Raw genomic sequence first — 144179 nt, forward strand, 5'->3', positions numbered from 1 at the left:
CAGGGTTAAGAGAATGAAACCCATCATTGTTACTGGTATTTGGCATATTGGGTACACAACAGGGAGTTTGCCAGACTCTGCCATGTGGTCAGGTTACATTCGGTAGCCTGCCAGGATGTTCAAAGTAAGAATGAGATAATAAGATGTCGCGCGGCCAGGAATGTTCTTAAGTTACATCAGGTAATGCTCTAATTCTAATCCCAGTTCTGTGCTCAGAGGACTGTGTGGTACCAAGAATCCATGCTGCTCGTCCTACATACTAAGATTGCTCTCAGTCCATTGGCCTATTTCTCCAACCTCATCAGCACAGAGTTTAAAGGTTCAAAAATAAAATGTTTCAATTGACAATTATACTCACACTTAAACACAAAAATACAATTGAAACAAAATTTAGTCTAGGAAAAAGATTCAATTTCATCTATCACTTAGTGTTGTCATCTATTGATTTTATTCATTCGATTTGCTCGAGTAAAGTAAAAGAAATTACTGGTTATTTTTTATATGTTCATTTTGGCTTGAGGCCATACTCAGTGTTGGAGTTTACTTCCAAACTTGTGCTTGTGGACCACTAATGGTTGTGTTTGGGGGAGCAAGTGGTGCTGGGGATCAAATCTTAGTCTTTGGCATACAAAGCATGTACTCTAACCAGTTGATATCACTCCCTGGCCCCAAGAAATTATTATTATTATCATGTTTATGGAAACATAAACTTTCAACTTTTTTCCTCTAGAATTCTGAAAAAAACTGATTAAGATGTTTTAGCTTCTTCTGACAAAGTTCTGGCAATAGAAATGTGTTTTGTGTGTGTGTGTGTGTGTGTGTGTGTGTGTGTGTGTGCGTACGTGTGTGTATTCCTCCTTATTACCACCCTGAAGAGGTTACCCATTGGTCTTTAATTCCTGCAAGGATGGGGTTGTTCCTTGTTACTGGTGGGGTCTAGCCAGCATTCCAGCTCTCCTCAGTCCTTCACTTGCTTCTACTTCTTTTTTTTTTTTTTTGGACATTATTTGTCAATGCTTGGGGGAACCACATGGCACCAATACTTGAACCTGGGCTTCCTGTATGCAAATACATGCCATGTGCTCAGCTCAATGATCTATCTTTCCAGGCCCCTCTGATATCTTGTTAATGGGAATTACCTCATTTCTACTCTTCATGTGCCTTCACAACCATTGTGGTGTTTTCATTCCTTGAACTACTGTCGAATCACAACTTTTCATAAAGTTTCCTCTGACCTTATTCTCTTAAGGAATGGAGTGAGTGTCTCATTATTGTCTGGTGTGGGTAGAAGTTCAAGCTACCCACTGCTCTTCCCTGACTATGCAAAGAGAACAAACTTGGAGATGGGCTTTCCTCACTCCTCTCAAATGGATATTAAATGTATCTGCTTGCTTAATAATAGTCTTGGCAAAAATTAGTTAACCAATGCTGAGATAATTGCAATGTGATGCTAATTTAAAACAATCACAGCATCTTGATAGAAATTAGTTCACAGAAAAATGAAATCCTCAATATTGGCAGAAAATATAAAATAAAGACTTTTTTTTGGATTAATTAGTTACATCTGTTGGTTTTCAGATCCCTAAGCCTTATCTCAAAGACTAGAATATATTTGGTAATAGAAATCTCTCCCTGCCCCAAATCACCAAAGTTTTGCTCGACTAAATTTTGTTTCAAGTGCATTTTTGTGTTTAGGTGTGAGTATAATTTCCTCCTCTTTCTCCTCCCCACATTTGGTTGTACTCAAGGCTTACTCCTGGTTCTGTGCTCAGGGCTTACTCTTGGTTCTTTGGTCAGGGATCACTCCTGGCAGGGCACAAAGAACCACATGTGGTGCCAAGGATGAAACCTGGGTTGGCCACATGCAAGGCGAACACCCTGCCTTCCTTACTATCTTTCCAGCCCTTATGCTTCATTTAATTTTTTGTCTGGGTTTTTTTTGGCCACACCCAGTAGTGCTCAGGGCTTACTCTTGTCTCTGCATTCAGGGATCACTCCTGCGGGGCTTAAGGGACCATATAGGATGCTGGAGACCGAACCTGGGTCAGGCCTATCCAAGGCAAGAGCCATACCTGTTGTACTATTGCTTTGGTCCCACCCTTATGCTTCTTTTGGTCTCACCCTTATTCTAATACAGTGCTCAGGGCTTTAGTTCTACCTATTGAGAGGAATGGGGTATCTATGTCATCCCCAATTTCTTAGAAATTGAATTGTGGAATTTGAATACATTTTAAAGACAGAGTCTAAAGAAGCCTACAGTAGATCAGAGGTAAGATCATATGAGTGAAACAAAAAAAAAGATGAAGTTGAAGATTTCAGTCCTATTCAATAGAATAAAGAAGCCGTTTTCAAATGAAATTCAGGTAAAGGTAAAGGCCCTCCCGTTGATCGTCGATTTGCTCGAGCGGGCCCAGTAACTTCTCCACTGGAGACTTTGTTGTCACTGTGTTTGGCATATCGAATACTCTCGGTAGCTTGCCGGGCTCTCCGAGAGGGGCAGAGGAATCGAACTCGGGTCGGTCATGTTGGCCGCTTGTAAGGCGAACGCCCTACCACTGTGCTATTGCTCCAGCTCACAGATCACAGTCACGGTCCTCCCATTGTTCAAAGGAGCTGTTGTACTTAGAGCTCTGCTTCAAGAAAGTAAAGTTAGAGATGCCCACTGGACACTTAGCTGGAAATATTAAAAATTCGAAAGGACACATTAATGTTAAGTTCAGGGGTGAGGTCTGGGGAGGTAATAATTTCTCCAGCATATGCATGATAGATAGAGACATGAGGCGAGATGAGATCACCATGATAGGAAGTACAGATAACAGAACAAAGGTATGTAATGATTTAGTTGTGGAAAAATAATATATTATGTAAAATATAAAATACATTATATATGTAATGTACGTTACATGTGGGGGATGAAGGGAGATCCATTCTTGAAAGTGCTTAAGGAATCACATGTGGTGGTGCAGGAATTTAAACTATCATGGCTATAGTTGTAAGCAAGGCAAGTGCCTTCATCTCTACACCATCTTTCCAGTCCTTTAATAAAGGTTAGGGAAGGGTAGATTAATGAGCAATGGTGATTAAGAAGAAAGGCGCTGCTAGTGAGATAGGATTGAAACAAAGAATTCAAGTGAGGAAAGCATTTCCCTTACTTTTAAGCCTTTTCTACTTAAGGTGATTATAATTTTATGGCTGCACTACATGTTTCATAATTGTTTCCCATTTCAAACTCTAACTTCTGGGTTGAGTTCCTCTGATGGTCTTTCTCTCTCCCCACCCTCTTTCTCTTTCTGTATTGGTACTTATTTCATGCAGAGGGCTTATCTGCATGATCTTTGTTCAGATGAAAAAAAATCATTGTATGATCAGCAAATATGACTGAAAAACCACAGTGTGGGTATTTTTATGGAAAAAATCGAAAAATCTATTTTATTTTTAAATAGTATATTTTCATTTTATTAGTTTCTTTTATTATTTATTACCCACTCTTCTATAGCACAGCGGGTAGGGCGTCTGCCTTGCACGCAGCCAACATGGCCGACCCGAGTTCGATTCCTCCGCCCCTCTCGGAGAGCCCGGCAAGCTACCGAGAGTATTCGATATGCCAGACACAGTAACAACAAAGTCTCCAATGGAGACGTTACTGGGCCCGCTCGAGCAAATTGACGATCAACGGGAGGGCCTTTTCTATATCTCTGGCCCTGAAGAAAATTGAAAACGTTAAACTTTACTTAGTAGTTTTTTGATTGATGATGCAATGTTAATATTGGTTTGATTTTGTATTTGGGCCACACCAAACTGTGCTCAGAGCTTACTCCTGGCTCTGTGCTCAGGGACCACTCCTGGTGGTGCTCAGAGTACCAAAAGGAGTGCCAGGCATCGAAATTTGGAAAGCAAATGCCACAGTTGCTTCATTATCTCTCTGGCCTTAATAAACTTATTCTTGTTTTAAGCAACCTTGGGTATTTTTTATGCTGATTAGTGACAGGCACCAGTTTCCATTTTTTTTGTCTTTGTTTGGTTATATTTCTAATTCTATAGTAAACCCTCACAACTTCTAAATTAGTTATTTCTACATACTGTGGTCTATTTTTGGTATCTATTAAATCTGCATTTGGAAAGAATTCTTAATTTCATATCATCAAGAATATTTTAGGTATAACTATTTTTGTTCCCAGATTGTATTACAACAGACCCAAACCCTGCCCCAACAAAACCATTGATGTAACCACTTCGTCAATTCTGCACAGGTATTTATTGAATGAGCCCACATTTCCAAAGTTAAAATAGGTCTACTATTGAAAATGGTATATTGAAACTGGTCGGACTTCTTTGTCAAGACCTTGAATAAACGGTTTGATGCTCTTTGTGTTCCTGGAGCAACAGATGCCACTGGGCTACACTAGCAAGAGGCAGGGACGAATGGAGACGTTATTGGCACCCACTCGAGCAAATCAATGAGCAACGGAATGACAAGTGATACAAGTGATTGAAAATGGTCAAAGATTAGTATTAAACAAGGATAACTGTACTTGCCCCAAAGACTAAAGAACATGCAAGTGAATAGTAATTAAAACTCCATTTGGGGGCCGGAGTGATAGCACAGAGGGTAGGGTGTTTGCCTTGCACGTGGCAGACCCCAGTTCGATCCCCAGCATTTCATATGGTCTTCCAAGCACCTCCAGAAATAATTCCTGAGTGCAGAGTCAGGAGTAATCCCTTGAGCATTGCCAGGTGTAACCCAAAAAGCCAAAAAAAAAAAAAAAGATTGTACAAATTCCTCCTTCTCAAAAACATAATAATAATAATAATAATAATAATAATAATAATTTTTGTGTGTATTTTTGGCCACCATAGCAGTGCTATCAGGCTATTCCTGACTCAGTGCACAGGGATCACTCCCAAAGGTGCTAGGGGGACCATGTGATGTTGCGGATTAAACCCTGTTCTCCTGCATGTAAACTCCAGTCTTTTGAGTTATCTCTCTAGCCCTTACATGTATGATTTCTGTAATCTCTCAGCACCCTTGGCCTTTACCCTGTTTCCCAATGCTAAGAGATGTCATTCGTTGCATGTTTAATGTTATACTAAGTACTGTTAGATTTGACAGAAAATTAAAAAATAAAAAATAATACCAGGCCATCTGAAAAGACTTTTGAAGATTATCATGTAGATCTTGGACATCATGTTTGTTGTCAAGCTTTACAAAAAACCATACAGGAGCCAGAGTGATAGTACAGCAGTTAGGGTGTTTGCCTTGTATGCGACTTACCTGGGTTCAGTCCTTGTCATCCCATATAGTCCCCCACGCACCATCAGGAGTAATTCCTGAGTGCTGAGTCAGGAGAAACCGCTGAGCATCACCAGGTGTGACTCAAAAAAGTAAGTTAAAAAAAATAATAAAAACCAAAAATAAACCCAGAACAAAAACAAAAACACCTCCCCAAACCAAAAAGCCAAAACGTCACAAACCAAAACAAGCAAAACACAACATACCATTATCCTCCAAGTTAAGTACTGACTCCAGCAGGGACTACCCTAAAACATTACTTCCTCTCCCTGCCCCCCATGACAATACATTTCTTCTTACATTCCCAATCAACCCTATATAATCCTGAGAGTAAGATTAAACACCCATGTCAAGTTTGGCAACAATAAGGGCAGTTTGTTCTCAGTTTATCTTTACCCCAAAAGATACCTTTTACCTTTACCTAGGTTTGTAGATAAGACAGAGTGCCTAGGGGATCCAGTCCATGAAGGAATTTTATTTTTATTCTGGCACCCACTGGTCTGGAACACTCACCCTTCCTTAAATAAAAAGTAGCTTCCCTGTTCCCTGTTGCTTTAAAAAAAATGTATTCTTGCAACTGTGAAATGGGACAGTCGCTTTGAGGCCATAAATTCACCATCTTCCAATCTGTGACTTGTTGCTAATTAAGTTGTTTCTCCATCCAGCGCCCCAGCGTCTTTTAGATTGGCCCTCTAAAGGCAGGAGAACCAGATCTCTGAAGTTCTCTAGCACTTGAAAGCAAAGAAGTTTCCTAATCAAAACAGGTCTTCTAAAGCTGCCAAGCATTGTCTTAAAAGACTTAAAAGACCTCCTTTTTCCTAGAAGTGGGGAAATTTTTAGGAAATCTGCTCTTCATCATGCTATCACACTTCACACTTCAAGTCAACTAACTTCTTTATAGAGGCAGAAGTGACTGTAGAGTTGGTAGGGTATTTGTCTTGCATGTGGCATTTCTGTGTTTGATCTGTGGTAGGGTTTTTGCCTTGTATGCAGCCAACCCAGTTCAATCCTTGGCATCCCATACAGTCCCCCATGCAACGCCAGGAATAAGTTCCTGTGTGCAGAGTCAGGAGTAACCCCTGAGCATTGCCTGGTGTGACTCAAAAAAGCCAAAAAAAAAAAAAAAAAGAAGAAAAACCCAACCCCAAATACAACTAACCAAAAAAAAACAAAACTCCACAAAATAAAAATAAACAAAACACAACATACCATTATTCTCCAAGTATTCATCAAGTACTGACTCCACGTACCCAAATAGTTCCCTGAGGAGTGATCCCTGAGCATAGCTGGATGTGAACCTAAAGCAGAAACAAAAAAATCCCCCCAAAACTCCTTTGTTATTTTTCTCCTGTAAATTTTACATGATAGCAGTAAAAAACTACTATTTTATGTTAATTTCATCACTATTATTTTTTATGGAGTAAAACCAGTACCTCACATGCTCGGCATGCATTCTACCACTTGGGCTACGAATAGTTCTTTTCTGGTAATTTTGATCAACACTCCAATATATATATATTTTTGTTTTTTGGGTCACACCCAGCGATGCTCAGGGTTTACTCCTAGCTCTGTACTCAGGAATTATTTCTGGTGGTGCTTGGGGGACCATATGGGATGCTGGGAATCGAGCCCGGGTAGGCCACGTGCAAGGCAAGCGACCTACCCGATGTGCTATCACTCCAGCCCCAACACTCCAATATTTTGATTCATTTCTGTAATAGCTAAGTGTTTAGAAACTGCTCTCTAAAATTATATAGGACAAATTGCAAAACCAGAGGGGCACTAATTAACAAAATGTAAAGCCCGGTCTCAGTTTTCAAATTGGTATAATAAGAACTGGGACTATTCTTCATATTTTACAAGATAGGTAATGGGAATTAATCTAAAAGAACTAGAACTGAATGCTTCCTGCGCTACAATCTCAGTACGATCAACGACTTAACACCAGGTAAATCAAGAGTAAAAAAAAAAGGGGGCAAACATTGAAAACGCCTTTCATTTCCAAACTTTCAGTGGGAAAGGAGCCTCCATCCGCAAACCCAAACACTCCACCAGCTGGTCCAAGGCTGGGGAGGAGAAGCAGCGAGCCTGGTCCCGCCCCCCCAAACGCCCGCCCCCGTGCCTGACGTCATCGCGGCTTGCGCTTCCGCTTCCGGTTACTCACGTTTCTCTCTCTTCCGGTCCGGCTTGAAAGATGGCGTCCCGCAAGGAAGGCACGGGCTCCACTGCCGCCTCCTCTACCTCCACCACCAGCGCGGTGGGCAAAGGCAAAGGCAAAGGCGGCACCGGCGATTCGGCCGTGAAGCAAGTGCAGATCGATGGCCTGGTGAGTAGGCGTCCGTGCCCACGGGCCCACGTGCTGGAGCGCGGCTTCCTGCCCGGCTCTTTCGGACACGCTCCCTCGCCTCCTTCTTCCCGGGCTCCCGGAGACCTAAAATCCTCCTCTTGCAAGTTCACTCTCTGGCCGGGAGGCGTGACGGGCTGCTCTGCCCTTTGCCGGCGGGGAAATCGAGGGCGGAGGTGAGGGGACCGAGGCCTGAGGTGTGTCCTAGACTTCTGAGGGTGCGTGTCTGGAGATGCTTGGGGTAGGGGACTCAGGGAATATGACTTTTCTGGGAGGCAGGCAGGTAAGGTGACAGATGTGGAGAAGGCTGGGACTCTGAGACTTCCGCCAAGGGAGAGGAAAGTAAACTTGCGGGCCGCCCTGCCAGGATCTGACACCTGTAGCTTTAACCCGGTGGCGTTTGCGTTCCGATCGGTCCTGAGCCTGTGTGGCCCCGCGATGTATCTGAAACTGCATAGTTGAAATGAGCACCTGCTGCGTTTGCGTGTCCTCCGTTTGAGAAGGCCTTCCCTTTGCCCCCTTTCTGCTCTACGATAGGATACGACTAAGTAGATTTTTAAAAAGCCAGCTCCCCTCCAGCCTTTTTCCTTGGGTGCGAATCTCTGCTCCAAAATGAGCCGAATGACAGGGGACATGCCACACAATTTCTTTATGCTCTGTCTTTCTGATTTGAGTTGTTTTCCAGGATTTGAAATTGGCTTCCTACGTGTCATTAGCAATACCAGTGCCTGGGATTTGGTAAGCTCCTTGATCTTAGCTATTGCTGCTGTTTGTGGTGCTTACTGTAGTGGATGCCTTAGGTCGTCTGCCACCCTTTCTTCCGGCTTTAAATATTACTTATGGTAAAAAGTAAAGTAAAGGCCCTCCCGTTGATCATCGATTTGCTCGAGCGGGCCCAGTAACGTCTCCATTGGAGACTTTGTTGTTACTGTGTTTGGCATATCGAATGCGTCATGGGGAGCTTGCCAGGCTGGAGCGATAGCACTTATGGTAAGTCCTAGATTTAAAATTCTTGCAGTCCACTTTGGAATGCTGCCTGCTCACTATGTGAATGTGGTAGAGGCACCTGAAATTTAACAGGTGAGAAATAAAATGGTTAATATTTTTCTCTTCTTTGTCTCTCCATGTTGGTCTTAACTCAGTCTGTCCCCTCCTAGCAAATGGAAATGGCTTCGCTCTCCCCACCTACCCATTTGAACACGGACAACTCAGCAGTGTTAACTTGTCTCAACAAATTCTATTCCACTTTCAAAATCTATCTAATTGACATATTGTCATCAGTAAACACTTAGAATAAAATGCAAACGTATTACTGTGCTCATAAAAGGTCTACTATTTTCTTTTCCAAATCTAGACGTGGTCCTCTGTGTTCAGGGGCCATTCCTAGGTCTGTGCCAGGAGTGACCCCTGTTGGTGCTCCAGGGACCATTCTTGGTGCTGGGTATTGAACTGGGTCGGGCACATGCAAGGCAAATCCCTTATTTCCTTTATTATCTCTCTCCTACCCTCCTGATCATTTAGGTGTGGGTTTAAATGTCATCATCTTAAGAAAGATTTTGCCTGAAAAGTTGCTCCTTTCCCATCATGATGCTGTGCAGGAAGTTGAACCTGCCCACTTTGATCCTGAACATGCTTACCATTCTTAACCATCTTATCATTTTTTTTTTTTTATCTTTTTTGGGTTCCCTTTTGTTTATTGTGATAACTTTTGGTTGAGGTCCTTCTACACATACTCACTGGGTTTGCACGCACACACTCATCTTGGCCCTGGTGTTTGAACTGCTCTCATTGTGGTGCTTAGACATACCTGGCTGTGGTGTGCTGGATATAGGATACCTGGTTTTATTCTAGAATCCCAAATAGCCACCTGGATCAGACTCAGGGCATGAGGATATTGCTATCAAACTTCCGCTCTCTGCCTTTCACCATTGAGGTAGCCTCTTGCCATTCTTGTTTTATTCTACCTTCCATTATTATAGCTGTTCACACTGTCACTGTATCACTGTCATCCCATTGATCTTCGGATTACTCGAGTGGGAGCCAGTAATGTCTCCATTCCTCCCAGCCCTGAGATTTTAGCAGCCTCTTTTTACTCATCTTTTGCCAACGATTGGAGGCTCTTTCAGGGTCAGGGGAATGAGACTTCTTGTTGTTACTGTATTTGGCATATTGAATACGCCATGGGGAGTTTGCCAGGCTCTGCTCGTGTGGGCTGGATACTCTCTGTAGTTTGCCAGGCTCTTCAAGAGGCATATATTTATATATTTTTCTTTATGATTTGTTGCCTACTGTCTGAACCCTGTCAGATATGGTGTAGTAATTGTGGAAAATGGGTAGAAAGTGTCTTATAGTGTGTCGCGTGGTTCGGGAAGTGGCCTGGAGTGTGGCTGTGGTTGGGTAGTGGAGGTTGGCTGCCGGAGCTGGGTCCATTGGGGTGGGGAGGACTCTTACCCGCCCCACAGCCTGGCGCAGAGTCCAGTGGCATGGTTCTGGGAGCCTCATTTTATACTCCCATCTGGGAGGAGCATCCTGAGTTTTGGGGGGTGGTCGATGAGGAGATTAGCTGGTGCTTAGCTCTTTACACATAAGAAGTAAATAGAGATTGGTTTTTATTGTATGTCACCTGCTCTTCAGAATACCTTAAGTATTTTAAGCCATTGAAGCCACATAACAACTCTGTTGTAAAAATCGTTTTTGCTTATTTTACAAAGGAGAAAACTCAGATACATGTAGATTGTGTGAATTAATGTCATGATGCGGGGGGGAAATAAATATGTTCATAAAATAATCCAGTGTTCTTGATCAAGCATCAGGTATATTTTCTAGAATTTAGCGCTCATGACTCAAAATAGATAAGAAAATTAAAAAGACAGTACTTTTCTTATGATGGTTCAAGTTACAGGTTTTTTTTTTGTTTTTTTAATTTTACAGTGGTGTGCAAGTGATACACATTCAGTAGAATCTGTACTTAGTATTTGGTCTTCTCCTTAGGCTGTTGATATGCAGAACATTATTTTTAGGATGCTGAGCAACTGGTAGTGACTGACAGCTGCTGGTCAGTTACAAAACGTTACTGGTGCCTGCTCGAGCAAATCGATGACCAATGGGAGGACAGTGTTACAGTGCTACATTGCAGCAGGTTCGTAGTTGAAAGAGACAATTTAAATATTTTCAAGTTTGGAAAAAGAAAGATGGTCTGCACAGGGTATGATTCTGGGGAATTAACATTGGAGAAACCTGGGAGTGTATTAAGGAGGGTTGCAGGTACATTAATTACTGGTAGATATTTTCCTAATTAAGGTCTTTTATTTGCCTTTTCAGACGGCAATCCTAAACCTAAGCCTAAACCTTTCTGACTCTTTTATTTTATGATACCTGAAGGATTTGGATAGCTTCACAGAAATCTTGGGCATTGCACCTAAAGTCTGAAGGCCTGTTGGCATTTTTTTGCCTTTTTCAAAAAACAATTTGACATTGTTTTAATATTTGGGGAATCATCACCAGCAATGACAAGCTGTATCAATATTGTTTCTCTTAAGTGCCTTGGGAATAATTTAAAGAAATCCGTATCATATTATTTCTGTTGGATATGATTTAATATATCAGTTAGTATTTCTGGCAGGGCCTTTTAATTTCTTTCTGCTTTTGTGGCCAGAGTGATAGTACAACAGACAGGGCATTTTTCTTGCATGCTTCAGACCTGGGTTTGATCTTATATGATCATCTTATATGGTCACCTGAGCCTGCCAGGAGATTCTTTTTAGTAGTTGATATTAAGTTTGATAGTTGCGGGTTGAAGGGATTCCAAATTGACTACTTTACCTACTAAAAGGGAGTTTAATGAAAATTCTTAGCTTTAACTGTAGGTGATCTGACTAGATGAACTAGTATAATTATTTCTAAAATGCCTATCTTCATATTAGAGATATGAGTGCATAGTAACATTTTATATCAGATTATTGGGTTTTTTGGTTTCTAGTCACATTTAGCTGAAAACTACCCTATTTGTACACACACATGATAATCTATAATTATGAATTCAGATCTGCTCAATATTCTGAGTTTCTTGAGTTTTGGAAGCACTTTCTGTACCTTCCTCAGATCTCAAGTCTGACACTGGGGGAAACACCTTTGCAAAACATGAGACTTTGAAGAGAGTCTTTTGTTGTTTTTTTATTTTTATGGTCAAATATTCTGACTTTTACCTAAAGCAATATCTGTAATACTGTAAATCTTGAACATTAATAATAAAGTAAAACAATTCATTTCGTTTTGCTTAATCAAGTCAACTATAGTTTTCTTAGATAAATCCTCTGACTTTAACACTTAGAAGAAAACATGGTTGTGTTTGCTTTTCTCAGTTATTTCATAATTTAAGTTTTATAAAATATTAAACTATGGTTCTTGTTATTTCATCTGGCATGGTATATGAGAAAGCATACTTAAAGAAGCAGTGATTATTTTTTTCCATAAACTACTGTTTGTCAAGCATCATTCTATAATATGGTGATATCCTAGAAAATTAAGAGCAGTATGTTACACATCCATTTATTTGATGATAGTCAATACTTCTTTTATCAACACTGTAAACATTGAAATGGAGAATGGTATATATGCCTTAATAATCTGTGTATATATTTTTTATTAATGTAGAAGTACTGCTATGTTTTCAGCCATTGATTAAGTATTCTGTATTTTTGTCGATAGGGGTACCATGCCCACGCAAAAGATAAAAGGTCAATTTATCAGAATAGTGGTAATTCGGTATTTAGTGATGGTATGGGTTTTAAACTCTGAGAGGAAGTATTAGCTATTTTCAGTATGAAATTTTAGTGATTTCCCCTTCCTCCCCCCAAATAATAATGAACATAGTCCCTGGTCATAATGATTACTATGATTAATATCACATTTTTATTGTTCTTATTTCTTTGGTAATCAAACTCAGGGTCTGACATATACAAGGCGGTGCTCTACCACTGAGCCACATAACCAGATCTGTAAAATTTTTCTTTTTTCATTATATTCTATCCCAGTCCCTGACTAGTTTCATTTGACTTAACAGATGTTTATCCTTGGAGGCAAAGAGTATGCTAAAACTTGATTGTCTAAAAGACAAAAATGATATGCATTGTAAGAAAAGCAAACCACTTGGAAAAATAAGCCTCCCTACACACAGTACTACAAAGATGAAATCAGTCTGTAAATTCATAACATGAGGGTGTTTTGCTTTTACCATTACACATAATTTTATCATAAAAGATTTGGGATTTATTTGCAGTGTTCCCAGCTTACCACTGGCTCTGTGCTCAGAGGTCATTTCTAGTAGGCTCAGGAGATTATGCGGGGTTCTCAGGGTTGGCCATGTGCAAGGCCAACCCTCCTGCCTGCTGTACTATCTGCCCACCCTCGCCCCTCCTTTAAAAATATAGTGTTTTCCTGTGCAATACTTAAAGATAAAGATTTAACTTTTTGGGGGGGGTGGCAGGGATTAAGGGGCACACAAATAGGGGTATTCCTGGTGAGCGCTTGGGAGTTCTGTGCAGTGTTGGTGATCAGACCTAGACCTTCATGCAACGCATGTGCTCAGCCCTTCGCTCATTCTCTGTGGCTCTGGGATTATGTAGTGTGTTTGCCTTGCACGCAGTGAACCTGGCCAACCCGGGTTTGATTACTCTGCCCCTCTTGGAGAGCCCGGCAAGCTGCCGAGAGTATCTTGCCCACGCGAGAAAGCCTGGCAAGCTACCTGTGAGGTATTCAATATGCCAAACACAGTAACAACAAGTCTCACAATGGAGACATTACTGGGCCCGCTCGAGCAAATTGATGAACAACGGGAAGACAGTGCTATTTGTTTGTTTTTTTAAAAATCATTTTAAGCTTGCCATCTGGAGCATCTCATTTACACTGTATTGGGATGATATTTCTTGACGACATTGTCAACCGAAAGTTATAATTTAAAAAAAAAATGAACCTTTACGTCTACTCCCCAAAACACAAGAACATTAATTCAGTAGGATATGTGTACACCTCTGTTCATTGCAGTGTTTAGTACAGTTACCAAGATAACAGATACAGCCCTAATGCTCAACTAAGGGATGAATAGATCATGGAGTTGTGGTATGTATGCACAATATATGCTCTACTGCTGTAACAAAGGACAAAAATCACTTCACTTCCTGCTACCTGGATGGAATTAGAGGATATCCTGTTGAGTGAAGTGAGTAGGAGAGAGAGAGATACGGCCAGAGCGACGGAACTGGAAAGTTGCTCCACAGAGCAGCCTGGCGGGGTGGAGGAGGAGGAATTGAACTGGGAAGGACTTTTGGGATCTTGGTGGAGAAAGGGGATACTATAGTGGCCAGTGTGACATTGGAATGATGCATGCGTGGAACCATCAACAGTGTTGTAAAGGACAGTATCTCAGTCAAGATAAAGAAAAAAACTCTAACAGCTTTTTATTAAATTTTGTGGTTTTATTTGGGGGTGGGGTGGGGCATATTCCTGGTTCTGTGCTAAAGAGAGCCATATGATTCTGATGATCAAACCCAAATCTTCTTGGTTCCTGATCAAATCCAGGAATACCCCTATTTGAGTGTCCCCCCAACCCCTGCCCAAAAGTATGCCAAAAGTCTTATACATGCAAAAACATGCACTCCTCCTTTTAAACCATTTGCCTGAGACCTTCCTCCCCTGTCTCCGCTTTTTAAATGTAAACATTTACTTTCTTTGCCTTTGTTTTTAAAATTTTTGTATTTTCTTTACAATAATTCAATTTAATAAATATGTCTGTACATTAGTAATATTATCATCTTCCCATGTTTTCTTTGTTCCTTAGGATTTCCTTTGGGTTCTCTTAAAATCACTAAAGTTTTTCAGCTTAATAACTGTTGCCAATACTATCTCTTTCTATTCTTTTATATTTTTCCTGGCTTTTGGGGTCTTATCCGGCATTATTCCTGGCTCTGCATTCAAGAATTACTCCTGGCAGTGCTTGGGGGCCTTGTGGGATGCTAGGAATCGAACCCCTGTCTGCTGTGTATAAGGCAAATACCTTACCTAGTGTAACTATCATTCTTGCTCCTAATACTATTTATTTTTTGATACTATTTCTTTTTTGTGACTTACAACAGACTTCATTGTTTTATTTCAGTAACAGACAGTGCAACTGAATAAATAATGAGCTTGGTTTAAGGGTAGTCTTTCAGCAATTAAGACCAAAATCCTTTCCTTGCAGATAGAATAAAACATTTCTTTGACATTTTGTTTAGAAATACATATCTTTAATTTTGCTCTGAAGGACACCTCAGAAAGGTGTCTTCTTAGAATTTCTATCATACACCCTTTTTTGGAGTGTGTGATTGGGACAGGCCTAAGGGCTTACTCCTGACCTATACTCAGGGATCACTTAGAGGACCATACGGGGTGCTAGGGATATAACCCAGATGGACCACATGCAAGGCAAGTGCCTTGCCTGCTGTACTATTTCTCTGACCCTTGTATACCTTTTTTTTTTAATGTGAATTAAAAAAATATTGAATCACTGTGAGAAACACATTTCTAAAGTTGTTCATGATTGCGTTTCAGTCATAGGATGTTTCTATACCCATCCCTACACTAGTGTACATTTTCTACCATTAATGTCCCCAGTTTCCCTCCTACCACCACACCTATCCTTCACCCCCTCCCCAGCCTGCCTGTATGGCAGTCACTTTTCTTCTTTCTCTCTCTTCCTTCTGGGCATTTTTATGATTTGCAGTACAGCTGCTGGAAAGTTATCATGTATATCCCTTTACCTACTTTCAGCACTCAATTCTTGTCAAAGGAGTGATTATTTCCAACTAGAAGCGGTCCCTTCTCTCTCCTGACTGCCCTTTTCTACTTGTGGCAAGCTTCTGACAGTGAACCAGTCCCGGCCCTTGTTTCTACTGTTCTTGGATATTAGTCTTATATTATGGTTTGGGGTTTTTTTTTTCCCCCTATCCCACAGCTAAGTGCAATCAATCTATGCAGTCAGTCTCTCCTGAATCATTTCACTCAGCATGACATGGCTATCTATTTATAAGCAAATTTCATGATTTTGTTTTTCCTGTAGAAGCTTCATAATACTCCATTGTGTAGATGTACCGTAGTTTTTGTCCAGTCATTTGTTCTCCGGCACTCAGGTTGTTTCCAGATTCTGGCTATTGTAAATCGTGCTGCAGGAACATGGAAGTGCAAGAGGCATTTCCATTTTGATGTGGTAAACCTGTTTCCCTAGACACAGTCACTGACTGGGTAATACATGCACGTGCATACAAATCGAAAGGTAAAGATGTTGAAAGTGAAAAAAAACCCCTCACTTTTATTAATTTTTTATTATTTTAAATTTTTGATTGGGGTATATTAATTTATAGAACTGCTAATGATGGAAAAAAACCCTTTTATTTGGTTTCGTTTGGGGGCTCCACATAGCTGTTCTTAGGCTTACTCCTGGTTCTGTGCTCAGGGATTACTCGTGGCAGGGATTGGGGGTTCATATGGGATGCTGGGGATCAAGCCTAGGTCATCCACCAGCATGGCAGTGCCCTCCCCATTGTACTGTATTGTCACTCTGACTCCCAAAAGTTAATGAAATTATTTTGTTTGAAGTGTTGGGCTTAAGCCCAGGGCATATGCTATGCATTGAGCCACATCCTCAGCCAAATTCTGTTATCCATGTCGTCAACCAGTTTCTTCCCAGAGGCAGTTATTCTTGTTCACAGTTTCTTTCTGGATCTGTTTTAGTAAGTGGTTTCTGTTATTAAGGAGTTGGAAGCAGTTTAATTGAAGTGCCCTTAGATCACCTAAGTAGTTGCTGCCTCTGTGTAATAAATTGAAAAATGTGTTCTGAAATAGCTCAACAGTGAAAAAATCTTCCTTTGTATTGTGTATGTGTTGTGTTTGTATCTGTGCAGAAATGAATTTTGCTCTACTCAAGACTTCTTTCTTAGCACATGATTTATTTTAGAAAAATTGCATGCTAGCTACATGTGGAAAAATTTGCAGGTTGGTTGTATATTTTAAGTTGGTAAAACATAGATTTAATGTTCTAAATTAAACATCTTTTATCAATTCACATTTAATTGTGACTGTATGTTTTTATAATTTGTATGTTTGCATCGTTTTACTTTCCTATGACTGATTTGAATGGGTGCAGTGGAATTCTGATGAAGTTTTTGAGGGTGTATTGCCCTTTTCTGGCAGTTATTAGTTGATTTAATTATAAAAATGTGGATAGTCAATGAACATTAGATCCAAGGGAATAATAATGAAATATGCTCTTTCAACTGAAATATTGTAGATATTAAGAGTATTGGAGCATTGTAACTATTCCCTTATGTGTTAGGGGCAGAATATCTTTTTTACCCCCTATCAGCTTACTTAAGTTTCCTTCACATCAAGACTTAACTCCAGTGATTTAAATCCTATTTATTATTTGACTCAGTTATGAAATGGAACCCCTATCCCAATTGAGCTATAAAATGTGTTAAATTTAAGACTAATGCTCTCTCTGCTTTTTGAATTTACATTTGGCAATAACTACCTTCTTTGTGCAGTGTTAGAAAAAAATGATTGGGCTTAACCAAATAAGAAAGCTGCCAAGTTCACAGATCAGTCTGTGAAAGATGCCAGAATTAAATGAAAGTCTTGATATTGACTTTACAGAATATGTTAAGAGGAGATTCTATGGCATTTCAGTTTTTTTGAGACTAAAATTCTTCTACAGCAATAGCTATTTTTTGACAGAGATTGATGTGAGAAATTCATACTGTAGCCCTTACCTCCCAGAATCTACAAAACTAACAAAGCCAACCAGGAATTCTACATCCTGCCTTTTTTCAGCAAGCCAGCAATTGGTGTTGTATAGGCTTTGCCTTTTTTAAGTCTTTAAAGAAACTTTTGCCTGGACCTAGACTTTATTTTAGCTAGGATAACAGTGCAATTAAGGAAAATTACATAGGTACAAGTATACACAATGTTTTGTCAGTTTTGTCTCTTGAATTTTGAATACAGATGAAAACAGTTTTGTGCAGGGGCAGGGATATAACTCAGCCATAGACATATACCTTGAGTGCATGAGGCTGTGGGTGGGATCCTCAGTATCTCCGTGCTGTTGGGTATTTTATAAGAGCTGACTCTAGGTCTAGATAACTGAGAAGTCTTAGTAGAAGTTAAGTGTCAGGTGTCCTATCGCCATCCCCACCCCCACCCCCCCAAGTTATAGTTTGCCTTTTTTTTTGTGGGGGGGGTCCTTTTGGGTCAGACACAGAGATGCTCAGAGGTTACTCCTGGCTCCACACTCATATGGAATGCTGGGGATCGAATCCAGGTCAGCCATGTGCAAGGCAAACACCCTACCCACTGTATCACTGCTCTGGTCCCAAGTTTACATCATAATGCCCTGAAAAATTCTGAGGAATAAGGTTGTTGTAACAGTAGCTCACATTTACTGAGGATTTGCTAGATGCTGTGTTGAGAATCTTTTAGGTAGATTATTTTTTAACTTTGCAACCGCGCTGTGAGATAGGTACCTATTACCATGGGGGAAAAAGCCGGTGAGATGGGAATAGGGACTAGGTAAGGCAGCTTCTTTGAGAACCCAGAGCTGGAATTCAAACTTGGTCTTGGATGCTAGTACCTACTCACTATGTTGTTGCCTTTTCTGTTTGCACAGATCAGTGGCTCACATTTGTATATAGAGGAATTAATTTGGGGGGGGTGGGGGTTGTGGCTGGAGAGATAAAACAGCGGGTAATTTAACTTTTGCACATGGCAGAGATGGGTTCAATCCTGGTCATCCCTTATGATCCTCCAAGTTTGCCAGCCATGACCCCTGAGTGAAGGGCCAGGAGTAAGCTCCAAATATGGGTGTGGCCCCGAAACAAATTAATTTGGAGTAAGGAAAGAATCAATTTTTAAGCTTTTATTGCATTCTATTTTCGAAAAGTTTTTTAACAAGGAAAATGAAGATTAGTTGTATAGTTGTCAGGTACTTTACCTGTATTTCTTAACCAGGCGCCATATAGTGCCCTGGGGTATTCCAGGAGAACCACAGGAGAAAACGTGTAAATGGGAGTTACAGTATGAGATGAGGCATCCGTCTTCTAGGATGGGGCCCACAGGAAGGAAGCAAGGTTGGAAGGGCACCACAATTGGAAAAGAGGTCGAGAAACACTGTGCTAGACAACAGATGGATTAAATTAGCAAATCGGGCTTGGCATGTTGTGAATTCAGTGGAGCTCACCGATTTAGCAAATAATTTCATTTCCTGTCCATAGAACTTCAAAAAGGAATTCTTGGTATTGAAATACATTTTATTTATTTTCAATTTTTTTTTCTTTTTGGGTTGCACCCAGTGATGCTCAGGGGTTACTCCTGGCTCTGCGCTCAGGCATTACTCCTGGCGGTGCTTGGGGAGCCATATGGGATGATGCCAGGGATTGAACCTGGGTTAGTCGCATGCAAAGCAAATGCCCTACCTGCTGTACTGGCCCCGAAATAAATTTTTTAACCCTCATAAAAATTACAATGCTTAGAAATAGGATCAACTACTGAAATAGTAATTTTGACCTTAGCCAAGGCATCTAGGTGGTTCTTGAATGGACACAGCAAGAGGTGCTCGGGATAGGGACTTGCTGGCCATAAAGTTGGGGTTTACAGTGGTTGGCATGTTGATATTTTGAGTGATATAAAATGAAATTTGATTATAAAGTCATAAGGTTCAGCTCCTGGAGTTGAAAGGGAACTGTCCACCTGCTTGATGTTAGATTCTATAAATCACGTTAACTGAAAGGGTGGGTACTGCTTACTGGTCAGCATTAGGTAGCACAGGTGTTGATCTTAGAAGTGTTAGAGCGGTGTGGTTTGCTTTCATAGCCAAGCGTATGATCCCTGACATTGCACTTTCTTTGCCTTTTAAAATTTTTCACTTTTCCAGTACGTGCATTTTGTTTTTGGTTAAAATACTGCTCCTTGATGGACTGAAGAGGATTGAAAATTCTTTTACAACTAATAGCTTGATAAGCACTGATATAAACAGTTTTCACATATAGGGTCTTTTTTATGGCCCAAGTCCAGTAATGTTAAGAACAGTATCTGACATCTAAAATATTACTGTCAGCAATAAGTATCACTATGTTTTAAAAAAGTTTTATTTAGGAAATATGAGAGAGAAGAGAGAAACACATGGAACTAAAATGAACAACACACTTCCAAGTCAGGATATAGGCAATGGTAGCATGGAGTGCACTAGATTTGTCTCTCTTTGGGGCCACATGGTCGTTTTAGGGGCTCTACCCCTCTCTGCTAGGGGGAAAGACATGCTGCTAGGGATTGAATTGGGAACAACTGATGCAAGGCAAACACTTTAACCTCTGTACTATCTTTTCAGCCTAGATTTATTATTAGTTTTAGGTTACAGTTTCAGCATTTCTTTTTCTGTGAGCAATTAAAAGAGATGAGCAAGTATGTATGTGTTTTTCTACAATCTGGATTGTGGTTGCTAAGCTTTGCCTCTGAATTCTGCTTTAGAAAGGCTTAACAGAATTTACTCAAAACTATGTCCATCTTTGAGATTTCAAGAGATCCTTTTTAGAGTCTCTTACAAGGACAGTGGGAAATCAACTTTCTTGAAGATGTGTTGTCATGAGTTTGCAAAGTTTGAGTAATTGGTTTAGGTGGTTTAGGTTTTCTTCCCTGTTTTTTTTTTTTTTTTGTCCATTCCCTTATCTGTGTTGCTGTTGTGCCGACTGGGTTTGATGCTTTTGTTATGACATGTTTGGTTCTGTCTTTCACATGCTTGGTGTGGTGTTCATGCCCAGCATTTTGGTGCTTGTTAGGGATCATGTATCTGATTCTGATGCACAGATACTTAGCTGCAGTTCTCCAGGGGGTTGCATCCATGTGTTAGAGACAACACATTGGTGAGCTTTATGGAACAAAGGTTCCAGACAGCAAAGTTGCAGGAGTGTGTGTGGTGCATGCAGCAGGGACCAATCTGAGGCAGTTGGCATGTCCGCAGGCTTTGAACATCGTGCAGGTTTTTTTTTTCTCCTTTTAAAGACGTAACTCAGTCCATGTTTTACTGAAATACCCAAAAGAACATGGTAGAATCAGGAATTATTCTGTCTGCCTTATTCTGTCAACTCAGTAGTATTATCAAAAATGGAAATTAGTTTTTATTTCTGTGAAACTACAAGCTACATATTATAGTAATTTCTGTACTTTAAAAATCTTATCTCTTGATTCAAATCAAGACAACAATGAGATATCATCTCACACCAGTGAGAAAGTCACTTACCAAAAAAAAAAAAAACTGGAAAGTATTTGTGTTGTTGGATGTAGTGAGAAAGGAACTCTGAACCAGCACTAATGGTGGGAATGCCAATGGAAAATTGTTGGGGCTTTTTCAGAAAATAAGAACAGAGCTGCCATATGATCTAGCAATCCCATTTCTTGGTATTTACCACAAGACACAAAAACATTCATTCTAAAGGACATATGCACACAATCAACTCAGGTGTTTAATAACAAATGAGTGGATAATGAAGACCTTGCATCTCTGCACGGGGGAATACTATGCAACTGTATTCAGTGATGTAATCATGCAATTCACTGACATTTGGATGGAACTGGAGGATCTTTTGTTAGATTTGAAGAAGGGCAAATGGGAATCAAAGCAATAGTACAACTGGAAGGTGCTTGCCTTGCATGCAGTCAAGCTGGGTTTAATTCCTATAACTCCGTATGGTCCCCCTAGGCTGCCAGGACTTATTCCTTAGTGCAGAGCCAGGAGTAAACCCCGAGCACTGCTCAGTTTGGTCCAAAAACAAAGCAATACAAAAAACACCAAACTACTGGATGATCTCATCTGTAGAATATAGAATAACTGGATGAGGGGATGCAGGATATTAAAGGAGGAGATACCTAGATTACCCTGGATCCTGCACTGTAGCACTGTCCTCCCACTGTTCAGGGTAGGCTGGAGCCATAGCACAGCAGATTACTCCTGGCTTTGCACTCAGGAATCACTCCTGGCTGTGCTCAGCCCTATTTGCTGTTCTATCTTTTTGGCCCACAGTTACATCTTTTGAAATTCCTGCTTGCATGTTGTCAGGTTAGCTCCATTACTTTGCCCATTTTTCTTCATAGTACCTGTAAAATCTCAGGCACGCTGAAGGTTGTGTGTTCATGGGCTCTCTGGACGGCTCTCTCTCACCGCCCACATTCGGTGCTCTTGAGTCGCCCTGTGTGGCCTGGATCAGGACGGCTGTTCTTTCTCTCAAGCTTGGGCCCCTCTCGGTCTGACTCTGGATCATTCCACCTGAGTCTACATTAGTTTATATAGCAATCATGTAAGGCGGTGACACAAAGGTAGGTTGAATATTAACAAATCAACAGAGGTAAGACCACTGCTCCAGGAGATTAACTCAAGGATAAAATCTCATCTAAAGAGATTACTCCAGATTACTAGGAGATCTGCTCAAGGGTGTGTTCTTTCCTCAGCTAGTAATCTACTTAAATAGTTGTAGTAAATCTACTTCTAATATTTCTAGCAATGTCATTCTGTATGAGCATAGTAAGAGATATAAACTTACAGTTTGGTTCTTCCTGAGGACATCTTACTATATATTCTGCAATCCTTCAGGCCAGGTTAGTCTTCCTAGCCCCAGCAGGGTCCTAGTCTCGTTGTTACTTTTGGATCATGACTGTTTTTGTCCATGATCATGCCCTCAACTTATAGTTGAGTATCATGGTGCTTTGGCCTGGCTCATTTTGATGCCAGGGTAACACACAGCTTGCCCTGGGTCCATTCAGTCCCTCATAGGGACCCTGCTTTTGGGGTGCTAGGAACTAAGGGCAACTGAGTCAAGAAAGCAGATGCCCAGGAGTAAATATTGTTTGGAGTCAATCAACTCCCAAGTTAAAGGCTCGAGCGGGCCCAGTAACGTCTCCATTGGAGATTTTGTTGTTACTGTGTTTGGCATATCGATTACATCACGGGTGGCTTGCCAGGCTCTGCCGTGTGGGCGAGATACTCTCAGTAGCTTGCCGGGCTCTCCAAGAGGGGTGGAGGAATTGAACTCGGGTCGGCCATGCTGGCTGCGTGCAAGGCAAACGCCCTACCGCTGTGCTATTGCTCCAGCCCGCATGGCAGAGCCTGGCAAGCTCCCCGTGACGTATTCGATATGCCAGACACAGTAACAACAAAGTCTCCGATGGAGACGTTACTGGGCCTGCTCGAGCAGATCGATGAACAACGGGAGGGCCTTTACCTTTACTCCCAAGTTAAAAAGCATAATATCAACTGTCTTCCTGTGTCCATACAGAAAGGACATTGCTTTAAGGTAAACTATTCAAGAGACATAAGGAGAGGAGAAAGGCAATATTAACTTATAATACAAGTTCAGTGCTCTGGGATGGGTGTGACCCACTACCTGAGGAAGGACAAAACAGTGTTCTCCTACAGTACCTTTTACAATTCTGTAATCAGATTTTCTTATATCATTCTAGTATAGGGTTCTTAAAGTGTGAAAATCCGTAACATTTAACAGTTTTTTCCCCCAATCAGGCTAATATCACTGTCACTGTCCATTGTCCTCCTGTTGTTCATTGATTTGCTCAAGCGGGCCCAGTGACACTGTGAGACTTGTTACCGTGTTTGGCATATTGAATATGTCACGGGTAGCTTGCCAGGCTTTGCTGTGCAGGCGCGATACTCTTGGTAGCTTGCTGGGCTCTCCGAGAGGGGCGGAAGAATTGAACTCGGGTCGGCTGTGTCAGCCGCGTGCAAGGCAAACACCCTACCCACTGTGCTATCGCTCCAGTCCCAGGCTAATATAGTTTACAATAATATTATATTCATTATATTGTAGTTGAAGAACACTAAACACATTTTGTGGGTCTCTGTGGTTTAAAGTATTTTGAGAATAATTAAATATTGTCATTTCATCCATATTTTTGAGTTTTAATGGCGGTTACCTCGATGCTACATGATTATCTGATACAAGAAATTGAATGCAGAAATAGATACAAAAATCCAAGTGATATTAATAAAAGGCATCAAAATGGAGTCAGAAATATAGCTTAATGGACTAAGTGCATACCTCTCATGCAGGAAACTCAGGTTAGGTCCCCTGGACTGCACGGCCTCCTCAGCACCACTGAAAATAATGCCCAAGCACAGAGCAGTATCACCTAAATACTTGGTGATACTGGATGTGGGGCTCTTCCCAAAGATAAAAGCATAAGGCTACATAATTTTTCTGTCCCTGTTACTTTTTGAGAATATAAATATTTGATAAAAGTGTTAAAAGAAATGACATGTGCCATGATAGAAAATTTGTTCTAGAAAATAAAATTATTTTTCTTAAAAATGTAATTGTATGTCTGCTTGTAATTATTATAATTTAAAAACTATAAAAGTACATACATAAATACTGACCCAGTTACTTAATTTGGGGCCATAACTGGCAATGTTCAGGCTTAACTTGTGGCTCTGTGCTCAAGGATCTCTCCTGGTGCTTGGGGAACCTTCTGTGGTGTCAAGGATTGAACCAGGGTTGGCTGCGTGCAAGGCAGGCACTCCACCTGCTCTACAATCTGTCTGGCCCAGTGAATTTTAAATATTGATAGCTCTTATGTAGCCTGGGATCTTTTCTTTCTTTTTCCCCCACAAAAACTCCTTGATTGTTTTCATAAACAGGACTAGTGTTACAGAGTCATGAGCATGGGGGATCACTTGTGACTTATGTAATATCTATGTTTTTGTTTGAAGGAAAACAATTTTTTGGGGGGCTTTTGGGTCACACCAGGAGATGCTCAGGGGTTACTCCTGCCTCTGCACTTAGGAATCACTCAGGGGACCATATGGAATGCTGGGGATTGAACCCAGGATGGCTGCATGCAAGGCAAGTGCCCTACCAGCTGTACCATCTCTCCGCCCCTTGAAGAACTTTTAAGGCTTTTATGTATCTTTTTTAAAATATAGGGAGCATAATATCAATAAAAAGTATTAATTGAAAATATCCTCATGGTTTTACTGCCTTTGGTTGGTTAGAGGGAGAGAAAATGTTAGGATCTGAATGGTAGGATTTTTGCAATGGAATGTACACATTTCATGGCTTGTGAGAGAATGCTGCTAAAGTTAAGAACTGTATTCTTGCAGCAAAGGATGACTTCTAGCCAAGGTCACATAACTTCTAGTGATGAGGCACAAATATTTTCTGCTCTTTGAATCTTTTGATGCTCGACCCTGACATACCACATTGAACTTTGCTTGTTTCACAAAATAATTGCTTCTACAGCTGAGTTATTAAGGATCTTTTCTAGATTCCTTAGCATTGCATCCTATCTGTTTCAGCCTTGTTATTGTGAATAGAGCTCTGACCAAAGCACCTAAATTTACTTTTTATGATGGAATTAAAAGTACTTTGGAGTAGAAGTTAGACTAATATTTTGTTTTGTTTTGGGGTAATTCTCTGTTTTCGTGGGAGACCAGTGATTTGCATATAGAACCCAGGGCTCCTGCATGTAAAGCTTGAACATTAAGCTCTCTCCCAACCCACGGAGTTGTAATCTCCCCTATCATTTAATGCTTCTGTGTCTGCTTTTTTTTAATGTTTCCTTTCCTCTAAAATGGGAAAAGATTACTGGCTTGATGGAGCGGGTATGAGGATTAAATGAGTAAATGGAAGTAACTGAGGTTGGTGGCATGGGACTCCTTGAGCACATCCAGGAGTGGCCCTTGAGCGCAGAGGTAGGGATCACTGTGCCTTGAGCACAACCGGGTGTGTGTGTCCGCCCCCCCCCCCCCCCACACACACACCCCAAACCTATATATCAGATCTTTGGCTATCTATCTATCTATCTATCTATCTAGTCAAAAGCTTGTATGCCAGTTATTCAGATCAGGAAATTTTTTTTGACATCTAAATGGTTCTTACTCTTAAATTTGAATGCAATTCCACTATATTCTTTTTTTGAACTAAAGAATTGGGATTTTTAGTGTGTATGTGTAGAAAATGTGTAGAAAAAAGAACCTCCAGATCCGAGCACATCTCTTTGATTCCACTATTCTTCCTGCATTAACATACGCCTCAGAGACCTGGGCCCTATGAAAACAGGATGAGAACGCTATTTGGGTCTCTCAAAGAGGAATCGAAAGAGCTATGCTTGGAGTATCACGCTTCACTCAAATGAGAGATGGAATCCGGAGTTCCGACCTCCGTCAGCGCTCAAGAATCAGGGACACTGTCTCGTTTGCCAAGGCATCAAAAATTAGATGGGCTGGGCATGTAATGAGATTTAAAGACGACCGCTGGACTAGAGCCATTACTGACTGGATTCCATGGGACATCAAAAGATCATGTGGACGCCCACCTACGAGATGGACAGACTTCTTCACCAAGACCCTGAATGATAGGTTTGAGGCTGTTCAAGTTCCTAGAACAAGCAGATGCCATTGGGCTGCGCTAGCACGCAACAGGGATGAATGGAGATGTTACTGGCTCCCGCTCGAGCAAATCAATGAGTAACGGGAAATCAAGTGATCAAGTGATTGGCCCTCCCATTGTTCATCGATTTGCTCGAGTGGGCCCAGTAACGTCTCCATTGGAGACTTTGTTGTTACTGTGTCTGGCATATCGAATACGTCACGGGGAGCTTGCCAGGCTCTGCCTTGCGGGCGAGATACTCTCAGTAGCTTGCCGGGCTCTCCGAGAGGGGCGGAGGAATCGAACTCGGGTTGGCCATGTTGGCTGCGTGCAAGGCAAATGCCCTACCGCTGTGCTATCGCTGCAGCCCTGGTGAAAGGGTCAGAATGGGTTTAATAAAAATGGTGGATTTTCTTTAAAATGACAAGGAAAGGGAACAGAATAGTGGATAAATCAACTTAGGTTGGATCCCCTATACCCCATATGAGCCATTGAACCCAAGAATTTTATTTTAAATGACCCCCACATTCAGTTACCTTTAGGTGGGGTTGTGTGTGACCTAGTGTAAGAAGCTAGGCTGTATTGCAAAGATTTCTAAACTTTATTTGGCTTATCATTTCCTTTCCAAACAAAGAAACAAACAAGCAGACCAACTGAAAAACCCCAAATTAATCACTGCCCTGTTGGAAATCTGTCTTTAAGCAAATAAACAGAACCCTCCTTGGTTGCACTTGCAACCATTAGTACTACCACTTCCTCCCTGCGTTGTCTCAGTGTCTCCCGGTGAGGGGGCAGTATCTCCCACTGTGGGAGATACCGCTCTAGAGATTTGAGTGTGTTCTTTTTAAGTGTCCTCCATGGAGAGAGATTTGAATTCACTGAATTAGTCCTCGTTACAGGCTTTAAGCTTACACTTATCCCATTTGTTGTATTATTCCTATGAATTGTCTTTTGCAGAGAGTTGGACTACTCTGCATTTCCCATCTCTTAGTTTGGGTACTGTTTCTGATCATTTTTGCCTTAAAACAATGGTCTTCTAGAATTATTTACCTTGATTTTAATGGTTTAGTCATCTCATTAATAGGGCTAAGTGTCTACGAATTTAGGTGATGTAGACAAGTTGGTTTATAGTAACTCAGTTTTTTCTTACTCTTTTTAACCATCTATATCAGTTTTTCTTCCTCCTCCTCTTTCTCCTCCTCTTCCCTTTTTCATCCTTTTTCTGTTTCTGGGTTACACCAAGTCATGGTCAGGGCTTACTTCTGGCTCTGTGCTCAGGAATCACTCTTGATATTGCTCAGGAAACCATCTGGTGCTGTGTTGAACCCAGGTAAGGCAAGCCCACTCCCACTGTACTATCCTTGTCCTGCTATTTCTTTTTTCTTTGCTTTTTTTTTGTGGAGGGGTGGTCACACCCGGCATTGCACAGGGGTTACTCCTGGCTCTGCACTCAGGAATTACTCCTGGTGGTGCTCAGGGGACCTTATGGGATGCTGGGAATCGAACCCGGGTCAGCCGCATGCAAGGCAAATGCCCTACCTGCTGTGCTATCGCTCCAGCCCCGGTCCTGCTATTTCTTCTGTTTTTTAAGTGTGAAAATAATTGTCCTTGGTAGGTAAATCAAATAGGAATTAAATAATTTTCATCCTTTATAATTACAAAACAGTACTTTTGTTCACTTCTTGAATATCAAGTGATAGGCCCCTTGTAATATATTTGTTAAACGTTATTTCATTTTTAATACTTTCAGTAACACTATGAAAGTAACCTATGAAATAGCTTTGTTTTGCACATTAGTAATTGAAGATTTAGAAAAATTACATTTCAAAGGTTGCAGCTAGTAGATGCTAAAAATGGAACTTATGGTCATACCTAAATGACTCTTCAAAACCTATTTTCTGTCTTTCAGTAGTTTCTTTTTTATATAGGAATAATAAGGTTTGTGCACTTTGTAGATTTCACGTTTTGAAGGTCTGCCAATCTAACTAGATGTTGTTCTGTATTGCTATTTTTCCATACTAAGTGCTTGCTCTTTAAGGTCTAGATTTTTATTGAGGTGAATTATCTCTTTTAGGTTTTTTTTCGGGGGGGGGGGCGTCACACCTGGCGTTGCACAGGGGTTACTCCTGGCTTTGTACTCAGGAATTACTCCTGGCGGTGTTCAGGGGACCATATGGGATGGTGGGAATCGAACCTGGGTTGGCCACATGCAAGGGAAACACCCTATCCACTGTACTATTGCTCCAGCCCCATTTTTCAGTATTTTTACCACAGTTTTTACTTCATTACTATTACTGTTACTATTGTTTTTAGTGATTGCTATAGTTACTGGCATGAAAGTCATCTTTTTTGTTAGTAAAGTATGCCCAAGCTTTGGACTTGGCTTAAATTTTTACATTTTTTACTTTCTAGATATGTGACTGTTAGGCATTTATTCCGTTTTATTCAGTCTTCTTATTTGTCACTGTCACTGTCCTCTCGTTCATCGATTTGCTCGAGTGGGCCCAATAACGTCTTCATTGTGAGGCTTGTTACTGTGTTTGGCATATCGAATACACCACAGGTAGCTTGCCTGGCTTTGCCGTGCGGGTGAGATACTTTCGGTAGCTTACCGGCCTCTCTGAGAGGAGCAGAGGAATTGAACCTGGGTCAGTCGGGTCAGACGTGTACAAGGCAAATGCCCTACCTCTGTGCTATTGGTCTAGCTTGTGGTAATTATGATTTGACGGCTAATACATGCAAAATAGATTCTTGTCTAGCACAGTGTTTAATAATTGTAACTTTTTATCTAGGTTGGATTTATCTCAGTAATGATGTTTTACTTGAAGCTTTATCAACAGAAGACTAACAATCATTTTGATGTTTAACATGTTTTTTGCTGAAAACTTTATTTTGTATCTTAGATCTTTATCCATTAGTCTTGAGGTCATGGACTTAAATCAAGTAATACTACTTTTATGTCAATACTATGTGCCAAGCACTTATGCAGCTCGGTCCATATATTAATGAGCTCACATTCAGTTACTGTTTTATGGGGGAGCCTTCAAGTAGTGCTTAGGATGTGCTCAGGAACCCTTGTGGGGGCACTCCTGGTGCTGCTCACCTTGACTGTGTGGGCCTGATGGTCAGGGTCAGCGCTTAGGCCTGGTTGCTTGTGCCCAGTCCCTGCGGCCACCCCAGCGTTGCTTGTGAACCACCAGGCTATACCTGTCAGTGCTGGGAACGAGACATGTGGTGGCAGGAATGAGAGGGGGTTAAAGCATGCAGGCATGTGCATGTAACACCAGCCCTTTGACAGTCTTCTTGGTCCAGCAACTGTTCTTAATGAGGACTGTTTCTGTGAACTCTTAAATTAATTGCCTGTTCAACCATGCAGTGCTACCTCTTTATGGAAAGTATTAAAGGTGTGAATAATTTGAGAGTCGATCATTTCATTAGAGGCTATTTGGTGTAGTCTTCTGGTGGGGGCGAATGAGATTGTGCTGGAGTCTGGGTTCTCTCTCTCCCCTGTTTTCCACGGGCTTCTTCTTGGATGTATGTTTCCATTGTTGCTTCCTCTGACTAATGAGGTGCCTTTTTCAGGAACTGTCTTGACATGTGGAGAATTTGTCCAAGGATTTTGTTTTCGCATGTCCAGATAATTGAGGTCTTTATCTCTGTATCTCAATGATGGCTTCATTCTCAATGTCAGGAAATTATCTTCCCGTTAACAAAGGTTAATAGGATCATGTCTTCTACTCACCTCAGATTGAACTGATACTGTGTGATTTGATGGAGGAACTTCTGGATGCTAAACCTTGGGGAGTCTTAACCTGAAGGTCATGAGGGCTGTAATAGGTGTTTTTGATGTCTCCAAACTCCGGAGTTTCGGTTGTATAGTTAGACAATGTGAGCATTATATTTCAGTATAAGGGTGAAGAAAATTATTCCTGAGAGTGCTGTTAAATACCTTTGTAATGTTTATAAACTAACTAGGATGATACAAAGAAAATAACTGTAAGAAAGGTTCTAAAATTACCTTCTGTACTTTTGGTTAGGTGGTTTTGAAGATAATCAAACATTATCAAGAAGAAGGACAAGGAACGGAGGTGGTGCAGGGTGTGCTTTTGGGCCTTGTGGTAGAAGATCGCCTGGAAATTACCAATTGCTTTCCATTCCCTCAGCACACGGAAGAAGATGCTGATTTTGATGAAGGTAAGGGTAGTCATTTCAAATATGTTTTTAACATAGACACATAATTTTGTTTAAATCAATTCTCGTAACTTTTGATGTGACTAGAATTTGTTAAGCTCTTCTAGTTCACTTGATTTGAGTGTTGGAAAATTCATAATTTTTATGATTTTTATGAAATATTTACATGAAGTATATGTGTCTTAATGGGAATTGCTTTTACTTCCTTATTTTTTGGGCTTTGGACCCAGCTATTTTTGGTACCGTGCACAGAGTGACCCCCAGTGGTACTCAGGACCATATGTGGAGCCCAAAATAGAGCTGGACAAAAAGCAAAAAAATGTATTACCTCTTGTGTATTTGACTTCATGGTTCAGATTTTAATAATTTGTCTAGAGCCTGTGCTGGTGAAATCAGCTTGCTCCATATCTTCATAATATCTTATATCATGAAGGATAAGATTCAGGGACCTTTTACAATGTCCATTTCCTTTTACAATATTTTGACAAGTTTTAATAGATGAGTTGAAACTAATTACTTCATAAGAAGACACTCTACCATTGAAGGAGAACTGATTTTTTTTTTGTGTGTGTGTGTTATGTGTATGACTAGTTATTATAGTTAAAAACGTATACCAAGAGCTCAAGTTTAACTTTATAAAAGTTTAGCCATATGCAAGGCAGGTGTCCTAATCTTTGTACTATCTCTCTAGCCCCTGCCTTTGTGTGTGTTTGTGGTGGTGGTGGTGGTGGTGGGGGGGAGGCAGTGTGTGTGTGGGGTGGAGACTCTGACATACCCAGCAATGCTCAGGGCTTACTCCTGAGTCCAGCCCCTGATTTTAGATCTTGATCTTTGGAACTTAAATCTCTTTAATGGACTTGAGGTAATTGACTAAAGTGTTATCTCACATTTAACATACATGTTTAAGAAACTCAGTTAAAAAAATGCGAAAACCTTGTGGGTTTTTTTTTTTTTTGGGGGGGGGGATGAAAGGTTTCAAACCTAGCAGTCTCAGGGTTTATCCTGGTTTTGTGTGGAGGGATCAATCATGGTTGGTTTTGGGAGACCATATGGGATTCTGGGGATTGAACCCACTTTGGCCACATGCAGGGCAGGGCAAGTGCCGTAACTGCTATACTATTGCTCGTTGGTCTTGTGAGTTTTTTTTTTTAATGTATGTTGTGCATAAGCGGTTGTTTCTTTTTATAATAAAAGCTTTTATTGCCTCATTCTTCAGAGTAGGAAACTGAATACAATAAACATATTGTCTAAAATCATATAAACAAGAATTGGTGGATGAGTTTGAAGTCCCATCATCTTCCTAATGTATGTTTCTTTAGGTAGTGAGACAAGTGGTTTTTGGGTGCCAGGTGCAGAATAACATTGTTTTGTATCTGAAAACTACGTTTACTTTCCTTTTTTTTGGCTATACATGACAGTGCTTAGGAGCTTTTCCTGGCTCAGCACTCAGGTGTCATTCCTGGAGGTGGTAGGGAACCATATAAGATGCTGGAGATGAAACCCAGGTCAGCCACATGCAAGGCAAATCCCCCCTACCTGCTGTACTCTCGCTCTGCGCTTCTCTTTGTTTATTTATTTTTTTATTTTATTTTATTTTTTATTTTTGCTTTTTGGTTCACGCCTGGCATGCTCAGGGATTACTCCTGGCTCTGCACTCAGGAATTATTCGTGGCGGTGCTCGGGGGACCATATGGGATGCTGGGAATCGAACCCTGGTGGGCTGCATGCAAGGCAAACGCCCTACCCGCTGTGCTATTGCTCCAGCCCCTCTTTGTTTATTTTTAAAAGCAAATAGAATTTTCTGTTTTTCTTTCACGTGATAATTGAAGACAATGCTAACCTGCATTTCTTCATAGTTGCGTGTAATTGTTTTGAATTTTAAATTCTCTCAATCTATTTTCTTTAATGGACATTAGTACATGGTCACATTAAGTTTTTATGCAATCTAAAGAAAATTTCGTCATTATATAGGTGTATCTCAGAATACAATGGTCCTACATAATGATCATGGTATAGACTCACTGCTTCTCTATTATTTTATGCCACTTCATACTATTATTTGGGGAAGGATCTTCTGCATTCCATCGGCGGACGTAAATTATTTGTCAAATATTCCATACTTCTAGAGATTTGCTTTCTTTATTTTTGGTTTGCTTGATGTCTCATGTAAAGCGGAGCTCTCTCATCTGTGGTGCAAATATGTTTCAAATTCAGGGTTAGCACACTGATCTGGGGGGTCCTGCTTTGATATGTACATTTTCCTTTTTTTTTTTTAGAACACTCTTATTCTTGTTCATATATGTTATATTCCTGCTACAGTGGTATAGTTTGGTGGTTATAACAGAGACCATATGAACACCAAGTTCGAATTGTGTTTCTGGTTTTTGTTTGGGGGCCACACCTGGCAATACTCAGGGGTTATGCCTGGCTCTGCACTCAGGAATTCCTCCTGGTGGTGCTTGGGGAACCATATGGGATTCTGGGGGTGTTGGCATGTGCAGAGCAAGCACCCTACCCACTGTACTACCACTCTTGTCCCCAAACTTCAATTGTTTTTACTAACGTTATCTTTTTGTTTGTTTTTTGTTTTTTTTTTACTTTTTGGGTCATAGCCAGTGATGCCAGGGGTTATGCCTGGCTCTGCACTTAAGAATTACTCCTTGCCATGCTTGGGGAGCCATATGGGATGCCAGGGGGTTGAACTGGGGTTAGCTGTGTGCAAGGCAAACACCCTGTCCTATCACTACCCTACCCTATCACTCCAGCCCTTCCTTATCCTTCAAGACAAAAGTTTGACTACCCTTTTCCCACATACGGTCTTCTCTTGTTTTCCGCATTTCATAAAGCTAAAGAATAAGGTCAGTGTTCTGTCTTTTCATCATAAATTTAAGACTTTTTTGTTTACTGTTCATTTTAACATTGATCCTGTGTCTGGAATGTATAAATGGGCACTGTAATGAAAATAGTGTATTACTTGGTCTTCTTTCCACCAGTGCATCAGTAAAGTATTAGAATAAATAGGTAGTTTCTGCTTTCATTAAAATACCCCAAATGAATGCAGTTAAAACAGAAGGGACCACTTTGACAATGATAGTTGGGAATGATCACTCTGGACAAGAACTGAGTGCTAAAAGGAGGTAAGATGATATACATAATAACCTTTCAGTAACAGTATTGGAAACCACAGTGCCTAAAAGGAAATAAGTAAGGAAAAGGAAAGGGAGAGTCTGTTACAGAGGCCGGGATGGTGGTGGAGGACTGGGGACACTGGTGGTAGAAAATGTATGCTGGTGAAGGGATCAGCATTGAAACATTGTATAACTGAAACCCAGTCACAAGCAACTTTGTAACTGTGTTTCTCAGTGTGGTTCAATTTAAAAAGCAAAAAAAAAAAAAACCCCAAAATAAAACCCCAAATCTTCTCTCCCCCGCCAAATGTTGAATAGTTAGTTCATGTTTAGGGAAGCTTTATGTAGCTTTTAGGGAAAAAAGGCATTTAGTTTGTAGTTGCAGACTTGTGACCAGATATTGTGGGAAGTTAAAGATGAGGCCACAAAATTCATGTAGGAATCTTAACTGGTCTCTATTCTTAGGATACATGTGACACTGAATAATTTCACCCCTGAACTTGTATTTTTTTTTTTCCCTCAGTAAAAACTCAGTAGGTTTTAGGGGTCGGAGGATAGTACAGTGGGTAGGGCATTTGCCTTGCACGTATTTGACTGGATTTGTTTTCAGCATCCCGTATGGTCCCCCGAGCACCATCAGGAATAATTTCTGAGTGCAGAGCCAGGAGTAACTCCTGAACATTGCCGGCTATGATCCAAAAAACCAAAACCAAATAAACAAACTCAGTAGGTTTTAATTGCTTGCTAAGTATTAGAGTCATAGTTGAAGGACAATTTTCTTGCAGACTTTTTTAGGTGGTGGTATTTTAGATTATGAACAAAATGGGCATACAGTTTCTCTTCTTGTTTTTGTCCATGAATTATCATTTTGTGCTTTAAAAAATTTTAAACCATTCAAAGGTTTAAAATTTTGTTTAAAATTTAGACTAAATCAATATTATCTAAAATTTAAAATTTAAACCTTTGAAAAATGGTTTAAATTTTGGTGACCCTTTATATTACAGAATTTATTTGCTTATTGTGAGATAGCTTATGAGAGAATATGCACTTTAAAAAAATTGGTTAGAAAAAACTCAAATTCCCATTAGGGGGCACTATTATCAAGCTTAGAAGAATTGGAGACTAATTTGTTTTCTCAGACATGCAACCCGAGGCTTAGTAAAAGGGAAAAATATTTTCATCTGATAAGATTCAGATACTGTTTTATACAACTGAATTTCTTAAATATGTTATAAAGTGAACTGAATTGAACACAGATCCAATAACTCACTGTCTTGTTTTCCAACAGACTAAATCAATTTAATATTGCAGGTGATATAAGAAACTTGCTTTATTGTACACCATAGCCAAATCCATAATTTTTATATTTGGAGTCAACAGATTTTTTTATTTCGTTCTCTTTAAGTCAGTTACAATAGATGATCCTTGGAGTTCAAAATAAATCTTTGAAAAATAAAGTGTGAAGACTATATTGTACTACCAAAATGCAGTTAGGGGAATGAAGTGGTGGCTAGCTTATGAAGCAGACTGTATGAACGTGCAGCATGTGTACCGAAATACTCTGCAATTAAGTCACAAGGCAATAGCGTTAGCTTTTTTATTTTTCATGTGCTCATTTTGTTGATTTCCATTTCTCAGTTTTGATATTAGAACCAGAAATAGAAGGTAAAAATATATTTTGATGAACCTTTTGAAGTAAAAAGCAGTGGGTCTTAATCCAATTTCAAAGACTACAGTAAGAATGGGCAAAAATGTAGTAAGGTGATATTTTCATGGCATAGGTGTTTTGTTTTTTAATTGCTGGGGTTTGAATAACTGTAGGATTATATTATATTCACAATACTTTCTACATAGGTCAAGCACTTCTTACATAAGTAAGCCACATGGTTTACGGTGGGGAAAAATCTCTGCCTAATGGAGTGCTTCCTGAAGCTTCTCCTTCCCATCTTGGACTGCTTGCAGCCCACACTTAGGGCAGAATTTCTGAAACCTTGCTGATGATTGCTGTTTCAGCTCTGATTGTTGTCGAGTTCAGGGGAGAATTGAAGCAGAATAGAGAAATGCTATTTTGCTATTTTTTAGGTAGATGGGGACTTTTCATAACAAGGCATGGTGTTTACTTCATATTTCTTTCTACTTGCTCCAATAGTGATCATTTTAACGGTGAGATATTCATGTTGTAGATAATACTGTTTTGTGTTTTTCTAGGAGAGTTTTTCTTGGTGGAATTGTTAAAAAAAATATGCAGTTTCAGAATATATTTTGGAATTTATTTGATATGCTTACCACAGATCATTAGATACAGGTATAAAATATATTAGAAGAAATTAGTTCTCAGCATTCAACTTAGCATTTGTCTAGGAAATTTTATTGTGAGTGGTTAAAAGATCCATAGATTTAAAATCTTAGTTAAAATTTTGAAAGATTTTAAATGGAAAAGAAAAATTCAGAAATAAAGAATTGTGAAACCAAATTTATATAATTCTAGAGTAAGGGAGCAAAAAGTGATTGGAATGTCCAGATGTGAACTATTAATTAATTCCTTTTCTGATATGACTTCAGAGAGATGAATTTTTTTTTTTTTGGTCTGTGGATGTTATTTATACTGTAGGAACTTTTTTTTGAACATTTTGTCTTGTGAGTTCGTTTCCATTCATATTTACAGGCCCTCATGAATAATATGTCATCACTGAAAACAAAGGACAACTTATTTTAATGTATATTTAACTTATCTCTTTAAGTTATTTGCTTTTTGCGGGGAGGGGCATACATAGCAGTGCTCAGGGAAGATGCCCCTGGCTCTGTGCTCAGAGGTTACTCTCTGCAGTGCTCAGGGACTACGTGCTGTCAAAGATTGAACCCAGACCTGCCACATGCGAAGTATGTGCTTTGCTCATCAAGCTATCTCTCCCAACCTCTTTAATGTTCAGAGATATTGTGCTTCCTGACAATATTCTTTACATTTTGTTGCTGCATTTGCCTTTAGGCAGATAAGTTGTTTTTAATATCTAGGTTATTTTGCTGCATTAAAAGACTGGGCAGTAATTTAGTTCCATATTTATAGAAACTGGAAGCCCGTGGCCCACTTTTTTCCATTTAAAATACTTTTCAAAAATACTTTCTTTAAAAAGTACTTTTTAACAATACTTTTTCTTTTTTAAAGCTAAAGAATTGTAATTTACAAAGTTATTGATAGTTGAGTTCTGGGCAAAAAATGTTTCAACACTGCCAGTGTCACCTTCCCTCCACCAATATTCCTGTGTTCCTTTCCCACCCCCAACCCTCACCCCATCTCCCGCCTGTCAACTTGATTGGCACATTACGAAGTTTCAGTGGTTGGGCCAGAGGGACAGCACAGCGGGTAGGGCATTTGCCTTGCATGCGGCTCACCTGGGTTCAATCCCCGGCATTCCATATGGTTCCCCAAGCACTTCCAGGAGTGATTCCTGAGTGCAAAGCCAGGAATAACCCCTGAGCATCGCTGGGTGTGACCCAAAAAGCAAAGCAAAACAAAGTTTCAGTGGTTGCAGCTTTCCATTTAAAATACTTAAGTATTAGATATTTACTATATATTTCATTTAAATGAAATATCTGCAGTCAGATAAAAAAAATTTTTTTTTCCTTTTTTGGGTCACACCTGGCTCAGGGATTCCTCCTGACTCAGGAATTACTCATGATGGTGTTCGGGGGGACCATAGGGATTGCCGGGGATCGAAACTGGGTCACCCACGTGCAAGGCAGATGCCCTACCTGTTGTACTATGGCTCTGGCCATGAGAACATCTTCTCTTGATTAGAATTTTCCTAGGTGCCAGGGATTGAATTTGGGTTGGTCACATATAAGGCAAGCACCCTGCCAGCTGTACTATCTCCAAGGATGGCCATACAGTTTGTGATTTGGAACTAGTTTAACCTAAATCTTGGGACTGGAAATACAGTACAGAGTGTAAGGGCACTTTCCTTGCAGATGACTGACCTAGGTTCAATCCCCAGTATACTGTACAGTCCCCTGTGTACAGCTGGATGTGACCCAAAAACCAAAATGAGAAAGCAGATTCCCCCCCCCCCAAAAAAAAACAACCCCCAAACACTAAACCTAAGGTCTAGCGATCTAGCTCAGTGGAAGAGTGCTTCCTTTGCATGTATAAGAACCTGGGTTTTTTCCCCAACACTGCAAAAACTGCACACACCAAAATGCCCCCCCAAACCTAAATTGTACATGTTTTCAGATTTAGATATGTAAAAATTCAAGCATAAGAATAATTCTGTTATTTTTGTGCCCCCTTTTTTTTTTTGCAGTTTGGGTGTCTGAAGAATTTTAATAGAGGAGTAAGAACAAAGTCTTGCTTTATTTCAAAATCTGGAAAAGTATATTTGTGTTATGTTCATATTCTAAAGTTTTAAGTTACCCAATTCCCCTTTCAAATGAGTTGAGAAAATTATTATTGGTTTTTGGGTCACACCCCATGGTGCTCAGGGCTTGCTGCTAGCTCTGCACTCAGGGATCAGTCCTGACAGGGCTTGTGGACCATATGCGGTGCTGGGGATCGAACCCATGAAGGCTGCATGTAAGGCCAGTGCCCTACCTGCTGTACTGTTGCTCCGGGTCTCTGTTGAGAAACTCTGGTGCGTGGAAAAGATACGTTATTGAAATGTGGTCCAGGTAAGAAATGCGGTCAAGATTTTTCTGCCTAAAGAAATTAGAGCTTTGCGCTGTGCCTTCCCTTGGTCCCTAAAGCATAAGTGCTATGGTTTGGAAAGAAGCCAAGTAAAACCTGTTCAAATTTTGTGCAGACTTAAAGTAATACTTTAAGATTTGAAAATTACAGGTGGATACAGTACTTAAATAGTATTTAAAATTCCTAAGTTTCCCAAGTCTAAAAATGTAATCCTTAAATTACTGTACTCAGTGGTTTAGATTTTAATTAAATAAAAATTGTCTTACTTTTGAACCACAACTTTAGGTATAGGTATTTGAATTTATTACTAAACATTTAGGTAATAACCATTAAAAATGAACTATTTTGACACTAATTAAAATGTCAAAAAGCCACAGTTATTGTGTGTAACCAAAGATCCTTTGCTGTTTATTTTTCTAAATTTTGCTTTGCCCTCTCCAGTTACAGCTTGCTTCCTATCTTGCCCGGGAAAAAGCAGGACTTGGCTTCATCCCACAATTAAATAAACGGTCAGATCTGCAAGTTTCATGAATTGATATGTAATTAATTATAATCATCTCTGATGGTTTGGTCGTGTATTAGGTTCCAAACTCTCCTTTATATTAAAAGAGTCATATCTTAGTCATACCACTGAACTGTTTCATTTTAAACTTATCTCTCCAAGTGAAATTTTTGCGGTTCTTGAAACTTTAGTTTTATTTAGAGTGTTTCTACTTATCTTTCACACTGCACTTTTTTTTGCCTTTTAAAGATAAAACAGTTTTTTTCCCCTTAGTTCAATTTAGATGTTTTCTACTAGAAGATATAGGCAATAGTTATTTTGCCCTTTAACAATATAATTGCTTAATAAACAGTCTGCTTCCATCTTCCTCCCTTCCTCTCGTCCATACACATGTGCCCTTTGTTTTACCTACAAACATTTATTTATGTATGTATGTATGTTTCGGGGATCACACCCCGTGATACTCAGGTCGATACTCCTGGCTCTGCACTCAGGAATTATTCCTGGTGGTGCACTGGTGAACCATTTGGGTTGTTGAGGATTGGGTATTGGGGATCAGCTGTGTGCAAGGCAAACACCCCACACTGCTGTCATTCAGCCCCAACCTACAAACGTTTTAATATACATACTACCCTCCTTAGGCTGGTAAGAAAAATCATAAAATCGTTGCAACAGCCACTCTACCAATATATCTATTGCTTTTCTATATAGATAAGTGGTCTTCAGCCACAGGTATAGAGCAGTGCAGTAAAAGCCTTAGTTGGGGTTCCTCAGGTTGGTGGTATGCTGCCATCCCAGCAGGCAGAAGCAGCAGGTTCAGTTGCCATGCAGGTACCAGTTGTCCTCAAGCCACTAGAGCTTCCAGTTTTATTTGATCTGCTTTTGCTTTACTTTCAGCTGCCCCATTTCGCCCCTTCCCCGCACTCCTCTTCCTATGTTATTCATTCTATGCATCAGTAATTCTGTGGGAACTCTATGCCAGGCATTGCCACTGGCCAGTGTGTGCCTTTATCTCTGCAGATCTGGTGGTTTATTGAAGCATTTGTTATTTAAAGAACTTAGCTGTTCTTTAAAGTGCAATTTAAACCAATGTATTTGATTTAAGTGTGAGGATTTTTTAAATTATTTTTTAAGCAGATTTAAAATAATTTTATTATTTTGTAACTTCTAAAATGTAGAACTATGTCATGTTTTTCACTTTATATTAGAAATTTCCATTTTTTAGAGGGTGGGACACACCATGCGTTTTTCAAATCAGGGATGCTGGGGCAGGAGTGAGGTAGGATCAGGGAGTTGAGCCTGGGCTTCCTGCTTGTACAGTTTGTGCATTTTCTCTTTGTGTTGTCTTCTGTGCTTAGAAATTTTGATTTTTTTCTCTTAATTGCTTGCAACTTCCCACACAGTAAATAAAAGCAGCCAAATAGATTTAAGGCTTCCAGTCAAGACATTTAGCGGTGTTTTAGTTTCTCCTTAAATGAAAAAATTTCCTCCTCCTTTCACTACTCCATGACCATGTGAAGCCTGAAACCATTGATACGTAAAACATGCAGAAGATCCGCCATTTTAGGGCGGTGAAGTTTTGTTTGTAATACCTAGGTGGAATGGAACTATTTTCTTGGGGGAGCAAATGAAGAATGGGAAGGTAAAGGCATAATGTAAAATAGCTTATTATAAGCCATATCTATGTTACTGCTGGTTTTTGGAGATATTTCGCTTGGTCACTCTATTCCGATATTTCAGTCAGACTCCAGATTTGTGTTTCTTTCTGAATTGTCTTCTCATCTCATCAGCCTGATAAAATTCCTTATATATGAGCTGGAGTGATAACACAGTGGGTAGGGTGTTAGCCTTGCATGTGGTCGACCCCAGTTCGATTCCTCCGCCCCTCTCAGAGAGTCTGCCAAGCTACCGAGAGTATCCCGCCCACCCCGCAAAGCCTGGCAAGCTACCTGTGACGTATTCAATATGCCAAAAACAGTAGCAGCAAGTCTCTCAATGGAGATGTTACTGGTGCCCACTTGAGCCAATCGATGAACCGTGGGAGGACAGTGCTACAGTGCTGTATGGAAATGATGTATGGATAGCTTTGATTTATTGGAGACGGGGGCTGGGTCACAGCCTTCAGTGCTCAGGGACTGCTCTTAGCTCTGTGCTCAGGAGTCACTCTTGGCAGTATTCTGAGGACCATATTTGATGTTGCGGATGAACCCTGGGTTGACTGCATGCAAAACAAATAAATGCCTTACCTTCTTTAGTCATCTCCCCTCTTCCCCCTCCCCCATAGTTTTTAGTTGAGAAAATTCTTAAAATCATTCTTGGACAGATATTAAAACTTTCTGAAAGTTCTAAAAGGAAAGAGGTTTATATTGAGTATTCACCAACATTCAAATAAAATTCTGGCTTATTTTTATAAACAGTGGGGGCTCTCCAGCCTCAGTTTTCACATTTGCAGGCAGAGTGGTCAAATAAGAACTACTATACCTCTTCCAGCAGAGGGACAGTTTGGCCCAGGGAGACCAGGTTTAAACTTAGTGATCATTGAAAAACTAGGAATCTAACATGCCCATCTATACACTCCTTCACAATTTAGGAGAGCGCCACTTACCTTATTTTGTGAAAATCACTGAGGTAATAGATGACTGCAGTTGTCACTTTGAGAGGCATAATATATTTAATATATTAGGAGATGACTTCGTGTTATCATTTGTCCTGTCAGTACAGTTGGAGACAAATGATTGTTGAATCTAACACTAAACTTCAGAAAGTTTATTAATCTTCTGGTTTATACTAAATTTAATATACATTGGTTGAAAGGGGGGAAATCTAAACTTTATGTCAATAGAAAATTAGTGTTGTTTGAACATGCACCAATAGATTAGATACTTTACAGTTACTTAAATGCTTAAATTAGCACAGCTTCAAGTTGCTGCTACATAGGATGGGATGAAAAAACGAATTGAATTGATCTGGATTGGTTAAGGGAGGATAATATATTCTTACAAATGGCACTGAATGCAGTTACGAACAATACTTTGAATAGCTGGTGTAATTTGACTTTGGAAACTAGTGCCTGATGACACAGGAAAACTTTCTAGAATGCATTGCTTTGCAGATGACTTAAGCAGACAATACTGATACAGCCTGTCATGTGAATTTCCTTCTTTACTCAGTACACAGTATGGTTAAGTGGTATGTTGTGCAATGCTTCCAATCTGCTGTGACTGCCATCTGTGCAAGCAGCGAGCATGGAAAGGAAATGGATCGGGTGTAAGGAATCTGTGTGAACACTGGGTGCCACTCATGAAACACTCAGCAGCTACTGATTTTCTTTCCTAACCAGTATAACCAGCAGTGTGTGCTCTGGAGGTGTGCAACACACACAACTCTCACACACTGAGAAATCTAGGGATAGTAACTGTGTTCCTGGGACCCTGGTTTTCTCTGCTTTGTAAAATACTGTTTATTGCTTCAGGGTTTGGCATCATTGTTGAGGTACAGTTAGTAATCCTAGCATTTTTCACTTTGCCTAAGTGGAGTCTTTTGGGGAAGTGTTTATGCTATTAAGAAAGCAAGCTTCCTGGGAGTAGTAATATCTATAGGTGGGAAGTTGCTTCAAAATCTTACAAGTTGGAAACAATAGGGAATCATGAATGATGGTAAGAGAAATTGATCTGCAGAATCTTTCCTATATTGCGTTGTCCATGGAAAATTTTACTTGAATCTGAGGTTTATAATCTGTAAAAGCAGTGTTTGTATGTGTGTATGTGTGTGTGTGTGTGTGTGTTTGTGCATATGGTTAGTTTTTCAATGTAAATATGTGAGGCCTTACAAAAAACTGTTAACCGTGAGTCATCCGGTACCTCAGTAGGTATTAACATAACCATATATAGATGACTAATAATACAAAGCCACTGTGGTTTCTGTGGTTTTTACCAACCATGGCTCCAGTTCTAAAACATTTAAAATGAGGCCTTCGTCCTCTTTCTATATATTTTTGGACAAAGAGTTGTCTTATCAGAAAACTGCAGTAACTTAAGCAGATCCATACCTGGGGGGAATTAATAACAGAAAGTTTTTGTTGACACCAGGAAGTAGATTAAATGGTGCAATTGTGGTAATGAGTACCATATATGATAAGCTTGAGCCACCTGGGTTTTATTAGGCTGCTTGATACTTTGATCACAATATTATTTCAAGGCTTGTCTATTTAAATTGCTAAGGTTTCTTGTCATCTTTGTGACTTAGACTGTAATCTGTTTCACTGCAATGAGATTTTTTAAAAGAGAAGCCCTGGCCAAAGCAAAGTTCTGGGGAGATGTAAGTTCAACAGCTAAGGGAACCTTAGACCAAAAATGTTGTTGAATATAAAAGCAAAAGCTTAAAAAGTTCAGCAGTTGAATCTCAGGTTCATCTGACTTTACTTCTCTTTGGGGTTTTTTTCTTTTTTGGCTTGGATTAATTGCACTTTTGTTTATTATGTGGCTGTGGAGTACCATATGTATGTTTGATATAATTCAGTTAATTGATATAAAGACATGCATTTAAAATATATTTCATGTTTTGGGAATGTAGTGCAGCTCTCGGTTTTCCTTTATCTGGTAGTAAGTGGTTTTGATGAACATCTTTGAGAATTTATAGAAAGATTTTTAACTCTTTCATCCATAATGAATGAATTACACTAATCACAGAATTTAATTTGTTTGATAAATTGTCTCGCTTTGTCTTTGAACTTCTAAAGACATTTTAAAAGAAATTTTAAGCTTTAGTTACCCTATTACTATAGATCAATGAAAAATTTCAGCCTTAAAAGTCAATAGGCTTTCTTTCTCTGATTTCCTTTACTCTAGAAATAGTCTTTCACAGGTATCTTAATTATATCCTCCTTATGTCTTTAAGTAAATGTTTCAGCTTGGAAAAATACTCATTTTAACTAAAGGTGTGTGTGTCGGGGAGAAGGGGGGAGACAGGGAAGATTTAATAGCTTAAGATATTGTTGTTTTTAGTGTATAAATAATAACCATTATTAAATGCTATTTAAAATGTATTATGTGAAAAGCTTCGTACTTTCATTCCTCTGTTCTTCAATTTTTCACTGTTATGATCTTTGTGTACTATTACTATTGCTGTTAAATTCAGCTAGGAATTTCCGTGTCCCAGAATAACCTATAAGCCTGATTAAGGGCACTTGGCAATGTAATGGTCTTAATCTACCTGATTTACTTCTGCTAGTACATGGAGTTTAAATGACAACAGCTTTTTTGTTTTGAGAAAAGTATTAAAAGCAGGGAAAAATTTGACACTGGGAAGATTGCATTTCAAGATTTAGTAACATTCTTACTTTTGTAAAGTGGGATGGAGTTTTCAGGTTTCAGACACAAGTAACTCATTGATTCTGGAAGGATGATTGCAAATAAATGACATAGAGTTAAAAGCAAGCACATTATGTAGACTTCACAAAATAGAATCTGCTAATCGCAAAGACTTAGATTGAAGGAATTATTTGAAATTACAAGAGATAGGGTCAGATTAAGGAAGACTTTGAATGTTTGAAAAAATAGCTTAAACTTGAGTTGTGAATTATTCTAGGTAAACCAGAAAAAGTGTAATAGTATAAAATAAATATTTTGTATCTAGGAGTGATAGCACAGTGGTAGGGCGTTAGCCTTGCATGCAGCCAACATGGCTGACCCAAGTTTGATTCCTCCAACCCTCTCTGAGAGCTGGCAAGCTACCGAGAGTATCTCGCCCCCACAACAGAGCCTGGCAAGCTACCTGGGATGTATTCGATATGCCAAACACAGTAACAACAAAGTCTTACAATGGAGACGTTACTGGGCCCGCTCGAGCAAATCGATGAACAACAGGAGGACCGTGACTAGTAGGAGCAGACAGAAGAGGTGAATAGCACTGTAGCATTATCCTCCCGTTGCTCATCAATTTGCTCGAGCGGGCACCAGTAACATCTCCATTGTGAGACTTGTTACTGTTTTTGGCATATCCAAGTACGACACGGGGAGCTTGCCAGGCTTTGCCGTGTAGGCGGGATACTCTCGGTAGTTTGTGAATAATGAGTTTAAATGAAATTAGGGCAGCTAGTAGTTAAGAGTGAAGAGGTAAAAGAGAAAAAAAATGGCAGAACGTTGAGTTGAAAGGTAAATATATATATACCTAGTTGAATTTTATTTTATGTATCCGATAACTTTAATATCTGTCATATTCTAGAAGACGAGTTCCTATTATACATTCTTTTCCCTCATTGATAGTTTGAGGGAATACAAGCACCTGTTCTGATAATGCTGTGTATGATAGAGCAGGTGGATACAGTAAATAGAAGCTCTTGATAATCAGCAGGGGGGGTTCCTGTCCTTATTACTAATATAATGAACCAACATTGCTCCATTGCTGTTAAATTCCAGGTTTTATTTTTAAATTTATTTATTTATTTTTGCTTTTGGGGTCACAGCGATGCTCAGGGATTACTCCTGGCTTTGCACTTAGGAATTACTCCTGGTGGTGCTTGGGGGACCACATGGGATGTCAGGGATTGAACCCAGGTTGGCTGTGTGCAAGACAAACACCCTACCCTCTGTGCTGTCACTCTGACCCCATATTCCAGATTTTATTGATTTCAGTTTTTTCCATTGTTTTTCTAAGAAATATCCTCGAGAAACTTGATCATATATCCTTAGTCCCTTCAGCTCTGAAATTGTTTCTTAAATCATTCCTTGTTATCTCCTGGATGATTTTGTGATTTTGTGGCTAATACCAGCTTTACTGAAATACTAAATATTTTTCGATTCAAGGAGCTGTTTGTATATTTTTGAAAGTACATACATACACTGGAGTAGTTGACACAGATTTGGACTGGTATTTTTACGGCTGTCTGAAGAGAGAATTAAGCTTTATTGTGAAGGTCCAAAGGACAAACCTACTACCGTTTTTCCAGCAGAACAGTCCATTTAGGGTACATGATTCCTTTACAGTTGTGCCTTCTTGAGATTAATTTTTGCAGATTGTTGCATTCATTCATTTAACAGTTATTTACCTGGTGCCAGCTAACTCAGTAACTTTGCCAGGTGTTGAAGTATAACATAATGAATATGTTAAAAATAAAAATGGATAGCACAGTGGGTAGGGCGTTCGCCTTACAAGCGGCCAACATGGCCGACCCCAGTTCGATTCCTCCGCCCCTCTCGGAGAGCCCGGCAAGCTACCGAGAGTATTCGATATGCCAGACACAGTAACAACAAAGTCTCCAATGGAGACGTTACTGGGCCCGCTCGAGCAAATCGACGATCAACGGGAGGGCCTTTATTTATTTATGAATATGTTAGAGAAAGATATTAGATGTTTACCAAATAAAATAATTATAAGTTGTGCTAAGTACAGTGGAAGAATTATTGAGATGCCCAAAGGTTTTAAGAAATGTTGCCCTACCTTAAATAGGTTCTTTCAGTTCGACACAATATTTCCCAAAGTAGGTAATATAAGCCCCCTCACCACCTTAGCACTGGAACAATCCAGGAGAGCAGTGGTAGTCTTACTTAGTCTACTAGAGCAGGGGAGAGGGTGGGACAGGTAACTTTCTGTGTGATTGGTTATAAAGGTACATTTCCAGGGCAGTACCTAGTAATTTTTTTTTAACCCTTTGAAAGAGGGCAGTGGCCCAAATAAATTTAGGATACTCTGCTTTAGAATCTAGCTTTTTAAACTGGGGTTCATGACCCCTAACTTAAAAAAGTTGTTTTAAAACAAATTTACTTATGACTTATCATCAGTAGATGTTTGACTTATATGCCTATTTATATATCTATTTCATCGTCTTGCCCATGGCCATGTTAATTTTTTCTGTGAAAAGGGTTTGCTAGTGGAAAATGTTTATGAAATCCTGCTCTAGAGTGCCCCTGTAAAGAGTAGATACAATGGAAGGATAGAGCAGAGTTACCTGTGTGAAAAACCACAAGTAGAAATGAATTCCAAAGGGTGCCATTGTTCTCTCCCTTCTCCACCCCCCCTCCCCCCAATTTGAGGTGGTTAATGAGCTAGGCACTGAAGTTAGTCTGCCTGAAAAATCCTGCTGAGTGAGAAGCAAGGAACTGTGTCATTAGAGGAATTTTGGGAGTTTTTGGTTTTGTTTGTGACTTCTCGACATAGACTTGCAGGAGTAGCCCTTGAGCACTGCTGAAATGTGGCCCCCAAATCCAAAACCTCTTAACCTCCCAAACAAAAACTCATAACCCAAAACTTTGGATTAGTCATAGGGAGATAGAAGGGGATCACAGTTCCTCAGAATGTAAAAGGAAATGATAGTATGTTAAACAGTTAATAATTTGAATTTTGAGTTCTCTGAGATGATTTCTAGGGTCTTTTTTGTGGTATTTGAAAAGATGTGACTTTGTTTCTCTGTCCCCTAACTGCCATCCTCAGCATGAATCAGTTTGTGTCGAATAATTAAAGTCAGACTTCACATCTGATGTAAAGCTGAACACTAGTTTCAGTAATTCAGATGACTAGTGCTTATGAATATGATTATTCATTCCGGAGTCTCTACTATGACACCTATTGTCCAAGCAATGATATAACACGGAATCCAGAAAGTTATGTTTTGGACTGAAGAGGACTTGCTTCCTGCTGTTCCAGACTGATTGTGGAGGTGAGATTTAATGAGGGAAGATTAAGATAATACAGCAAACTTATTTTTAAAAAGGAGGGGTTGCATTATTAATGGCCAAATAGCTGATACCAAAAATGGTTGCAGAAGAGGAAATCACTTCCGAACTAGGTTGCAGTACTGGGGTTTGAAATAGGTATTGGAGTCAGGTAACTTCTGCTTTCCTTCATACATTTTTGACATTATCCCCTTTCCTTCCTCTATTTTGCCACACTTTGTTTTCTACCCTAATACTGGACTGGAGCGATAGCACAGTGCAGGTAGGGTGTTTGTCTTGCATGCGGCTGATCCGTGTTCGATTCCTCCATCTCGGAGAGCCTGGCAAGCTATCGAGAGTATTCCGCCCTCATGGCAAAGCCTGGCAAGCTCCCCGTAACGTATTCGATATGCCAAAAACAGTAACAATAAGTCTCACAATGGAGACATTATTGGTGCCCGCTCAAACAAATCTGAACACCGGGAGGACAGTGCTACAATGCAGTGCTACCCTAATATTAGATGTCTCTTTTTATGGGAGAGCAGGTTCTTCTCTTCTGATCCCCACTCCTGTTACGTTAAGTTCCCATATTTCAGAACTTGGTTATTCCCCAGACGTACACATATATCCCCGAGGTAGACTCTGTATATTCTTATCAGTTGTAAGTTTTTATTACCTGGAGTAATTATGGGCTGATCAGGTCATGTATAGACTTTCAACTCTTAATTTGGCAGGATTTTAGTTTTCTAGAAACTGAAGAGTTCTACATACCTTTCCTTCATTGTAATAACCTTACATAACCATAGTATATTGGCCCAAACTACATTGATAGAGTAACATTAACTAAATTATAGCTTATTTTGATTTATCCACTTTTCCAGTCACATTCTTGTCTTTGTTCCAAAGATCCAGTCGGGACATCATGTTGTTATACTCACTTGTCGCATTTCTTTTTATCTCTCCCCATCTGTGCCTTTCCCTTGAATTTCCTGGTCTTGATACTTGAAGAGATTCCTCAGCTGTTTCATCTATTGTCTGTCAATTTGGGTTTGTCTGTTTCCTCATGTTTGATTAGAGATGATGAGTTCTGGGGAAGAATATAAGTAAAGTTCATCATCTCATCATGTCTGTTATCAATGTCCTTGTGATAATAACCTTGGCGACTTTTTTTAGGAGGTGCCATCCAAGTTTCACTACAGAATAGTTACCTGCTTTTTCTTCTCTATTCACTGCTCCTGCATTGCAAGTGAGAAAGTCCATATGTGAAAAACATGATCAGTACTATGAGCACTTGTATTCACGTATTATGAGGACTTTCAGACTACATCTAAGTTATATTTTCCGTGATCACTCCTATTTACTAGATTGTATGCTTCTTGAGTTCAAGGATGAAGAAGGTTCAGTTCTTTCTCCTTATGTACAATAGTTGCTTATGATAAATTTGTTGAATGGCTACTACTGGAGAGGAAGGATTGTGAGTTACAAAGCTGAAGTAGTGAAGAAGTGATCTTGTAGATAATGGAACAGTATTAACAGGATTTAGAATGATATGACAAAAAGCTTTGAGTTTCCAAATTTGCTTAAAAGTAGGGTAAACATTTTCCCCTTAATTAATGTTGTTTCATTATTCCTTTTTGGACCTCACCGGGCAGTACTGGGGAGTGAGGGGTATTAAGGGACGGACTTCCAGCCCAGTGTTTGGGGGTTACCATGCAGTGTTGGGAATCAAACCCAGTTCACACATGCAAGACAAGTGCTCTACTACTGAGTCATACCCCTGGCTTTCCCCCCTAATTTTAATACAGTATTTAATTTTTTCCTTCTTATCTTTAAATGATTACTGTTAAGACTAAAACAATTGAGCAAAGTTAGACCAGAAGTCTTATAATTAAGGATAGTTGGCTGAATGTTTTCGGCATATCTTATATTTAGAAGGATGGACTTGGGAAAGCATGTAATTTCTATGTAAATTAGCAGTAATAGAAAAATCCCTTTGAGAAATGGGTTTCTCCAAAAGGTGTTTAAAAGTACAAGTGTTATGTTTAACGTAGCTTTTGCATTATAAATGAACTCTCTCAACCCCAACCATGCTAAATTCAGCATCCATTTGGATGCCAGGTTTTTCATGAATGCCATTATGGAGTTTCTTCCAATTGTTTTAAGTCAACCCCCTTTCCCTTCCCCCCTCCCCTCCCCTCCCCTCCCCTTCTCCTATTTCCTTCCTTTCCCTCCCCAGCCACATGTACTTAGAGGTGCAGAGCATGTTGAAATTTAATTTCTTAGTTTCAATTTTCTCTTTAGTAAATCCGAGACAATTGATACCTCCAACATAGTTTATTTAATTCAGAATTTGATCTTTAGTTGCTGAAGCAGTAGTGCAGTGGCATGGTGCTTGGTTTGATAATTGGCACCCCATATAATCCCGTGAGCATCACCCAGGAGTGATCCCTGAGTGCAGAGCCAGGTGTAAGCCTTGAGAACATCAGGGTCTTGCCCCAACACTGAAAAAATTAGATCTTTAGAGGCTGGAGAGATATAGGGATTAAAGTTCATACTTTGCCTGAAGCTGATCCTGGCACTATCTAGTTCTCTGAGCGTTATTCTGTATACTCCTGTAGGTTTCTGCGCATCACCTGGAGTGGCCTGGAGACCCCTGGGTACTGGGCCTCTGCCTAGCACCACTTGGGGAGTCTCCCTGTCCCCAGCCCCACCTCTCAGCCCCTGGCACACACCATGTTTTTGGCATTTATACCACTGAAAGTGGGTAACCATGAAGTGGTTTTTGAATATTACTACAATGTTCAGATCTAATTTTGAAAAGAACATTAGCCTGTAGGAAGATCAGCTAGAGCATCAGTGGGGGGAAATGAAGAAAAGGGGTAGATGTGAGACTTTTTTTGTCTTCTGAGTTAAGGGGTACTTTGCAAAGTGAGTGACAGTTGACTTACGGGCTAAGCTTCTGAGAATCTGGAAAATTGCGGCTTAAATTCGTTTAGAATGAAATGTATATGGCTTACTTCTTTGAATAATCAGCCTTGTCAAATTTATTTTATGTCCGATTGATCAACTTGTTAAAGCTAGAGGAAAAATAGTTGCTATTATTTTGCATGCAAAATCATGACTACTTAGAAGCCATGGTAAAAACTGGTGAAATGGTCAAGGCATACAGGCTCTGGAGCTTAACAGACTAGTTGCATGTGAATCTGATCTGATCTTGAGCATGATAATGCCATCTATCCTCTAGGGTTGTTCTGGGGATTAAGTAAGAATGCATGTAAAACATTAAAGCAGTGCCTAGCTCATAGTAAGCACTTAATGAGTGGAAGATATTGTTATTTTTCACAAAAGCACTATTTTGGGTTCATTGTATGCTTGGAGGCATTTGAAATGCATAGGGTCTATCTTCCACCATAGCATAATTTAACTTAATCAATTGAGATTATGCTGATCAAATTTCAAGATCAAGCTTTATTACTCATTTGCATTGTATAATACAAAGTAATCAGGGCAAGTTGAAATTGAGTTTTTTTTTTTTTTTAACAGCGTGATATTTAATAGGAACAACGATTTAAACCCTGAGGGAAGAAAAATAAACCTTTACTAGTTCAGTGTGAGTTGAACAGGCTTAGAGGTTTCTGGTAAAGAGAGTGAAAAAGTTTTAGCAGTGCAGCTAGAATCTCGACTCCTTGTACTGGATTTTAAGGAATAGGGGCAGTGAGCAGTTACAGATAAGCTTGTGGGGCCGGAGAGATAGTACAGTGGGCAGGGCACTGTCTTACCTGCACCAGACCTGCGTTTGTTCGCCGTCACCCCAAATTACTCCCCATGTACCTTCAGGAGGAAGTCCTGAACATTGCCAGGCATGGCCCTCAAAACAAAACAAAACATTTTTTTAAAAGTGGGGAGGAGGTTTGTGATTTTGTATAAACTCACTAAAGAAAGGAGTGAACAGCACGTTGTTCCCGTCCAATTATGGAACCCCTTGATGTTGTACCATGTTCTAGTAAATACCAGCAGGTGGGGTGTTGCAGCTTTTTGTTGTCTGGCTGCATGTTCTGCTTTAGCTGTTTTTGTTTGTTTGTTTGTTTTGTTCTCTTTCTTCTTAAAGGTTTTGGTTTCTTTGTTGTTCATTCTACTTTTGGGGGTGGTTTTTCATACATACTGTGGTCATATTTATTTCAGTTATAAACTCAACAGATTTTTGTTTTGTTTTTAAAGATGACTAAGTATAATCACTTGATCACTTGCTATCCCATTACTCATCAGTTTGCTCGAGCAGGCTCCAGTAATGTCTCCATTTGTCCCTGTTGAGTGCTAGTGTAGCCCAATGGCGTCTGCTAGCTCCAGGAACACGAAGAGCCTCAAACCGTTTGTTCAGGGTCTTGACGAAGAAGTCTGACCATCTTGTAGGTGGGCAGTCACTCGTTCTTTTGACGTCCCATGGAATCCAATTGGTAACAGCTCTAGTCCAGCGGTCATCTTCAAATTGCATTATTTGTCCAGCCCATCTGATTTTCGAAGCCTTGGCAAACGAGACAGAGCCCCTAATTCTTGATCATCAGACGGAGGTTGGAACTCCGGATTCCTTCTCTCATTTGAGTGAAGTGTGATATTCCAAGCATAGCTCTTTTGATTCCTGTTTGGGTGACCCGAATAGCGTTCTCATTCTGTTTTCGTTGGGCCCATATGTCTGAGGCGTATGTTAGTGCAGGGAGAATGGTGGAGTCAAAGAGATGTGGCCAGAGTTGTAGGTTCTTCGTTCTCTTAGCTAAGAGGACTAAGTATAATACTAGATTGAAATAAATGAAAATACTGTTAGTAATCAGTATCATGCTAGTGAACTACTGCTGTAAGTATTCTTGAGCCTTAGTCGCTGAACCCTGTATTGTAGGCAGAATTAAATCGTTTCAAAAACAATTTGGATAGGGACTAGAGTGATAGTACAGCAGGCTGTGCGCTTGCCTGTACACAGCTGACCTGGGTTCGATCCCCGGCACCCTATATGGTCCCCTAAGCACTACCAGCAGCAATTTCTGGGTGAAGAGTCAGGAGTAACCCCTAACCCAAAACAGTTTGGATAGTTGTCCTTGATGAAGTCAAGAAACATTTTACCACATCTTATTCTTATTCTTAAGTATTAACTATATTAAGGAGATAGGAGCTTTGAATAGTGCCAAGTAATTTCCAGAATATTTTGTTGGGGAATCTTTGAAACTTCATAAATATCCTATAAAAACCTAATCATACATTTCTACTGATGGTTTCATATTTTACTTTGTGGGTTCCTCCCTGATGCTACATTTATTTATTGGATCTTCATTTTCTCCCTCTTCAGCAATGGGACCCCATTCACATGGGATCTAGTATTGGACACTTATTTTCAATGTCTTTCTATCAATTAAACATCCCCTTGCTCTTTGGGATAACACGATGTTCCAGGCTCATTTTCAGCTTTCCCTGTCACAACTTTGGAATCTTTTCTGAGAGGAACCTTACAGCCTAGAAAAGAATGGTGGTTAGAAAATGAAACTGGGCACTAAGTTTGCTCAGTGCTATTGCTTCTGGCATCTCTATGTTGAAAAACATAGATATTTGAAAACTTAATGCATCAATATTGAATTTTTCTCCTTTCCTCATTTGTAATTTCTTTTCCAGATAGTGAAAATATTGACCCATGGAATTCTTTTTTTCTTCCACTTTTTGAAAAAGCTTTACTTAAACATCTTGATTTATAAAGTTGTTCAATATACAGTTGTTTTCAGACATTCACTGTTCCAGCATCAATCCCACCACCAGTGTGACCTTCACACCATTGTCCCTAGTTTCTCCCCTTCTACCCCTTAAATGCGCCCCCTTGGCAGGCACAAAATAATTTATATTGCTTGTTACAACAAAATGCTCAATAAAATTATGAAAAAATATTTCAAGAACAAAAATTTATGAGAACTGTTATAGCTCACAGTGGTGTTATTAAAGTCACTGTCTGAGGATTTACTGAGATGTTTGTTGCTAGTTGAGCCATCTGTGTTATGAGCTTAGTGGGCCTCTATGATACTTTACCATCTAATTTGTGTGCTCCTACTGGGCTGTTGGTATTGTGGAATCTGGAAGTGTTGCAAGGCCACATAGAACTGAGACAATATTTGGTCTGCCCACCCCCCCCACCAAAACGCCCCTCTCCCCTCCACCGCAGAAAGAAAAGGAAGAGAAAAGAAAAAACATGAAAAGAAGAGCGAAAGGATCCCAAAGGTTTCAGCCCAAAGACTTGTTTGTGTACTTGTTTGTGTATACCTGTGAGTTTCATTGGCTTGGCATCTCTTCTGAGATACATCGAGATGCATCTTGTAACCTGTGACGCTGTTTACTTGGTGGAGGCCTCCATATTATTCTTAATATCTTTGAGAATCTTGACTAATTTCTCCTTTATGTAACTAATCTGCACAGTTCCCCTCCTTCTCTTAGACTCTTCACTTACCATTCTTGCTTTTTATCTCCATGAATCCCCCTTCGCCCTCTTGAATTCTGATAGCCTATGACAGACCACCCGTGAGTGAGTTATTCCCTTTTTCCTTACTGCCCAGGTGTGTGCTCTCCCTGCTCTGCTGCTTTGCAGACTTCCTCCATTATTTGACAGCCAGCCATAATCAACCTACCTTTCCCTCTTCAGGCTTGGACATGCTTCTCATCTACTTGCACTCCGTCACTTCTCTGGGCTTTGCATGTTCCTCTAAGTTGTGTCTTTTTCTCCAGAAAAAAAGTGCTATGTTCAGCTAGTTACAGGAATCCAGGAAGTTGAACCTAGTTTTTAAGACCTTTGAAAGAGAACAGATTTTCTTATGCCTTTTTGCTTTTAGAAACAGTGTGAGCTTGATTATGGAATAGAGGAAACATTGGAGAAAAATTTTTACTTTCTCATTCTCTGTTGCTTGTGTTGGAATGAATATGCATCAGCTTTAGCTCTTGTTGCCTTCTTTGAGGTATTAAACTAATTATGTCTATACCATATCTGTATGTGTGTCCCATCTGAACACAATACTTCTCAAGAATAATTTATGTGTCATAGATTTCTATGTAAAAAAAAAAACAAAAGACCTGAAAGAGACTAAGGAATCACGAGTAAATAAGCCATCTCATACTAGGTCTATGTGTGTGACAGAATCTGAAAGGCAGACGGTTCAAGACTCAAAAAATAAAAACATAACAGAGGAAAAGAAAATAATTGCAAATTCAGCAGTGTTAAAACACTAATTTCTAAATTGATACAAGTTGTTCTTACAAATTAAATAAGGCAAAGAAGACAAATAAAGATCTTGAATTTAAGTCACATAATTCTTTGCCTTGTATATAATTCTTTACCATGAAATTTCACTTAAACTCAGTCAGGTTGGGACAGGAGAGACAGTACAGGGTTCAGCATTTGATCTGCACACAGACAACCCCAGTTGGCCCCCACTGCATAGTCTCTTGAGCACTGCCAGAAATAACTCCTGAGCACTGCTGGATTTGGCCCTTCTCTGTACTGCCCCATTGCCCAGAAAACAAGTCAGTTTTTATATCTCCTTACATGAAATGATATAAATGCGGAATATTTATTACAGGACTGTTGATATCAAAAGATTGATGAAACATAATGCTAAGCAGTGAAGAATAACTTAGGGTGCATCCATTCAGTGTTATGCTGGGAATCTAAATAAAAATCAAAAATATTCTATATGAATAGTTGTGAGGCATCTCCCAGATATTTTTTAAAGGAAATTTTATTTATTTATTTATTTTTTATTTTTTTTGCTTTTTGGGTCACACCCGGCGATGCTCAAGGTTACTCCTGGCTCATGCACTCAGGAATCACTCCTGGCGGTGCTCAGGGGAACCATATGGGATGCTGGGGGATTGAACCTGTGTCGGCCATGTTGGCTGCATGCAAGGCAAAAGCCCTACCCGCTGTGCTATCGCTCCAGCCCCAGGAAATTTATTTTAGACTCTGGTATTTGTGTTGAAATGTGTGAACTTGTGTATTTTGATATGCGGTGGACTTGTGTATGCATAGGTTACTTCTTTGAGTGTGAAAACATAAACTGGAAAGTGTTGGATCTCGAGTGAGGGGGGTATAGGAATGAAAAGGAGATCTGTTTTTACTTTTTACTCCTATATGCTTAATGCATTCAAAGTTTTTAGTTATGTCACTTAGGAGGAAAGTAGACAATGCATGTGGGCATGCAATTTAATCTTTATTTTGTTGGATAGTTATGTGTAAAGGTTCTTTCCTTGCTTAGTGTCTATCTTTGATGTAAATAACTTAACAGTTGTTGATTGGACCTCATTTTTAAAGCCTCTATCGTGGGGTTTGGTGGATGATAGGTGAAACAAATTTTATGTTGAAAGTTTTATGTAAAAGAATTATGTAGGCAGAAGTGATCATACGACAAGGTAGGGCATTTATTTTCATTGCATGTAGCCAACCTGGGTTCCATCCCCAGTACCCTGTGTAGTCCAGGAGTTTGCCAGGAGTAATCCCTGATCTCATAGGCGGGAGTAAGCCCTCAGCACCACTGGGTGTGCCGGGGGGAGAAAATACATTTAAACTGTGTTATAATTGACTCTCTGCATGCACAGATACATCATTCCTCACTTCTAGCTTTGGGAGAGATTATATAATAATTTTGTGAATTAGCCTAGCAGACTACCCATTTCAGCATCGATTATCCTCTACTATTGCAGCAGTATGGTTATTTATTATTGTATCGTAGGTAATGGCATTTGAAATGGGATTAAACTGTTGATTTGTGGGAAAACGAGCTAGAGACTCACTCCTCTCCTTGAGAGGCTATCCTGTTAAACACTTTACCTGTGGTCATGAATAAACAAGTACAAGAATTTGCTGATGTCTGAGTGATGCTCATTTAGTTAACAGATTAGAAATGTACTTTCCCCATATTGAACGTTCACTTTGGTGTCAGTTATACTTTAGATCTATTTGGTTGAGTAACAGAACCAATTTAGTATTTTGATTTGTTTTTGATTTGTTCTTGTATCATTTTGCTGAAGATAAATTTCTGCTAGTGGGGCTGGAGAAATAGTAAGCCAGTATAGCATTTGCCTTGCATGCAGTTGACCCAGGTTTGATCCTGGCATCCCTTATGTTCCTCCAGCACTGCCAGGAGTATAATTCCTGAGCACAGAGCCAGGAGTAACCCTTGCACATACATTGATGATGTGGCTTCTGAACATAAACAAAATTATGCAGGTGTTTTGGAGATGGGGCTTTGGTTTAGTTGTATGCTTTTTCTGGATATGGACTTTTTAGTATATAAATATTTGGGCCTTACAATTCCTTCTCTACAAAATTAAAGGAAATTTTCCTACCAAGTTCTTTGTAGAAAAGTAAATTTGCTTTGCCATATAAATTCATTTTATTTTATTCCCAAGTGAGAAGACCTTTCAGAAAGTACAATACTGAAATAAAGATACAATTAGTTTTGCCCCGTTGCTTGGTAAAAAGAATCAAGAATTTATTAAGATGATATCACAAGTTGTAAAATTTGGTGGAAGATCCACTATTTGGACTCTCTAAAATTTGATACTGAATTTAGATATTTCACCCTAGAGAATAAGCTCATTAAATGCATTATTATAAACTAATATTTTCAAATGAATGTCTCAGTGCCTCAATGCAAGATGAAAATAAGAAAAGGGTTTTTGTTTTTTCAGAAATAGATGGTACTTTTCCTTAGTGCTCCTTAATGTGCTGAGAAACACTATGGTTAGTCATTTTTTTTAATCCCATCCTCACGCCCAAAAAATACTGTAAGGTCAAACGGATAGTATAGTGGGTAGATAGAAATACCTTGTTTACCCTTGCATGGGGCCGATCTGGGTTCAATCTGGCCTCCATATGGTCACCCAAGCACTGCCAGGAGAAATTCCTGAGTGCAGAGCCAGGAACAGCCCCTGAGCATCTCCCAGGTTTGCGCCCCTCCCATCCTCTTAAATTTTTTCATCTATGTTGTAGCTAGGTTTGAGTTTTAAAACAATGTTTCATCAAACATAGTAAGCTCGGAAATCTTTTCTGCAAATCAGATTTTATTGGACCAGACTGATGTGCTTCTGCGCGTGTGTGCCTCCGTGCGTGCGTGTGTACGTGTGTGCGTGTGTAGTTGGATGGGGCAGAGCGTGCAGCTTTTAAGAAAAGCTGCTCTTGGTGATGCTGGAAGGAGAATGTGATGCTGGGGATTGATTGGCCCCTTGCAAGGCAAGTGACTTAACTTGGGTTTTTTTGGGGGGAGGGGGTCACACCCGGCGATGCACAGGTGTGCACTCAGGAGTTACTCCTGACGGTGCTCAGGGGACCATATGAGATGCTGGGATTCGAACCAGGGTCGACCGCATGCAAGGCAAATGCCCTACCCGCTGTGCTATCTCTCCAGCCCCAAGTGGGAGTTTTTTAAATCCCTACTGGGTCCTACCAAGAGCCCAGTTTGTAGGATATGGGGTGGGGAGTAAATCCCTGTGGTTACTCTAGTAGAGCACTTCATACAAAGTGTAGTATTTGTGTATCCATGGATGACTGTGCAAGTGGATTGTTACTAAAAATAAAGGTTGTGCTTTTCCCAACGTAAGAGTTTAATCAGCGTTTTCCCTCATTAGAAGTTCATATCACACTTGATATTGTAGTACTATGTCTGTTAAGTAACCCTTTGATCTAAGAATGTTGGGAAACAACAAAATTCACCCAGACATTGTTATTGAATATATTACCAGACACACAATTCTATCAGAGTTTTTGGTGAAAATTGCTATGGACTTTGCCAAGATATTTGTTCATTTTGCTTTCACATTTTATTTACTTATTAGAGTCTTTAAATGTGTTGAAAATAATGGATTTCTTATTCTCTTGTTTTATTTAGAAGTATACGTTAAGCATTTTCTACCTGTGTTTTTAACGTTCTAAATTTTAAAATGAATGCAAAGGGCAGAACTAATCTTTGAATATTTGCTGTACCCAATTATGTTAGAATTTTTTTTCTCTACACATAAAGGATTTTAAGAAAACTGGGTTATAATTAGATACCACACAACCTTCAAATGGTAGTTAGGATCAAAGTAACGTTACAGCAATCTGGAAGGATTGATGCATTTTTAGTTCTTTCTATAGCAACCTTTCAGCAAGCTGCTTTCAGCTTAGTTAGAACTTTTCAAACTTCTTGTCCGCCAGGTATTTCCAACCAGTGATGTTATTAGTAGCATTGTGAGTGATAAAGGAGCTGTTTTTAATTATATTAATCCTTGGTGCTGGACCATTAGCACAGTGGGTAGGGCGTTTGCCTTGCACGCAGCTGACCCAGGTTTGATTCCCAGCATCCCATATGGTCCCCCCGAGCACTGCCAGGAGTAATTCCTGAGTGTGACCCAAAGAAAGGAAAAAAAAATAATTGTATTAATCCTTAGTCTGATTATTTTAGCTTGCTGTGGTTTCAGTAATAGGGCAAGTGAATTCAGCATTTGTAATTGGTGACACCCCAGAGGTTTGCTAGCCCCCAAGTTTAAGATCAGCTCTTTGGTTTTTATTTGAGTTCGAACAGTGATAGAAAACCCCACAGTTAGAACAAAAGGTAGTAGTGAGAAGAGCCAGGAACGTGCATCGTCTAAGATCAGATTTGACTTTCAGTAATATTTGTGTGGCACTGTAGCACTGTCCTCCCGTTGTTCATCATTTGCTTGAGTGGGCACCAGTAACGTCTCCATTGTGACATTTGTTGTTACTGTGTTTGCATATCGAATACGTCACGGGGAGCTTGCCAGGCTCTGCCGTGGGGGCGAGATACTCTCGGTAGCTTCCCGGGCTCTCCGAGAGGGGCGGAGGAATCGAACCCGGCTTGGCCACATACAAGGCAAAAGCCCTACCCGCTGTGCTATCACTCCATTAGAAACAGTTTTACATACTAAAGTGCATAGTGATTATTATTTGGGTAGGAATATATCAAATATATCTTTGCTGTAGATCTGATATTTTGCAGACAACAGACCCTTTGGATTTTCTTCATAAACTTTCATGTTTCATGTACTTATCTATTAGTGAATTTCAGTTTACCAATAATAGTATACTTATGATACAGGAAACTTGACTTTTCAATATAATAAAGACTGACCACATTTGTTTTGATTAACCATTAACAGTTTCCAGAGGTCTTAATTTCTGTAATAGGAATATGTTGGTTTCAGTGTCCAATGTCAGTGAAGAACTCATGGATTCTTATATTACTGAGCTTTTTTATATTGTTCTTTGCTTTCACCTTAGTTCTTTATTTTTAAAAAAATGCTCATTGTAGTTATTGAATGAAAGAATAAAACCCGTTTCTTCAGTGAATGGGCATGCTAAATGCAGAAGTTATAGTCATTTAAACCTAGAATTAAATTGTTTAATCATCTACATTATTATTTCTAAACAGTTGTAGCTAGAAAAATTGTTTTCGCTTATACTGATGTTCCAGCTCACCCGAGTTCGATTCCTTTGCCCCTCTCAGAAAGCCCAGCAAGCTACCGAGAGTATCTCTCCCGCACGGCAAAGCCTGGCAAGTTACCTGTGACGTATTCGATATGGCAAACACAGTAACAACAAGTCTCTTAATGGAGATGTTACTGGGCCTGCTCGAGCAAATCCATGAACAACGGGAGAACAGTGCTACAGTGCAGTGCTGTATTGATGTTAATTTTAGATTATTTTAAAAGCCGCCTAATCCGGATATTCCTGAACCAGTTTTCAGTTTCAGCACAGATGTGCACCACCATCACTAGGCAGTCTTGGGACATTTTCATCACCTCAAAGAAACCCTGAGCCCTTTAGCTGTTGCTTTCTTTTCTTCCACCCTCTATTTCTAGTTATTAAGGAACCACAAACCCACTTTTTGTCCTAGAAATGCCTCTCTTAGATATTTCATACGAGTGGAATAATGTATTATGTAGTCTTTTGTAATGATCTTCTTTAACTCAGCAAAATGTATTTTCAAGGCTCATCCTGCTGTGGCAATATATTGGTACTATATTCGTTTGTGATATATATTTTTGATTTGGAGGGGGTGGGGTGCCACATCTGACTGTGCTCACGCAGGGGTCTCCTGGCAGGCTCAGGGACAATATGGGATGCAGAGGGTGCCCAGGATTCAAATCTGGATTGGCCACATGCAAGGCAGGTGCCCTCCCATATGGCGCTCCTTCAGCCTTTCATTCCTTTAGTCTTTTATTGTGATAAGATATTCGTAACTTTTGTCACATAGAAAGTTGCTAATAGTCACTTTAATTGTAGTCCTAATGCTGTGCAACCGTTACAACATTTCCAAAACAGTCTTATCAGCGACTTCATTCCTCCTTCCACCTTCTTCCAACCCCTAACTTTGATCTATTTTCTGTCATTCTGAATTTGATTTTTCTTGGTCCCTGATATGAAGTGGAGCCATGCAGTATTTGTTCTTTTGTGTCTGGCTTATTTGGCAAATTCTTGTTTATTTTCATCTACATTATGGCACGTATCAGATGTGGTACTTTTGTGTGGCTGAGCAATACTCCACATTTTGTTTGCCCATTCATTTGGCTGTTAAGAGGTTGCTATAAACCTTGGTTTGTAAGTTTCTGTGTGAACATTGTGATTTCATTTCTCCAGAGAATTGCTGGGTTATGTGCTAACTTCATGTGCAACTATTTGAGGCATTGCCAGAATTTCCCAAAGCAACTATATCATTTATACACTTCACAAAAAAATCAAGATAGTTAATTTTGTGCTTTCTGTATAATTTTAAGTATGTTTTGTCTATCTCACTTAAAAGTTTGTTGTTGCATAATATACTTACAACAAAAATACATAAAACACATATACTGCTTGGTGAAAAATTAGAAAACAGATATTTACACAACCATTACTTTGGCCAAGAAATAGAACTCCAAGCTGGGGACAGTGATGAGCACTAATGTGATAGAGCACTTGCCTTGCAAGGGGAGGCCCTTAATTCGGTCCCTCTACTGCCCCAAGCTCTAGCACAGAGCCTGTATGATCCGGCCAAGTGCATATTCACAACAGCACAAAGGAAAGAAATAGATCATGGAGAGTTCAGACTTTGCCTCAGTGTTTCTGATTTATCACAATCTCATGCATTCTCCTTGTCACTTGTCACCCCATTGATCATTGATTTGCTCGAGTGGGCGCCAGTAACGACTCCATTCATCCCTGTTTCTTGCTAGCGTAGCCCAGTGTGTATTTTGGCATATTCGATATACCAAAAACAGTAACAATATCGGGCCTCATTCCCCTGACCCCGAAAGAGCCCTCAATGCATTCTCCTAGGAGTAGTAAATCAATGACTTTTATCAAATTTGATCTTTTATGTTTTTACCATAAACCTATGTTTGTGTATGTCGTGAATTTGTTTGAGCTTTATGGTGTCATTATGGGTTTTTATCGTTTTCTTTGATTTTTGTTTGTTTCTATTTGTTTGGTTTGGTTTTGATGCCATACCTGGCAGTGCTCAGGGCTTACTTCCTCAGCTCTGAGCTGAGGGATCACTACTGGCTGTGCTCAGGGGGCCATATGGAATGCCAGGGATCAAATCTGAGTTAACTGTGTGTAAGGCAAGTGCCCTACTTGCTGTTGTATCACTCTGGCCTCATGCTTCCTTTTATTCCACATCGTGATTGTTAATGTTTCCTCATCTATAGTTCATGCATTTTATTATAATTATTATATTATTATTGCTTTGAGTGGGCACCAGTAATGTCTCCATTGTGAGAATTGTTGCATCTGTGGGCTGGAGTGATAGTACAGCGAGTAGGGCGTTTGCCTTGCTCGCAGCTAGCCTGGGTTTGATTCTTCCATCCCTCTCGAAGAGCCTGGCAAGCTACCAAGAGTATCCCGCTTGCACGGCAGAGCCTGGCAAGCTCCCTGTGGCGTATTCAATATGCCAAAAACAGTAACAACAAGTCTCACAGTGGAGATGTTACTGTTGTCCACTCAAGCAAATGAATGAACAACGGGAAGACAATGCTACAGTGCTACAGTGCTACTACTACCACTACTAATATTACTACTACTACTGTTACTGCTACTGCTACTATTACTACTACTACCACTGCTACTACTACTACTGCATTCTGTTCTGTGAATGTATCACTACGTATGCTTGGGTATTTGGGTTTCCATATATTCCATATACCAAGAAGGCAGAGGATATTTGGACTTTAGTTTTTTGTTTCTATGTAAATTCTGATATGTATATATATATATATATATATATATATTATGAGAGCATTGCACATAACAACATTTTATATATTGAGGTTAGACATTTTAGCCTTCATTTAAAGTGTGAGTACCAGAGATATTAGACATTTTTCTTTTCTTTTTGGGTCACACCCAGGGATGCACAGGGGTGATGCTCAGCGGGACCATGTAGGATGCTGGGAATTGAACCCGGCTTGGCCTCGTGCAAGGCAAAAGCCCTACCCACTATGCTCTCGCTCCAGCCCCAATTGTTTTGTATTTAAAGCTTGTACATGAGACTATTCAGAACAAGGTAGCGCTGTAGCACTGTCTTCCCGTTCATCGATTTGCTCGAGCGGGCACCAGTAAAGTCTCCATTGTGAGACTTGTTATTACTGTTTTTGGCATATCGAATACGTCACGGGGAGCATTACCAGGCTTTGCCATGCAGGCTGAATACTCTTGATAGCTTGCTGGGCTCTCTGAGAGCAGAACAAAGTATTTCACAATATAATATATTTGCGAAGAGTTTGACAGTTTTGCTTGTAAAAATATTGGAACTTTTTCCAAATAGTTTTCTTTAGTTTATCTCAATGTGTGAGTATCTTATAAATGAAAACCAGGGGAAATTTTGAATTGAAGTGGATTGACTATGTTATATATTTTATTCTTTTACTACTTTGCTTTGACAGTAACATTTTGTTGTGTTATATTCAAACTATGGTCAGGATGTCTCTTGACCTTTTGAAGTGCTTTATTTTTAACTATCCTTAGCTGGTGTTATTAGTATATGTGGGCAGTAGTCAGACCTGATTCATTTTAGATTGGTGCTTGGGCATTTTAGGTTTTTTTACTTGAATGAGTGATTGCTTTTTTATGAACAAGTTTCTATTATAAGCATCTCTCCAAAGAGCCTTGGAGTACATAAATAACTTATCCTCCCTCATTGTAGAGGCTTTTTAAAAGTTAGGTGATTTTCAGTAGATTTCAAAACTATTCCAGAAATGAAAGCAGCCATAAGAAAAACAGTATGAAAATGTAGTTTTAAAGCCCCGTAAAATGCCCCATTAAATATGTCTCCTGACCCTCCCTAACTTAAGGAATAACTTCAGTAAGCCTATATCAAATGGCCTAATCGATTTTTCTCTTGAATTCCTACATTTATTTGCCTTTAGATGATTTAGTACAAAATAATGTGATTACAAATTGTGGCCATTGTTTATTTGAAAATTTACAGGTTGCACTTTTGTTTAAAATTTTGTGTAACCAGTTTATGATTTGTCTTTTTTGTGAAATCTTGAAGATGGACTGCTAGTCCCTTTCTTGGATTTGTAAACTTTGTTGATTTTTGCTGGTTGGAATTGTTTTACAGTATTGGTATAATAACCATATCCCTCTTAAAGTGCCTTGTGTGATTTTGGTGCTTTCATTTTGCATATTCATTTTTTGCATGAGATCCCTTTAAAGTAACATGTAAAGTTAACGAGCAGGTTTTTCTTGTTGATTTGTTCAGTGTTTTCCTGGTATCTAACTCTGCAGACTTTCATTATTATTTCTTTCCTGAATCATTGTGGGAATCTTGTAATTGGTTCTGTAATCCAGTTCTTTTCCTTTTTTGTTCATCTTCCTCTCTTAGGTGATGCCTCCAAATAGAAATCTTAAGAGTCTCTCTCCTGCTTAAAAATGTAAACCTCTGGAACCCTTTGCCTGCACAATAAAGTCCAAATTTCCTTGGCATGTGGCCCTTGGAGGTAGCATGCAAACTGGTATTTATGCTATTTCTTATTCCTTGTTCCGTGCACGTTCTTGGAGGTGTAGAGTTGCCTAAACATATTGAACTCTTTCCATACTTCTTTTGCCTTTACACAGTCATTTCTTCGGACCAAAACACTGCCCTGACCTTTTGTTGTCTGGCATGCTCCACAACACCTTTTCCAATAGCCCTGTCCACATAGTTCTCTTGATACTAATTCTGGACCTTATATTTGTATTGAATTTATTGTATGGTTTTGGTAATGTGGTTTTCTCTTCTATTCAGAACTGATTTTAAGCAAGGCAACTATGTTCTTTAAGCACAGCTGTTAACTTTTACATACATCGTAGTGTAAGAGATACACTTACGTATATCTCTTACATAGGGTAAGAGATACACATAGAGATAAATAAAGATTGGTGCTCAGGAAATACGGTGGCAGTTGTCTGGATCTGCAGGTGGAACTGACTTTGTAATGACTTTCAGAGTACTTTCACGTCCTCCCCATTTTAATGTACCGTGGGGGCCTTGAACTCATTTGGTCACCCATTTAATCCAGGATATGCGTACTATATCCTTTTCAATTTGTAGGTAGTCAGGATATTCAGAGAACTACTACATATAAACAGAATTCATTCCATAAGGCTTATCATTGACTTTGAAGTTGGTATAAAATCAGCTCCTGCTGTGATGCTAAATATTTCATATTTTGAGCAATATGGTTTTAATTCAGAATCTGAAACCCCAAACAAACTTCATAAATAGCACTTTTAAACTGTTCCCGGAGACTTAGTTGTGTAGCTGGGTTTTGAGGAGAAAGAAAGGGGAAGTCAAATATTCATTCCCTACGTTGATGATATCCTCTGTTATGTAGTAGGATCAGCTTGTAATTGTATTCTCTTTCCTACTGCCAATAATATTCGTTGTATTAAAATGCTGGGTAAAATCCAGTGTTTCCTTCATGGGTACTAATGGAAGTAGCTGATAGTGTGAGGTGATGGAAACATTTTTATTTCTAAACACTTTTCAGTTGATTTCTGTTACTGTAGGGGAATGATCCTTCACAGCTGTTAGAAATGTAAGTGGCTTCTGCTCCTGCTCTGCAGCTCTTGCCTTGTTTGGGAACCTCTCATGGCACAGTAGGGGCTTTTTAAAGTGTCACAAGCGTAAGGCAATTTATACTGCACTAAGGATAGAATCTTGCTGTCGCTGTTTATGGCAGAAAACTGAAAGTTAAAAGTAAGCTGAGAAGAAGGAACGCCGAGCATGGTGTGCTTGTCCAAGTAGCCATTTTTTAGTTAATAATGCCATCTCTTCTAGTCATCTGGACTTTGTCAGTTTTCCTGTCTCACTTCTTCAATTCCAGATTCTTTTATTGGTGATTTTAAAAATAAAAGCAGAATAAGTTGATGAATCACAGACAAGAATAGCATACATTCTACTTGATTAATGCTTAGGTAAATATACTCGGGGGAAGGGATTCAGTCAGCAAGCACAGTGTTAAAAGCAGTCTATTGAACGGGTCCATATTTTGAACCAAGGTATGTACTTGCTGCAGAAGTACTTCAAGTATTCTGAGAGGCCCAATTGTTAGCACATTGTGAAGAAGAAGCTAAAAACAGTTTGGGCTCAAGAAGATGCTTCTTTAGTGGCGTTTTATTCTGCTACGTTTATGTCATTTAGCCTGGAGATTGCAGTAATCACACTGGAATACTAACCTTCACAGCAGATGTGTTCTTAAAGCAAGTTACACATTTCACCAGATGTTCCATTTCTCTTTAGGGTAAACTTCTGGTTAGCTTCTTGTATCAAATACTGAAGAAATCAGAACTTGAAGTTTATTTTAGACATGGATACTTGTTTATAAGTAAGAAAAGAAAAGTGCACAGGCTTAAAATCTGAAAGACAAAAAAAGGATAATTTGCATATTATCAAGTAAATTGATGCTGTGCCTACAGTTACTTTTCTGAAAATTTTTCTAGTTGATTTGGCGTCTGTTATGAAAAAGTTGGAAATATATATTTCAAGAAGTTTCTCTTATGAAAAAGGTACAGTATAGTCTTTGTCAGCAGATAGTTATGATTTACAGAGCTCTTTCAAGATAGTTTTTGAAGGAACTAGGAGGTTTTTTTTTGTTAATTTGACAGTCTAAAACACTTTATAATTGAATAAATTGTGGATATTCTTAATCATAACATCTACAGGATGTTTACTTACAAACACTGTAAAATGCTGTTGTTTTCATGCTATGCACATTTCCTGTAGTGTATGCTTGCAGTTCAAAAGCATTATTTCCTTATCTATTTCCTTCAGTCTTTGAATTTTAGCACTAGCCATAATTCTGGGCCTGGAAAAGATTTTTCACAATATTTCCACATTTCTGTGTTTTTCCTTCCCATTAATAATCTAGCAGTTTTATGTAACACTAAGGCTTGTTGCTTTGTAAAAATAGTAGTAACTAAGGAAAAATGCATGATTCTCGGAGAAATATACATTTTTTTCTTTTGGAAACTTTGTTCTATTCATGCTCATTCTACCTGTATATTCACTTAAGTAGGCGCATTCACCAAGAACAACTTTACACTGGATTTTTTCCCCCCCAAGAGGTACACTGTTAATCCCAGTTTCAAACAAATACTGTGGACAAAACTTCGTGTCTGCAGTACTTCCATCTGGTGAGAACTAGATCCAAGTTTCATTGTGGTTCCCTCCAGTGATAGCATAATAGCCTCTTTATTTTGCAATAAAAATACAAACTCACTATTAATAGACAAATGAAAGCTATAGATTAGTGATTTGTCCTTTTTCTAGATAGGAAATTACAAGATATATGTTTTATTTTCCTCTCTTAAACTGCATTTTAATTTTATAGTACTGCAGTAGACAATTTTTTTTTGTTTTGTTTTGGGGGGTTTCACACCTGGCGATGCTCAGGACTTGCTCCTGGCTCTGCTCAGTTATCATTCTTCACTCTGGCAGTTCTCCAGGGACCATATGTGGTTTGGGGACCAAACCAAGGTTAAATTGTACTGTCTCTCTAGTACCAGGTACTGGACAATTTCTATGCCTTTCTAGGTCACAGAAATAACAATATCACCCCAAAAAACAACTTTAGGATTATTATACATAGCAGCAAAGTGACTGTCACATGGTAAACTAATAACAAACATAGGCTGTTTAGTAAAAACTGCTGCAGATTGAAGGTGACCTTCCAAAGTTCAAATGTGATGGTTGGAGATGCTACCTACCTGGGGTCAGGAAGTTAGAAAGAAAACAATCTATGTTAAGTAGGGCCTGGTCTGATAGGAATAGTGTCCTTCCCTCTACGAGGACACACTGGAGAGTTCCTCACATGAGGACACAGGCAGAAGGTGGCCATCTGCCATATAGAAGATAGTGCCCGCCAGAAACTAAGTGAGCCAGCACTCTCATCTTGGACGTTACAGCTTCCAGAACTGGAAGAAAATAAAATTTCTGTTGTTGAAATCACCCAGTTGGTGGTATTTTATGACAGTTCATGAGGACTCACAAACAAATGAAGATCAAAAAATTGGAGTCATGAGCTATGAAGTAGATTGATCTCTGTCACACTAAGGCAGTTAAATACATTATGTGCAGGGCAGTTCAACAAAGAAAAGGCAGTCTGCTTAGTGTACAGAACGCAGCTATCTATTTTTATTCCTGAACAGGTGTCTATTGAAATTTTTGTTTTGTAATGGCCTCTGGAATGTTTCTTGTTCAGTAGATGGTAGGAACTTGGAAATGTTTTGACCTTTAGCATGCATTGAAGTTTAGTTGATTTTTCTTTGGGTTGGTTCTCTAATGTTCTAATGTCAGATGATTCTAATCTAAGAAGAGATCTCACTAGAAAAGTTCAAGCATCATGGCCATAGCAGACAACATACTGCAACATTTCTTATGTATCCTCTTTATAGTACTGTTGAATCAAAGTGTTAGAAAAGAGTGAAACTCCCCCCCCCACCCCCCCGCAAAGAAATCACATTCCCTGCTTGCGTTTTGTACTGTAGTGACCGTAGTAAAATTGTATTGTGAATTTGTAGGGAAGGTTGCTTTATTAGACTGATCCAAGCACTTAAAGTAGAACTTTGTACCTGTGGTGACTATTTTAAGCAGAGTATGTATCTCTTACCCTCCTTCGACTGATTACTCTGTCTTTATAAAGTGTCTTCTGGACTGTGCTGCCTCTGGAGACAAAATTATCTTTCAAAATTTCTTCCTCTGGTTTTGAGAAGTCCTTGGAGAAAGTGTCTGTATTGTTGCCAAATCTATATTAAAGGGGACAGAGATGGAAGAAAAAGACATAGTGATTGTAAAGCAAACATAATAGATATTTTCTAATCTTTCTTAGTCAACTTTACCATTTCCATGAGACAGTGTTTGCTTCTAATCTTTTTATCTTCAGTTTTGACTGGATTGCTAAGCTTCCTTTTCCCATGAAATGCTTGAAGAAGCTGTCTTCTACTTCTAGCACTTTCTTACCAACAGCCTTTAACTATTTTAAATTTGAGTTTTGCAGAGAGCTTGGTGTGGCGTGATTCCTTCAGAATAATGAACATTTGTGCAGCAAATGAACCCAGCTTCTATGCTTTTCAGCTAAATATAGCCCTTGATATTGTGAATTTCCGTCTCCCGGACCCTCTGCTGCAGTGCCATGGGAACATCTGGTGTACCTCCTTGAGTGCTTTCATTACCAAACTCTATATTTTCACATCTCTTTTGCTTTTTCTTTATCTTACCTATATCTTGAAATTTGACCATTACATTCTTGAACATGTGAATTTTGTCATGAATTCCAAAACAGTGTACTTTGAACTTTTCACTTTGCAGAATTTTTCTGTTTTAAAACTTTTGTTAGCAAAAGAAAGTAAGAAGAACATTTCAGAGAATTTAGAGAAAAGGAAGAATTGCACAACTTGTGTATTTAGCATAAGGATGGTTAATAATTTAGTATATTTCTAAGTATACTTTGAGTTTTCATTTAAATTGAAAAATAAAAATCAAGCATTTAGCATGATTTTACCTTTCAGATATTTGTTTCACATATTATTACATAAAGGTAAAGGCCCTCCCGTTGATCGTCGATTTGCTCGAGCGGGCCCAGTAACGTCTCCATTGGAGACTTTGTTGTTACTGTGTCTGGCATATCGAATACTCTCGGTAGCTTGCCGGGCTCTCCGAGAGGGGCGGAGGAATCGAACTCGGGTCGGCCATGTTGGCCGCGTGTAAGGCGAACGCCCAACCGCTGTGCTATCGCTCCATATTCGTTACTGAAGAGTATTCATTATTGTTCAGGTTTTGCTGTATCCTCTCGCTTTAATCCCCATTATAAACTTATAGCTTGCCTTCTGATTTCTAGGAAAAGAATCAGAATTGCAGGACAGTAACCATAAGGAAATGTAGTCTTAGTAGTTGGGGAAGTCTTATCTTGAATCGTGATAGTAACTTAACGACTAGGTGAATTCACTCCTGTAAAAATGAAAAAACTAATATGACCTTATGTTTGAAATACTGAGTTTTTTATTTAAATACAAGTAATTGAAAGCTATTTTTAGTGCCAGCATTTTTTCTTAAAGGTTATTGTTCTCAATATGTAAGAGTATCATTTCATTGTGATCATATTTACCATACAAGCTGGGATGTTTTAGTTTAAAATGAAGGCCAACATATGACTTCAGGACAAATTAAAGTTGACCTCAGGACAACTGACATCTGACTACATGGGAACATAGAGCACCTTCAGTTAAACATATGCAATCCTACAAAAACCACTTCATTGGGATCTTTTGACTTTATTGTTTGGAATTACACATTTTTAAAGTGAAAATTGCCAATTTCAATTTCAAAACAAAATTATTTGATTACAACTAATGTTTAATTTGTGGGCTGCTTATTTGAATAAGCCTAGTGGAATATAATTATCCATTTATATACAGTCTTTTATCTCCTTTTCTCAAATATATTCTGAGAAAGACAAGAAGACAAGTAAAATTAGCACAGTGCTCAGTGAAACTTCTAGTAACTTCTAGTAACTAGAGTGCAGTATTCAAGACTACTCTTAGGAATTTTTGTTTTGTTTTGCTTGGGGGCCACAGCTGGTGTGTTCACAGATTACTCTTGTGAGTGCTCCGGAGACTACATTTGATGCCAGAGATAAACCAGGGTTGACGTTGTGTAAGGCAAGCACCTTAACCACTGTGCTGTCTCTCAGGCCCTTCATTTCAGGAAATTTTACTCTTTCCTTAAAAACAACCGCTATAAATTTGTGTGCTTTCATTTCTTTGTATACTATTAAGAGGTACATATCATAGATTGATTTGAATCTTTAGTTTTAAGAGTTTATTACAAAACACACAGTTGTGACAGGTGATATACTTGATGCTAGGTCCGCAGTGGTTTTATTGGGAAAATGTAGGTCTAAAAAGGAAAGTACGGCATCATATGCTAATCAGTGGAACTTGTAACCTGAAGAAATTGTAATTCTGGAGAAATGGCAAATTGGATACACTTCCAGAGAGGACTCTGAGCTAAGACCTGAAGGAGGAGTAATACGTGTGTGACTTTTCTTTTGCCCACAGTCTACATTAGTAATGCTGTGTTTGTTCAGGATTATGTCTTTGCCCCTCCTTTATTTTCTCCAGTCACTAAATAGTATTGTGCTTGAGCCAAGGTATAAGAGGACTTGATAGCGGTAATTGGCTCCTAATCTTCACTGCACATGTTTCTGTTACTTGTTTTTCTAAACTTTAAACTTTGCATATTCCTGGCCTTTGCCACTCTTAATATTAGTGGGTTACCTTTTAATATAGGAGATGAACATTAAGAACAAGATTAGTTTGCACTTTCTATATTCCAGTTTGTAGGGTTTTTTTTCTTTTTTTCAGAAAGGCATTGAACCCTGCTTATATATAAATGTTATGTATGAAATTTTAAGTTTACGATTTTCTTAAAAAACTTTTTTTTTCTTTTTGGGTCACACCCGGCAATGCACAGAGGTAGCTCCTGGCTCTGCGCTCAGGAATTACCCAAGGCGGTGCTCAGGGGACCATATGGGGTGCTGGGAATCGAATCCGGGTTGGCCGCGTGCAAGGCAAACACCCTACCCGCTGTGCTATTGCTCCAGCCCCTTACAAACTTTTTATTTTATTTTTTTAACTTTGTGTTTGTTTTGGGGACACACCTGGTGGTGTTCATACTTTACTCCTGACTCTACACTCAGGAATTACTCCTTGTGGGCTGGAGGGACAATATGGGTTTCCAGGCATCAAACCTGGATGAGTAGTGTGCAAAATAAGTACACTGTCCACTGTACTATCATTCCAGCCTGACTTTTCTACATTCTTAATTATTGTTATATTCTTAAAGTTTTATAAATATACTCTAAAGGGTAGTGGGATGGTCATTGTGCCTCGGGTAGTATTTAACAGGGTGTTTTTGTGTGGTTTTTTTTTTTTTGCCATTTTTATATTATGTATTGTTGAACTTTGAAGTTATTAATCATAAAATTTGCTGGCATTGGGTTTTAGGATAATGTGTGACACTTAAACTGGACTAAGATCCCTAAATTAGTATTCTTAGGGGAGTTGGAATTTGTGCTAGAGAGGACTGTTAGTGTTTGGAAGCCTCTTAGAAGGTGAGGGACTCACAGGTAGTAAATGGGGGCCCTGGGCCCAGGACTGGTCAGGATAAGGTGCGTCTCTGGCCCTGGGGTGCTCAGGGTGTATGGGGTTCGGGGCAATTGCTCCAGGCCCTTAGCTGGCAGTACTAGGAGGGGGTGGACATGCTCTGAGGATTGAACCAAGATACTTCACATATCAAGGTACTTTGAAAGCATTTTTGATTTTCGCTACTTGAGAGGTGAGCTACTGGATTAGGTAGGGAGAATCCAGAGCTTCTATGAGAAACCCCACAATGCAGAGATGGTTTTCCAAGAAGAATTATGTGGCCCCAAGTGTCAGTGTTTATCATGTTGGGAATTGGTGGCCCAAATGACACAAGGATCTGTACATGTTGGGACTAAAATCTAGAAATGATCATTTATTCAAGCAATTAATAAATGAAAGTGTGAATAAAAATTACTGTGACACACTTGAGAATAGATTTTACAGACTTCTTGAGTCATTTTGCCTTTGAATCCCCCTTTTTTTTTTGGTTATTTATGAAATTTTAGGTTTCATGCTGCCATCAAAACATTTGTAAAATTTTAAAGTTCCCTCCCTCCACAGTGATTCTTTGCAAATCCATGAAGGTTTTCCAGGACAAATGTAAAATAATGTTCATATGCTGCTTTATTTTTAGAAAACGATTTCATTGCCTATAGAATCTCTCCTCACCCCCTTTAGTGTGCCTACCTGCTTATCTGTGTATGCAAAGTTTTTAGTCCTCCGTGTGTCATAACTAAAATTGCCTGTCCTTTTTCCTTTCCTGCACTTCGTAAAATAATGTTTTGCTTTCTAATTTTGATTTAGCCTCGAAGCAAATAGTGAATATAAAAAACTTTCAATTTCTAAATGTTGAACTTTAGAATATACTGGATCAGGTATATATGACAGAAGATTAAATTTGACTTACTTTTTCGTACTCCATGAAAGGAAGAGGTCTTGTAAATCTTTGACAATAGAGACAGGATTACATTTCCACCCCTTTGTGATATAATTAATACCATAGTTCCATTCATTCATCTCATTTGCTTAAGTAAGGCATATTTTAGTAAACATGTAGTATCCTGAATAGCTTTACAGTGTTACTTCTGCGTAAATATATTTTGCAACAATATTCCCCCCCCCGCCCTTTTTTTTTTATCATTTTATTTATTGGATCACCGTGAGTGTAGTTACAAAGCTTTCGGTCATACAGTGAAACACCCATACCTTCACCAGTGCCCGTTCTCCGCCACCAAAAGCCCCAGTATACCCCCATCCCACACCATCCCCCTACCTATGGGGCAGATGGTTTCTACATTACTCTCGCTCTACTTTGATTACATTCAGTGTTTTGCCACCAGACTCACCATATTATTTGGGATTTTGCCCCAACACTCAGATCTGCTGAAAAGGCAACAGTAGGCAATTTGTTTTCTATTGCTGGTTATAAATAACATATGATGTCGTGTGGCTGCAGTAGTGGCTGCGCGGTTTTCAAATTCCGAAATTTTAACAATTAAATCTGGAGGGATTTCTACCATAACTTGCTGGGTTTCATGGTTTGTTCCTGAGTCTCTTGGATCATGGCCATTAAGAAGCTTGATCAGGAGTCAGAAAGGCCGTTAGTGGGTGTCGACTTAAGAGTCTCATTGGGAAGGGGAGGAAATGGCCAGCTCCACACCAATCCTGTGAGCCCCGTGTATCTCATCACTGAGGGCCCAAACCTGACTGTCCAATGGCCTCTGGAGAATGGCGGCCACCGAGCCACCTAGGGGGAGCAGGTGGAGGGACAGTACCCTTTCCCCCCTGGAATGGCCCGACGACAGTAACCTACTGCTGGGTCCAGACGCATCTCTGCCAAAAGCCACTGGGTTCCGAGATTTGTTTCTGAGTCTCTGGGATCATGGCAGTTAAGCAGCTTAATCATGAGCCAGAGAGGCCGTTAGTGGAAGGTGACTCAGGGGCTCGTTGGGACGGGGAGGAAAGGGCCGGCTCCACCCCCATCCCATGAGCCCCCGCGTGTGTCGTCACTGCGGGCCCAAACCTGACTGTCCAATGGCCTCTCTGGCAGATGGCAGCCACCGAGCCGCCAAGGGGAAGCAGGCGGAGAGACAGCACCCTTTTCCCCCTGGGGTGGCCCGGTGACAGTAACCTATTGCGGTGTCCGGACACATTTCTGCCAAAAGCTGCTGGGTTTCAAGATTTGTTTCTGAGTCTTTGGGATCATGGCCATGAAGCAGCTTGATCAGGAGCCAGAGCAGCTGTTCGTGGGGGATGACTCGGGGCCTTGTTGGGACAGGGAGGAAAAGGCCGGCTACACCCCCATCCCGTGAGGTCCCGCGTGTCTCATCACTGTGGGCCAAAACCTGATTGACCAGTGACCTCTGGAAGATGGTGGCCACTGGGGCCGCCAGGGGGAACAGGCCAAGGCATGCAACCTATTCCCACCTGGGCTGGCCCAGCACCAGTAACCTGCTGCAGGGACTGGACGGATTTCTGCCAAAAGTCGCTGGGTTTCAAGATTTGTTTCTGAGTCTCTGGGATCATGCCCATTAAACGGCTTCATCAGGAGCCAGAGAGGCCATTCGTTGGCGGTGTGATTTGGGGTTTCGTTGGGTTGGGAGGGAAAGGGCTGGCTCCATACCCATCCCGTGACGCACTGCGCATCTCGTCACTGTGGGCCCAAACCTGACTGTCCAATGGCCTCTGGCGGATGGTGGCCACCGAGCCGCCAACGGGGAGCAGGCGGAGGGACAGCACCCTTTTCCCCCTAGGGTGCCCGGCAACAGTAACCTGCTGCGGGATCCAGATGCCTTTGTGCCAAAAGCCGTTGCGTTTCGAAATTTGTTTCTGAGTTTCTGGGATCATGGCTGTTAAGCCGTTCGTGGGCAGTGACTCGGGGTCTCATTGGGACGGGGAGGAAAGGGCCGGCTCCATCCCCATCCTGTGAGGCCCCACGTGTTTCGTCACTGTGGGCCCAAACCTGACAGTCCAGTGGCTTCTGGAGGATGGCGGCCACGGGGCTGCCAGGGGGAACAGGCCAAGGCACGAAACCTATTCCCATCTTGGGTGGCCCAGTGCCTGCAACCCACTGCAGGGACTGGACACATTTCTGCCAAAAGCCGTTGGGTTTCGAGATTTGTTTCTGGGATCATGGCCCTTACGTTGTTCGATCAGGAACCAAAGAGGCCATGCCTCCAATTATATAGCTGAGCCAGAAGTGGTTTCTGGGTGTGTCTCCCACACACCTAACTTTTGGCCGTTTACTTTCTTGGTAAACTTTGTCCCAAGTTGTTGGGTTCTGGCCAAAGACACAGCAGCAATTTTGGGATATCTGGAAGTCTGAAGGCACCATTCGGCTGCTGATGCACTCGGGTCACAGGCACAGATTGACCTGCTATAGCACCATATCCCCTATCTTATAACAATTTTTAACATTGAGATTAATTCAGGTTAAGATACTGGGACAAATAATGTGTTCACATCAAGCTTTGTTGATTTTAATTTATTAAAGGAGTAAGTTGATACACTGAATTTATTTTTTCCCAGTTTGATAGCAGTTGTTTATTAACTGACCAGATTACAAAAATATGGTAGCTACCTTATAGTTAATCAGCTTTATAGTTTAATCAGCTGTATACCTGATCTCTGTTACCAGCATATCCACCTTCTACAAAATGGGTGGTCTTTTTCTTCATCCCACCCTGGAAGAGGATAATTTGAAGGGCCAGAGAAAGTTTGCTGCTTTAAACTTTGCCAACAATGTAGATCTCATGAATCATACCCTCCATGCAGATGATGCCATATTTACCAAGAGTGAAAATCAGTGCTTTATCCTTTAGGCAATGCAGTTCTTTTGGATTTTGCCATAGCCACACTTGTAGATCAATTCATTTGCTCACTTCAGGTTTGGGTACCTCCCCCCACCCACCCCATGCAATAATGGGTTCCACAGATCCTCAGCATGTTAATTGAAGCCTTGTTGAGTTTAACAAAGGTACAGTTGAAGATCTGGTGAAGACCAAGAAGCTGTAGCACCTTTTGGACCCTGGGGCTCACACCTTTGATACCTCTGATCTGGATGACAAAAGTTAATTTGGGTTCTGCGGACCGTGAAAGTTGCCATGCAAATCTCTTTTCTGTACACCTGTCTATATTCCTCGGGCTGGAGCGATAGCACAGCGGAAAGGCGTTTGCCTTGCATGCAGCCAACATGGCCAACTTGATTTCGATTCCTCCTCCCCTCTCGGAGAGCCCGGCAAGCTACCGAGAGTATCTCGCCCGCAAGGCAGAGCCTGGCAAACTACCATGATGTATTCGATATGCCAAACACAGTAACAACAAGTCTCATGATGGAGACGTTACTGGGCCCACTCGAGAAAATCGATGAACAACGGGAGGACCGTGACCGTCTATATTCCTTATGATAATGCTTAGCTTTTTCCATAGATTAGCTACCTCCTCACCTTTCGAAACATCTTTTGAGCAAACTACTTTCTCAGGTGCTTAATCTTCAGGTCTGTGAAAATTTTTCACTATTTCTTCAGGTTTTTTGGCACATGAGAAAGCTGCTTTTTTCTTTTCTCAGGTTGCTGCTTCTGGCGTAGCAGGAACCCTCTTCTCTTCTGCGCCCTCTGTGGTTCCAGTCGGGAAAGAGGCCGCATTTTTAAAACTACATCTAATCACTGCAGTAGATGTGAATACTTAATACCTAAATGACACCTAGGATTACACTCTAGTCCCTAGAATTTCCCTTACTGAAACACTGACTCTTAGCTATAGCATGTGTCTTGGGTTGAGAAATTTTCTGTGGTTTTAGAATTTCTCTTTGATCTGTACATGTAGGATTAATTGACAGTAGTATTTGTTATTCTTTCATATAACCGATATGCCTAATTTAGAAACAACAATGAGAAAAGAAGCTACCTACATAGGCAACCTGTGATCCAAGTCATCACTTTCAGGCTGTGTATTTAAACCTTAGGGATAGGTGTAGTCCATCTTTGTACAAATGCATTGCAGTTTTATTTTGAATTCTGTTACTACAACTTTTTTGACTTCTTTCAACTTTTCAACGTTTTTCAGCCTTTTAACTTTTCAAACTTGAAATTGGTTGTGTTCATGATACCAGACAACCTTTAAATGCCCTGCTGATGAATGATACTGGCAAAATTGCAGGGGGAGGCGGGGACCTAACAGCACCTCTCCTGTCTCTTTCTCCTTCTCAAGGTTTTGCTGAATCTCTTTCTCCTTGGGAACTCCAGGTGGGCTCCTCCTTATTAGTCTAGAATTCAGAAAATTTTGGAAAAACCTCAATCTATATCGCTGTCTCAGTATTTGACACTACAAAGAGAGGGACAGGTTTTGGGAAGGCGCGCACGCGTGTGTGTGTGTGTGTGTGTGTGTGCGCGTGTGTGTGCACGTGTGTGTGCACGTGCACACGCGCTTGCAGGTCCCCAGGGAAGCAGCAGGAACCAGGCCCCCAGTGTTGTGCTCAAGTGAGGGTGAGCATGCCAGGGAGTGCAGCCACAGCTGGTGGCAGCAGGTTCTAGGTACTGGGAGACAGGTAGCTCATGAATGCGACCTCTAATGTTACTGGGGGTAGCAGGGGGTACAGTCCACAGAGCTCCATCCTCATAAATTGTCAGCCATGCCAGGACTCCCTATAAATATGTACTGTAATTCTTTGTATCTGGAAACATGGTTAGAAAAGTTAAACTTGACTGGAGGGGGGCGATGCAGTCAGATGCCTCACACTGCCATTTTATAGCCATTTACTGCAACCATGATTAATATGTTGATATTATCCCGATACTCTGAATGCTTTTGGAATGAGCATTAAAGAAGTCACTATTTTCATTTTGAGATTAACCACAGAATTAGAAGACTTAAAAATTGTAATTGAAAGGGCATTTTGGTTATTTGGAGAACATCTATGGCTGTATTATACCTAATGACCACAGACGTTGCAGCTTTACAGTGTGCTGGTTCCTCCTCACCCAGCAAGGGAATCCTCACTCTTTTATTTAGGAAACATAGATTATCCTACTTGTCTCTGATCCTCTCTAATGGAATGCCAGCTGCAGGAAATTTTTGTCATCCTCACCTGTTTCTGGATAACTCCTGAAAATCCAGCACATTGTAACTCAGGAAAAATCCTTTCCATGGGGGCCGGAGAGAGAGCACAGCAGGTAGGGCGTTTGCCTTGCACGTAGCCGACCTGGGTTCAATTCTCAGCATCCCATATTTCCCCTGAGCACTGCCAGGAGTAACCCCTGTGCATCACCAGGTGTGACCCAAAAAGCAAAAAACTAAAAAAAATTTAAATTTAAATTTAAATTAAAAAAATTTAAAAATCTTTCCATGTGAATTCAAGATGGAATGAATGTATGAATACCTCAGTGGTTAAGTGTGTGCATGTGAGAGACCCTGGTTGGTTCCCCAGCACTACATAAGGCCCCAGAGCACAGAACATGGAATAACCCCTGGGACTGCCACGTGTGGCCCCCAAACTAGCAAAAAATAGTTGGGGGTTCTTTCCCCTCTCCAAACCTGTAAGACATTTGTTTCTGCAAGATTTATATATTTTGGGAGTAGAATAGTACCTCTACTCCCAGATCCTCCAAATTCCAGTAGGCGGGGGTCACACCCACCAACTGGCCCCCTGGCGCCGTGTAATCCCATCAACGGCCAAGACTCAGAGACTATAAAAACCAGCTCCTGGAAGAGAACAGTGCAGTCTCCTGCTCCCGTGCCTGCCTGACTGGTCCTCGCTCGCCGGGACCCCTTGGAGGGGAGCGGGTTGAGCTTTCCTCCCCGCCCCGACCAGGGCTCCGGCAGCCAAAGACCTCCAGGACCAGCTACCACCATGCTGAGACCACTCTCCGCACACATGAAGGTACTGGCAGAGGGACAAAGTCACGTGGGTTCCGGGGCCGAGATCTCCAAGCCTACTCGGATTTGGGCCGAGCATCCTCCACCCAGATCCTCCAAATTCCAGTAGGCGGGGGTCACACCCACCAACTGGTCCCCTGGCGCCGTGTAATCCCATCAACGGCCAAGACTCAGAGACTATAAAAACTAGCTCCCAGAACTGGACATCTCATTATGACATCTTATTATGACATCTTATTATCTCATTTCTACTTTGGACAAACTGGCAGGTTACCAGATGTAGCCTGCCCACACGGCAGAGTCTGGCAAACTTCCCGTGGCGTACCCAATATGCCAAATACCAGTAACAATGATGGGTCTCATTCTCCTAAAGAGCCTTGACTATAATCTCAGGGCTAGGATGAAGGAGACGTTACTGGGGCCTGCTCGAGGCAATCGACGACTAACAGGATGATTTGTGATTTGTGATTGTGAGAAGAGTAAGTACATTGTCATTAAGGTGATACTACCTGCTTTTAAAGCAGACATTGTTGGCTTTCAGAAAATTTTTGAAAACCTTAGCTATATCACTGATTCCATATTTGGACACTACAAAGAGAGGGACAGGTTTTGGGAAGGCATGTGTGTCTCTGTGTGTGTGCGTGTGCAGCAAATTCAGGGAAAGTAAAAATAAAGATATTCTTTCCTTAGATAGTTATTCATGCATCCTTACACATGTGTTTATTTATAGTTGTGCAGTTTATTTCTATCAGTGTAGTTCATAGAGGTTAATTCTATTTCAAATATCTGGCAGGATTCTGCCTGCCAATTGTAGAAGAGAATTATTTGTTTTGTAGCTTTCCTGCATCTTATAGTAATTATGTGCTTCTCAATGATTTTTTTTTTAAATTCAGTTATTTTGGAGGGATTTTGGGGGGGTCTTTCTTGGGGGATTGTCAAAGCTGCCTTAGTGTTTGGGGGTGGGGTGGGGGCAATGTGATGCTGCTGGGAATTGGGCCTCTTGCATGCATAGCCTGTGCACCAGCCCACTGAGCTGTCTTTCCAACCACTTTCTGTGTTTTTTTTAAATACTTCCCCTGTATACTGCATTGTTTTCCTCTCTAATCCATAGAAAAGCACCTGGAGGATTTTCAGATTGTTAACTGACAATTGATTAGATAAGTTCTCTAAAGATTTCTGTGTGAAAACTCGCAGAGATAGCAGGTCACCTAGTTTGAGGTTGGCTTTTAGTGTGTGACTGTCGGCTAGATAGCTCTCTGAGGTGCACTTGTAGCAGAACAGATTATGATTTGTCCTAAGCTTCTTTTTCTAATACTTTTATTAGAGGACACTTCCCCCTGGAGCGACACCCCCCCCCCCCACACACACACACACACACACACTCTCACTCACGCTGATGTGTATATCTCTTGAATGCTGAAGGGTCCCTCTATGAGGACTACCCCTCATAGTGAATCATCTCGTGAGGGAAGAACTCTTTGGAACGTTCCATCTTTAACTTAGAGTCGTCTAGAGTCGTCTAGGTGGAGCTTCTGTGCCTCTCCCCTCCCGTTTTATTATTTTTTCAGCACAGAATTGTGTATTCCTTTTGAGGGGGGGGAAGCACATCTGGCAATGCTTCAGAGTTGTTTATCACGGTCACCGTCCTCCCGTTGTTCATCGATTTGCTTGAGCGGGCCCAGTAACGTCTCCATTGTGACACTTGTTACTGTGTTTTGGCATATCGAATACGTCACGGGGAGCTTGCCAGGCTCTGCCGTGCAGGCGAGATACTCTCGGTAGCTTGCCGGGCTCTCCGAGAAAGGCGGAGGAATCGAACTCGGGTTGGCCATATTGGCTGCGTGCAAGGCAAATGCCCTACCGCTGTGCTATAGCTCCAGCCCAGAGTTGTGTTTATATATATATATGTATTATTTTCATAAAGGTAGTTCACAATAGTTCATTACAGATAATGTTCAAGCACTAATCCCAGTACTACCTTCCCACCACATTAAAAGGGAGGTGTGTGAAGATTGTTGTGTTTCATTCTGGAGTTATTTAACCCTGTAGATGAGAGAATATAAACAAGTATGTTAACACCGAACAGTTGTGTGCTACTTTTGATAAGTAAGTGAGCTAGAGTATAAGAGGTCGCGGGGCCGCAAATGTGGCCACGTACTCCAGGAAATTCTTCCGGGAGCTTTAGTTTATAGTCTCTGGGTTTTGGCCATTGATGAGATTACCTGGCCCCGGGTGCAGTTTGTGGGTGTGCCTGCCAAGCTACTGGAAAACTGGGGAACTGGGGCAGGAGGCCCAGTTCCGATCCAAGCTGGCTCAGTCACAGGTTCCCACATACCTGAATTTTTCTGCCAGTTCCCTTTTGGGTGAGACTCGTCCGAGCATGTGGAGAGCAACCTTGAGCATGGTGGTGGCTGGGTTCTGAAGGTTTTGGCTGCCAGGGTTCTGCTTGGGGTGGGGAGGGAACTCAACCTCATCCTCCCCCCCCCCCCCCCCTCCCCACACACACACACACACACACACACGTGAAGACAGCCTGGCAGGGTCAGAACATTCTGCTGCACTTTGTTCTGGAAGCTTTAGTTTATAGTCAGAGTTGTTTCTTGCTCTGCAGTCAGAAATCACTCCTGGCAATGCTTGGGGGATTGAACCCAGGTCGGCTGCATGAAAAGGAAATGCCCTGCTCTCTGGACCATGACTTCAGCCCTGTTACTTGGTCTTAAATGGCACTGTAGCTCTGTCCTCCTGATGTTCATTGATTTGCTTGAGCAGGCACCTGTAACATCTCACAACAAATTGTGAGACTTGTTACTGTTTTTGGCATATTGAATACGTCATGGGTAGCTTGCCAGGCTTTGCCGTGCAGGCGAGATACTTTCAGTAGCTTAGCAGGCTCTCCGAGAGGGGCGGAGGAATCGAACCTGGGTTGGCTGCATGAGGGCAAATGCTCTACCCACTGTGCTATCACTCCAGGTCTTAAATAATCCATAGAAAATTATTTGCCCTTTTTAGCTCCCCACTTTTATGGTCATTTTCTATTTTGGTCATTTTCTATTCTTGTCAGCTTTCCCTTCTAATTCTTCTTGAGGTCACAGTTAAGGATTCTCTTAAGAGATCATGTCCTTTGGGCTTTCTTATAGAATCTGTAATAACTGATTTTCTTATCCTAATCTTGAAGATTGATGCTAAAGGAAACAATCAGCAGGTCATTCTTCTAAGCTGTAGATGGAGCGCTGTGAAGCTGTGTGCTACATTTGAGTTTAACTACTTCGGGTTGGATGCTGGTGTTTCCATAACCTTTACCTGTTCCCTGCATTCCCCACTGAACTTGCTCTTCCTTCCCATGCCCACCCCCATTCTCAGTGTTGTTCTTAAAGTTACCTGTTGGAAAGAGGGCAGGAAACTTATTTTCTTTCTTTTGAAGAGTTATAAATGGAATCAGGAAATAGAAACCTATATCATACAATACAATTATATTGTTATATACACAGTAATAATGGAACACCCAACATTACCTTTTCTTGAAATCTAATTTCTGAAGCTTGTCTCTTCTTTATTGAATCTGTTCTTTATTGTACTGAATATAATTAGCTTATAGTTTTAGTATCTAAGAAATATTTTTCTTTCGTAATCCTTTTTTATGGTATTGCTTTTGATTATATTCATAATTGTACATAAACAGTCTCGTGAAATGGATGTTTTGGATTCATTTTCTCTCTCTCTCTCTCTCTCTCTCTCGTCACCATATTATCTCTACTTTCCTGTTCTCATTTTTCTGATTTCCTAATATGGAGATGGGATAAAGGGATTTAGGAGTTACACAACATTCATTGATCAAATAATTAGACCCAGTTGTCTCGTTTGATCCAAATCAGCACCATAACCTCTGGATGCTAAATGACTTTTGTCTGTAATAGGTGATAGTGAAAACCTATTGAAATCTTTTAGAGGGAGTACACTAGACTTTGTGAATTACTTTAGTCCCCTTAACTGCTTAGGGAATGGGTTCCATCTCTTCTTCCCCCCCCCCCCCCGCCATTGTACAACACAGGTAACCTAAAATGAATGAAATAATTTTTTTCCTGTTATATAACGAATGTGTCTTGGTGTGCTTGTGCTGCTATAACAAAATACTGGGTAGTTTAAATGGCAGAAATTAATTTCTCACTGTTTGGAATACCAGAAGTCCAGATCAAGGGGCCAACAGGGCTGGTGTCTAGTGAGGGCTGTCTGCATAGGTTGCAGATAACCACAGTCCACATCGCGGCATCACATGGTCTGAGTATTTCTTGCAAAGAAAGGCAGGCTTCTTTTTCTCTCTTTGTGAGGGTGCTAATCTCATGTGAGGCCCTCCCTGAAGAGGCCTACCTAATCCTCCTCACTCTCCAAAGCCCTCTCTCTACCAACACATTGAATATATACATGCTTTAAGAATTTCAGGTGGTCACAGTTGATCCATAGCTGGGTTTAGTTAATGTTGGTCCTTACTCTTATTCTCAGTGACTGATTCCCTGCTCTATTCCCCACTTCCACATTTATCTGATCCTGATAGGTTAGGCAAGTTAGCCAGCAGTAGAAACCTCTGTCCGTAAGAGTAAACAATTGGTTGTCGTCTCTGACTTCATTTCCTGGAGAACTGTTGCCTTGATCATTTTCGCACATTTAGTACATTTCTTTCCAGTCTTCTTTCACAAGCTATTAGTGACATGTATACAGTATGTAGTTTAATGTTTTTCTCTCCCACCCTCCCACCCCCAGAGCATTCAGTGAACATTTCTCCCTGTTATTTCAATTGTTTAGAAATATTTTGAACGATTTTGGCCTTGTAGAAGGGAAATTAGGGAGATGCCCAGAAGGTAGAGGCATCTATGTACTGAGTGTGGGATCTGTCCAGATGGCTCTTCAGTTCGCCTCATTGAGGAAGGAATCATAATAGGATTGGTAGCACTGTCCTCCCGTTGTTCATCGATTTACTCGAGCGGGCACCAGTAACGTCTCCATTGTGAGACTTCTTACTGTTTTTGGCATATTGAATACGCCACGGGGAGCTTGCCAGGCTCTACTGTGTGGGTGGAATACTCTCGGTAGCTTCTCCGTAGTTTGCCGGGCTCTCCCAGAGGAATGGAAGAATCAAAACTGGGTCGACGTTGTGCAAGGCGAACATCCTACCTGCTGTGCTATCGCTCCAGCTAGAGGATTGGAGAGTGGGATGGATAAAGTTAGTGTATGGTTGTAGCATGCAGCACCTGAGGAATTTGCCCTTAAAATGCTTATTAAGAACCTTCTAGGCTGGAGGTACTTAAAAATTGTTACCATCATGTTTTTAAGTTAATCACCATACTCTTAAGTTAATGAAAATAAGAGACTGAAAATTGCCATGGATCACCATGTTTGAGGTGTACGTGCATGTGTGTGTCTGAACATTGTGTATGCAGAATCCCTGCAGTTTCACACCAGCCTGTCTCTGCACACTCTGGGTTGTATCCCTGTCTCTTGGCTGTGGTCAGATCCTCACCTGTTCAGTTTGTGTGGGCAGAGTATGTGAGGCAGCAGAGCCCATCCTCTTCCTCTTCTAGCTGCAGACCAGCTGAGTTTGGGGGTCCAGTGCTTGTCCTATGCTCCATGCCACAAATCTCTTCAAATTATGCAAAGGACAGATGCATTAGTCTCTCAGGGAAAGCAGATTGTGAATTGGTAAGGATTTTCTGGGATCTAGAGTTGATTTCTGGGTGTGCTTTAGAACAGGTCTTAACTTTTTCTTTCTTTGCATGCAAGGCAGGCACCCAACCCATGCATCTTTCCCGGCCTTACTATTACTCAAGACCTGCTTTTGTTTTTTAATTTCTGGAATAAGGCTTTCTGAAGATTGATTTGTAGGCTTATGCTTTTGTTACATTTTTGAATAACAAAAACTTGAACACTTCACTGTGAAACATTTATGGGCATGATAACACGCATCAATTAGGGGAAAAGATGGCTTTACAATAGAGAATGGGTGAAGAGTTTTGTTTCGTGTGTGTGGTGGGTGCTAGATCGCTAATCTACAATATGGAACTCTTAATGCATGTAATCCATAGTTCTCTCCAACCCAAAGTAGGCTTTCATTTAATTTTTTTTTTCAAATGCACATTCTGTTTGCTTAAATCTACATCTGCTACTCGCTTTGAATATTGCCTGAAACGTATGTGTGGCTTGGCAGAAAGTGTGATATGAAGAGGAAGCACAGAATAGTTTGTCTTCTTAAATAATCAGGCAGAGCTTTCACAATTCATACCCTGTCTCTACTCATTAGTGTCCCAGGGTGCTATTTTGGAAGAGGATTTGTAATTATTTTCTTAAAAGCCCTACTTCGGTTAGCTAACATACTTAGATCTAGAGGCAGTTTTAATGTATTCCTGTCATGTTTCTTGTATTCATTGATTTGTTTGAAGGAAGTAGTTTTGTTTGTTTGTTTGCCTTTAAAACCACTTGTATCTTTTTTATTGAGCTTAGTTTGTTTCTTTGCTGCAAAGAGTATGTCCTAGGTCTGGTCTTGGTTCCCTTACTTGATGTGTTTGTGCTGGCCTTCTTTGATCTGAGCCTGTACTTAGAAAGTAGTCTTGGCTGTGTAGAACACACCATTTTAAGAGTTTGATTGCACATTTGTGATAATTATGAACTTTGACATTTAAAAAATATCGCGGAACATTTATCACTTTACTGGTAGTCTAAATTATTTAATGATCAAACATGGTTCCTGGAAACCCCAAAACTGTGGTGTAGTTCTGTTTGTCATGCTTTATTGATTTATAAGTCACTTACTTTATACTCTACCCAGAAGAGAGAAAAATTTGTGCCCAGGGCTTTGGAGTTGGTTCTGAAGTCAAACTGAGACGTGCCACTGTCAGCTGTGACAAACAGCTTTTCTATAAGACTTTCAATGATTGTGATTGGCTCATTAAAATTATTGTGAGGAGTAAAGTCAGATAACATATGTAGACCACTTAGCAGGATGTCTGGCATAGTAAATGCTCAATAAGTGCCTTGTTTCTTTCTTGGAGATTAGCTCTGCTCATTCCCTTTGGGCAATACTACGTGTTTTTATAAATTTGTTATGCTGTATTTTAAAATAATTGGATTTATTTGACACATTATTAAGTCATCAACTAAGGCAGCACATCCATTAAATTGTCTTTAATTTTTTAAATTTAAATTACGTTGCTCTGTCCTTTAAGAGTTCCTTAATAAAACATCAGTAAAACACTTTCCCCACTTCATCTGCCAGACATCTCAAATAATGAGCCTATTACAGCTTTAACTTTCTTCTCTCATTGTATCCATCCCAGCCTAGCCAACGGTGGCAGTTCTTGGTTTCTGTTTTTTGTTTGTTTGTTTTTTAAAGAAACGATTTGAAGAGAAATCAAAGAGATAATTTAGAAGAAGGGTGGGGTTTGGGAGTATGGGCTAAAGAATGTTAAAAATTGCTGGTTAATTATCCTGCTGAACTGCAGAGCTTCTAATCTGGTGTCCTTTCCAGTTTTTTCAGAACTCAAATCTCAAACTCTTGCTTGGTTGTTTGCCAGTGTTACCACAGATATAGCATTTAAATAGAAGACAACATACTATTTTTCAGTGTTTTTGTATTGGGAGATAAAACAAGAGAAAGCCCAACAAATGTGGTTGGATTTTGAAAGGAATAGTTATTGGGCAGCCTGCCTCAGTTAAGACAGTTTTAGCTGTAGGCAATTTAAAATGGACTGTTTTGCAAAGAGGATATCTGGAAAAAGTGAATATAAATATGCCGGTGCCAAACTTTGAACAGCTTTTAGTGTTGTAAACCAGGATCGCCTTTGCTTGGGAGAGGCTTAACCAATTAAGACAATTATAGAGTTTGAAGAGATTTCTGAAACTTCAGCTCATTTTTATAATCCTTCCAAAATTTGTAGTACCACCTCATTCACTTCTAAGTGTAGGTTTTGTATTAGTAATTGGAGTTGGCTTAGTAGTAATTACCAATTTGTCTTTGAAATTCATTTTCTGTGCACTGTTTTCCTCCATCAGAGCAAGTTTGCTTTGCAAACCAAGAAAGTTTAAAACATCCTTTCCTAAACATTTCACTACAAAATACTGAGCTCTTCTGTGAATATTGTCATAAATTGAAAATAATCCACAAAAAAATTTCCCCTTGCTATTCATCTTTTGGACCCACCCCAGAAGTTATTCGGCCATTTAGAATTAAGTGTCATTGGTTGAAATATCTGCTTGAGCTTCTGTTAGAGTTTTAGAACAAAATGAAAGCGTTTTTAACCCAGAGACCAACCCTGTGCAGTTTGCAGTAGGGAGTTAGGGGTGCTTTCTATCAGAGAAGCTTGTTTTTCCTTTCTTTGTTGTATGTGCTGCTTCTGCCGTGATTCTGTTCACTCGAAGGTGTGAGGCACTTTATACATAAAGTGAGCCTTATACCCATCTCACCATCCGTCTTTTTTGACTCTACTGTCAAAAATGCAGCTTGGGACCAGAACGACAGTACGGGGGGGCGGGTGTGGAGGGATGGGGGGGGAGCATTTGCCTTGCACAACGCTGTCCCAGGAGTTATCCCTGAGCACCACTGAGTTGGCCCCCCACCCCTAAAGCAGTTCAGGAAGATAAGGTCCTGCCGGGCTGAGGCAGCACCGCCTTCCATTCCCCAGAATCTGTGGACTGCGGGTACCAGCTCACTGCCACAGGCGCTTCCAGTAACGGGCATCTCTTCCCCTCTTGTGGTAGCTGTTGTGGCAGCTAAATTGTGTGTCCTGTGCGCCTTTCCTCCTCCCCCATGTCTTGGCCCCTCCATCCCACTAGAGTGCCTGACAGACTAGCACAGCCAGGAAAACATGGACATTTGCCTGGGAGATTTGAATCTGGAATGACTGTTTCTGATTTCCTGTGTAAAATACGCTTGCGTGTCAGCCTTTCATGATTTTTCCCCCTTGTCTCTCCCATAGGTCAGAGGAATAAATAGGTGTCAGCCCAGTGTGTGGCTTAGCGTGGTTGGTGGGTGATGGATGCTTGTTCACAGCTTTGTGATAGCAGGGAAGTTTGCCCTGCTGTTTGGTTTCATGCCTCCCTCCTTGGCCTTGCTAGAGAGGGAGCTTGTGTCGGGTTGCGCTTCACTTTTGGAAAACCTGGGTAGGAAGGTAAGGGCAAGCTACGTGGGTGACATGTCAGTCACATGTCTTTGCCCGCATTAGAACAAGGACATACACCCAGAAGTCTGAGTGAGAGATGAAGCAGTTCTGACTACTCATCATCTCTTGTTCTGGCTTTTGTCTGATGGAAAATTGCAGTACATTATATATATATATATATATATATATACATATATATATATATAATGGGGCCAGAGAGTCATGTTTTAACCCCACATCTATTAGAACTTTATATGAGTAGTCCTGACGAGTACCGTGTGCCTCAGTGTACCCCAGTGTCACTTCGGAGCTCTGGTGCTCTCACCCTCAGCTTTTCAAGAACCTCTTTCAGTTCTTTTAGATCTTTCTTTTCTGTCTGATGCCGCCAGGAAGACTTTCATTTTAGTTTGCATTTTAAAAAATTGTATAGTTTCAGTAAAGGTAATATCTAGACATTTCACATAGAATAGGCTCTCACATTTTTTTTTAATATAATAGTACAATTCCAGTGCGCTGTAGGATTTCAAAAGCACCTTCATCAACTCATTATTGTTTGCAACCCTTACATTTTTATATTCATTCATGTGGAACACTTAGATCCCCTTGAAAATGTCTGTATTAAAGCAGTGCAAAATCTTATGTGCCACAGTAATCTAAACTGCATTTTAGGAGCCGGGAAGTGTTCCCCAGACACAAGCCCCCCACCCGACCCCCAGTCATAGAGAAGCTCATCTCTACTCCTCAGTCCCAGAGGTGGCAGTCAGGTCTCATCAGATCCCTTAGTCTCTTCCCTAGCTGAGAAAACCATTTTATTTTAATTTTCATGCTAATCTAAGGGACTGTGGTATGGGTAAGATTCAGGACCAGGAAGGAGTTTAGAGATTGGCCACCAGTCTTGAAATGCTTTTCCTTCATGGAGTCTAAAATACTATTATAAAATTTTTTGTATTTATACCACGTGAGAGGAAACTTACTAAGACTGTATTCTAGGACACGTGTTTTCTGGCATTAATGCATGCTGGAAGCCTGCTTTGGTGTTGAGTAGATCTTCCGTATTTTACTGACCCAGGGAACAGTTTTGAATCATGCAGTATTTGATGATAGTGATGGATTTTGACGATGTTTGGAAAGATGGAAAATTAGCCATTGAGAAGGAGTAGCAAGACCATTTCATAGAAGAAATCTCCGAACTGTTGTATATGTGTGTCTTCTCTCCTCTTCAATTATTACAGATTTCTGTTTTAGCTAAGTTGTGTGTTTGTTCCCAGGTGTTTTGGAAGGACTGACTTTAAAAAACATTTTATGTAAATTCACCTTTGCTGTACTGCCATTACGTGGTAATTTTTCCCTGTCTCCTCTTCCTGATCCTTTTATATTTATTTAACTCCCCCCCCCCCCCCCCCCCAATTGTAACCTCCATGGGTGTCTTCTCTTTATTGTGTTCTCTCAGTATTTCTGGGGCCATACCTGGGACAGTGCCTTGGTGGCGCCAGAGGTCACACCTCATGGTGTTCAGGATGCTTGGTGGTGGTTTGTGGTGCCAGGTGTCAGCCTCAAGGCCTCATACTGGCAGGACATGTGCTCTACTACCGTAACCACTTCTCCAATCCTTACCCTGCCCTTTTAAATAAACAGTTATATCCTGGTTCTAGAGTCACTTGGACATATATTAGTCAAATGGTGATCTTACTTAATTTTTAAATGCTACGTAAAAAATTAAAAGCTGAATGGGACCATTGCAATGTGGCAATGAAGCTCTATCCCAAATTTATGCGGCTGGCATGAGTCTGTTAAATTTGCAGGAGGGCAGGTGTCTGCTAATTTAACAGAATGTTAAGATAAAGGATGATTGATACAAGATTATCATTAATTTTTTTTACTGCTGTTTCTTGAGACCATCATACCATTAATAAAAAAGAAAAACCTTAGAAAAACATAGTTCTCGAGTAACTGATGAGTTGGCTGCCTTTTTTTTTTATGAGAAATATAACCTTTCAGGCAGATTTATAATTTCTTTGCCTAGAAGTAAGTGTATATGTGTTCATCTGAGGAAGAAGGTTCTTTTATACTTTATGATCCGGAGTCGTGTTTGCTTTGTAAAACCACAGTGCTGTAACCAAGAAAATGACAGACATAGAACTTTTGTTAAGACCTAATTAAGAGGGTTTTTTGTTTTTTTTTTTTTAATGAAATGTTTAGATTCAGAGTTAAGCAAATCTGTTTTTCACACAGTCATTATAATAGAAAGAGGTTGGATATTGTGTCGTCTGTATTTGCTTTCACATATTTATTTACTACTCATTATTGGGCTACATTGTTTTTTCAAATGTTTTATTAATATGCATTTATTTTTCTGGTAATACTGCATTAAGTTAATAATATACATTATGGTCATTAGTTTTAACAAAAGTAAGAGTCATCCAACTCTTTCATCCTGTATATGGCAGTTAAAATAAAGCAATTGTAATTTAAAAATAGTGTCTATTACTTGATACAAAGGAACGCAGAGAAGAAAGAATTCACTTAAATTTAGCTTATGCAGCAGGGGGCACCAGATGAAGGCAGAAATGAATTCTTATATTTTAAATCAGTTATAGCCTATATCCTGTTCACATTTAAATAGTATGGTTGTTAATCGTTTTCTCCATTAGCTTTCTTGATGGTTTAACTTCTCACTTTTTACAGCTATATTTAAAAAGACATTGATAACTATTCTCCTAATTTAAATGAAACTTATTATAATTAACCAGTTTAGTTATCATACTAATTTTTCTTAAATTTTTGTTTTGAAAAGACTGAAGACCACATTTAATAACTTGTTTAGATGAGTCATACTGTGTTTTTAAATCCTTTGCACAAAATGTGTTTTCATTAGTGATAATGAAAAGAGAGCTCCAGTGATTTGAAAGTTTTAATTTTATTTTCTTCATGTGTGAACCAAATGCATTCAAAGTCTGGGAAGCTGCTCCTTTTAGCGAATAAGTAATACAACTTTGCTTTCAGGAATGCTTGCTTTTAACACTGGTGGTATCATAGTTCTGTTCTTCCTTTCCTTCCCACCGTCTAGTCCAGTATCAGATGGAAATGATGCGGAGCCTGCGCCATGTAAACATTGATCACCTCCACGTGGGCTGGTACCAGTCCACATACTACGGCTCCTTCGTCACCCGGGCACTTCTGGACTCTCAGTTCAGTTACCAGCATGCCATTGAGGAATCTGTCGTTCTCATTTACGGTCAGTAGGAGGTTCCTTTATTATTCTTTTCTTCCCTTAATATTATTACAGCTATTTTTGCTTGCTGTCTTTTGCCTCTCCGAGCAGCCTGGCAAGCCTTCTCGAGTAAATACCAACCCTGTTTCTGCAGCAGCCTCAGCAGCAGCTAAGTCTAGACAGCGTTTCCTTCTTTCTGTTTATTTTTCTTGCTATCAGAGCCCTGATGTGTACATTTTGGAATGCTGGAGTAGCTGCTTCATTTTTATTCCCCCATCTCCCCTCCCTCAATTGAAAGGGCTGGTGGAACTAGACCAGATGTCTAACAAACCCCGATTGCTAGAGTGTCTGGCTCTGTACGTGACTGACCAATCATAACACAGCGTGCCAAGTTCTCTCTCTCTCTCTCTCTCTCTCTCTCTCTCTCTCTCTCTCTCTCTCTCTCTTTCTTTCTTTTTTTTTATACCTCTGACAGCAGCATACAAAACCTGGACTGTTTCTTAGCACAAAGATTTTTTTCTTTTCGGCCTATTTAATGGTGTTTCCTCAAGCTCTCCAGACCAGATGTTCTGTGCTGTATCAGAACTGTAGGCAATTTAACAGCTTTATAGCCTCCCCCTCCCCAAACACTCACAGTTTGCCATATCTGGCAGACTTGGATATAGTTTCCAGCTGAGAAGTAAATGTAACGTCCTGAGTATCTGTCAGAAAAAATACTAATGAATACGATCAATCTTATGAGCTGCCCCAAAATTGTTTCAGTATGTTAACAATTGGATTACAGTAAAGAACAAGTTGTTAAAGTGTACTTATATTGGCTGGAAACATTGCATCATCAGACCTTGATGAATTTTCCACTTGTTTCAGTCTATTTTGGTTTTCATTTTATCACCTATTGCTAAAAGTTTCACTGTGTTAAGTTTCAGACAACATGAATGTTAACACAGGTTTTAGGAGAATATTGGCATGCTGGAGCTGTTATCATGCAGCGAGTGCTAAGCTCCCTTACTCGTGGAGTGTTTAAGCAGTCTTGACAAAATTAGTTTCCCTAAAACTAAAGGACACTTTTGTGATAGCGCTTTGACTTTAGTGATATTGCTCTTAGAATCTGTTTTTAACTGAAAGTTTGAACAGAGATTATTAGGAGGACTAAATCTAGTTTGTAGGGCTCGTCATTTTATATTAGTTTAACTATAGAACTATTCACAATGCATGTTGCGAATTTTTCTATTTAATATTCATTAATATTTTCCTGCTAATGAGCAAGATGTCTAATGTGTAGGCCATTTTGTATATTTGATATTCATCAAGATTGCTGGTTTGAGCTGAGAAGATTTGAAAATGATTGTGTTTTGAATCTTATTGTTTCTTATGGAAAGAAGTTGTTCTTTCTATTATGAGTAGTATAATAGGGTCCTGCCCCTCCCTCCCCTCTTACTGTTTGCTGTACTGGTTTGGATCTGCTTCAAATAGTGTCCTTCTGATTTTTTTTAAATCTTCATTTAACAAAGATTTTAGGATAATAGGATGTGCTCAGAACCTTATCATTCAAGAATTGGTAGAGATAAAAACCACTTGTTACTTCTGTTTTTCTCTCCCTTATTTAAGATCCCATTAAAACTGCCCAAGGGTCTCTCTCACTGAAGGCATATAGACTCACCCCTAAACTGATGGAAGTTTGTAAAGAGAAGGATTTTTCTCCTGAAGCGTAAGTTCTTGGAAGCCTCTGGTAAAGGATTGAATATGTATCTCTTTTTGTTCACTGTATCACTGTCACTGTTAATCCCGTTGTTTGTTGATTTACTCTAGTGGGCGCCAGTCTCTATTCCTCCCAGCCCTGAGATTTTAGCAGCCTCTCCTTAACTCATCTTTCACAACGATTGGAGGCTCTTTTAGGTTCAGGGGAATGAGACCTGTTATCATTACTGTTTTTGGCATATCGAATATGCCATGGGGAGCTTGTCAGGCTCTGCCTGTGCGGGTGGGATACTCGGTAGTTTGCCTGGCTCTCTGAGAAGCATATCTCTTTTGGTTAGTTTGCCACATTTATTGACTCCTCAGTGGTATGGTAATGTGGTATGATAATGCTTTTGTCAGGTGAACTTCACACAGGAGAATTTTTCTGTGTGGATGAGTGCCGTTTGATTTCTGCCTTTCTATATTTAATTGTTCTTTTTAGAACGTCTCATTTGTTCTCACTAAGCCTAAGTTCAGCTAGGGTGGTTAGTAATTAGATCCTCAGGATTAAATAAATAAATGACTGTATAAGGGAGATAGAACAAGTGATCAACTGCTGTCTGTAAGTGCTGTGTTGAATGCTTGCCAACTGGATATCTTATTTTCTGAACCTCGGGTTCATAAGAGATAGTAGGGTGGAAACATTTTAAGGATTCAATACGGAATGTGCCTTTTTTGGTATTTTATGGGTGACAAGAAAATTAGATGATAAAACCGTTTGTGATCCTATATAATAAATAGGGTTAGAGTATCTGCATTAAAAGTTTTGTTTTAAATATTTAGGATTCTTTCATTTTCTGTAATTATAATAGTTTTAGTTTCTTTTTCAAATCAATATTAGTGGCTTTGACTTCATGTTAGACACCTCATAACTCTTTTTCCATTTGGTCCCTAAAAAAAAGGTACAGTGGATTTAAAAGAAGAGCTGGTTCATGAACTGTTGATGAATATGGTAGTTCTAACTAAATCATTTGAAGTTGCATTCTTGCTATGTTCTGAGTCATTGAATTCAGAATACACTATGAGTGTTCCACTTGTTAATCTCTTTAGTAAGCTGTTAAAATGTATACTTCCAAGAACTAGTATATTCCCTGGTATTTGCTTTAATTTGATATACTTTAGCTGTAGATTATAAGAATAACTTTATGACATTTTCATTTTAATCACAATGCTTTAAAGATACCTGATTGCAAAAAGAGGGGTTTTTTTTGTTTGTTGGTTTTTGGCCAAAAATCTAACCTTTGTAGGTGTACAGTTTCAATTCGCATTATTGTTAGTTACTCAGATCATTTAAGCTTGAATCTGCAAATCTCTAGTCTGTCTCCCCTTCTTAAAGAATGCTCATGAAACAAAGGCTCTGCAAAGGACCTGTATTTAGGAGGAAATGAGTAAAATAGTCAATTTAACACTTCCGTCTGACCCTCTCAGACTAACATAATTTTAACGTGCTTCACAGATTGAAAAAAGCAAGCATCACCTTTGAGTTCATGTTTGAAGAAGTACCAATTATAATTAAAAATTCTCATCTGATCAATGTACTAATGTGGGAGCTTGAGAAGAAGTCTGCTGTAGCTGATAAACATGAATTGCTCAGTCTTGCTAGCAGGTAAGTGACCCTGCCTAGTGAAAAGTCTCTAAAGTTTTTTGTAAAAGGCACTTTTACTTAGACGTTAACCACTGAAACAAATCAAAGGATTAGTTTTAAGTACATCTTGAGGTTACTAAGACATACGTAACAGCATGTAGTACTTGTCTGGGTCTGCTGAGATCTCTGGGGGGAAATCCCACCGAACTGCAAGTGTTTGAATACTGATAGCTCCTATCATGAAAAGCCGTTAGCTGTCTTTGCAGTTTCATTTTTGCTTTGATATGGTAAAGCCCATGGGGTAGGGTTTGGGGCTGAGCTTCATTTATCATACACTGGCCTTGGAGACTTATGGCATTGTGCTTAATGTTCAGGAGAAAAACCAAAATACTTATTTTACTAGTGACACATACCTTTGTTCAGATGAAGACTCTACCAGTAGTTTTGGATTTAAGACTAAAACTCGAGTTTTCTGAACCTGCCCCTGAGTTTGCTGTCTTAGACACTGTTGACATGATTTCCTTCAGTGTGGCTGCTTTAGCTGTCTTGCTGCTAAGGCATTACTTATTATATTGGTAAAATGCTGACAGAGGTATTTCAAGCAGATTGTGCTCTTAGTGGAATTAATACTTCTTTTGCCCCGTCTATTACTCTTAGCAAAAATATGAACAGAGTCATGCACCAAGCTTCTCTTAATTGCTCTTTCGATTTGAGCACAGTGATTATTTCAGGTTGGAAGAAGACTAGCAGCTGCTTGGTAGCGGGAAATAACAGAAGTAAGCCAGGCCAACGGTGGGCACTTGTTGAGGACTGAAAGAAAAACGTGTCCTCTCAATCATCCCATTTGGAGCAGAAGCTCGATTGTTTATCAGATTTCTAGATGCTAGATAGAAGCTTGTACCAAAGAATATACTGATTTTGTACACCCACCTGTGCTCGGATCATTCTGGTGGCATGCAGGGAGCTTGATGGGGTGCCGGGAATGGCCGTGTGCCGAGTTGACCATGAGCCAGGCAGCACACTGTCCACTGTACTATTGCTCTCACCCCTGTGCTTCTTTGATAGAAGACCAGTGAGATAAACGCAGGCCCGAGAACTTCATGTTTAGGCTCCAGGCAGGCCAGGGCCGGGCTTGCAGGGCCTTCTAGTGTGTGAGCCCAGCACCGCCCCTGGGAAGTGTTCGCCCTGGAGGGTGTGCATAGCATTAGGTGACAGGCTGCACGGTGTGTTTGGCATTGAAGAGAGTATTGTTTGACTGCAAACATGTATTCATAACAGCCCTTTAATTTGTCTCTTTTAGAAGGTCATATTTTTCTTTATTGCTTTAAAAAACACACTTGGCACACCTGTATTTAAAGCATTGAGCTAAGAGCCTTTTTTCAGCACGGAAAGTTAAAATTTGATGTATTAAGTATATAGTTCAATAATAATTCTAAATTTACTATGTGAAAGCTTTTGCTTATATAATTTATGTCTTCACCTTTTCCCAAGCTGCTTTTATTGAGCGTACAAAACAAATACGGCCCTTCTGTGCTTTCACATTACCAGTGAGCTGGTCTGTAATGTCTGTTTGTCCAAAGCAGCATTTATAACAGCCAAGAAAATGTTCCCCATTTGCCATAGCAACTAAGATCTAGGCAAATATTTTATTAATGGTTTTTATCTTCTGTATTTTATGTGAACTAGGAAGAAAAGGCCCTTTGCTTCCCAGTTGAAATTATTTAAAAGTCAGATTTGTGTTGCTGTTCAGAGAAAAAAAGCAGCTCCCCCCCCCCCCCCCCCCCCCCAAAAAAAAATAGAACAGAAACTTTGTATCAGTGCTTTTAAACTGTTCTGGACCCACATGATACTACTATTTAGGAGGCTAAGATATAACCTTTGTATATCTCAGACTTTAATTTCTAACTTTAGTAGTGACCATGGTGATTGGATAAGTTACCATGAAAGATTTTCTAAGAAGCATAATAATTCAAAATGATTCTTACACAACGTAAACATTTTGCTTATCCTTGTTTTTTACAACCTGTGTATAGTACTGGTTCCTTAATATACTTGATTCATGCTGTAAGCAGATCATACTACATGTTCTTTCGTTTCACAAGTTTCTAAATTTTAATTTCACTAGCTGGAGGTGCTAGTGAAATTTATTTCATGAGATCCTCTTAATTTTGGAATATACTCTACAGACCTTCAGTATTTACACATGATAAAAACAATTGTTTTTATTTTCTCTGTAAATAAGTAAACAAAGGGTAGGCATCCATCATACATTTAAAGATAATAAAGAAAAATTGATACTTTGGCTAGAACAGACATCACTCCACGTCTCAGCTCACATCTGTTTAAGTTATCTGTCTTCAGATAACTTTGTTTCCTTGGCAATAGGAAGAGGCTACATTATTTAAACTCCTAACAATAATTCTGTTTCAGTATTTTTATTGAACTGGTACTGAAAAGATCTCCATAAAATTGCTGTTGGTAATGGACCTGATTTCCTGTGAATGTTATTTGTGAAATAGTTATGTATCTTAATTTTATTTGCCCTTCAAGGTCTTTACTGTGCAGACTTTTGAGTTATATGTTTGAAAAGTATAATCTGATCAGATACGTTTCTGACAGGCATTTAGTATTGTAAATGTTATGAAAAATGTTTAAAGTTCTTATATCACTGCTTGTTCCTCACTATAATCACACATACTTAAAACGAAGAATGGTGATACTCTATATTGGAGATAGTTCTTGGTAAAGAGAGACGGTCTGTCCTTAGATGACCTATCTCATTGCTAAAGCCAGTGCAGTTACCTCCGTGGTTAAGGTCTGGCCTTCTCAGGGGCGTGCTCTCTGTTCTTTCTGTTTTCCTCAAGTGTCACTGCCATTCCCTCTCCCCCCACTAATCATTCAGTCAACGAACTAGTGCTGGTTTGCCTTCAATGAATTCATTTTCCCCTTACATAAATGATTTATTTGACAATTGTACAGTTAATGTGTCTCTTCTTTAAGCCTCAGGTCTTCTTTAAGCCTCAAGTCTTCCCTGGTGGGTGAAATGAAAGAATGGGTATTTTCCCTAAGGCAAACCCCATCCATTTCCTCCCCTGTATTGTCTTTCCACCTCATGCTTTAGTATTTCTCTAACCAGTCTGACTATTCTATCGTATATTATGGTTCTCATTATACTCATAGAATACTTCATTGGTATTCTGTCACAGGATGCTGTAATAATCTTAGGCATTTAACAGTTATTCCTAAAATTCTACCCCTTTTTTTCAGTCTATAATACTGCAGCTCTTCTGGGTAACTTCTCGCCACAGTAAACCCACTTCTGCTCATCCCTTAATATTAGTATTTTCCAACTCTGTCTTCCTCCTCCTACTTACATTCCTGGGAATAACATCTCACTTTTACGTATTTGACTACCTTAGGCCTGGACCTCATTATTTCTATTCCTGATTACTTTCACAGTCTCCTAACTTCCTGCTTTTAGCCTTTCCTTGTGGCGATCATGCTAAATGAAAATTGTATGATCATATTACTACTTAGATTAAAATATTTGGCTAGTTCTCTGTTGTCCTTAGAATGGAACACACACACACACACACACACACACACACACACACACACACACACACCCTTCCAAGAGTCTGTGCTATGACTGTTGTCTGTCTCTTTAGTTTCATAGTTCTTTTTCCATAGTCTTGTCCTTTTTCCTTGCTCCTGGTGTACTGAAGACCTTATAGTTCTTAGCTTATTCACCCACCCATGCCAAAGTCTCTGAGCTTGTTGCCCAGAATCTGCAGTGTCCTCACCCTTTTCCTTGTCTGCAACTCCTCTTTAAAATTCAGTAATAAGGTGTTATAGGGTCAGGAAAGTCTCCTTCCCAAAATCTTTTGCATAGAGTGTATTATAGCAGTTATTATATCATCTCTGTGTTGTATTTATTTACATTCGTCTCCTTTTACTAGAATGTTTGAGTTCAGCAGTGTCTTTAGTATCCAACAGAAGTGACTGGCACAGTAGGCATATACTCCTGTGTGTTGAAAGAATGCATGTGAGAAGATAATATATTGTTACGATTTAATTCTAAAGTTGCATGACTGTATAAGTTATGAATCTGGATCTTCGCCTTGCACTTTTGGTCCAAACGCTTACTGTGGGTAAATTGAAAAGACTATTAAGAAATTAGGAGAAAACAGAAGTGGATACTTAATCTAGTTTACAGAGAAGAGGTTTTTTTTTTTATTAAAAAATTTTTTTAATAGTGAGACATCATGAGGTACAGTTGCAGACTTGCACGTTTTTGTGCTTGGGTTTCAATTATACAATGATCAAATACCATCCCTCCACCAGTGCCCACTTCCCACCACCACGGATCCCAGTATCCCTCCCACCCCCATCCCCCCCATTCCACCCTGACTCTGTGGCAGGGCATTCCCCTCTGTTCTCTCTCTCCTTTTGGGTGTTGTGGTTTGCAAAAGAAACATTGAATGGCAATCATGTTTGGTCTATAGTCTACTTTCAGCATGCTTCTCCCATCCTGGGAGGGTCCTCCCAACACCTTTATTTGGTGTTCCCCTTCAGAAGAGGTATTTTAAAACTAAAAGCAGTTCACAAGATTACACAGGCTACGATAAATATGAGTTAAAGTTAATATGAAAGAAATACTTGATCCCTTGATAGGTTAAATCATTCCACCAAGAATATATAGGTAGTTTAGACTTAAATTCAAGCCCAGGATTTAAAGGTGTGTTCATTCATTTATTTACTTACTTACTTATTTTTATTGGTGAAACACCTTGAGGTACAGTTGTAGACTTACAAACTTTCATGCTTGGGTTTCAGTTATACAGTGATCAAGTACCCATCCCTCCACCAGTCTCCTTTCTCCACCATTAAAGGTGTATTTAAATAACATTTATGCCCACATGATAGCACAGATTTTATGCTGTTTCCACTATTAAAGGGACACCACCCTTCCCCAACACCCCCCCCCCCCACACACACACACACGCACACACCCCACTCATTTTAAGACTCAGATTGCATAAGGAACCCATACCGAATTTCTTTTTAGAATTGGGTCTTCTTTCATTTACATTCCTAATTCATTTCTTCCTCGTCTCTGTAAATGATATCCTTTTATTTCTGGAACTAGGGAGATAGTGAAGAAGTTAAAGTGTAGCTCTTAACGCCTTTCACACTCCTCCTCGTCTCCAAGGATTTCGGTTTGCATTTGTGATGTGCCAAGGGATCGACCCTGCAGCTTCTCGTATACAAGGCAGGCACATCGCCACTGATCTCTCCCTGAGGTCAACACTACACATTCCTACTAGCACCATTTGTATCCCTTTCGATTTGTCTCTCTTCTGTTGTTACTCCCCACAACAAAAATAGAAATGTTTGTAAAGTAAGTTCGTCTTTCTTAGGAAAGTTTGTCATCTCCCTTGAAAAATGGGACATGAACTTAAGATGTATATATTTTTGTTATTTAGTATATGCTGGAGGAGAATTATTGGGTTGTACGGTAACTCCCTATTTTGTCTTAGCTGCTCCTGCTGTGGTGCTGGGGATCATGGTGATTTATTTTTCAAGAAAATTCATACTTCCATATGATGGTATGGTGGCTTACCATTTTCCATTCTTACCACAGTGTATGAGTTGCCAAATTTCTCCACATTTTTCTGCCAACACTCTGCAGTAGTAGACCTTCCCTCCCCCCCAAACTCCACACCCCTCTACCTCCCACTGACTAGATGTTGAGGGATCTTTGGTTCATACGTTGCATTGCTTAGGAGCTGTATTCCAGGCTTTCTGCTTAGGAGACCATGTATATGCCAGGGATTCAAACCAGAATCACGTTTGCTGCATGCAAGATGACTGCCTTGCCCCCAGTACAGTCCCTGGGGCTCCGTACTATAGATATTGTTTTGTTTGGCAGCTATGTGTAGTCATGTGGGGACAAGGGAGGGGATTGGGGACACTACTCCCAGTTCTGTGCTCAGGACTCACTCCTGGGATGCGCATAAGAGACCATACAGTGCTTGGGATCAAACCAAGTCTGTCTGTGAAGCATGTGTAGGCCTGATGAGCTATCTCTCCAGCTGCACAGTGAAGTCTTCTCCCCCCTTACACTTTATGTAAACACTGAGGTTTACAAAGTTGTTTATGATGATTTGTTACAGACATTCAGTATTCTAACACCATTCCACCTTCCCATCACCATTATTTCCAGCTTCCCCAATCACCCCCTTAAGCCTGCACCCATAGCAGACCCTCAATAATTTATTTTATAGTGCTTGTTAAAAATAATTTGCTAAAAGAATGATCAAAAAAATGCTTCCATAGAAGAAAGTTAGTGAATTGTATCTCACCATGAAGCCCTTAAGCCCCTGTATAAGCGATTACAAAGATGTTGTTACAGGTTAAGTCTTCTGTGCTTGTATTTCGTTGAGATTGGTTTCTTTCTACATTGCATCCCATCTAATCTGGCTTGCTATTCCTGGTTTATCAGTATTGTAGTTTGAGATGTTGCAGGGTGTGCTCCCAAAAGTCCGAAACTTTTAACAGGTGATACAGCTGGAGTTAAATTTTTAACTGGGTGGTGGCTTTGGGCAGTGTGAGTGACTCCCAAGGCTTCCATAAGTACAGGGAGATGCCAGGAGATCACCCATCCCTGACTTCGTGAAAGCCTGGATGGAGATTGCAGTCACAAAAACCCACAACTTAACCTGAGTTTTTCTACAGATTAACTTCTGGGTTTGGACTGACCCTGGGCTCACCCTCCCTCCAGCCTCTCCCCCCCTACACACACACACACACACACACACACATACACACACACACACACACACACACACACACACATATCCACCCTTGCCCTCAGGTGGTGCCCTAAGTGACTCAGCCTCGCGCAGGGTCTGGGAAAAAATCTACAACTTATTGATCTCTTTTGAGATTTATTTATAAGTCTTCTGGATTATGGCCAGTGAATGAACTTAATTGGAGCTGGAGCTAGAGCTGGTTCATGTACATGACTTCTGGGGCTTTTGGAAGTACAGGGAGCTGGGGGGAGGTAGTCCATCCCAATTCTGTGAAAGCCTTGAGATTTCAGTCTCCACAATAAAGTCTTAATTGATCTGACCTCCCTCACCTGTTACCGTGCTTCAGTATTCCCATGTCTCTTTTTAACCTCCCCACCTTCGTTCTTGCCCATCTCAGGCTTGACTTAACACTAGTACTTTCTCCTGTTCACAAGTGCCTGCATGATTGATTGGTCTTTTGGACAGTCATTTCTTCAGAAAGCCTGACTTACCATCTGATGAAGTCTAGGTGTCTCTCTGCCTCCTTCTTCCCTTTGCTAACTTGTAAGCTGAGTTAAAGACCATGAATGTCTCATTCCTATTGTGTCCCGTTTGCTAACACTGAGGCTGAAATACAATAGGCGTTTAACAATTATCAGTTCCAAATGAATGAATGAGTACTGTTTCAGCTAATGAATTTTAAAGTTTAGATGTATAGTAACTGCCTTTACCAACATAGGAGATAGTTGCTGAGAAAAATTAATGAACTATGGTGGTGGTTGTAACTAACCATTAGCATAACAGAAGCAGATCTTTGGTAAATGAACTGCAGTTAAAGTTTCTGGAGAGGAAAAGAAGTATGAAAGACTGTGCCATAGATTTTAGGAAGGGCAAGAGGAAAGGAGTCCTTTCTATACATATGGCTTTGTGGAGGAAGGGCTACTGTTGCTCTTTGTGGAGGAAGGGCTACTGTTGCTCTTTTAGAACCTTGCTAAAGAAAGGAAGGACTCGTACCAGGAGTATTAGTCCGATTACATGATTCTCCTTTCCTGTGACTGTGGATTGAGATGTCTGGGAATGTGATTCAATGGTAAAACAACTTGCCTTGCTTGTGTGCGGTCCTGAGTTCAGTCCCTGACACTGGAGTGGGGAGGGGAAGCTCTGGAATACAAGTGGTCAGGGGCGAGGAGCTCAGAGACAACGGATAAGGAAAAGGGTCCAGGAACATTGGGTTTACGTTGAACTCCATTGTTCAGAACACAGACACCATGCTAGGTGTGTGTAAGAGTTCCTACCTACCAGCTATATGCTCCCGCGGTAAGAAGCTAACTATTTCTGGTATTTTGTGGTTATGCTTATGGGTTTGAACCGAAAATTTCAATAATAAACTAAAACTCTCTCTGTAACCCCCCCTTTTTTTGGGGGGGGAGTTGGGTGGGGGTGCAGAATGTGTGCGCTTGTTCACTTAGCAAATGTCAGATCCATTTGATACCTCAGAACTCAGCAGTGTCAGAGCTATAACTTTAAAATATGACATGTCAGCATATTTACTTTACATTTCAGCAATCATTTGGGGAAAAATCTACAGCTGCTGATGGACAGAGTGGATGATATGAGCCAAGATATAGTTAAATATAACACATACATGAGAAACACGAGTAAACAGCAGCAGCAGAAACATCAGGTTGGTATTATGGAAGAATTCATCAAACATAGAATTTATTTTCTAAGTGTGACACTTCAAGAGTCATCTTTAGAATGATCTAAATTTTCTGATAAAGCACTGGCTGCTTGCTAGTAACTTTATATCATACTGGAAAGATTATTGTTTTGCAGAATATGTTTCTAAGATATTATTTACCAGTTGTACTTAAGAGTACCTGCCTTAAAGAGAGTCTGGTATGTTAAGCTCAGATTGTAATGCCAAGGTTATGCAAATAAGAGGTACATTTATTGAGAAAATCAGAGGCAAGGAAATTCTAGAGTCACAGCTCATTTCTTTACTAACTATAATTGGTTTGGTAGTGGCTCATTGCAGTATAGTTAGCAATCTTCAGTTCATTAAAAAAAACTGAGCAATTGTGATTAAGAGCAAGCGATTTTGATAGGGAATAATAGACCAACTGCTGTGAAATAGATAGTAAAATACAGATAAAACCTCTAGAATTACCTGAATATTCTCATATGCACATATATACTGTTAGGGCTGTTTAACATTTTATTAGTGTTGCCTGAAGGCCGCAAGGTTTTCTGGAATATTGCTTTTGGACTATATTGTTCTGAAAGACTCTTAGTACCTGACTGATACAGAAAATTTGATTCCAAAATATTTATCTGAAGAAGTATTCAGGACTACACTGTTCATTAAATTATTTTTTAAATTAGGTGTTATTAAAAATAGAATTCTAAGCACTATGAAGTGGTTTTGACGTATTGTATTAGTTCATGAAATTTACAGTGATTTGCCCATGTTGTAATTAGAATTTTTAAAACATACATAAATAGGCCCTTTCAGCCAAGAGGGTGGTGAAAATCTGATAAACCAGCAAGAAAACCCAGCTTGATTTCTGCTGAGTCTTCATTTAGGAAAAGGACTCAACTTGGGGTATCAAATAGAAAATCTTTTAACTTTTGAAGCTGTTGATTTGAAAATCAGTTTAACATATTTTCAGAATACTAGTATGTTTCAAAATTTTGTATTTCAAATTTATGCATTCTTACTAGAACCTTCTCACTTCTACTCTTGTACAGTGTGAGTTTAGGAATCTCTGTAGAGCAAATTAAAATTCTTTAGGAAGAACTGCTATTTCCCTTGATTATCAGAAGAATGCAGAGACTAAAATTTTTACTATCCTACCATGCTTTCTTATTACCTGGCCTGTTAGACTTTATGTGGGTTATTATCTCATGCTGCTGGGAGCAATCCATGTCCATGAACTATTCGCTGTAATTTGACATCCAAGTTTGTTTTTTTTCCTTTTTGGTTTTGCATCTGACTGTGCTCAGGGTGAGCTTAGAGATCATTCCTGGTGAGCTGGGGAGAATCATATGTGTTACTGTGGACCAAATTGTGGTCAGCAGTGTGCAAGGCAACCATCCTAACCCAGTGCTGTTTTCACTGGCCTAATTCAGGGAATTTTTTTGTTGTTGTTTTCTTTTTCGGTCACACCCAACAATACTGAGACATTACTCTGTGCTCAGAAATTACCAGTGGCTGTGCTTGGGGGACCATATGGGATGCCAGGGATTGAACCTGGATTGGTCGCGTGCATGGCAAATGTACTATCTGTACTATTGCTGCGGCCCCTATTTCAGGGAATCTTAAGAGCCCAGAGTTTGAAAGTTTTGAGAAATGATTTTGATTAGTAGACACTCTTAGTCACAGAGCTAAAACATAGGTGATTGCCAGTTTAAAATGGTAATTTTTTCCTTAGAGTGATAATAGTGTAGTGATGTATAACAGCATCATCAATATTATTGTTACTTTAGGTTAGCACAGGTGAAGCAGAAAGGTTCTCCCATGTGGTAGTTTATTTGTTAAAATGAATTCAGATTAAAATTACAATAAGGGCCTGAGAGAGTACCGGGGTTAAAGCAGTAGCCTGGCCTGTGATGCACCCTTGTTCGAGCCTCAGCACCACATGTGATCCCCTGGCACTACCAGGATTGACCCCCTGAGCGAAGCCAGAAAGAAATAAGCCTTTAGCACCCTGGGTGTGACCTAAAACCCAAAACCCCCACCTATCCCACAAATTAAGGTGAATGGTGCTTGTAATACTGTTGTAGTCAAATGAAGGAAAGTTATTCTCTCTCACAACCATGAGCTGCTTTGCTTCTTAAGTCCCATTTCTCACATCAGCAGTTTCATTTTCCCCCATCATTACAGACTCTCTTATCTCAAAGTGTCATCGGTCTGAGACAGAGGAATTTTTTTTTCCGTACTCTAGGCCCCCCCCTTCCCCCGACTTTTGAAGTAGGAATTACTAAATATTGTCGTTTACGAAACCGAGATTTGGAAGTCCAAGCGGTGGAATTTTTCTATTTGCCTAAGAGAGGCTGATCATTTTTTCCCTCTGCAGCTAGACAGAAATAAATTATTTTCCCTCTGAATTTCAGTATCAGCAGCGTCGCCAGCAAGAGAATATGCAGCGGCAGAGTCGAGGGGAACCCCCACTCCCTGAGGAGGATTTGTCCAAACTTTTTAAACCCCCCCAGCCCCCGCCCAGGATGGATTCACTGCTCATTGCAGGTATGGTTAGCCAGTGTCAAACACGACTGGTTGTCTCTGCCTTTCGGAAACAGAAGAGAGAGATTTACAAACAGAGGAATGTCGGCTGGCATATTTAAAGTAGTTGAATGATGAATTTAAATCTAGCAGCTATACTTTCTGAAATTTAAGAATTTGTCTGTCTTTGTTATTTCTGAAGGTCTTTCAGTGCCTCGCTCTGTTTATCTAAACATTTCTGAGATAGCATTATAAGCATTCTAATGTGGAAAGGTTTTATTTGAGTTATCTTTGATGGAAACCAAGAATAAATGTTTACAGTCTCATAATGCAAACAATCATTTTGCTCAAGCCCCTTAACTTTTCACATTCTAGCTTAGCACTGAGTCTGTAGTATTTGAATTGAATTTTCTGTCTTGACGGAAAGTGTTTCCCATCTCTTTTTGTAGGGGAAATTGCAGCAATATGGTTATAACTCGGAATGAAATTTTCCTGGGCTCCGTTTATCATTTAAAACTGGCTTTAAGAATAGAGATCTTGTATCTTATGCTAGGACTTACTAAGTTTTTAGTACATAACATTCCTAAAAATTAAAAAGAACAGTAGCCTCAGTTCTTTTTAAATGTTGTTAAATATGTTTAATTTAATTGGCCAGTGAGAAAGTTGTTAGAGTGGAAATCCTGTTCAAAGAAAATCTGACCTTCCACAGTTTGTAAATTTGTGTGTATATTGAGGGTGGAGGGAGGAGTTGTGTATGAATCTAGATTCCTTTAAGACTGTCTAGTACAAATGTAAATTAAATTTGGTAAATGGAGACACTTTCCTTAAAGATCCACTTCAGACTGAACTAACTGTATTTCTTAATGCTTATTGAAAAATAAAACGGTTGCATCAGATTCAATTACTAGTTTTAATACATACGAAGCAGTGATGGAGCTCTTTATTTAAGTAAACTGTGCTCCTGTTCTATCTTGGCTGTGGGAAACAACCCTTAATATTTCTAGACTATAAACAGTACTTTTTCACTTTTGGGTCAGGTGGCCTGGGTTGGTTTTGCAATATGCCATTTCCTTTCTACCTGGCTAAGGACAGCTAGTGCTGTTTTCTTGCTGGTCTTAGAACAGTGTTGGCCTGACTGGAATAAAGTACGGCCAATGTGTACTTACTGCAAATGACCTTTTGAGAAATTGTAATTTTTCATTATTTTCCATGTAGCAAAGTGTGCAAGACATCTTACTAAACAACAACATTCATCCATTCTTGATTATGTTTGGTGGGAAAGAAGAATCAATCATTTTAAACTTTTGATTCAAAGCACTTTGAATCAAAGTAATTCTGAATTCCGATTTTTTTGTTGGACTAATTTTCTGTGTAGTTTTTAATTTGTGGCACATTCTGATTCTCTTTCTTACTGTCCCAAATGCACAGGCCAAATCAACACTTACTGCCAGAATATCAAGGAGTTCACCGCCCAAAATTTAGGCAAACTCTTCATGGCCCAGGCTCTTCAAGAATACAACAACTAAGAAAAATGTTTCCAGAAAAGGAATTAACATGGATTTTTAAAATCACATTTAGTCAACTCTTGGAAGAAAAACATTTGTATATTGGAAAATCTTTCTATCCAACAATAAAGTTAAAATAAAGTTATCTTGTGTTCTTGCTCTTTGATTTTAGACATATTTACTTGCTTTCTCATCCTTCCCTCCTTCCCCTCTCACCCTCTCAGACGAACTTTTACCAATTTATTCGCAAAAGACAAAACAGGTTTAATAAAAATGCTCCATCACCTTTGCTTCCCATGAAGTTCACATTCCTACCACCCAGTGTGTTTACTATTTCCTGTTCCCATCAACCCAGAGACCAACTGTAAATTTTTTGTTTGTTTGTTTTGGCTTTTGGGGTCATACCTGGTGATGCTTAGGGGTTACTCCTGGCTCTGCACTCAGGAATTACTCCTGGTGTTGCTTGGCAGACCATAAGGGATGCTGGAGATTGAACCCAGGTTGGCTGCATGCAAAGCAAACGCCCTACCCACTGTACTGTCATTCCAGTTTGCAACTGTGAATTCTTTTTACCTCTGAAGATTTGGGTAATCTTTGATGACTGAAGATCCTGCTGTTCATGGAATGCCCAAATCAGTGAGATCTGTCAACTCTGTGTGTGTACTGAGAGACTCACAGGGGAATTCACAGCTTGAGAACCTGACTTCTAGAAACATGGGTGGGATGGATATATAGAGTAAGGGGAATTAAAAATGTGTTTGAAAACATATTTTGAAGGTATCACAAGAGCCCTGGGATCAGGTGACAACATTGGAAACTGGTCCTTCTTCCTTCAGTGTCCTTTTAGATGAGTCGCCTGGCCTTCCTGTCTATTCCTTTCCTTATTCAGGTGAGAAGACAAAAGGGGGGAAAGTATTAAAGGATGTGTACAAGCTTTATAGATGTTCGGCTGGGGATTAAGGTCAAGGACAGCAGTTCTCAAACTTTATTAGACCTACTGCTCCCTTTTTGGAAGGTGGGAGGATGATGTAGCACCTTCTCGAAAATGTGCCTAAACGAAACCCTTCATGACATTGAAGCTAATGGTATCTTCAAAGATGTCATGCCACTGGCTGAGCAAGTGTAAACAGAGATAGACAAATGGGACTATCTTAAACTAAGAAGCTTCTGCACCTCAAAAGAAACAATGACCAAAATACAAAGACAGTCTACAGAATGGGAAAGGATATTCGCCGAATACACATTCGACAAGGGGTTGATATCAAGGATATACAAGGTACTGATTGAAGTCCACAAGAAGACATCCAACCTCATAAAAAAATGGGGCGACGAAATGTACAGAAACTTTCTCAAAGAAGAAATCCGAATGGCTAAAAGGCACATGAGAAAATGCTCTACATCATTAATCATCAGTTGAGATGCAGATCAAAACAACAATGAGATATCATTTGACACCACAGAGACTGGCCCACATCCAAAAGAGCAAAAGGAAGAGGTGTTGGCGCGAATGTGGAGAGAAAGGGACCCTCCTTCACTGTTGGTGGGAATGCTGACTGGTTCATCCCTTTTGGAAAACAGTATGGAAAATTCTCCAAAAATTAGAAATTGAGCTCCCGTTTGACCCAGCAATACCACTCCTGGGAATATACCCCAGAGAGGTTAAAAAAAAAGTATAGCCGAAGTGACATCTGCACTTGTTTGTTCATTGCAGCACTCTTTACAATAGCCAGAATCTGGGAAAACCTGAGTGCCCAAGAACAGATGACTGGTTAAAGAAACTTTGGTACATCTACACAATGGAATACTATGTAGCTGTTAGAAATGAAGTCATGAAATTTACATACAAGTGGTACTACATGGAAAGTATCATGTTAAGCGAAATGAGTTAGAAAGAGAGGGATAGACATAGAAAGATCGCATTCATCTGGGGAACATAAAGTAACAAAATAGGAGACTAATACCCAAGAATAGCCAAGATTAGTACCAGGAGGTTTAATCCATGCCTTGGAGTAAATACATGCTAGGGGAAAAGGCAGCTGAGATAGAGAAGGGAGCACCAAATAAAGGGTGTTGGGAGAATCCTCCCAGGATGGGAGAAGCATGCTGAAAGTAGACTCTAGACCAAACATGATTGCCACTCAGTGCCTCTTTTGCAAACCACAACACTCAAAAGGAGAGAGAGAACAAAAGGGAATGCCCTGCCACAGAGGTGAGGGGGGATGGGGTGGTGGGAGGGATACTGGGATCATTGGTGGTAGAGAATGGGCACAGGTGGAGGGATGGGTACTTAATCATTGTATAATTGAAACCCAAGCACAAAAATTTGTAAGTCTAAAACTGTACCTCATCGTTTGTCACTAATAAAAGAAGAAAATGTGCCTTAAGTAAAGAAACAGAAATTGCTTCCCAGTTGCACCTAATGCTACTACTGTGCTTCTGGATTGTTCCAGCACCATCCCCAGATGAGGGATGATAAGGGAAAGGAGTAATACTTGCTTTGGTAAAATTCTCATCAAGGACATAGAACATTAGTTGACTGTCACTTCTGGATAGTTGGTTATTGGCAGACTTTGGCCATTCTAAAATGGAAATACATATGTAATTAATTTTCCAGGGTAGAATTTTAGAAGTAGGCCTGCTAGTCATAGGGCATATAGAAGTACTAGACTTTTATTTGTTTCTAAATTGCTTTCCCAAAAGACTATACCCTCTTCATTATAATTCCTTAATTTTTTTTTTGCTTTTGCTTTTTTTGGGGGTCACAACTGGTGATGCACAGGGGTTACTCCTGGCTCTGCACTCAGGAATTACTCCTGGCGGTGCTCAGGGGACCATATCGGATGCTGGGAGTTGAACCTGGGTCGGCTGCGTGCAAGGCAGATGCCCTACCCGCTGTGCTATCGCTCCAGCCCCTGATTCCTTAATTTGAATCAATATATATTGCTATATTGACAGGCAGAGGGAATTGCACAACAGAGTCTATTGGTTGTTTATACCCTAGATTTGGACTTGCTGTGCACTTAAAGCATCCAAGGGAGAAAAATCAATACAAAATAATCATGACTACTGTTTTCCTCAATGCGTAGGATTAATAATTCAGTTATACTTCTTTAAAGGTGTAATTCTCTCTTAAATTCCTTCTGAGCTGTTTGGATACCTATAATTCAGAATATTCACTTAGGGGATGATTTCAGTAGTTTTTGAGTTAGGAATTACTGTAGTGGGAAAAACTGTTTAGGAAAACATGGCAATGAAAATCAAATCTCCACAGTATGTAGTGTTAGGGAATAGCTTCTGTTAGCATTTGATTTGAGTGCTATATTCTGACATTTTTCAGGAACAAATACATGTGGTTCATCTTCTATAAATATTTGCAGTTTCTTCAAGTTGAAATGAAAAAAAACTCATAAACTGAGCACCAGGTCTAATAAATCACTTACCCAGAACAAAATGACTGAAAATGCTGTTAATTGAATGGAAAATTAAACCTTTGACATTAACCCCAAATCATTGATAATCCTTATATGATTCTTGAAACATAGCATATTAATTGAAAATAACCTGAAGTAATATATCGTTAGCCTGTGTAAAGTGACTTTTTAATTTTAATATAACTAAAATATTATTTGTTTTCCCCATCTTTGGGAGTTGGAGGTAGAAATGTGCTTAATATGCTGTTAACTACAGAGGCTTTATGTAACATTAGCTTTAGTGTCATCAAAAATGTTAATTGTTCACACTTGATTTTGTTTTACCCAGCTGTGTTCAAGGTTTACTCCTGGCTCTGTGCTCAGGAGACTGTGGAATAATGGGGATCTAACACAGGTCAATAGCATGTGAGGCAAAAAGCATCTTACTCATTGTACTATCTCTGTGACCCCATTTTTTTTTGTAACATTCTTTGTGTTTTTTGTGGGGGAGAAGGCACATCTGGCAGAGCCGAGGGCTTACTCCTGGTTCTGTGCTCAGGGATGACCCCTGGCTGGCTCAGGGGTCCGTATAGGATGTCAGGGATTGAACCCAGGTAAGGCACGTGCAAGACAATATTCCTACCTGCTGTCCTATCACACTGGCCCCTGTTATGTCAGACTTTAGGTAACTAGGATAGCTTCATTTTTAAACCAGACATATTGAAGTTTGATACAGATCTAAGGAGTTTATGCAAGAATTTAAATATTGCACTAACATTGACATAGGTTTCAAATGTCCATGAAGTTTTTTGGTTTTGTTTGCTTGTTTGTTTTGGGTCACACCGGGCGATGCACAGGAGTTACTCTTGGCTCATGCACCCAGGAATTACTTCAGTACTCAGGGGACCATATGGGATGCTGGGAATCAAACCCAGGTTGGCAGTGTGCAAGGCAAATGCCTTACCCGCTGTGCTATTGCTCCAGCCCCATGGAATCTTTTGTAAGCTCCATTTTTATAGTACACATCAAACTATATAATACACCATTTTTACAAAGTATTTTCCTTCTCACTGAGCATCTATTTCTATGTTCAATCTTGGGAGTAGATCAGGGGTGTTTGTTAATAGGTATCTATCAAGCCCAATGACTATAGTTTGTTTTAGCAAACGACTCTACATGTCTAAAAGTACGATCAGATTGTACCTTGGAGAGGACTTGGATCCATTTCAACAGATGTTCCCGTCCCTTTTCACCCTGTATGAAATGGATGACCAGTTATTAAATATATTAAATATAGAAAGGTCTGGATTTATTAATATTGACAAAGAGGGAAATGTAGTAGATCATTTCTGCTTTTCCTTGCCTGAGAGTGCTGCAGTTGGAACTTACTTATTGTGTGGTGACTCTAAATTGCTGGAGTCAAGGGAATAAAGGAGTGGGGAGCCAGAACTCAGGAACTGGAGTTTGCTGGAACAAACAACTGTGAGCTTCTTTCTTACATAGATACGCACCTTCAGTTATATATCACAAGTCTGCTTGGCCTCACAGCTCCTGTAGAGCCCAGAATGGCAATGATGAAAATAACCACGTTCACTGCTTTCAACAACCACTCGCATTCCCCTCAACTTGGGCTGTCTGGGTCAGTCCACTGATGTCTAATGTATCCTAAACATCTCTTGCCATGAGTACTTGGGTCCTCCTTGTTCCCAAAGTTTTGTTAAGCACCTGATACTGGTTGTCATATAATCAGCTTATTGGAGTCTCACTTTGATTCTGTAAGGATTTCTGTTGCAATCAACTGCTTCTTAAAACTCATGAGTTTCCGAACCATGAGTTAGGCAACCCATTTTTGATCTTCCCATTGAGTCCATGGCTAGCAATCTATGAGAAATTGATTCTATCTCAGAGTCGTAAGCGTTCTCTGGAATGCTCAAAATTTGAGGGGGTGTTAGATGTATACTAGATCCAAGCTTCTTATGGGATGTGTTGGAAACCTTTTTCAATAGATTGCAGTTAGCCAACTTCGTTTCTTTTTGTGTGCAGCCTCCGTTTCCTTAAAAAAAAAAAAAAGTTTAATAAAATTTTAGTCCACTAAAACTGTACTGAAAAGACAGGTAAAGACAATTTGTTCCTTCTCCCCCTCCCCCCCTTTTTTTAAAAAAAAAAACAGAAATATGCTGTTTGGACAAAAGTGAAGAGATTGGACAAAAGTCAACTGCTTCTTCATCAGACTGTTAACACAGGGTGGCCGCATACCCAACTGTGGCTTATTTAAAGTTGAATTGATTGCAGTAGGAAAATATTCTTATTGCTTTTGGCATTTGTGTCAAACTGAAGGCATAAACTCAGGTGTCACTTCTATTTTCTTCGGTAATAATTTTTTTCGTTGACCCTTCTCCGGGGCACAGGGATTTCTGGCATCATACATCTTCCTTTGTGGACATGGAGGCAAAGGATTTGTTTAACTTTCAGCAGTGTTTACTGCTTCTGACGGTAAATGGTCCTTGCCTTTTCTTCTCAAACCGTAGTCTCTCTTGCCAATGTTTTACTTTGTATGTATTGGAAATGGTTCTTATTTTGTCAAATCCCCTGGGTAATCTTTCTCCACCTTTGTTTATCTTGTCATTTGGCTTTCACTTTCTTAACTCATTCCTAGATTCTATCTACCCATGATTTTTCAACTTTGGTTCTTGCCACTCTTCATTTTGAGGTATTTTTTTTTTTCCCGATTACTTTCATTTCAGAAACAGTCGCAGAGGTTTTCATTTTTTCCCTGATCCATTCGTGTTTCTCCGAATGTCATCAGACAGGCAAGGGGCCTCATACCCTCATCACCTAGATCACAGTGCTAAAGATCTGTTTTTCTCTTTGATGCATGCAGCACCCATTATAGCTAATGAAAGGTCTTCATGTGCATTAAAGGAAAACTAGACCTCTAATGAGATACAGAGAGGAATTGCAGCTGACAGTTTCCACTTCTAGCCCACTGTACTATAACAGAACTGCACTCGGAGAGCAATGGGCCAACAATACAGAATGCATGTGATGCCTGCATAGAATATCTGGCTGGTCTTAAAGTATGGGAGGTACTATTTGGGCCTATAGACTGGTAATATTTTTTTTAAATTTTTTTTTTTATTAGTGAAACACCATGAGGTACAGTTGTAGATTTACAATTTTTTGTGCTTGGGTTTGATTATACAATGATCAGATACCCATCCCTCCACCAGTGCCCATTTTCCACCACCATGGATAATATCCCCCCCCCCACCCCCATTCCCCCATCCCCCCTGCCTCTGTGGCACGGCAATCCCCTGTGTTCTCTCTCTCCTTTTGGGTGTTGTGGTCTGCAAAAGAGGCATTGAGTGGCAAACATGTTCAGTCCATAGTCCACTTTCGACATGCATCTCCCCTCCTGGGAGGATCCTCCACACACCCTTTATTTGGTGTTCCCTTCTCTATTGAGCTGCCCTTTCCTCTAGAATGCCCGACTGGCCACTAAGCTATGGAGTAATCCTCCTGGTGCTGATCTCAGCTATTCTTGGGTATTAATCTCATATTTTGTTACTTTATATCCCCCAGATGAATGCAATCTTTCTATGTCTATCCCTCTCTTTCTGACTCAGTTCGCTTAGCATGATACTTTCCATGTTGTACCACTTGTATGTAAATTTCATGACTTCATCATTTCTAAGAGCTACATAGTACTCCATTGTGTAGATGTACCAAAGTTTCTTTAACCAAAGACTGGTAATATTTTATACCTGACTGAGGCCCCTGCTCTCCTTCCGCCTCCTCTCCAACCCCCACCATTATAAAGGCGAAGGACCCAGATATTTTGAGAAAAAAAAGTGAACAGACTGATTGTGTACATTTGAAATGGCTTTTAAGAACCACAAAGTACTTCTTAATACAGATTATTCATTTCGTATGGAAAGGGAATATAAATGCATTATAAAGCTCAGTTGGGGTATGGAACATATAGTTGCTCAGAAATGGTGAAACCAAATTTTTCAAAGAGATCATGCTTACTGTTGCTAACTCCTAAGTGGCAAGAACAGAATTGGAGTTTAGGTCTTCTCAGTACTTAAAAAAGCCCTTCTTTCCCATCAGCTAGAGAGAAATAGTATCGAGATTGCTCCCTATTGTTTATTTGTGGGTCATCTTTACTTGGAGGATGAGCCACTCCTTGCTCTCCCTCTACCAGTTTCCTAGAACTGTTTCATCCCCTAATTCAGTCATGTCATCCCCTGTGCATAAGATCTCAGTGGTGAACATGCAGTGTACATGTTTATGGATACTGAGACAGGATACAGAGCTCAACTGATCAGTGATCCTTTTTGATCAGAAAAAAAAAAAAAGGAAACTAAGGGACTCCAGTCTCCATTTGGACTCATTTCTTGGCCAGAGAATATCTATGGTTAAGCAGAAAAAAACATAAGGGAATGGGGCTGGAGTGATAGTACAGTGGGTAGGGCATTTGTCTTGCATGTGGCTGACCTGGGTTCAATTCCCAGCATCCCATATGGTCCCCTGAACACTGAGTGCAAAGCCAGGAATAACCCTTGTGCATTGCCAGGTGTGACACCCCCCCCCAAATTTTAAAAATAATAAGGGAAGAAGTGGAGAGAAAAAGAGGAAAGAATGCTTTTGGCTTCCTGATATTTGAATTTTCTCTTTCCAGCCCCTATTTGTATTCCTGTCCTAGGGTACCACAAGAAGACATTTGAATCTTCTTATTAGCATTTCTCCCCCCCGGATGTCCTCCCCCCTCCAAAACCTTGAATTGATTTTTGTTGCTTTCAACCTCAAAATTTTCTAACCCAACTCCTGTATATGTCTGCCAAAGTTTATTTGCTGTAAAGTTTCACAAGATTTGAGATGCTGCAGCCTTTGGAGGCAATAGAACAAGTTACTTTGCAAATATATTAATAGACTGAGAGCAGGACGGCATAGCTGATCTCTTGGCTCCCACCAACACTCCCATTTGCAGATGTGGGAATAGGCACCAAGAGCTCTAAATACTGTTTCAAAAATAGCCTGGATATTCACTGTTGTATTTTGCATGTTTGGGGAGAGCTCAAGTATTGTCCCTTCTATATTGAGCCTTTCTTTTTGTGAAATGCGCCGTGGTGCTGAGGTGTGCTCTGTGCAGTATTTGGAGCACAAAGGTTGCACGCTTTCCCAGAAGAAACAGGGAGTTAGAGCCTAATTAAAAAACCTCATCTCCTAGTCCTGACTGTTCCCAGATGGGAAGTGGATGGAAGAGGTGAGCTTTAGCTGCTTTGCTGGAGATTGGTGGTGTAAACAGGTGGTGGGTATTCTAAATTTGGTCTGAGATGAAAACATTTCAAGCAAACAAAATTAAAACTCGATTCTCTTTGACAGTGAAATATTTCTTTAGAAATGCAGATGTCAGTTTTATTAAAGTACAAATCAGCCTGGAAAATACTTTCCCTTTGTATGTTGAAAAGCTACTTCTGACATACACTTTGGAACATTAACTCTCCTTTGCCTCTGCCATCTACACTCACCACGGAGCCGTATGACATCCATTCCCTCCCACTTCGAAACTTAGGCAAGAAGGAAGGACTGAAGCAATTTGTTGGAAACAAAGACATTTGCATTTGTGATGTTCATGTCATTCTGTTCATGCTTCTGTGAATTCACAAATGTACACAAATTCAGAAATCATCTGGGGTAGGAGAGAGAGAAAGAGAAGGTGTTGATTTTGCATTTTGATGAAGCCCTGATGTGGCAAATCTCAGATGACAATTTCTCATCTTATATCAGCGGACTGTGGCAATCGTGGGATGCTCTGCTTCAAGCGACTAGAGGCTGGCCGTGCAAATCCTCCATGGATTCTGAAATATATTCAGTGTTATTCAGCAGTAAATCATTGCTCCAATTTAAAGCAGGCTTAGACAAAACGACGAGTTTCTTCTCATGCTCGTATGTACAAGACGTTTGCCTCTCATTACCTCTAGAGAGAAAAGAACCAGCCTGCCAGCCAACCAGAAAAAGTGGCATTTTTCTTTGAAAAGGATTGAGCATGGCTGACTCTGTCAGTTCAGCATGTTTGAGCCTCTCCAACTTGGCAAGTGACTTTAGCTTTGCAAATGGAGCATCACTAGGGGATGAAAGTAGAATCACAGTCCACATTGGTGCCTGTTGTGGAGTCTTCTCCAAACTATAGTCACATTAGGATATTGTACCTTGGTTACTCAGTAAACAGATGTGCCATATGCAGTGTTAATACTGGAGTGAGAGGGCAAGAAGTGTTGATTCTCAAGCCTTTCCCCATGGACAGTGACTCTAAGATGGCCTCTGGGGACTGCATCACTGTGAGATTGTCAGGAATGCTAATTCTCAGGCCTGGGTTGCAAGTTAACGGAAGCCTGAACTTTAGGATGGACTCAACCACATTGCTTTGACAAGCAGCATAGCTGATGGGAATGTTTGTTAAAGGTGGTTCCTGAATCTGACTGTCTCGATGCCTGGGGTGTTTTAAGACAGCGGGTCTGAAGATTGTTGCATTTCATCCAGAAGCCATTACGCCCTTCTATAAGAGATTAATAGCATGTTGCTAAAGGTTGAGCCTTGAGTAATTATATTTATATGTATATATAAATATACTTCCCCCTAAGATTGGTTGCCTTCAACTTTAAACCCCATCAAATGTGGTGCGCTACTCTTGGTATTTTGGATCATTTTTTGTGGGTTATTCATAACAAGCAATACAAATAAATTATTTTGTTTCTGCTTTGGGTGCAGGGTTTGGGGTTCGGGATGGAAATATGGTGGTGGGAAGATATAATGGTGGTGGGATTGATGTTCAAATATTAAATGTAATCAAATATTGTGAACAACTTATAGAAATAAAATAGATTTTTTTAAAAATCAGGTCTGAAATAAGGCTGGGATTTGCAGGGGGTTTTGGTGGTTTTTGTTTGTTTGTTTGTTTGTTTGTTTGTTTTTGGTTTATTTTTCCCTAGTCGCTGGAGATGCTTTGCTTCGAAGACAGTGCCACAACGCGTTGCGTTGTAGAGCTGCCTCATGCCTCTCCTAGTGGCACTGTGAATGTTAGATCCTGGAGAGGGAGATTCCAGACAGTGAAAGCAGAAACCAGGCCAGAGGGTGTGTGTGCGGGGGAGCACTGCAAGGCCCAAACTTACACTGAGATTGAGCAAAGGGAGGTGGAGAGAGCCGGAAGGGGTGGGGGGAGGAGGAAGAGCACAGACTCTGAGGATCCAGGGACCCCACGTTCCTTGCCAGCCTGCTCAGGGAGTCCAAAAGCTGGGCTCAGAGAGCCTGAGACAAAAGCAGAGTTTTGTAGCTGAGTGCGCATTGAAGCCGCCACTTAGAGGCAGCAGCAGGACGTGCTCTGGCGGTCAGCAAGGCTGGGCCACTTGACTGGAGGACCAGGCAAAGCTGCAGTGACAGGAGCTCCAGCTGAAACCTGTCCCTGTGGCGGGAGGAGAGTCTTGACAATCTGCTTCCTTCCTTTCACTTCATTTTTCAAAAATTTCCAGTGCCTGGGATGGAACCCAGTTCTCCTGCAGGCAAGATGTTCGCTGTATCCCTGAGCCGCATCCTAGGTCCCGCTGCCTACATTTATGCTCAACTCTTCCTATAATTAGGAATCTGGCCAGGGAGCCAGATTTAGGGTGTGTGTGTGTGTGTGTGTGTGTGTGTGTGTGTGTGTGTGTGTGGTGTGGCATGGGGGATAGAAAAAAAAACAGAATAATACTATTTTTTAAAATAGAATGTAATTGCTAAACACAAGCCCCACATTTTATGATGAAAGTCATAAATAGTGGGAGGGTCCAGGGGGTGGCTAGAGCTTAGCACAGCGAGTTGGGTGTTTGCCTTGCACACAGCCGAGCCTAGTTCAATTCCCAGCATCCCATATGGTCCCCTGAGCATCGCCAGGAGTAATTCCTGAGCCAGGAGTTACCCCTGTATATCACCGGTTGTAAACCCCCCGCTCCCGCCAAAAAAAAAATGCAAAAAAATAAATACATAGTGAGTGGGAGGAAGAGGGAAGCCGGTCTGGGTGTACAAATAAATTGCACCTTCCTCATCTGAAGTGGAAATCTCTCATGCACTTCTGATTGGACTATAGCCCTAAGATACAGCCTGTGAGATCCTTGACGCGATTTCTTATGTATTTGATTTCTGGGGAGGAGCTGAGAAGATAACCCAACGCTAGATGAAGGGATTTCTTGTGAACACCTTTGTGAACTGGACAAGTGGGAAGCAAGTTGTATTTGCAGCCAAGTTGCACCATCTCTGCCCACTGAGAGCCTCTGCAGAGTGAAGGCTGCACAGGTCTCTGGCAGAAGGTGGATCTGAGGCATCCCCTGAGGCAATGGAAACAAATCTGGGTCTGCCCTGAGAACAGGATTCTCATTCCCACCCCCCCACACCCTCCCACCCCCAGAAGATCCATTTCTTCCTCTCCACTTCCAACCTATTTTTTTTGCAGTGTTTTCTCAAATTGTCTGTTTTTTTTTTTTAAGCATATAGAAATTTAGTTTTAATTTGTTACAGCTTGCGTTTAAAACTCTGGAAAAATGAGAAGTAATTGGAAGATAACAGTAGCAGCTGCCTAACCAGTTGTTTCAAAATATGGCAATAAAATATTAAACTTGAGGCTTGCTATTTTTGTGCATGGATGTCTGTCATTGGTTATGATGGATTTCTAACCTCTCTACCGGGTTTATATATTAGGAAGGGGTAGAGGAGGACACTTCTGAGAAATCATGGGCTGATACTATTCCTGAAGGAAATTTGTAATAAATGAGGCCTGATTGTACACTTTACACGCACTAGCAATTACTCTTCTTGTTTTTTTTTTTTTGAGGGGACAAAACAGGATCAAGGATGTAGCTCAGCAGTAGAGCACTTGCCTTGATACAAGGCCCTGGGACAAAAAAACAGGTCAGCAAGTACCGTGTTGCTTAATGGATCCGGATTAAAAGGCAGCCTCAGATTTTGGAGACTGCTGTTGGAAAAAAGCCTGCAACTGATTCCTGATTCGGCACATAAATCCCAAGACTGGGGCAGGGAGCAGTTCTGATGGAGGTGCGGTTTATTTGCATTACAAGTGGGAGGCTCCAGAGAGTTCAAGGTCAGAGAGTGACCCTCCAAGGTCACACAAGACCTTTATTCCTGGATGTGGAACTTGCCCGCAGCAACAGTGTGAATGGTTCAGGTTATTTTACTGAAAATGGCGTTAGGCCATTTGCCTGTGCAGCAGGGTGCAATGTGTCTCCCATTGGGTGTGCCCAGAGCAATGGTGTGGGGTGAGGAAAGCCCGAGAGAACTGCAGGCAGAGAAGGGGGCCTGGTGGTGCTCTACAAGGGTGGAGCATGGGGGGCGGGGCCGGAAGTAGAGATGGTTCCCAAGTGTGTTCAAGGATGTTTCCTTTATGAAAGCATCAGAAGTACAAATTGGGGAGGAAACGCCCCCCTTCCTCTGCCAATTTTTCTAATCAAGGTAGTTTTAGAAAAATTGGCTTAATTGTCTCAAGGGCTGACCCCTTGACCAGCAGTACAACTTCTCAGGCATGAAGTGGGAAAGTTCCAGAAGTCATCATAGAGCCAGCACAGCTCTTTGCACAAGGACTAGTTTGATATTGGAGCACTTTTAATTAACAGGATGCTGATGGATCAGTAATTCCTGTGTTTTCATCTTTTGGGGAGGTGCTTGTGGCTGTTTTTTAGAACACTCCCGGTAGGGCCATATGGGGTGCCGGGCGTCTAATCCAGGTTGACTATGTGCCAGGCAAGTGCCCTACTGTACTATCTCGTTAGCCCTTGCTTTACCATCTTTAAAATAAAAACAAGAATATTAGCTTATACTCAAAAATTGTCAGCCTTGGTCGTGCCCTCACAAAAGCCTATTTTGTGTGGCTTGGCCTCATTCTATGAGCATGTGCTCAGAGAGGATTGTAGGGGGCCTGAAATAAAACATGGTGGGTCACACTGCTGCACCCTCAACAGCAAGCATTCATAAAGGATGATTGGGGCTGAGGGGAGCAAGGCTTGGGGCCATAGGATGCTCATCTACCATGAGCTCTAGGATGGATGTTGGAAGGTTGCCAGAAAACAGCCATCCATACCCTTACCTGTAAAGGTTTTAGGCTTTGTGGCCCATATGGTCTCCATGGCAACTACTCAGTACAACTATTGGCGTGGAAAAGGAGCCTCAGACATTCTGCAGGGCAGTGAGTGTATCACTGGGTCAACAGCGCTTGATTTACATACGTCAGGTGGTAGTCTGGATTTGGCCCATCAGACAAAGGAAAGTACTGAGCTATAAGAGCAAAGTGACTGGATTGGGTATTTGGGGACTGGGCATTGTCAAAGTGGGTATGGGTGGGGTCACCATGTGGCTCTGGGGGTTGAAGCCTGGCTTCTACTTCCTTGATACTGTAACTGGTTTATGTAGCATTTGCTGACCCCATCAACAAGAACACTTGGAAGGTGATGTCAAAGATGCTCTCTAAGACCTGTGTGCACAAGGAGTTTGTTATCTCGGTGCTAGAAATTGAATTCAGAGCCTCAGAAATGCAAGGACTCTACTGCTGAACTACACCATTATTATCTGTTTATATATTCATTCATTCAACAAACTTTTCAGTAACCTCTGTGGATGGCACCCTGCTTCCTCTGGGATATCTCGTTTCCTTGTGGGTATTTATTTTTGAACTTCAGGTATATGATTTGAAGGAAAAATAGTACAGTAGGAGTTAGTGAATCCTCCATTTTCTTTTTTTTTGTGGAGGAGGGGAATTGAGTCACATCTAGTGAGGCTCAGGAGTTACTCCTGGCTCTATACCCAGGGGTCACTCCTGGCTGGCCTCCAGGCGCCGTATGTAGAGCTACAGATCAAACCCAGGTCAGCAGCATGCACCATAAGCACTGCACCCATTGTTCTAGCCTTTTTTCTTTTCTTTCCTTTTTTGTTTTCCTTAAGAAAAATCTGTTCTAAGTAGAATAAAGTATATTTAAAGGTGACCTCTTCAAATATAACCTAATTTAGAGTTGTATCTTGACTTTTCCCAAGGACTTAGGATGAAGTCAGGCTTAGCTGGTCTTTGAGCTTTAGCTGCAGCCTGTGTATAAGAATACTGTATTTTGTTTATGCAGCAGACTGATCCAGCTACAGATGTTTCCGGCACCTGGTTAATTTATCCAGAAAATACCCATGCTCATTAGACACCCCCTCCGTCCCATCAAGTCCCAGAGTTGAGTTTTATGGGTGGGGAAACTGAGGGACTGGAATAGGTGAGGGGGTTGGCTGGATGGAGTTCTCAGGCCTACACAACTGGTGGGTCCTACTTCTGTGACCCCGATCTCCCTCGTGGAGACTTGCTGGCTCTCCAGAGCAGCTGGGACTTCTCCAATTAGGAGAAGTGACTCCAATTAGGCTTACAAAGTGTTTGTGGGGCTTGAGCTTCTGCTGAAAGGGAGCTCCGCTGGATGGAGGCGAAGCTTGAATCAGGAAACCAGGTGTGGCTTCAGGGAGGAAGAACCCTGGCTGCATTGGGGCAGCGAGTACAGAGGCCACAACCAGAGAAGAGTGACATGATGGAAACGGGGTCTCTCTTCTTTTCACGAGCTGGGCTCTGTCCCCCAGGAGACTGAGATTATCTCAGCAAAGAAACATCTGGGAACAAAATCGAGTTCCTGTCTGCGGCGATATCACTGGTCACTTGCAGTTCTGCTCAGCACTCCTGAGTCAGCCCTTCACCCCTATCTGTGGCAGTGCCACCCACCCAGCGCAAGAGCGTGGCAGAACTTATAAGAGTGTCCCTAGTGGACGTGGGGAAGTGAAGGTGTGAAGTATAGTTCAAAGCAGCTTATGGAATAATGGTTTCATTTTGCATTGTGGAAATGAAAGAATCTGCTGGTTTTGTAACCTACCTATGCCTGGACATTTGCCCAAAGATTTGACTTGTGCAAAAAGAAAAGCTCTGTCTGTCCATTTTCTTGGCCACTTGGAGGTAACCAAGAATTCTAAAACTTGGCGCTGGAGCGATAGCACAGTAGGTAGGGTGTTTGCCTTGCATATGGCTGACCCAGGTTCGATTCCCAGCATCCGGAGCACCGCCAGGAGTTATTCCTGAGTGCATGAACCAGGGATAACCTCTGTGCATTGCTGGGTGTGACCCAAAAAGAAAAAAATAAAGAATTCTAAAACTTGTTGAGAATCTGGGGCTTTTTTCCCAGGCTTCCCACGCGGTGCTCAGGGGCCCTGGCAGATCTCAGCCCAGCGGGGCGGTGGCAGCAAGGCTGCACCCAGCGATGCTCATGGGACCGGCTGGTTCTGTCAATCCAACCTGAGTTGGCTGCAAGTAAGGCAAGTGCTTTGACCCTTTCTCTTAAATTTTAATAGTCTGAACATGGGACCTGGGTTGACAGAGGAAGCAGGAGCTGGAGATGGGCGTTTTACTGCAACGGTAACCCAGAGTGGGTGATTCTGGACAGCATCATGGTCAGTGTGTGGAAACTAAAATGTAATAAAATGCCGCCCTGAATTTCATCAGGGTCAAGGATAGCTGGGCAGTGGACTTTACGCAGTTTTGTCCTAGAGAACCCAGGGGAATCCCTGCAGTGCTGGACAAAACACTGCAGGACCCAGAAGCCTGATTCCAGCAAATGTCTCCCAGATGCTCCTGGCTGAGGCTGCAGCTGACGGATGATGACCCTCACCCCCTTGGATTCTGGTGGCCCAACCAGCACCTGGGCTATTCTGTGGCTTGTCAGCCCCTTCCTGGAGAGCTGCAGCAGGGGCTGGGGGGAGTCAGAAGGGGCGTGGCCATTTACATATTTGCAAATATGGACACATCAAAGGTTGCTTCTGCTCATAGTAACTTACTGGAGTCACAGTTGTGTTCAGCTACCCAGAGTGGGGGTTGTCACCAGAGCAAATACTTGGAAGCTTTTTTGATTAACAATGCCCTTATTGGTACAATGGGAGTGCCATGATCTTCCCACAGCTGGTGTGAGAAGCCCCCAAGTGTTGAGTACCTCATACAGGGAATGCCTCGCACTCTAAGTGACCCAGATTTCTGTTTCTGTAGGGTTGATTCTTTTTCCCCCCCCTTTTTTTTGGGGGGGGGTCACACCCAGTGATGTACAGGGGTTACTCCTGACTCATGGACTCAGGAATTACTCCTGGCAGTACTCAGGGGACCATGTGGGACTCTGGGAATCAAACCTGTGTCGTCCGTGTGCAAGACACTACCCGCTGTGCTATCACCCTAGGGTTGACTCTTGACATCCAAAGAGTGTGAGGGAGGGGATACTCCTACTGACTCTGTAAGGTGCTCACCCACGCTATTCCCACTGACCACCATATCTGAGACTAGCTACTTATTTTACATGTGTCAGCCAAGTATTGTGTAACCGCTGTGCCAGGCCCTGGGGAATCTGGAGACTAAGTAGAAATGACCGCGGGGGCAGCCCAGTTCTAAGGAAGTACTGGCCAGTGGAGTAGGGACTACTGGAGGCCAGTAAGTAAATCTGGGGACTTTATGGTGTGGCAGGAAGGGCCTGCATACAGCATTGCAGTGCAGTAGCGGAAAAGACCCAGTTGTCCCCCTCCATGCAGCAGGAAACTGGGCTATAATAGCGTTGCCTGCATGGTTTCCAGGCTTGAGGGGGAGACAGACATGCGACACATCAGCATGTAAACTTTCAGTGATTTGCAGTTGTGATGGGAGCCTGGGAGGAGGAGGAGGAAGAGGATAGAGGCCCCCAGGCACTATCGCAGTCAGACTGCAATTCTGCACAGTCAGGAAGGCTTCCTGGAGGAAGGGGTTTCCCTGGCGCTGAGACTGCAAAGACAAGCAGAATGTGCGCAAGGGGAGAAGGGCTCCAGGATTTTCAGAAAGTGTGAGAGACTCGAGCCAGGGGCTTTCCAAAGAGATGTGGGGAGAGGAGAGAAGGAGGAGAGGAGAGGAGGGAGAGGAGCCTGACAATTGTCAGAAATGATGGAGATTAAAAAAAAAAAGATTCTTCTGAGACAGAGAGAAAATACAGGAGGTAAAATGCCTCCCTTGCACGCAGACAACCCTGGTTTGCTTCCTGTTGCTGCATATTATCCCCTGAACGCCACCAGGGGTCGCTCCTGTGCACAGAATCAGAACAGCCCCTGCACGTTCTGGATGTGGCCTCACCTAAAAGAAGAAGAAGAATATAATTTTTGTCCTTTTCTAATATTCCTTAGCATTTTATTTTTTCTCCTCTGGAGGGTGGTTGTCACATCCAGTGATGATCAGGGCTTACTCCTGGCTCGACACTCAGACGTCACTCCTGACAGGATTTGGACCTTAGAGATGCTGGGGGTTGAACCCAGATGGCAGGGTGCAAAGCAAACACCTTACCTGCTGTTCTGACCCTTGGGCCACTAATGTTCTTTCCATTTTTTTTTAAAATCTGGGGGTGGGGGTCACAACCAGCAATGATCAGATGGTACTCCTGGTTCTGCACTCAGGAATCACTCATGGCAGTGCTCAAGAGACCATATGGGATGCTGGGGATCAAAGCCGGGTTGGTTGTGTGCCAGGCAAGCACCCTACCCACTATCCTCTCAGTCCAGCCCCTATTCTTTCCATTGGGATTCATTTCATGGTTACATTTTGTCTAGACAGTGACCCCACCCTGATCAGTGCCCGGTATATACTTGAGGAGACATAACTGAGACCTTAGATATAAAATAGCAAAGAAATCTCACTGTCTGCTCCTTGAGGGGGACAAGGGAATGTGCTGCTGGCCTTATTGATGAATCTGTTCTTGGTTCAGTCATCAGTGCCAAGTGTCTCTGGGTGCTGAGCAGAGACTCAGTGTGATGCTGAAACAAGTTATAAAGGTTATCATGCAGGTGCATCTCTGAGACACTGGATCCATATTCGCATTTGAAGACAGCCAGAGCCTGGGCATAAGGCCCTGCGCTTCCCACTAGCCTAGCACCAGCTGCCTTCCTGGGCACTGAGTCCTGCTGAGTGAGCCCAGGCAGATCCTGGCAATGGCACGAGATGCTCGTGAGTCAGTATTGAGCAAGAGAGATCAGGAGAGGGAGCGAGAGCAAGATCTTCTAAAACTTTTTCTGAACTCGACATCATTTCATCAGCATAGAAATGGAAACTGATATCTGCAACAGGCCCTTGGGGGTCAAAGAGACAGTAGAGTGGGCAGGGCATTTGCACACTTCAGTCCCTAGCACCCCATACATCCTCCTGAGCGTGGTGAGGAGTGATCCCTGAGCACAATTCCAGGAGTCCACTCTGAGCACCACTGTATGTGGACCTGCCAAAAAATAAAATAGGCCCAAGTATTTTAACAGTTTCCCTACACCTAGACAGCCTCGCCTGAATCCCTGAACCCTCTAATCAAGGACTCCTGACCTCTCGGGGACCCACCTCACACTCTGACGTCACCCATTTCCCTTGACTTCTTGGGCTCTCCTCAGGATGGGGGGCTCTGACCTCTCCTGCGAGCAGTAGGCGTGCATTTCAGCAGCCTTCTCTCTGCCAAGAGGTGCATTTCAAATATCCCTTAAAAAAAATCATTGCTGCGCACGGAAGCCTTCCATACAGTTTTCTGCCTGTCTGTGCACCTGTAGACGGATGCTGATTAGATCAGAGCGCGGCCGGCAGCGTGAGTGTTGTATCTCCTCCCTCCCACGCAACCTCGCAGCTCATTTCCAAGTCTGTACATCTCATTGTGCATCTGCTGTTGTTCTCCCCGGCCTGAGTAGCCGCTGACAGTGATTGGCAGAAAAGTGCTTCCAAGAATATTTAAAAAAAAAAAAAGAATGAAAAAGAAAGGGAAGAGAAAAGAGAGGGAGAAAAGCAAAGGCTGGGAAAGAGGGATTTGCTGGAGAATGACAAAGAGCTGATGGGCCGACTACTTGCTCGGGGTGATTGATGGTGTAGACCAAGATGCTGGCCCCCTTGAGTTATGGCCACCAGCTGGCATCACTGGATCATGCAGAGGACACCTTTCTTTAGAGCCTGTAAATCCTGTCTTTAGAGTGCTGACGGAGAAGATCCTGGCTGGCAGTTTCTCCGCCGGGGATGAAGGGTTTGCAATGGCAGCAAGTGTGGAAGAGGAGACCCCTACCCATTCCGTACCCTCTCTCATGGTTTGGACAGTCGAGGAGACAGCGAGCCTAGCTCCAGAGGGAGTGGAGGGATCGCCTCACCTTCTTCTTCTTCTTTTTTTAAATTATTTTTATATATTTTATTTTCATAAAGTAGTTCACAGTAGTTCATTACAGATAATATTCAAACACCCACCCAACCAGCAAGCACCTTCCCACCACAAAAAAGAGGCAAGTGTGTGAAAGTTGCTGTATTTCATTCTGGGGTCATTTTAAGCCCATATATGCAAGAATACAAGCAAGTATGTTAAAACCAAAACACGTGTGCTACTTTAGGTACATCATTAGGCTAGATTATAAGAGGTCGTGCGGTTACATTCTCCAGAAAACACTGCATTGCTCTCTCCCGGGAGCTTTGTATTATAGTCTCTGGATCTTGGCCATTGATGGGATTACATGGTACCAGGGGCAGTTTGTGGGTGTGACTGCCAAACTACTGGAAAATGAAGGATCTGGGTGGAGGAGGACCAGTCCCTATCCAAGCAGGCTTGGAGATCTCACCCCTGGGTTCTGCACACCTGGGTTCCTCTGTCGGTTCCTTCATGGGTGACCTCCTCACCTTCTTATCTTGGCTTCTGCATCCACCATGATGCTTTGGAAGAGAAGTCTTAGTCCGTGTCTACACACTCAAATCCAGGACCTCACGCCAGCAAGACCCATGGTCTGAGCCCCAAGAAGCCATGCCCGTGGTCCATTTCGCTTCCTTGTCCAAGGATGTGTAAACTCATAGCAGCGGTGGTGGCTCTGTCTCTCCCGCCGCCCGCATTTGGTAGTCTCAGGCTGCTTCCCCCACCCCGGGGAGGTCAATGGTGATGAGCAGGCAAGGGAAGGAACAAGGGCCAAGCTGGTTGGTCTTAGTTGCAGTTTATTCCATTCCCATCTCCATTCTCCTCCTGCTTCTTCCTCCCCCATGCAACTTCATTCTCCTTCTCAATCTCCCTTCATCCTCCTTCTCTGGAGTCTCGATTCTGATTCTCCTCTCCCAGCCCACTCTAACTCTTAGTTAAATCCCAAAAGCATGGGGTAACAATTACACATAGGTGCGGTCGCAATCAATAGGGGTAGAATTCTTTCCCTCAGGGAAAGCCACTTCTAGGACAGGTTGTCATTATCAGATCAACCCACCCTAGAACGGAATCCCCTGGGTGTGTTTCTCCTCTCCTTGTCCAACAAACATATAAGCATATACAATATAAATCATTTTGTATGGATACAGTAAGAAATACCTTAAACTTATAGAATTGCCCTCCCAGGGCCATCTCGATCTCAGACTGCAGTGCTCGGGCCAGATAGTCTTTCCTATCCCTAGCAGGGTCCTAGTCTCGTCGTTACTTTTGGATCATGACAGCATTTGTCTATGATCAAACTCTTAACTTATAGTTAAGAATCGTGGCACTTTGTCCTGGCCCATTTCGATGCCAGGGTAGCTCACCACTTGCCCTGGGTCCATTCGGTCCCTCATTGGGATCCTGCTTTTGGGATGTTAGGAACCAAGGGCAACTGAGGCTTAAGTTGAGAAAGCAGATGCCCGGGAGTGAATAATATTCAGAGCCAATTAAATCCTAAGTTACAAAGCATAATATTAACGGTCTTCCTGTATCTATACAAAAAGGACATTACATTAAAGTAAACTATTCAAAAGACATAAGGAAAGGAGAAAGGCAATATTTCACTCATACATATAAAATCATAGATTTCTGAAGAATCTAAACTTATAAGTTAACAGATTCTGATTAGGGGAAAAGCTGATTAACTGGTTGGGGAGGAGAGCATAGGGAAGAATTTACAGATAAACACAATGGAATTGACGTGCCTCAGGAGCATTGTAATGGCTGTAACCTGATAAACCTAAGTTCCTTGTGGAGAAAAGGAGAAAGGACAAAGCAATGTCATCCTACACACGATCACCAGTGCTGTCAGAGGAAAGCACTTCGATCTCCTCTAATGTGAATTTCTACCTCAAATGCTCTGTCTACAAATTGGGGCTTAGACCTCTAACATACGATTTTTGAGCAGACCAGCCATAATATGCCCTTACCTCCCGCCAGCACCTCCTATGGGTCAAACCCATGGATGACATGGAAATGAGCAGTGCAGGGACCAGGTCTGATAAGGAGCAGAGAAGGGGGTTATTGTGTTTGTGTGTGTGTGTGTGTGTGTGTGTGTGTGTGGTCTCACTCAGCTTTCACCCCTAAGGTGCATGTGGAAAGTATTCTTCTTCTCTTTGTTCCGCACTCAGTGCTGTTCCAAAGCTGGAGTGTAAATGCTGTATGAGGGATCCCTGGCATCACATGGTGCCTTGAGCACTGCAGGGAGTGACCTGAAGCCTGGACTAACCCCAGAGAAGGGAACAAAGGCTCCAGGACCAAGTGTCTTGCCAAGATGGCGCATGACAAGGCACTCTTGAGTATTTCTCTTCTCTAGGTAAAGTGTCACATGGTTGGACTTGCCCTTTGTGTCATGTAGCCAAAGCCCTGGCCAGGGTGAAATGTGCCTGGCCCATTCCAGTGGTCTCCTGCTTCATGTCCCCTGGGGCTCGCTTGACTGCTTGGGGACCTGGTATGCTAAACTCTACCCTGAGAAATGTGTGGTTCATGGGACATGGGACTTGGCAAACTGAAGTCTCTGCTTGGCAGTGGATCACAGTTCTGCTGTGTCTATTTCTCTGGCTAAATCAGATTTCATAGCCAAGCCTACTGCAAGGTAAGCCTGGGACAATGTGGTCCTTCTCCCCAGCAGGGTATTACATGCTTTTGAAAAGTGAGAGTGTTGGGCTGGAGCAATAGCACAGCGGGTAGGGCATTTACCTTGCATGTGGCCGACCTGGGTTTGATTCCTCCGTCCCTCTTAGAGAGGCTGGCAAGCTACTGAGAGTATCCCGCCCACATGGCAGAGCCTGGCAAGCTCCCCGTGGCGTATTTGATATGCAAAAAAAACAGTAACAATAAGTCTCACAGTGGAGACATTACTCATATATGCTTGAGCAAATCGATGAACAACGGGAGGACAGTGCAGTGCAACAGTGCAGAGCCAGGGGTGTGATCCAAAAAGGAAAAAAAAAAAAGGTGAGAGTGTTAACAGATACCTAGGGGGCTTCCTCGTTCCCTGAGACAGTCATGTATGGCGTGAGTGGCTGGTAGCAGGGCGTCTATACGTTGTCAGGGAGCCAAAAATGCTTCAGAGCATGTGACCAGTTGACCGATTTAACCTCTATAAACTTCTTTCAGGACTGTTGAGGATCAAAGGAGTTTTTGCTTCTAGGGCTACACAGATAGCTTAGGTAGCTCTCCCTGCTCTTGAAATAGAACCATCCTTTCTGCCATGTTCAGAACAGACAGGGGATTTGGACAAGACAAGAAAAAGAGAGAGAGAGAGGATACGGTGTTGACCTTGAGCTATTAAAATTGTTTTAATAAATAACCAGAAGGTAAAAATTAGCTCTTCCTGCTTCTTTCCTTAGTGATTTCCCCTACCCCCCACACCCCTGCTTATTTGGAATGCTTTCAGCAGGGCTAAGGTTTTTCACAGCAGGAAAGAATTTAGGAACACATATTTCTTTTGTTCATAGCTTTATTTTTGTATGTGTTTGGGAGCAGAGACTGTGGAAGAATATTTAATCTGTGATTGGAGTATGGTTGAAAACTACTGGTCCTGAGCACATAATTACACATCAAAAATTCATTTGAAAATGAACCGGTCTAGGATTTCCCCATAAGGGATCCGCAAAGTACAGATACTGAAGCCTATTTATAGCTATTACACGATATGGTTGAGTACAAATATGGTCAAAACTCTCTGATCCTTGCAATGTGACTTTGCAGCCTCTTCTTTTAAGACACAGCCTGACTTATATGTGGTATTTAGAATAATTGAATGAGGGAAAGTGATGGTTTAAGGGGGGGGATGCCATAATCACCCTTGGCCCCAAAGTATAGGGAGGAAAAGGAAAGAAATAGAGTGGAGGTGTGGGAGAGAAGAGACAGATGACAAACAACAGGGGGGCAAGTAAAGGGGAGTCAGATACGTGAGTGGTGATAAGGAGTATAATACTGTATAGCACTGTCCTCCGGTTGTTCATCAATTCGCTCGAGTGGGCACCAGCAATGTCTCCATTATGAGACTTATTGTTACTGTGTTTGGCATATCAAATCTGTCACGGGGAGCTTGCCAGGCTTTGCCGTGCGGGCTCGTTACTCTCAGTAGCTTGCTGGGCTCTCCAAGAGGGGCGGAGGAATTGAACCGGGTTGGCTTGGGTTGGCTGCATGCAAGGCAAGCACCCTACCTGCTATGGTATCGCTTCAGTGATAAGGAGTGATGGAATCAAGTATCCAAACCACAGAGTCAACAAGACTGAAATCATGAGACCCGAACTTGACCAATCACACCAGAGGGCAGATTGGGGGAGGAGATTATGGGAGGGAACCTGGGAACATTGGTGGAGGGAATGCAATGTTAACTAACGCTGGTGGTGGGATTGGTACTGCAACATTGCATGTCTAAAATTCAACTATGAATAACTTTGTAAATCACAGTCCTTTAATAAAATCCAGGGGAAAATAAGTTGGAACCAATTCGCCTGGTTCTGAACCAGAGCTGGCCGCTCACTAGCTTTGGTCACTGGGATACAGAAGAGTCCACTGTCCCAGTCTTAAGTTCACACTGAAAAGTTCTTTTCCTGATTCCAGTAGTTGCCAGAACCCTACCTAGCTGCCTGTGTTAGTCTGCTGGCAGATGGGAGATCCCAGGGAGGAAAGATGAAATGTCCCCGCTGAAGCCAGACGAGGGCACAGATCTGTGAGCTAGCTTTTCTGAGGTCTCAATCTAGCCCAAAGGACTGATTTGCAAAATCATGAACCATATAAATGGTTGTTTCAAAAATGTTGCACTGGGGACAATGATGCACTGAGTTAACTGGCATTCAAAGGCAGAAATGGTACCCTTCCTCAAGGCATAGGGGATGGACCGGTCTCTCCCATCCCTCTCGACTCCCCCCTCAAATCCCCCCACCCCCATCTCCATGGGACCCTGGAAGTCACGCCTACAAACTGGCTGCTACTTAAGCTCCTTAATGGCCATGATCCAGAGACACACAAAAGAATCTCCGAACCGAGCAGCTTACTGCAGAGATTTCTCCAGACTCTAATCATCTAGAATTTTAGAATTCCAGGAGCACATGGCCGCTCGACATCTTACGCTATTCATAACAAGCAATACAGAAGAGAGTATGGGGGAGATTGTCTGCCATGGAGGCAGGGGGAAGGGTGGGACGGGGGAGGGGGAATACTGGGAACCTTGGTGGTGGAAGATGTGCGCTGGTGGAGGGTTGGGTGATTCATCATCGTATGACTGAAACTCAAACAGGAAAGCTTTGTAACTGTATCTCATAATTAAAAATAATGATAATAAAAATTAAATTAACATTCTGAATTAAAAAAAGAAATGGTGACCTTGACAAGTAAGTTTGGGAGCGCTAGATCAGACAAAATGGAGGCTGCCTCTTTTCTGCAACACTCGCCAGAGAGTTTTTAGGCTTACCCTCTTTCAGGAAGCACGATGTGCCATGTTAACTAATTAGCAAAACTATGCCTCCCTAACTGCCTTGAGTCTTAGGAATGTGTTATGATGGAATAATAGGGATTCAGGAAGGATTTAGGGGTTTGTGATTCTTTTAAACATTTGGTTTACTGAAGAATTTTTTTATCCTGATTTTGTCATCAATGTTTACAAATCAGGAATTAGACACAGAAGTCTACTGTGTGAAACTGCAGGTTGGTTGAGGGCAGAGCAATTCATTTTCACAAGCTCAGCAGCCTCCTCAAAGTCCAAAATATGGTATGTAGTACTTGCTTAACAAAGACTTGTTAAAACAGTGAGTTAGTGTGGATCTGAGAGTCAGTAGAATGTGTGGCACTTGCCTATGCACATGGCTGACCCAAGTTTGATCTCCGGCCTCCCATATGGTCCCCTGACCCAGGCAGGAGTGATTCCTGAGCACAGAGCCAGGAGTAAGCCTCAAGAACAGCTGGTTTTGCTCCCTAAACCAATAAATGGATAAATAAATAAATAATTTAAAAAAAATAATGAATGAGAATAAAGTGGAGCTGTGAGCTAGGGTTAATACAATAAATGAGCCCAGAAATTTCCAAGAGTGGAATTCCTGGGTCATATGCAAGCTCAACTCCTAGTTCTTTAAGGGATATCTATAGTGCCTTTCCAAAAAGCTGTATCAGTTGATATTCCCACCAGCAATGAATGAAGGTCCCTTTTCTCCTGCATCCACACCAACTCTGGTTATTGTTCTTTTTTTTTTTCTTTTCTTTTTGGGTCACACCAGCACAGAGGTTACTCCTGGCTCTGCACTCAGGAGTTACTCCTGGAGGTGCTTGGGGACCATATGGGATGCTGGGAATCAAACCCAAGTTGGCTGTGTGCAAGGCAAACACCCTGCCTGCTGTGCTATTGCTCCAGCCCCATTGTTCTTTTGGATGAGTGTCAGTCTCTGTGGCATGAGGTGATATCTCATTATTGTTATGATTTACATTAACTTGATGAATAGTGATACAGAACATTTTTATTTGCCTTTTGCTTATTTTTGAATCTTCTTTTGAGAAGTTTCTGTTTATCTCTTCTCCCCATTTTTTTTATAGTGTTGGATGTCTTTTTTCCTGTAAAATTCTACCAGTGCCTTATATAGCTTGGATATTACCCCTTAATCAGATAAGTGACGAGGAACTTATATAGTTTCTCCCACTCTGTGGGCTGACTTTATATTCTGCTCAGTATTTCTTTTGAGATGCAGAAGCTTCTTAGCTTGGTGTAGTCCTATTTGTTTATTTTGCTTCCATGTGCTTGGCCAATAGCATTGGCCAAATAAATCATACTTTAAGATGCCTCTAACTTCAATGTCATGGAAATTTCTGCTTATGTTTTGCTCTGTGTACCTTACAGATCCAGATCTAACCTTGTTTGTTTGTTTTGGACCACAACCAATTTTTCTCAGGGGTTACTCCTGGCTTTGTGCTCAGAAATTACTCCCGGCAGCACTCTAGGGACAATATGGGATGCCAGGGACTAAACCTGGGATGACTGTGTGCAAGGCAAGTATCCTCCCAGCTGTAATATCTTTTCCGCTCCTGATATTGAGTTGTTTAATCCTGATTTAACTTTTGTGCATGGTGTTAGGAAGAGGATCTGAGTTCAGTTTTTTGGCACATATGTGGCTGTGACCAGTTTTCCCAGTACTACTTGTTGAAAAGGCTTTCCTTGTTCCATTCATATTTTGTGCTCTTTTATAAAAGATTGACTAACCGTATACCTGAGGCTCTGTCTCTGAATTTTCAATCTATTCCATTGATCTGTGGGTTGGTTTTGACCCCAATTTCATACTGCTTTTATTACTACTGCTTTGCAGTATAGTTTGAAGTTGGGGAAAGTGATGCCTTCAATCTTCTTTTTCCTGAAGATTGCTTTAGTTATTGAGGCTTGGGAAGAGGTCTAATTGTTTCATATGAATTTCGGGAGTGTTTGATCTACTTATTTGGAAAATGTTACAGGCATCCTTATAGAGGATTAAATTCTTTTTTCATTTCAGCACTATTCACAGTAGCCAGAATCTAGAGACAACCCAAATGCCCAAGAGCAGTTGACTGGATGAAGAAGTTATGACACATACACATAATGGAATAATACTTCACCGTAAGAAAAGTGAGTCATACAATTTTCTTATGCATGGATGGATCTGGAAAGTATCATGCTGAGTGACGTTCATTAGAAAAAGAGGGACATATACAACAAAATAGTCTCTCTTTTATGTGATATATAAGAAACATAATAGGGGAATAACTAACGCCAGAAGGCAATAGAAATGAAGAAAAGAAAGACTGATCTTTAGCAGGAAGCTTGCCACTGGGTTGTGAAGAAGGAAGTGGGATATTTCAAGGGGAAGTGGAATATTTTAGGGAAAAAACCACTGTAATAATGATGGAGGGAAGTGTTGCTCTGCAGGAGGACTGGGTGCTGAAGGTGGTAAAGTGATATGCTTGATACCTTATCAGTAACAATATTGTTAACCACTGTGCCTAAGAGGAAAAAAAGAAAAAAAATGCCCTCCATAGAGGCAAGCTGGGGGGTGGTTGGAAACTGAGGACACTGGTAGAAGGCAGTGGGCACGAATAAAGGGACTGTACATCTGAAACTGAATAATGAATAACCTTATATCTCTGTAATTCATGGTGACTTAATTTTTAAAAAATGCAGTAAGTGGGATTTGTTGTTTGGAAGAGACAATAATCCAGAAAGTAAATGAGTGGTGTAGAACTAAGATATTTTCTTTTTTGTTAAAAAAATTTTTTTTTAATTAAAACACCGTGGTTTACAAAGTTGTTCACAACACAGTTGTCTTAGTCATTTAGTGTTCTACCACCACCAGAGTGACTGTCCCTGTACCAATGTCCCTAGCCCCGCTCCCTACCCCAACCCACCCCCTTAGACACACAACAAATTTATATTGCTTACTCCAACAAAACTTAAAGAAATGGCAAATAGGATGCTCACAAAATAAATCAGTGAAAGCAAGTTTGTGGTTGCTATATGATTTTACCTATGTAAATAAGAAAATTAAAAGTATTTAATACAGTATAATAAAATGCCTAATCTCATTTACATAGGTAAGTATTCAAATGTGGAATCCAAAATACATTGCATTTTTTTTTAATTGAATCACCGTGAGAACAATTACAAAGCCTTTCAGTTCAAGTCTCGGTTGGTCATACAATGATCAAACACGTGTCCCTTCACCAGTGGACATTTTCCACCACCAAGAACCCCAGTATAGCCCCCCCACCCCCTGCCTGTGTGGCAGATTTCCACTTTACTCTCTATCTACATTGATCACATTCAATATTACGACAAAAGACCAAACATTGTTATTTGGAATTTTCCCCAACATTCAGACCTGCCACAAAGATATCATTAGATAATTTGTTTTCTATTGTTGATTATGAAGAGCATATGATGTCGTGTGGCCACAATAGCGGCCACATGAATTTGGATTTCTGATATTTTAGTAATAAGCCTAGAGGGATTACTGGCAGAAGCCCCTGGGTTCTGAGATTGGTATATGTGCCCCTGGGTTCATGGTTGGTAAGAAGCCAGAGAAGGCGTTTGAGGGTGGCAACCCAGAGCATTGTCATAGCGGGGAGCAGGGCTGATTCCACCCCCCATCCCCTGAAGCCCCACGTGCCTTGTCAATGCAGTCTCATACCTGGCTGTTCATTAGGCTCTAAAAGATGCAGGCCACCATGCCAACGCCGCAGGGAGGGACAGGCGAAGGGACAGACACCCTTCACCTCCCAGGGCGGCATAGCACCATAGTTAAATGCACAGCCCAGATGCATTTTGGTTGGGCACTATATTTTGCTCAGATTTTCCCACCATTATTCAAGCCTGTTTATCCAGGGACAAACGCTAGATCATTTACTTTCCATTGATTACCCTGCATATCAGGAATGTGGACCCATTGCAGTTCGGAAAATAGTCCTGGTACCCACATACCAGAGCCAAGCTTGTAGAAGCTCATGGTCACCAGGATTCCATCTGGAGAAGGGGGCATTTCTTTTTAAAGAATTTTTTTTAGATTTTATTTTATTTTTATAAAGTGCTTCACAATATTTGATTATATTAAAACACCAATTCCACCACCATTACACTTTCCCACCACCATGTTTTGGATGTTTCCATCCCGAACCCCAACCTCTGCCCCAAAGCAGAACCGAAATAATTTATTTTGTATTGTTTGTTATGAATAAACTGCTGAAAATGCTCTAAAAAGTTTTCTTAGGGGAGAGTTTGTGAAGGTTGTATTTCACCTAGGGGCCATTAAGCCCTTCTATAAGAGATTGCTAACATGCTGTTAAAGGTTGAACCTTGTGTGCATCCACTGGGCTTAACAGTCCATTCCTCAGCATGGCTGACTTGGGTCAGCTTCAGATACCTTCTGGTTCAAGAACCCTGACTGAGCTTCAGTTATACCAGGGATAAGAGTGAGGGGTATAGCCATATATCCACAACACAGACTCAACAAAACTGAAAAAAAAAATGAGATCTAAGCTGTAACCACTGAAAGTTTGTGATGTGCCTGTCAAATTACAGGTGGGGATGGGGTTGGGGTTAGGGTGGGGGGAAATATGGGAACACTGGTAGAGGGAATTTGGCACTGGTGGTGGAATTGATGTTGAAATATTATATGGCTAAAACTCAACTATCAATAGCTTTGTAAATCACAGTTCTTTAACAAAAATTAAAAATATCAAAACTAAAATAAGTTTTTTAAAAACCACGAAAAACAAGAAACCTTACTGACCACAGTCTCTCAGGAAATGAGTTATTCTCATGGTAAAGGCAGCAATAAAATGTCTGAATCAAGCCATCAGGAGCACACATACTGCTTCTTCTTTACTTTTTTTTTATTAGTGAAACACAATGAGGTACAGTTGTAGACTTACAAACTTTCATGCTTGGGTTTCAGTTATACAATGATTGAGTACCCATCCCTCCACCAGTGCCCATTCTCTACCACCAATGGTCCCAGTAACCCTCCCACCCTCCCCCACCATCCCTCCCATCCCACCCCACCTCTTTTGCAGGGCATTCCATTTTGCTCTCTCTTTCCTCTAGGGTATTGTGATTTGCAATAGAGATATTAAGTGGCCACCAACACACATACACTGTACTATGCTGGTAAGGTGAATGTTACACCTCTCTGTCCAACTCAGTCAAGATCAAAATCTGTGGGCTGAGTAAAAGACAATACCTTGAGAGAGGAAAATGAGAAAGGATGAATAAATGTCACAGGGAGAGAACAGTTATGGGAGCAGGAGATTACAGAGCTACGAGGAGGGGGAATGCTGAGTTGGGGGATGCTGGGCAGGACCTTCGCATCAAGGATGCAGCCAGCCAAGGAGATGAGGAGAGAGGAGGGAGGATATAAAAGCCATGATGCCTCCACCTTGGTCAATTCTACCTTTGTCTGTGCCCCTTTGGAAGCCAAAGCAAGAGTTTATTCTGTGTCCTTACATGGAAGAGTGGAAGATGGAAGCGAGTGAATTTGGAGAAGAAATGGAAGATGACTTGATACCTTCTTAAGGACATTGCATCTGATTCATAATGATTCTTTCTTAAGGACATTGTATCTGTTTCATAATAAGGACATTAACATTGCAGAAAATTTATCACAAACATTTCTTTAAAAGCCAGCAACTTTTCATTCCTAAATGACTTAAGAGGAATTCCATGCTGGAGGTTCATAAAGTTAAAAGGAGGGGGGAAAATTAAGATCACAATAAATCTTCTTCAAGATCATGCTATAAATCTCAAGAAAAACCCTTTTGGGTGACATAAGGCATAACCTTTAACAGCTAATAGCCCAGAAACTGTTTGCATCTGACCATTCAGAGTCCCTAAGTGGTTTCCATTCCAACATTGTCATTTATCTTGTGATATTTACTTTATTGTGGTAAGTTATACTGTTTTTTCCCCTTAGTGAGCCTGTGACAAAATAAACTCACTGGTATAAGATGAATGGTAACTTACTAGCAAACATCACCTATAAGGACCTGGAGCTAAGCTGACTTAGACAGAGGTATAGGGTTTGCATCTTTGACATTAATTTAGAGATGGTTGTCTGTGCTTTTGAGTCATTACAGATACATTGACATAAGCTCTCTAAATTCCAAAATCACCTGGAGATCATGGAGAAGGAGGCAAAGGATTTTTGCTATGCCTCATATCTTTCTTTTTTCCATTTTTGAGCAAATTTTATTTAAACCGCAGCATTTAAAGATACAGTATTTCCAACTAACATAAACATCTAAAAATAAATATTTAAGAAATAGTTTTCTTTCATAATTTATCAAATATTATGAAAAATCATTACAGTACTCAAATTCTTTTTACCTTAATAAAAAAAATATTTATTTATTTATTTTTCTTAGTGAATCACCATGAGGTACAGTTACAGACTTACAAACTTTCGTCCTTGCGTTTCAGTCATACTATTACTGAGTACCCATCCCTCCACCAGTTCCCATTTCCCACCACCAATGGTCCCAACATCCCTCCCACCACTCCCACCCCATCCCCTATACCCTACCCTGCCTCTGTGGCAGGGCATTCCCTTTTGCTCTCTCTCTCTTTTTTGGGTGTTGTGGTTTGCAATCGAGGTATTAAGTGGCCATCATATTTGGACTATAGTCTACTTTCAGCCCGCATCTCCCATCCTGAGCGGATCCTCCTAGCACCATTTACTTGGTGGACCCTTCTCTATCTGAGCTGCCTTTCCCCCCAGCATGTGAGAATGCCCCATATCTTTCTGCTAACTTTCTCTCCAATTCTCCACTCCAATTCTTCTTCCCTCCCCTCCTCCACATTTCGCCCCTCCCCTTCTCCCTCTCACCCCTCCCCTCTTCATCCCCTCTTCTTTATTCATCATTGTGTTCTATTCTGCTGCACTCCATACTATTTCAAATGTGTGATAATTGATATTTAAATTCCCTAAGTGATTAAAAGCACAAGTTGATAAATCTTGTGTTGTATCCAGTACATATAGATGGTTTTGGAAAGACATTTTGTCCACTGAAGAAGAGTTCTAGGTTCTTTTAAATGGCTCTATCTTGGATCCTAATTCCTAAAGGAATACCCCACATTCTCCAATTGCTGCAATAATTTATTCTTTTGATTTTGGGCCTCACCTAATGGAACTCAGAGGTTACTCCTGGAGGGCTCAGTGGACCTTACAGGGATCAAACCTAGATGGCCATATGCAAGGCAAATGCCCCATCTTATGTTCTATTGTTCTGGCCTTGTTACAGTAATTTAATCGGAAAAAATACAAGGTTTGCATTGGTTGAACTGCCTTTCTTCTCAAGGAGTTTATAGGAATTTCCACATAAACCTTCTCCAGTTATGAACTGTGGGGATTGTGGAGGAGGGAACACATTTCTGAACTCGCTGAGCATGGTATAAGGAGGCTAGTCGTCATGGCTGTGCCAAGAACTCTTTTTATGTTAATGGCAGTTGTTGGTGAAATTCAGTCTCTTTGTGGATTTCTGACCAATGCAATGAAAAGTTTTAACTGTGAGTCTTTTCATGCTACGGGCTTTCTCACTCTGCTAGCAAGTGCTCAAACTACACCTTATAATTCAGACTCTAAGGTGTTCAAGAGTGAAGGGCAAATTGCCTGCAGCATCTTTCTGAACCATTGTGTGTTTCTGTAGCCACATATTTATTTATCTATTTATTGACTTTTTGGGTCACACCTAGCGATACTCATGGGTTACTCCAGGCTCTGCACTCAGGACAGTGCTGGGGGACCATATGAGATGCTGAGGATTGAACCTGGGTCGGCCTGGGCAAACACCTTACCCACTGTACTATTGCTTTGGCCCCAGCTACATATTTATTCCCATATTTTCTACCCTGTACCTTCTTTTTTCTGGTTGTTTTTATTTCAGTCCACACCTGGCTATACTCATGGCTTATTTCTAGCTCTGTGCTCAGTGCTCAGTGATCATTCCTGGTAGTGTTCAGGGGACCAACATGGCTCTGAGAATGGAACCAGGGATAGCCACATGCAAGGCAAGTGCCCTGTTCTATGTCTCAGCCTCTTCATGCTTTTTAACTTAGAGAGCTTTAGTCAGATTTTTCTCTTTATCTGCTAGTTCAAAGCATTAGAAATTTTTCTTCTTGATTCTTTGTGATTTCTATATCAAATACTATAGTTGACATTCTGTTACTATATCAAATGATTAGTTGACATTCTGCTACTCATCGATTTCCTCAATTGAGCACCAATAACGTCTCCATTTGTCCATGTCCCACCCTAGTGTAGCCCAATGGCGTCTGCTCATTCTAGGAACATGAAGAGCCTCAAACTGATCGTTCAGGATCTTGATGTAGAAGTCTGACCATCTTGTAGGTGGGCAGCCACACGATTTTTTGACATCCTGTGGAATCCAGTCGGTAATGGCTCTAGTCCAGCGGTCATCTCCAATCTCATTACGTGTCCAGCCCATCTGATTTTTGACACCTTGGCAAATGAGACAGCGTCCCTGATTCTTGATCGTCGACAGAGGTCAGAACTCTGGATTCTTTCTCTCACTTGAGTGACGCTTGATACTCCAAGAATAGCTCTTTCGATTCTTCTTTGGGAGACCCAAATAGCGTTCTCATCCTGTTTTCATAGGGCCCAGGTCTCTGAGGCGTATGTTAATGCAGGAAGAACTGTGGAATCAAAGAGATGTGCCTGGAGCCAGAGGTTCTTCATCCACTTAGCTATTTCTTCGATGCTCTTGAAGAGGTTCCAAGCCACTCTCTTACTCCTGCGCAACCCAGGTGCCAGGTCATTCGTCATGTTGACTTCTCGACCTAGGTAACTGTTGCATTCGGAGATGTTCATTCTATTGAGAGTGAATGGAACGTCAGGAATGCTACAGCTGAATCTCATGAAGACAATTTCTCACAAACATTGTCTTCATGACATTCAGCTGTAGTCTAACCTTTCCACCCTCATAGTTGACATCAGCCAGCATTTGTACCACTTGGCTAATGTTTGGTGTTATTAGAATGAGGTCATCAGTGAGGAGGAGGTGTTATAGCTGCCAACCATCTATCTTCACTGCCATTCCTTCCCATTCTAGTCATTGCATGATGTTCTTGAGAGTGGCACTGAAGAGTTTCGATGAAATGGCATCACCCTGCCGAACCCCTCTCTTGACATGGATGATTGCTTCCTTGTAGAATGGATAAATCCTGATAGTGAATCTGTCATACAGCTCATGGAGGATCCTGATGTATTGAGTTTGAACACCCTGTTTGGCTAGGGCTTCAATGACTGCTTTAGTCTCAACAGAATCAAAGGCCTTCTTTAAATCAATTAACGTTAGACAGGCATCTTGAACTCCCGAGAAACCTCAATGAGCTTGGTTATTGTGTAGATATTGTCAATTGTACTGAATCCTTTTCAGAACCCGGCTTGCTCTCACGGTTGTCCTTTATCTAGTGTTCTGCCAATCCTATTCAGGATGACTCGAGTGAACAACCTGTAGGTGACAGACAACAGGCAGATTGGGCGATAGTTGCCAATGTCGTGGATGTCTCCCTTCTTGTACAGTAGTACAGTCCTGCTGGTTTTCCATTGGGACAGTACCTTGCATTCAAACAGGTAGCATGTGAAGAGCTGAGCCAGTGTACTGATGAGTCCTGATGGCAGGTTCTTGAGGTGTTTGGGTCTGACTTTGTCTGGGCCGGGTGCTGTTCCTTTCTTTATCAATGAAATGGTGTCTTGGATTTTGGAATGGAGAACGTTGGGAACAACATATCTATCCTTCGGAGTTTGGTATGTAGGCAGGTTGACGTGGCTATTGAAGAGATCCGAGTAGAAGTCATGGATAATCTTCTCTATAGCCCTTCTGGAAGATGTGATATATCCATCAGGATGTCTGAGGGCAGTCATTTTGGTCTTGTAGTTGGCGAAAGATAGGTGGGTGTTGCAAATGCTTTTCCTAGCTTCTGCAGCATCTGCCAGCACTGCTGCTCTTCTCTCTTTGGGGTCTTCCTTGATCGTTTCTCTGCACTACTTTGTGAGCTTGGACGTTCACTTGCGGTTGCCTGAGGCTTGTGCCAAGCCATGTTGGCGAATGAGCTCAAGAGTTTTCGAAGACAAATGTCTTTTTGGCTATCTCTCGGCATTCCTTGTACAATCATGGAGGTGCTGAACCAGTCGACTGTATTCCTTGTCAATGACAGCATCTTCCCATGTTGCCTCAATAGTGCCAAAGAGCTCCTAGTTGGTGGTTGTTCTGGGAGTTCTCTTCTTAAACTTTGCAGCCCTTTCTCCCAGCTCCATGAAGTAGAATTTTGCACGAAGAAGACAGTAGTCTGGTCCCATTTGGAATTTAATTTTGGGACAACAGTGACATTGGTCAGGCAAAACTGTTGATTGAATATGATGTGGTCAATTTTGTTGTGGAACCTTCCACCGGGATACTCCCATGTCTAATGTTTAGATTTGGCCTTCTGGATCTGTGATTTACCATGGATGGTCTTGGTCAACATGATGAACTCAGACAGTCTCTCACCCTGCTTGTTCCATTCTAGGCCATGGGTTCTGATGTGGAGTTCCTCGACTGATCTTCTTGGTCTTATATTGGCATTAAAATCACTGACAAGATCTTGTAGAGGTTTGGGTCTTCTTTATAGAACTTCTCCAGCTCCATGTAGAACATCTCAATTTCTCCTTCATCATAATTGGATGTTCGTGCGTTGACAATGAAGATAGAAACTGCCAGCTGTGAGCCACGTCCATTCAAGTGTAATTGTCTGAATCGGGTTGTTAGACATTCAAATGAATCAATGCTTATGGCCAAGTTCATGTTGACAAGGAGACAGACACCACTGATACTTCTTTTGTCACATGTTCTGAGGAACAGTTCTTCTCCAGTGTTGAAAATGGCGTAATGTTATTGTTGCCTTCTCCTCTCGGTCATACCAATGATGTTGTACTTGATCTTTCGCACTTGTACCATCAGGTCATTTATGGATGCAACCAATGCCAGCATATGTGCATTGAAAGTACAGACAGTCGTTTTTGTCCTTTTTTGTTTTGGCAGCCTAGTTTGGCCTTGAGATTTTATCAGCCTCTCCTTCCTCATCCTTCTTAACGCTCCTCATCCTCCACTACCCAGCCATCGTCACGTTCCAGGACACTTTCTGGATGCTCGGTCCGAGACTCATGCACTAGTGAAGCCCAGAGAACCAGGTAAGCAGAACTCTGTGACCTTGGTCTTCAGGCTCAACGGAACCCATGAACAGAGATCCTCTGCCTGCTCTCACCAATCTCCAGCGACCAAGAGATTAAACCCAAAAGCCCCACCCTAACCTGCCATGTCTGCTTCCACCAACCTCCGGCGACCCAGGGATTACACACAGAAGACCCACCCTAACGGTACCAGATACATATCTCATTGGCAGACCTTCATTACTTCCACTACCTCCACTATCCAACAACCACCACGCTCCAGGCCGCTTTCCGGACACATCATAAGGCACTTAATACTCATCTTCCAAGATCACCGCACAATATTTGATAAGGTTCAGATATGGTTTGAGCCATGGGAACACCTGCAAGGGTGATTAGAGGCCACCCTAAAAGCCTCTATCCCTCTCGGAGAGCCTGGCAAGCTACCGAGAATATCCCGTTCACACGGCAGAGCCTGGCAAGCTATCCGTGGTGTATTTGATATGCCAAAACCAGTAAATACAATGGATCTCATTCCCCTGACCCTGAAAGAGCCACCAATATGGCAGTGCTAAGAGTACTATTGAACTGACTTATTAATCCCTTTTTCTCCATGTAGAAAACTTCCATTTATCTCCTCAGAGATAAAGTCTGGGTCTACTCACCCCAGAGCATTGTCTCAGTGGCCCTTGTGGATTGAGACAATCATCAGACCCTTACATTGAATGGACACCTCAGTTATCAAAGAACCAATGGAAGCAACCTGACCACCTTGGGAGCACATGGGTGTTCCCTCCAACAGCAGCAACAACCATA

At 41.0% G+C, this 144179-nt stretch overlaps 1 protein-coding gene across 1 annotated transcript; it reads left to right on the forward strand.

Annotated features, from left to right (window-relative positions):
- The first annotated feature begins 7461 nt into the window (after positions 1-7461).
- On the forward strand, positions 7462-107130 carry EIF3H (eukaryotic translation initiation factor 3 subunit H). Its single transcript, XM_056110171.1, has 8 exons — positions 7462-7616; positions 30124-30280; positions 90996-91163; positions 92748-92847; positions 94333-94482; positions 102819-102939; positions 105372-105504; positions 106909-107130. The coding sequence occupies exons 1-8, from the start codon at positions 7485-7487 to the stop codon at positions 107004-107006; spliced, it is 1059 nt and encodes a 352-aa protein (XP_055966146.1). The 5' UTR covers positions 7462-7484; the 3' UTR covers positions 107007-107130.
- Positions 107131-144179: the final 37049 nt, after the last annotated feature.

Source organism: Sorex fumeus, unplaced genomic scaffold (assembly GCF_029834395.1).
Source record: "Sorex fumeus unplaced genomic scaffold, SorFum_2.1 ptg000002l, whole genome shotgun sequence".
Lineage (NCBI taxonomy): Eukaryota > Metazoa > Chordata > Mammalia > Eulipotyphla > Soricidae > Sorex > Sorex fumeus.

Bases quoted from the DNA above. Each gene is read 5' to 3' on its own strand.
- EIF3H (XM_056110171.1), top strand. From the start codon at position 7,485: ATGGCGTCCCGCAAGGAAGGCACGGGCTCCACTGCCGCCTCCTCTACC. The intron at 92,848-94,332 runs GTAAGTTCTTGG...CGTGCTTCACAG, and splicing joins AAGGATTTTTCTCCTGAAGC to ATTGAAAAAAGCAAGCATCA. The intron at 94,483-102,818 runs GTAAGTGACCCT...TTTACATTTCAG, and splicing joins TTGCTCAGTCTTGCTAGCAG to CAATCATTTGGGGAAAAATC.